General features: G+C 29.9%; 1 protein-coding gene across 1 annotated transcript; it reads left to right on the forward strand.

Annotated features, from left to right (window-relative positions):
* Positions 1–15470: 15470 nt before the first annotated feature.
* LOC145293342 (uncharacterized) lies at positions 15471–91067 on the forward strand. The gene is made up of 5 exons (XM_080139984.1): positions 15471–15585; positions 18884–19000; positions 65637–65866; positions 66572–66638; positions 89110–91067. Exons 1-5 carry the CDS (start codon positions 15534–15536, stop codon positions 90603–90605), a joined length of 1962 nt encoding a protein of 653 aa, XP_079996110.1. The 5' UTR covers positions 15471–15533; the 3' UTR covers positions 90606–91067.
* Positions 91068–107312: the final 16245 nt, after the last annotated feature.

A 107312-nucleotide genomic window follows, 5' to 3' on the forward strand; every position in this document is an offset into this window, starting at 1 on the left:
AGGAGGTAAAAGAAAAATGATAAACAGATTTCACATGAATGGATAGTCCGGTGAAGGGTAAAAAATCCAAGAATGGTAAAATCCAAACACGGTCGAATTAAAAACTTCAATCCAACTGGAAGATGGTCCAAAATGATCCAAAAGGCAGAATTCCTTAGAAAAAATCACAAATGGAATGAGTTCAAAGTCATTTAAAGAAAAGTTCAAATGTGCAGAGAAAAATTTGCACAGAAAAAGCACTGGAGAGAATATTTAAAACACGTCTGCCAATGCCGGAAGAATCAAGTAAAATTCCAGTTTATCCAGTATTCGCTATTTCTCTATTAATATATATATATATATATATATATATATATATATATATATATATATATATATATATATATATATATATATATATTAGGAGACAAATAGCGAACAATTGTGTGCACTGGATAAACTTTACTCTAGAATAGCGATACAAAATAATTTTTAACTTGACAATAACAATAGAAAATAAATAAAATAAAAAATAACATAAGAAAATAAAAGGAAATAAACATACATATACATAAATAATTTATATTTATATTATATATAAACTAAAATAATATCCGAATTATAGGGAAAAAAAATATATATCTAACGTTCGTCGTCGTCTGTTTTTATTTTTAGGTATCTAACCACACCTAGGTTGAAAATAGGTCAGCTTACTTAGATATCTACTCTCAGCATGAAAACACACGCACAAAGAAAGAGGTGAACCTAAGATCAACTGTACCTTTGTCCTAAAAGTGCCCGCCAATTGGCTGATTAGGATGGGCGCGGTGAAAACAAGGAAGCTGATTGGCTTACTAAAAACTCAATAGCATGTGCGTATATAAAAACGCGAGGTAACCGCAACTCTTTGCATAAGCCTGACGAATTCTCACGAGAATAAAACGCAGATTATTCTGTGTAGCTTAATTGGCATATGTATATTTTTTGTAACTTACTACCTAGCTCTACCTATGTATTGAGCACTGTTGAAGTAAATACAGAAAATGTACGCATAAAATTATATTTTCACATATTAATTTATGTGATTAAATGAAGTAGTCATATATATATATATGCATATATATGCATATATATGTGTGTGTATAGATATGTGAAAGTATGCGTATATATGTAATAGTCATTCACTTTTTTATTTTAAAACTATGCACAATCGAGTTGCAAATCCCTAAGATGTAGAGAAAGGCTAAAGTAACTGCCCTTCTTACGCCAAAGAAACTAGCTACTAGATACTGGCCCATGTATATGATTTTTTTTTTTACACAGGCATCATCACATTATCAAGGCCAAGAAGTCACTCAGGGATAAGGGTTAAAGAGTGTACAGTAGAAATTGGACAATATAGTAATCATTAGTAATGAAAATTCGGTAAATTTGATAACTTATATGGAACGGCTCATCAAGAACTTATTTACGTTTGACTTGAAGGCAACCATATTGTAGTCAGCCGGAAAGCAGGAAAACGGAAGACAATTCCACAGGCGTGCAATTCTAAGAAAGAAGCTTTGTTCATGGAATCTACGTTTAGGTTTAGACAAAAGTGGGGGGATTATTGATCTACGTTTAGGTTTAGACAAAAGTAAAGAGTGGGGGGAATTATTGATAGTGTTTACAGCTACACGAGTGTTTCTTGTGAAAGTTTGGCGAGGGGGGACCATAGATTGAAGCTCAGTCGAACACTTTCCATGAAAATAACGATACATCAGAGACAAACTCGCAACATCTCTTCTGTGAGATAGAGGTTGCAGGGAAGATAAAAGAACATCTCCTACGAGGCTACGAAGTCTATTTTGAACTCTATCAAGGCAGGACAAGTTCGTTCTAGCAGCTCCTGCCCAGATGTGGCAACAGTATTCCATCCTTGGACGTACCTGCCTCTTATATAGATAGAGAATTGCATCAGCAGTAAGATATCTACTGGATCGATAGAAAGATCCACCATTTTTCCAGCGGCCTTGGCAACAGATTTGATGTACGTGTTCCATTTAAGATCAGGAGTAATGATAAAGCCCAGAAGCTTGTCAAAACTTGAGGCCTCTTAAAGACGAGAGCCATTCATTTCAATTGATGCCAGATGTGGATCAGAATGTTGATGATGTAAAGAGAGAAGCTTGGTTTTAGATGCATTAAAAGTAACCAGCCCCATTGTACCACGTGCTCAAGATCAGAGGAGAGAGAATCGGAGAGAACTTGATCGTTTACTGTCTTAGATGTGCTACCATAAATGGTAGTGTCGTCAGCATAAATGTCTACAAATGATGTAAGGATGTAAGGATGTGATTTGGAAGATCATTAATGTAGATCAGGAATATGAATTGCCAAATTTTGGAGATCAAGTTTCTGCAGGAAAAGGTAAATATGTAGTTCTTTCAAGATCTATAATTATTGCATCTGCTTTAAAAATCGAATTCTACATGTTGTACAAAAATCTCTTCGTTATTTGAAAAGTACGTTTTATATTGACATAGTTTGGTTCAAAAACTGTCCGAGAACCAAAATATTAATTTTGATAGATGTCCACACTGCAGGATAGCATATAAAAAATTCCAAATATATTGTTTACAGTTTATAATTTTACGTATTCTAAAAAGAGGCAATCATTCGTATTAGCTCGCGGATCCTTTTGCTGCGTGATAAAGAAACCAGAAGTAAACTGTGTCGGTCGAAAGAATGATAAGACTTGTGTTTCATAAATTAGTTTTTAAATGCTTATACGCTTTCTTAATAAAAAAGAGTTATTTTCAACTGGAAAATAATCTATTACTTCAAACTATAGTAATGTAAATGCGTTTAGACTCTGCACCTATTGGGAAAATCTATATTTACATAGACTAGAATATATATATATATATATATATATATATATACATATATATATATATATATATATATATATATATATATATATATATATATATATATATATATATATATATATATATAGTGATTGACAGTGCGGGATCTATTAAGTTGCCAACTTGTTTTTGATTCCTGTCTTGAAGTGAGAAACTAATAGCAGATGCACCAGCACAAATATGGCAACCATACTCTCTCTCTCTCTCTCTCTCTCTATATATATATATATATATATATATATATATATATATATATATATATATATATACAGGGTGTCCGTAAAGTTACTATACAGTCTTATTGTATTAAAATATTTAATACAATATCTTACTGTACTATTAATATATTACAGGGTGTCTGTACAGTAACTTGTAAGACTGTATAGTAACTTTACGGACACCCTGTATATATATATATATATATATATATATATATATATATATATATATATATATAATTCTATAATGCTCCTTTATATATATATATATATATATATATATATATATATATATATATATATATAATGCTCCTCGTCTTGAGTTGAGCATATTGAGAAGTGATACACGAATTACCATTAGCATATAAGCGACGCTCTTTGTGTAAACAAATCGAGCGGAGGTATTTCGGACGATGTCAAAACATCGTTAAACTCACTACTCGCTCAACAGCCGCCAAAAGCGTAATGGTTAGGAGCCTTGACTGTCGTACAGACGATCGGTTTTCAATCCTGACTTGAGGTAGTTGCCTTTCTAGCCGCACTGATGAGCTATGAAACAGCGAAACAGTACTGTATGTGGATGAGTGTATAATATATATATATGTGTGTGTGTGTGTGTATATATATATATATATATATATACATATATATATATATACAGGGTGGGCCAAAATAAGGGTCCTATCTTTAAATTTGAATAACTTCCACAAAATAAAAGTTAAACTCACCAAACTTTATGTGTGTAGACTGACCCTTCCGAGATTTTTTTTAAATAAACAAAACAAATTTTGGCCGAAAAACACTTCTTAAAACTTACATGAATTTATGAATTTTTAAAAATAGGACCCTTATTTTGGCCCACCCTGTATATATATAAAAGTGATCGTGTCTGTGTGTCTGTGTACATTTCCCTACGCAATAACTCTGTAAATTTTTAGTCTACAGACTCGAAATTTGATATACAAGGTACTGTGATTTGGGAAAATCGATGTGATCGGTTTTCGGCCAGTAATTTGGCTGTTTAGGTGTCAAAGTTCAACGATCGACTTTTGAGAACTATACTTACCTCCTCTGACAATTTTGGGTCTAAACACTACCATAGCACAATACCATGTAGCTGTTTCTAATATAATGTTTAAGTTGAACTTCATATGAAAATATCTTTTGTAAAAACAAATATTGAACAACTCACATTTAGTTTATATTTATATATAATATTAATAATCCAATTTTATTATTCATTTAGATGTGTATTTTCCATTCATTCAGCCATATTAATTAGTGAGCTGAACTCTATTGTTATTAACTTGTATAATAAGCTGATTTCAGTTAGCTGCATTAAGTTATGGAGCCATATTTATTACGTATAGTATAAGCTAAGCCTCTAGCTCAGCTGGCTTGTTAGCTGTCTATGAGCTAATCAAATCGTTATCTGAATTAAGATAATATTGATGGCTACGGGATAATCGAGTTAACTTCTAGTAAATTAAATATAATTTGGTTGATGGATAAATTCGGGGAAACTATACCGATTTGTTTTTTCTTTAATCCAGATAAGACATCTTGACATATATTTTTAAGTGAACTTTGTCAGAATAAAACGTTTAAGTGATGACGATTACTTCACCTGCTCAGACATATATGAGGTGCGTTCAATGTTTCAAGACTTTTTTTTTTTTACACAGTGATCACCACTTATCAAGGCCCGGAAGCCACTCAGGGATAAGGGTTATTGCAAGTACATTACGTTAGTGTGGAGATTTGATGGAGTGTTTACTTAAGGGGGCGGTTCATTAGGAATTTGTTAACATTGGACTTGAAGACATCCAAGTTGTAGTCCGGAGGGAAGCAGGCAGACGGAACAGAGTTCCACAGGCGTGCAGTTCTAAGAAAGAAGCTTTGTTCATGGAATCCGCGTTTTGATTTAGGCACAGATATAGAGTGGGGGAAATTTTTCACAGTGGATTCAGCTAGACGGGTGTTTTTCGTGAAAGATTGGCGAGGGGGGACCAGGGATTGGAGTTCAGACGAGCACCTGCCATGAAAATAACGATAAAACAAGGATAGGCTCGCAACGTCTCTTCTGTGGGAGAGGGGTTGCAGGGTAGAGAAAAGGGCATCCCCCACTAAGCCACGAAGTCTATTTTGTACTCTGTCAAGGCATGATAGGCTATTTTGGCAGCTCCTGTCCAGATATGGTAGCAGTATTCCATCCTTGGACGTACTTGGCTTTTATATAGATAGAGAATTGCATCAGTAGTGAGATATCTTCTGGAGCGGTAGAAGGATCCCACCATCTTTCCAGCGACCTTGGCAACAGACTTGATGTACGTGTTCCATTTCAGATCAGGAGTAAAGGTCAAACCCAGAAGCTTGTCAAAACACGGGGCCTCACCCAGACGAGAGCCATCAATCACAATTGATGCCAGCTGGGGATCAGAGCGTTGATGATGTAAGGATAGGAGTTTGGTTTTGGATGCATTAAAGGTAACTAGCCACATCTTCCCCCACTGAACCACGCGCTCGAGATCAGAGGAGAGAGAATCAGAGAGAACTTTGTCATTTACAGCCTTTGATGTGTTACCGTAGATGGTCGTGTCATCAGCATAGATGTCAACGAATGATTTAAGTATGTGTTTAGGGAGGTCATTGATGTAGATCAGGAAGAGAGTTGGGCCCAGGACGGACCCCTGAGGGACCCCAGCATTTATATTGCAGGCCTCCGATTTTTGTCCATCTACCACTACTCTTATGAGCCTATCGGAGAGAAATGATTTAATGATTGAGAAAACATTTCCAGATATACCGTAGCTGGAAATCTTGTGAAGTAGACCCTTATGCCATACCTTGTCGAAGGCCTTTGATATGTCAAGAGCAATTGCCCTAGAAAGAAAGCCTTTGTCAAGAGATTCACTAATCCTGTGGGATATAACCGTCAGCACATCTGCGGTAGATATTGCAGAGCGGAAACCATATTGTGTGTCACTAAGAAGGTTATTCCTGCTGAGGTGGTTGACTATTTCTCTATTTAATATTGATTCCAGCAACTTACTCATAACACACAGGAGACTTATTGGTCTGTACTGAGAGGGAGATGACTTATCACCTGAATTCTTAAATACAGGGCAAACTGATGAGGTCTTCCAGGGGGTCGGAAAGCACTTCTCCTTAAGGCAGCGCTTAAATAGTTTCGTAAGTATGGGAGCAAATTCTGGTTGAAGCTTTTTTAACACTATAATTGGGATGTCATCAGGGCCAGTTGCTTTACTGGAATCTAGGTTTTTTATTAGCTTGGCGACCTCATGCACGGATATTTGTATGTTACCTAGCTTGTTCTGTGTTATAGGAGGAAATATGGGGTGTTCTGTGTTATAGGAGGAAATATGGGGAGTTGATAGCCTTCATCGCATAGGGTAGAATTAGCTGCAAAGTTCTTTGCAAATAGTTTGGCCTTGTCTGACGCTGACGAGATGACCTCTGGTCCATTGATAATGGTTGGGATAGAACGCACACTTCTGTTCAGGATCCTATTTGTTATTTGCCAAAACTGGTGGGAACCAAGCCGCTGATCAGCTACCTTGGATTTAACAGACTGGGCATATAGCTCTCTTGCATTTTTTATTACTCTTTTACAGTGGTTGCTGGCAGTCCTGAAAGCAGCTTTAGTCTCAGTGCATCTATTACGTTGGTAGCTATGGAAAAAGTGATTTCGTACGGACATTTAAAATTGTCTAAAACTCATGAAAATTCAGTATGTTATTGCTATACATGAGATGACTGGCCAATTTTTATGATTTCAGGTTTAAATGAACAGCTACAGCAGGAATAGGAATACACCCTACTAAAGCTGGTGAATTTCAAAAATGTAATCTGTATATGAGGACACTTTAGAAGAACGATATACAATAAAATTGATTTTTAAACTAAAGCGTAGAGAAGCGTATAGAATGCTTCAGACTGCTTTTGGAACATCTTGCATAAATCGAGCATCAGTTTTTGAGTTGTACAAAAAAATTCAAGAACTGCAGGCAGAGATGTGGGGTGTAGTAAAGAAGTAAGAATACTAGATTTGATTGGCCAAATAAAGAATTTCATGGATAAGAACCATTGTGTGCCTATGAAGACAATAAGTGTATAGTTTGATGTCAGTGTGGAGACGGTACACACAATTATAAAAGATGCGGAAGATTTACGCGAAGTTTGTTCCAAAGATGCTCAGAGAAGATCACACTATTTGACCAAGATAGGTGTAAAGACAGTTCCTCGCCCTCCCTATAGACCAGACTTTGCTCCCTGTGATTTTTGGTTATTCCCTAAACTCTGTGAAAAACCTTACAGGCTGTCGTTATAAGACAATAGAGGAGATGAAAGGGCCGTGACGAAGGTTATTGACACGATCACACAAGGGGAATTTCATGGTGTCTTCCAGGCGTTGTTGGAACGGTACAACAAGTGGATTGCAGCCGGAGGAGATTACTTTGAAAGGGATTAGAGTTTAATTAGTGTACTATCAATAACAGTGCCAACACGAAAAAGTATGGAAATTATCAAAGACACCTCGTGTTAAAGAGGTTGAGTTACATCATCAACGCTCTGATCCCCATCTGGCATCAATTGTGATGGATGGCTCTCGTCTGGGTGAGGCCGCGTGTTTTGACAAGCTTCTGGGCTTGACCTTTACTCCTGATCTGAAATGGAACACGTACATCAAGTCTGTTGCCAAGGTCGCTGGAAAGATGGTGGGATCCTTCTACCGCTCCAGAAGATATCTCACTACTGATGCAATTCTCTATCTATATAAAAGCCAAGTACGTCCAAGGATGGAATACTGTTGCCATATCTGGGCAGGAGCTGCCAAAAACAGCCTATCGTGCCTTGACAGAGTACAAAATAGACTTCGTGGTTTAGTGGGGGATGCCCTTTTCTCTACCCTGCAACCTCTCTCCCACAGAAGAGACGTTGCGAGCCTATCCTTGTTTTATCGTTATTTCCATGGCAGGTGCTCGTCTGAACTCCAATCCCTGGTCCCCCCTCGCCAATCTTTCACAAAAAACACCCGTCTAGCTGAATCCACTGTGAAAAATTTCCCCCACTCTATATCTGTGCCTAAATCAAAACGCGGATTCCATGAACAAAGCTTCTTTCTTAGAACTGCACGCCTGTGGAACTCTGTTCCGTCTGCCTGCTTCCCTCTGGACTACAACTTGGATGTCTTCAAGTCCAATGTTAACAAATTCCTAATGAACCGCCCCCCCTAATTAAACACTTCATCAAATCTCCACACTAACGTAATGTACTTGCAATAACCCTTATCCCTGAGTGGCTTCCGGGTCTTGATAAGTGGTGATCACTGTGTAAAAAAAAAAAAAATTTTAAAGGCTTAACATCGATTTTATATACCTAGTTTATACGCGTAGTATGGATGATACTCTTGTAGACCCGTGCTAGGGGTCAAAAATGAAAGAAACCACAAGTAGTGTAACGTGTATAAATATAATATGTATTTATCATAAAGAATACAGGAGTCACTAAAGTAGTATGAGAGGAACGTGTTCGCAGCATGCGGTTAAACATGGTATGAATGTCTCCATTTAGTCTCTGAAACCAGTGGTATTCATAGAACCGGTTGCTTCCACTTAGTTCTGAAATAGGGGTGATTTGTACCCCACAACAGATACCTATTTTCATGTGACAAAGAGGCAAATCTAAGTTTAAAAGGTAAAAAAATAAACGCGAAAGTTTATTTTTTATTGTGTTCTTTAAGTCAATAAATTGTTTTAAAATTCCGTAGCAGAGATGAAAGATCCAAACACTAATATGTGTGCACTTAATTTGCATAATTATTTTAAGCAGTTCATAAAAAATAATGTTTAATGTTATCCATTTGTAATTTTATTGTCTTATTTTCTTGGACAATATTATAGCATTAACAGTAATTATGTGCTTTGATGTAAAAATAGTATAAATTACACACCCCTTTCTTACTATACTATGTTCATTAATTTCCAAGAAAGGTAATGTAAATAAAAACCATGACGTTTTCAAAATTGCAATAAATTTATATTGAACTTATGAATTTAAAGTATGTATTTAGAGCTCAATTAATATCACTAAATAGCGAGTATTTGTGTTTATTAGTAATGAATAAAAAAAAAATGATTTGTAGCCTAATGGACATCCAGAACTACACACCACAAATTTGATAAAGAAAACAAGTCCGAAAAAACAAAGCCAATCTCATGACGTAAACGGCAAAAAATCGCCTTTGTTGTACATAAAAGCCTAGAACAAGCTGACAGCAAAATTACATCTTCACTGTAGAGGACCCTACATGGAGAAGTTCTTTCTTTTTTATATGATTTTTTCTACTGACTTCCGATATGCTGAACGCTGTCCGTCCCATCGACAAAATGATCCATCCCTCTGCCTATTCTACAAGTATTTTAATGGTGAATGCGCTGGCGAACTGAAGACACTTGTGTCCCCACGACGTAGACACCCTCGACAAACCCGACAGGCAGCTAAATCCCACCCCCACACAGTAGAGATCCCTAGATGTAAAAGATCTTTCTACTCCAGTAGTTTCTTCCCCAGAACGCTAAACTCTGGAATTCCATTCCAGGCCACTGCTTCCCCAACTTTACTGACATGCAGAAGTTCCAGTGTAACGTGAACCGAAATCTTGCTGCCCAAATCCCAACATAGTACCCCAGTAGTTGTTGCCCCTGATAGTAGCCCCCTACACCAAAGTTGCAATGTGCCTTGTTTTGGGTGAAAATGTAATAAAAAAGAAGAAAAAAAAACATTTGGCATCACTCTTCTGGGATGGAGGATGAGGCGATGTGATGAGATGGAGAAGGGTAGAGAACTTGTAGATCTGCAGCTTCAATATTCTTGGTTCCATGTAACGCTTCTTCATGTTTTGCCTCTGCAGCTCTTTGTCTGGTCCGCATATGTGGCTCATGTGTATTAGCCTCCGTATTCTAAGCTTTTCATTAATATTTCATCTGTTTTCATTATTGTTATCCGTTGTATCTTTCCAGTCATTCCTTTGATTCCAATTTCTCCTATTTTTTCAAAGTTTGTCGAAATTGTTCCTAGTGCTTAATTATTATTATTATTATTATTATTATTATTATTATTATTATTATTATTATTATTATTATTATTATTATTATTATTATTGGCTCATAAGAAACTTTTACACAAGTCTTCAAAGATCTCTCCTTGATAACAACATGTGGTGTTCCCTGGAAGCTGAGTAACAATAAGTCTCCCCAGGTTTCCAGTACTCTCCACCTCTTTCGATACCATTTACAAATGACTTTGAATGACCGCAACAGCCGCTTACCATTGATTTCTCACTGGCAGCGGCCATTGGTCTTCACTGGAATTTGAGTGGCAATAAGCCTCCCTAAGGTCCTAGTTCTCTTCGCACTTGTCCAGCGGGGATCTAATCGCTGCTCTCCTCGGTCTTACTCTTTTTTCGGGGGCGGTGGCGTGGTAATGGGGAGATGGATGTAAGAGGACTAAACGGTATACTACTTCAACGTTCTTGGTTCCGTGTAGCGCTTCATGCTTTGCTTCTGCAGCTGTTTGTCTGACCCGCGATTGTGGTCCATGTGCCTTAGTCTCCACATTCATGTGTTTTCCTCAATATTTCACCTGTTTTCATTATTGTTGCTTGTTGTATTTTTCCAGTCATTCCTCTGATTCCAATTTCTCACATTTTTTCAAAGTTTTTCCGGATTGTTCTTAATGCTCCTACTATCAAAGGTATTATTTATATTTTATTATATTTATTTATTATTATTATTCATCTCTGACTTACTCTGTGTGTTTGCTTTTCTTTGATATTCACCATTCATGGTCATCTAGGATAGCAAAGTCTACGATTTGACAAGACTTTTCTTTCTTGTTAATTATTACGACATCCGATTTTTTTCTTGGATGGGATTATCAGTTTGTATGTCCATGTCCCATAGGATTTTGTGATTCTCATAGTTCTAAGTGTACTGCCCTTCCCACTTGGTCGTCTCTCATCTTGTATTCCTTTTACGCCAGTTTGCTGTGTCCAGTTACTATATGGTTTATCGTTTCGTCTCTTTGTCCACAGAGTCTGCATTTACTTTTGTGTTTTATCGATCTTAGCTTTGATGTGGCTGGTTCTTATCGAGTTATCTTGTACTGCATTTATTAGGGATTACGTTTCTCGGCTTGGGCGTCTTTTTTGCATCCAAGTCCGAGTGTTTTCGTTATTCTCATCTTTTGTCATCCTTTATCTCTTTGTTTTCGGTTTTGTTGATTTTTTTCAGTGTCTCTTGCTGCCATGATTATCCTTTCCATGATTTGCGTTATGTGTTTTTCTAATTCATTTTTGGATGTCTTGCACAATCTTCTATACAAACTAGTCCTCTCCAGTCTTCTTTCCTTTTCACGTAGAATCGGTCAATATCGTCCTCCTTTCTTTTTGTTTTGTTTTGTTTTTGTTTTTTGTTTTTGCTTTTTCGTTTTACAGTGAAACAAATCAACCTAATAACCAACGAAATCTTTTTTCTTTATTTCTATTATAAGGGGTGGACGCATAATTATAGTTTCATTTGTTGCTGAGGATGTGGCATTCCTTCACCAAATCTGCCCTGGTTTTCTGCCATCTTTCAACTGGTTAAGGCCGGTACACGAGTCCTGTTAGATCTATTGTTGATTTATTTTTATATTAGCGATTCTGTTGCATTTAATTGCTAATATAATATTCTGTGGCATTTAATTAATTGAGCTTTTTTAGAGAGTTACCTGCCCTTTGTTTTTATTTACGTCGTTTTTTTTATTATTTTTTATATTATTAATTTTATTTATTAACCATTTGGATATTTTATTCGAATATCTATTAAATATATATACGTGCTTAAAAGCCATCTTCAGAGGATGGCAGACGTTCATGGCAATGTTCTCCGGATTGTGAAAGAAATAAAAAGGCAAAATATGTTCGGACCAAAGCCAGACAATAAAAAAATTGAAATATCATGATTCTGTTTTAAAAAAGAAAAACAAACAAATTTATTAGTGACCACTGAGGGACCATTCCAAGAATATCTTCCAAAAATGTCTTCGAAGAATATCTTCCAAAAATGTCTGCCAAGAATATCTTCCAAGATGCTAAACATGTTAGTATTGAGGTCAAACAAAGATATTCAACGTATCGTTTCACTCTTTTTACATGTTTTTAATGTGTGTATACAGAGTGTATATACGTGTGTATATACGTGTTACAGTCACTTATATGTATATATATGTATATATATATATATATATATATATATATATATATATATATATATATATATATACGTGCGTTTTAACACTGGACCCATCGGAAAAAACATACCTGGTCCGGCTTTGATCTTGTTTGACGGAAAGCTACAAGAAGAATTCCCGATGAATCAACAAAGTCTCAGGCTGTCTTGGAAAGGTGCAACGCGGGTCTGATTTCCTTTATTTGGAGCCATCCCGATCGGAAGACCGTCTCTCTCCCTCTGGCTACAGACTCAGTCTACTCTCTCTCTCTCTCTCTCTCTCTCTCTCTCTCTCTCTCTCTCTCTCTCACACACACACACACACACACACACACACTCCCAACTCTTGACTAAAAACTGACACGTGCGTTTCAAACTCTCTCCTAAAGTCCACGTCACTTTAAGTGCCCTTTACGTAAGACTACGTCAGATTGTAAATTCAAACCTATTTTTACATTATTGCTTGCTTTCTGACATTCTTTGGAATTGACGAGCTATCAACGTTACGATTGTGCGTCTCTCTCCGTCTCTCTTTTTCTCTCACTTTGTTCGGCGAACCTATTGCTTTCTATTGAAACATCTTAACATAAATAAGTTTACGATTCACAAAGAATGGGAAAGATGTAGCGGTAGCTGTAGATATATCTAACGCACGATGGTCTTCTCGGGAAAATTAGATCATATGGTATAACTGGAAGAATACATAACGTAATGAAATCCTTCTTAGGTAAGAGAAAAATCCAAGTTGTCCTCGACGGTCGTACATCTAAACAATGATATAAATGCGGAAGTACCTGAGGGGTCTATCCTTGGACCTTTATTATTCTTGATATTCATAAATGACCCCCCCCTGATAAAATTATTTCTGAGATGGATATATTGGCTGATGACACCACGCTCTATAACAAGTACGAGGGGATAATGAATGAACACATATCTAAGGAAATAGCAGAAACACTAGAGGATTACTTCCAATCTGTAGTGGAATGGGGAAAAAATAGATGGTCAAATTCAATGCTCACAAAACTAAGCTTGTTTCATTTAATAATTAAAAGAAACCTTCTCTACCACCTCTAGCAATGGCCAAAAACACATTACCTGAAAGTACTTCTTTTGAACTCCTTGGCCTAACGTTCACAGGGAACATGAGCTTGAACAGATACATTGAGAGCATTGCCAAGGTTGTTGTGAAGAAGGTGGGTTCTCTCTACCATGCTAGAAAGCTACTTACGCCTGAAAGTATCTTGTACCTCTATAAGGCCACCATTCGCCCATGTATTGTTGTCACATTTGGGCTGGTGCATCTGCTGCTAGTCTCCCACTCCTAGACAGGATTCAAAAGAAAGTCGCCAGCCTGACAGGTCCTGAACTGTAATCTAAGCTTAAGCCTCTGTCCCATCGACAAAATGTTTTATCTTTCTGCCTGTTCTACAATTATTTTGACGGTGAATGCTTTGACGAACATAAATACCACAGACAAAACCCGACAAGCAGCTACATCCCATCCTGTACACAGTACAGATCCCTAAGTTTAAGAAAGCCTACTACTCCAATAGTTTCTTTCCCATACCTGCTAAACTTTGTAACTCCCTTCCGGGATTATGCTTTTCCAACTGTACTGACATGCGGAAATTCAACTGTAATGTGAACAGACATCTTCCTGCTCATCTCCCTTCTTAATAGCCCTGCAACCTATGTCCGTTATAATAGCCCCCAATTTCAAAGTGGCACTGTGCCTTGTCTGGGGTTAAAATGGTATTTTAAAAAAATTATCTGCATTGGCCGGCCAATATCTAACATGTAAACCTCTTAAAGGTTAACGCGCGATTTATAACAGCTCTTTTTGAGGAGCAAGTCTTTTTTAAGCAGGGCATCTTTTTATGTTATCTATTCTGATAGCAGTCGCAGAGACACTCAGAAACATGCAACACAAACTAATTTATATTTAAATCCATTGCTCACACAGTGGTCTATATTTTGGGTCCTGACACCATGTGCACAGACACATAAATTTTAGGTTAGAAAGGAACAAAGAAAATACTATGTCGGATTTAACACATATATTGACGTATGATGGAAGTTTGTCAATAAAAGCAAGAGGTTCGCTGAATAAAGAGACAGAGAAAGTGAGACGAAGAAAAACGCATGATCGTGACGTCATTAGCTCGTCAATCTCAACCTCACATTTTTCACCACCCTTGCTCGATACGTCGGACAACCACTGCAGGCAAAATGATAATTAAATAAAAATCAATTTTCCTGTGAAATCGTCTCTGTGTTTGATCGTTCAACGGCTGAAACAAACTAGAGTGTATATAATTATTAGCAGAAAGCATCGTCGTAGAAGTGCAACAGACATGATTATATATACGTGAGCGTATATATAAATCGTTACACAGAGACAGGCTATACAACGCTATTATATATATATACATATATATATATATGTATGTATGTATGTATATATATATATATATATATATATATATATATATATATATATAGGGTGACCCAAAATAACAGAGGACATTCAATTATTTTTCTGAGCATTTTACAGTCAACGGAGAAGAAAAGCCTAGTGTTTTGATGTGATGTTTTGAATATAATAAACTAGTTATGACCAAAGTTTCATTTCATTCGGGCAAAACACTAAAAAACGGAGCCTAATTAGAGTCGAGGCCCGTTTTTTTGGGGGGGAGGGTCACCCTGTATATATATATATATATATAGCAATAGTCCTTTTCTGCCTTTCGCAATGTTTCCTCCAGCCAGACGTCCTAGACTTAAGTACTATAATTTCGATATTGCAATCCTTGAGTCAAAAATAGGTTTCTCCGTGCATTATTTCAAGGACTTTTCGAGAGCTGATCAATTGCATCTAGAGACTGAAAGGATGCGGCTTTATTATCTTTTTAAGGTGTAAAAACACGTAATCAAGAGATCAAATAATCTTATCTCATGAATGTTTACGTAAATTGTACTTTGGTCATATTTTCGTATCTTCCAGCGGATAAAGTCTAAATTTGTAGTGAGTAATTTATAATAGAAAAAACAGAGAGACTTTTAAAACTAACAAAAATAGTCGACGAGCCGGGACGCAGAAAGGTTACATTGCCGCCGGATCTCGTACAATGTGGCTGGAACTATTTCTATTATCCACTACGTTGACTGCGTTCTCTGATGGTAAGATATCCTTTTATATTGCTCTACATTCTTTTTCTGTAACTGATTAATTTGAATTGCCAACTACAGTACTCTGAAGGTACCTGTGAAACGTAAAAGAACACGCTTCTTATTTGTTGCTGGAGGCGTTCACTACAATTTAGCTAAGATTGAATGAGCATCCAGGCTATTGAAAAGAGGTCTGAATGCAGCCGGGTTCGAAACAGCGATTAATCCCAGATTACTACTAGCAATTTGGTCAACAATTGAACAGAACCCGTTGTTAAGATGCGGAGAATTAATCTAATTTATGAAACTCGCTATGTTTGTCTGTCTCCATATTTTAAAACTCTATCTCTACCGCAACTAAAAGTCGAAAAGCGACGCAAGGGGCCTAAAATTATTTGTTTTTAAAATTTTTTTCTAATGATGGTGGGGTGTTTTGTGTTGTTTAGAGTTATTTTAGTTTCTCCCTCGAAAGATGCAAAATTCTTTTCTTTTCTGTTTAACATTAATGAGTTCTTATTCTTCTAAAATAAATAAACGGTAAAATGAACAACATTTTGTAATTTAGAATATAGATTTTTGTTATATATATATATATATATATATATATATATATATATATATATATATATATATTGCACGTCCTCTTGTCTTCCTTGCATAATGTGGACGGGTGAAGTATCCGTGTTGCATTATCTCTGGAAGTACCCCATTCCATTTCCTCAGGCGTCTGTTCCATTTTCAACCGTGCATGAAAGATGAGTAAATTTCGGCAGAAATTAGACACTGATTCATTACTTTCAAATATATAGCTTATTAAACGTAGTAATAAAGGGATTAATACTCAAAATTTATTGTATTTTTATAATATTTAACCTTATTTATTTATCTTTTTATTTATTTGTTTATTTTTATTTATTTTCCACAGTCATGTTAAAATATTTTAGAATTAAAAAGTTCAATTTCAGCGCTCTAGTTCTCTCTGGTATCGGAGGCGCCCCGAAATGGGGGCCTACCGAAACCCCCTGTTAATGTATGGTAATATACCATAGACCTTCGATCATTCTATTTATTTTTTTCTATATTTGTGTTTTTGATTGTTTTTTATATTTTATTTATTTATTTAATCATTACTTAATTTCGTGTAGGATCAACTTTACCTGCAGTTGTTTATTTCATTTATTTACTTATTTGTTTGTTTTTTCATTACATTTATATATGTTTTCTCGATTTCATTTAATCACATGTTCAAATCATCTATATATATTAATAGGATTGCATGTGTGTTATTTATTTATTTTGTGTGACACGCTTACATCCGAGTAACTGTCGTTTTATTTTTATGAACTTCTATTTCTTGTAATAAATAATTTTACCAAGAATTCTTTATAAGTTTTCGGTTTCGATTATAGTTGATAGCACTTAAGTCATTTATTTTTTTATATAAATAATTTCACCAAGAATTCTTCAGAAGTTTTGGTTTCGGTTTCGATTATAATCTATATTTTCAGAAATAATTTTATCTAGAATTCTTTATAAGTTTTGGTTTTGACTATAGCTGAAGGAACTCAAGTTATATATATATATATATATATATATATATATATATATATATATATATATATATATATATATATATATATATATTCATTAGTTTTTGTTTCGGTTTCGATCTAAGCTGATGCACCCAAGTCATACGGATATATTTTCTTTTTTTATTTTTGAAATTGCAACTTTATAATATATAAAAATCGATAGAACATTAACTCTATAATAATATATACGAAATCTGCAAGAATAAAATATCATATTTAAGCGTACTTTACTCCAGACTTTACCGGGCGTTCGTGCTAGCTTAGATAAATACTTTTGCAGTTTTAACAAAAAAGCTACGATTGGCCTTCGGGACAATATCAAAGTGTAGTATCTGTTCTTCAGATGCTGCACTACTATTTCTTGTTCTCTTTCGGTGGAGGAGAAATCCTTTACGACTGAGACAATTTTTATTTTTGTACCTTTTCTCCACGTTAAAAAACGACCCTGGTGTCTAACTCTGTCCCGTGGGGAGGCATAGTAAATAGGTACAATAATATCAGATCGTCTCCATTTACACTGAACATCTACAGAATGATAACATCAATATATACATGGGAATGAGTCCCCTGTGGAATTTCCACAGATCCCGCTAGTAATAATATAAAATGTGTAACATAATTAATAAATGATTAGTAATATTTATTAAAATTAAATAAAGAAAATACATAAATGTTCTTTTAATCAAAGAACAAACAAATGTTGTATAGAAGACTCCACACTTACGAAATGGACAGTTATACTCACTGTTGACCTACCTTCTGAACTTCACTAACTCCAACCTGTTTTAACGGACCTTATTCCAGCCGAAAGAAACTCCTCCGAAAAAACATTTCCAGCATTTAGTTAAAGATTTAGTTTTGGGTAAATAATTCTTTTCGGATCAAGTAAAGATTAGATACTCCGTAGCAGACGACAAAAATACGCGAACAATTCAAGAGGCACCGTTTGTTCGACCTTGACATTGCCGGTAGGTTTTTCTAAACTTGTAAACAGGTCAAATAGCAGACATATTCGAATGTTCGCGAGAAAGATTTTTTAAAAATATATTTACAAAACTTTTAAAGATTTAAAAGAAAACATATATATTTACAAAGCATTTTCTTTAATATTAAATATTTATAAAACTTTTAAGGATTAAAAAAAAGTTTTTCTATTTACACAAAACTTTTTAATGTAAGTAATAAAACTAACGTATTTAAACAAAATATATTTAAATAAATGGGTGTCTTTCTGAGTACGTTCTTTTTATATATTTACAGAACTTTTAATAAAACTATTAATAATAATAATAATAATAATAATATAAATAAATGGTAAATTTTTACGACGTGCCCCAGCATATTATAAACACTCCAACCTCCCTATGTTAAGAACGGCTTTTGGAAAAAAATACTCCCAACCTCAAAAGCCGTTCTTAACATGGGGAGGTTGGGAGATGTTTATTCCGAAAGCCGTTCTTAACATGGGGTGGTTGGGGTGTTTATACTACGCTGGAGTAGGTCGTAAAATAATACCAAATAAATAAATAAACCGAGGTTATAACTGAGAATTTCAGATGATATCAATGAAAAAATACATAATTTAAATTTTAAAAAATTGAAATAAAATTATTATAACCAAAATGTCTGTTGAAATATACTAGCCTGAGCTATCCGGATGAATGGCCTATTTCTATATTGATGGAATAATATATATTTATTTATTTATTAATACATAGGTTACAAGTATACAGCATGCAATTTTGACAGATCTTATGAAAACTTATGTGGCTGGTATGTGGAGCCAGGATATTATTGCCAATGGACACAAAAGTTAAGACATTACGGTAAAAAGGGTAAGTATTTTATTAATAAAAAGATTTCAATTAATTTTCAATTTTCACACATTCCACATCTGGGCAGGAGCTGCTAGAAAGGACTTGTCCTGCCTTGATAGAGTTCAAAATAGACTTCGTAGCCTCGTAGGAGATGTCCTTTTCTCCTCCTTGCAACCTCTATCTCACAGAAGAGATGTTGCGAGTTTGTCTCTGATGTATCGTTATTTTCATGGAAAGTGTTCAACTGAGCTTCAATCTATGGTCCCCCCTCGCCAAACTTTCACAAGAAACACTCGTCTAGCTGTAAACACTATCAATAATTTCCCCCACTCTTTATCTGTGCCTAAACCTAAACGTAGATTCCATGAACAAAGCTTCTTTCTTAGAATTGCACGCCTGTGGAATTGTCTTCCGTTTTCCTGCTTTCCGGCTGACTACAATATTGTTGTGTTCAAGTCTAAAGTAAATAAGTTCTTGATGAGCCGTTCCATATAAGTTATTAAATTTACCAAATTTTCATTACTAATGATTACTATATTGACCAATTTCTACTGTACACTCTTTAACCCTTATCCTTGAGTGGCCTCTGGGCCTTGATAATGTGGTGATGCCTTTGTAAAAAAAAAAAAAATCTAAGTTGATTAACTTTCTTTTTTCTAAGTTTATTTTTACATAAAATACTAAAATAGGGCGTAGTTCTTGTACTGAATTATATCTGGGGAGAATTGTGTTTTGATCGTTCTATTTCTATCTATCTCTCTCTCTCTCTCTCTCTCTCTCTCTCTCTCTCAGTCCCTCTCCACTCTCTCTATCTCTCTTTCTCTCAGTCCCTCTCCCCCCTCTCTCTCTATCTCTCTCACGCACACATATATAACTATCTATGTATTTATATCTCTATCAATCTATGATTAGTCAATCACTTTCTCATATTCGTTAATGTCTCTATAAACATTTAGAGACAGGTGAAGTCTCCGTTTAATCTATTTCCTATCTACATACATGTATATGTACACGCCATGATACGTATTTAAGTTAGATGATGAAATATGTCTTCTACTTTATTTTTAAATAATCTAATATCTAAAAGTATATGTCTGTCTCTGTTTGTCTGTCTGTCTGTCTCTATATTTTCAAACTCTATCCACGCCAAAACTTTTTATGTTTATTTTAAATCCAAAGTAGTAGTAGTAGTAGTAGTAGTAGTAGTAGTAGTAGTAGTAGTAGTAGTAGTAGTAGTAGTAACAGTGTAACCAAGGCAAAACTGTAAAACTTCCTAATATTTGTAAACTATTCCTCGGGGATCAAAGTGCGAACAGACGGACGCATGATCAAAACGATTCCGCATTTTTAAAAGACAGTTAGCCATAGCACAGATCGACTACAAAAACGTCTATGGCAGAGTTCAAGGTGCTCGTCTGAACTCCAATCTCTGGTCCCCCTCGCCAATCTTTCACGAAAAACGCCCGTCTAGCCGAATCCACTGTGAAAAATTTCCCCCCACTCTTTATCTGTGCCTAAATCAAAACGTGGATTCCATGAACAAAGCCTCTTTCTTAGAACTGCACGCCTGTGGAACTCTGTTTCGTCTGCCTGCTTCCCACCTGACTACAACTTGGATGTGTTCAAGTCTAACGTTAACAAATTCCTAATGAACCGCCCCCTTAAGTAAACACTTCATCAAATCTCCACACTAACGTAATGTACTTGCAATAACTCTTATCTCTGAGTGGCTTCCGGGCCTTGATAAGTGGTGACCACTGTGTAAAAAAAAAATTCATTGTGCATGGATAACTGAATGCCTAAAGATTTACAAGTCTAAAGAACCAATGGGAACATGGAGGCTGAAATTAGAACATCTGGATGAAGTAAGAATACAGAGAGATTTTCTGGGAAGGCATCACTACTGTTTGTTATAACAATAATACCACCCGATAACATACGCAGATGTTGCAATGCGAGATACAAATTCATTTATGTGGATGGCATGAAGCTACTTGCAAAAAAAAAATAAAAAATAAGCTGGAAAAACTCATAAACCAGAATCTTCAGTTAAAATATTAGTGATAAAAAGTGGAAAACCTGAGACAGAAGAATTATTGAACTACGCAACCAAGCAGATATGAGGACACTTGACGAACATGAAACCTATAAATGTCTTAGAGATTTGAAAGCAGAGAGTACCAAATGAATAAAAATTAAAAAATTTGATTATAATATTTAAGAAAGGCGAAAAGACTCCTAGAAACCAATTATATAGAAGAAACTTGATAAAAACAACAAATTCTTGGTCACTGTTCTAGAAAAAATTTATTATGACATCTTTCATAGACTGAATAAAATAACTTTGGCATTTGGATTAAAAAAAACTAGGAAACTAATGACTATGCACAATGCACTACATATGAAAAATATTACTGATAGTCTTTACATAAAAGAAAGAAAACGAGGAAGATAACTCGTATTTATAAAGGATGATACTGACTCTACATAAAATCGAGAGAAGTAGAACGTTGATCGCTAAGCAATAAGTATGTGGATGACAAAAAAAAAAAAAGAATTCCAAAAATATAAAATCCAGAACTCTAAAAAGCTGATAATCGCAGGAAAAAGAACACTGCCAAAATGAACCAAAATGAACAATACAAAAAGGCAACGAAATCAGAAATAAAAATGCAAAGAGAAAAACATGAGAAAGGTTGTAAGAGAGATGCAGAGAAACGCTTTAACATAGATGAAAAAAGTAAATCTAAATAAAGAGAGCGAATCGCTACTGATAATCGAAAAGAATATCGCTTACACAAAAAATTATATCAAAGCAAAAATAGACAGAACTTAGAAAAGCATTAAATGAAGTTTCTGTGTGAAAATATGTAGCATAGTGCATATGAGCACGTGAGAAAGTATCGACAGCAGCGAAGGGTGGTCAACATGGGAAGAGATTAGCAGTAGTTGAAAAACCGCATATGAAAATTAGGAAGTCTGCGCGAGAAGAAGAAGAAAAAATGAGAAAAGATACAATACGTGCTCTGAGAGAAACAAAGTGCGCATCAAAGAGAATGGACGTGTGAAGTTGCATACGACAATTTGCCGGCTGTGCCCGGCATGCTGTGTGAAGAAAGAGAAACACGCATTAGGCCAAAATATGGAAGTGAGAGGCTAAGTTACAAAGATAAAAAACGGTAAACCACATAATAAGTGAATGCAGAAAACTAGCCCAAAACGAATATAATCGATAATTTTCTCGGTAACATTAAATTTCATTATATTAATTTTGAAACCTACCATAAATCCAAGCATAATTATACTCGAAAGAAAAAGTAAGAATTATTTTGTGATAATTAATTGCAACATATTAAAGAACTAGCAGAGAGACCCGACGTTGTCCGGGATCGAATGATGATCAGAGAATGTTCGATACTTCCATATTTTTATTGCCATGGAAATCGATGAAATTGTCCATTTTTTTCCATGAAATTGATTGATTACATGCTCTATTCGAGGATCAACCGCAGTACATCTGAAGTAAGCTTCGCATGATTCCCCGCAGTAACTTAGTAATCTACATTGCACTGTAGAGAACCTAGAGTTCATTTTAAATCATCAAATAATTTTTATATAATGATTTGAATTGAAGTTTAACATGCAAAAGTCAAGTATTATGGTTCAATTCTGCTCTAAACAGAAACATTCATTTTTAACGCGCCCTTGTCTTTACAAAGAACATGCTGTTTATTTTATACGACAGGCTCTTCTACTTCTGCGGTAAAAAAAAATCTTCTCAAATGCAATTGTGATGTTAGGCTATATCGGAGTGTTAACTTTATCAAGATTGGATTGTTCCTTCTTTAACCGGATTTTTTTTTTCGATTATTGATTTTTAATACTTAGCAGAGGCATTCAACGTCTCTATCAACCGTGGCGCAGTTGATAGATACGTTGAATCTCTACAGTTCCAGATGAACATTGTCTGAAGATAGCGGTTTCAATCCCACCCAAAGCGTGCCAGAGGTTAATTGGTCAAAATGTGGTGAGACGACAACAACTACGGATGGCAGTGATGGCTGAGAATGCAGTTAGGAGATTCGAAGTTCCTATCCGTCGCGGTTACCACCTGACGAAGGCCAGAGGAATAGTTAGCCGAAACGTTGTGAATAAAAAAAAACAATAAAAGATTAAAGACAACAACTAATAAAGATGAGAATAATAGTCCGAAATAAAATTAAATTAATATATAATGCTCATTTGAAAAATGAATTCCAATTAAGGAATAATATATATATATATATATACATATATATATATATATATATATATATATATATATATATATATACCGAATTCTACACTCTACTATTTCTTTTATACTATTTGCCGTAAGTGATAATTTATTTTGGATTATCACTGTACTTTTTTGTGACATGTTCCAGCATTTTATGCGAACAGAACATCAAAAACACGGTCTTCCTCTAAAGACCCCTTTCACCAATAACCCAGAACTGTTTATCTTTTCAAACCAACTATACACTTTAATCAAAATCGTAGCATAAATTTACAGCTGCAATTTTTTCACGAATAACTTTTCAGAAAAAACTTTCTTCAGCAACACTGTGTCTTTTACTAAACTGAATCAGTAACGGCTATTCACTAGTTGGAGTAGTGATTTTTCTCCTTTTCTTTTTGATTAAGCCTACAATAATAGGGGTTAGTACAATCGGAGTCATTTTCTTTTTTTTCGATTTTAATTTTTTTTTATGTATTCTTTTATTTTTTATTATTTTATTTCTATTTCCGATTCTATTCCATATTTTTCTTTCTTATTTCCTTGAATATTTTTCCAAATTATCTTCTACATTTATTTTTCTTATTGAATATTTTTCTATATTATCTTCTACATTAATTTTTCTTATTGAATATTTTTCCAAATTATCTTCTACATTTATTTTTCTTATTGAATATTTTCTAAATTATCCTCTACATTTATGTCTCTTATTGAATATTTTTCTAAATTATCTTCTACATTTATTTCTCTTATTGAATATTTTTCTAAATTATCTTCTACATTTATTTCTCTTATTGAAAATTGTTCTAAATTATCTTCTACATTTATTTCTCTTATTGAATATTCTTCTAAATTATCTTCTACATTTATTTCTGTTATTGAATATTTTTCTAAATTATCTTCTACATTTATTTCTCTTATTGAATATTTTTCCAAATTATCTTCTACATTTATTTCTATTTCAATATTTTTCTAAATTATCTTTTACATTTATTTCTCTTATTGAAAATTTTTCTACATTATCTTCTACATTTATTTTTCTTATTGAATATTTTTCTAAATTATCCTACACATTTATTTCTCCTATTCAATATTTTCCAAATTATTTCTACATTTATTTCTCTTATTGAATATTTTTCCAATTTATCTTCTACATTTATTTTTCTTATTGAATATTTTTCCTAATTATCTTCTACATTTATTTTTCTCATTGAATATTTTTCTAAATTATCCTCTACATTTATTTCTCTTATTCAATATTTTCCAAATTATTTTCTACATTTATTTCTCTTATTGAATATTTTTCCAACTTATCTTCTACATTTATTTTTCTCATTGAATATTTTTCCAAATTATCTTCTACATTTATTTCTCTTATTTAATATTTTTCTAAATTATTCTCTACATTTATTTTTCTTATTGAATATTTTTCTAAATTATCTTCTACATTTATTTTTCTTATTTAATATTTTTCTAAATTATCTTCTACATTAATTTCTCTTATTGAATATTTTTCCAAATTATCTTCTACATTTATTTTTCTTATTGAATATTGTTCCAAATTATCTTCTACATTTATTTTACTTATTGAATATTTTTCCAAGTTATCTTCTACATTTATTTCTCTTATTGAATATTTTTCTACATTATATTCTACATTTATTTCTCTTATTGAATATTGTTCTAAATTATATTCTACATTTATTTCTCTTATTGAATATTTTTCTAAATTATCTTCTACATTCATTTCTCTTATTGAATATTTTTCTAAATTATCTTCTACATTAATTTCTCTTATTGAATATTTTCCAAATTATCTTCTACATTTTTTTCTCTTATTGAATATTTTACTAAATTACCTTCTACATTTATTTCTCTTATTGAATATTTTTGAAAATTATCTTCTACATTTATTTTTCTTATTGAATATTTTTCCAAATTATCTTCTACATTTATTTTTCTTATTAAATATTTTTCTAAATTATCCTCTGCATTTATTCTCTTATTGAATATTTTTCTAAATTATCTTCTACATTTATTTCTCTTATTGAATATTTTTGAAAATTATCTTCTACATTTATTTTTCTTATTGAATATTTTTCTAAATTATCTTCTACATTTATTTCTGTTATTGAATATTTTTCTAAATTACCTTCAACATTTATTTCTCTTATTGAATATTTTTCCAAATTATCTTCTACATTTATTTCTCTTATTGAATATTTTTCTAAATTATCTTTTACATTTATTTCTCTTATTGAATATTCTTCCAAATTATCTTCTACATTTATTTCTCTTATTGAATATTTTTCTAAATTATCCTCTACATTTATTTCTCTTTTTTAATATTTTTCTAAATTATCTTCTACAATTATTTCTCTTATTGAATATTTTTCTAAATTATCTTCTACATTTATTTCTCTTATTGAATATTGTTCCAAGTTATCTTCTACATTTATTTCCCTTATTGAATATTTTTCCAAATTATTTTCTACATTCATTTCTCTTATTGAATATTTTTCCAAGTAATCTTCTACATTTATTTCTCTTATTGAATATTTTTCTGAATGATCCTCTACATTTATGTTTCTTATTGAATATTGTTCCAAATTATCTTCTACATTTATTTTTCTTATTGAATATTTTTCTAAATTATCTTCTACATTTATTTTTCTAATTGCATATTTTTCCAAGTTATCTTCTACAATTATTTCTCTTATTGAATATGGTTCCAAATTATCTTCTACATTTATTTCTCTTATTGAATATTTTTCTAAATTATCTTCTACATTTATTTTTCTTATTGAATATTTTTTCAAATTATCTTCTACATTTATTTTTCTTATTGAATATTTTTCTAAATTATCCTCTACATTTATTTCTCTTATTGAATATTTTACAAAATTATCCTCTACATTTATTTTTCTTATTGAATATTGTTCCAAATTATCTTCTACATTTATTTCTCTTATTGAATATTTTTCTACATTATCTTCTACATTCATGTTTCTTATTGAATATTGTTCTAAATTATCTTCTACATTTATTTCTCTTATTGAATATTTTTTTAAGTTATCTTCTACATTTATTTCTCTTACTGAATATTGTTCTAAATTATCTTCTACATTTATTTCTCTTATTGAATATTTTTCCAAATTATCTTTTACATTTATTTTTCTTATTGAATATTTGTCTAAATTATCTTCTACATTTATTTCTCTTATTGAATATTTTTCTAAATTATCTTCTACATTTATTTCTCTTATTGAATATTTTTCTAAATTATCTTCTAAATTTATTTCTCTTATTGAATATTTTTCTAAATTATCTTCTACATTAATTTTTCTTATTGAATATTTTTCTAAATTATCTTCTACATTTATTTTTCTTATTGAATATTTTTCTAAATTATCTTCTACATTTATTTCTCTTATTGAATATTTTTCCTAATTATCTTCTACATTTATTTCTCTTATTGAATATTTTTCTAAATTATCCTCTACATTTATTTTTCTTATTTAATATTTTTCCAAATTATCTTCTACATTTATTTTTCTTATTTAATATTGTTCCAAGTTATCTTCTACATTAATTTTTCTTATTGAATATTTTTCTAAATTATCTTCTACATTTATTTCCCTTATTGAATATTGTTCTAAATTATCTTCTACATTTATTTCTCTTATTGAATATATTTCCAAATTATTTCTACATTTATTTCTCTTATTGAATATTTTTCTAAATTATCTTCTACATTTATTTCTCTTATTGAATATTTTTGTAAATTATCTTCTACATTTATTTTTCTTATTGAATATTTTTTACAAATTATCTTCTACATTTATTTTTCTTATTGAATATTTTTCTAAATTATCTTCTACATTTATTTCTCTTATTGAATATTTTTTCAAATTATCTTCTACATTTATTTCTCTTATTGAATATTGTTCTAAATTATCTTCTACATTTATTTCTCTTATTGAATATTTTTGTAAATTATCTTCTACATTTATTTTTCTTATTGAATATTTTTTCAAATTATCTTCTACATTTATTTCTCTTATTGAATATTTTTCTAAATTATCTTGTAAATTTATTTCTCTTATTGAATATTTTTCAAAATTATCTTCTAAATTTATTTCTCGTATTGAATATTTTTCTAAATTATCCTCTACATTTATTTCTCTTATTGAATATTTTTCTAAATTATCTTCTACATTTATTTCTCTTATTGAATATTTTTCTAAATTATCTTCTACATTTATTTCTCTTATTGAATATTTTTCCAAATTATCTTCAACATTTATTTCTCTTATTGAATATTTATCTAAATTATCTTCAACATTTATTTTATCTTATTGAATATTTTTCCTAATTACCTTCTACATTTATTTTTCTTATTGAATATTTTTCTAAATTATCCTCTACATTTTATTCTTATTGAATATTGTTCCAAATTATCCTCTACATTTATTTTTCTTATTGAATATTTTTCTAAATTATCTTCTACATTTATTTCTCTTATTTAATATTTTTCTCAATTATCTTCTGCATTTATTTCTCTTATTGAATATTTTTCCAAGTTATCTTCAACATTTATTTCTCTTATTGAATATTTTTCCCAATTATCTTCTACATTTATATTTCTTATTGAATATTTTTCCAAGTTATCTTCTACATTTATTTTTCTTATTGAATATTGTTCTAAATTATCTTCTACATTGTTTTCTCTTATTGAATATTGTTCTAAATTATCTTCTACATTTATTTCTCTTATTGAATATTTTTCCAAGTTATCCTCTACTTTTATTTTTCTTATTGAATATTGTTCTAAATTATCTTCTACGTTTATTTCTCTTATTGAATATTTTTCCAAGTTATCCTCTACATTTATTTTTCTTATTGAATATTGTTCTAAATTATCTTCTACATTTATTTCTCTTATTGAATATTTTTCCAAATTATCCTCTACATTTATTTTTCTTATTGAATATTTTTCTAAATTATCTTCTACATTAATTTTTCTTATTGAATATTTTTCCAAATTATCTTCTACATTTATTTTTTCTTATTGAATATTTTTTTTAATTATCTTCTACATTAATTTTTCTTATTGAATATTTTTCCAAATTATCTTCTACATTTATTTCTCTTATTGAATATTCTTCCAAATTATCTTCTACATTTATTTCTCTTATTGAATATTTTTCTAAATTATCCTCTACATTTATTTCTCTTTTTTAATATTTTCTAAATTATCTTCTACATTTATTTTTCTTATTGAAAATTTTTCTAAATTATCTTCTACATTTATTTCTCTTATTGAATATTGTTCCAAGTTATCTTCTACATTTTATTCCCTTATTGAATATTTTTCCAAATTATTTTCTACATTCATTTCTCTTATTGAATATTTTTCCAAGTTATCTTCTACATTTATTTCTCTTATTGAATATTTTTCTGAATGATCCTCTACATTTATGTTTCTTATTGAATATTGTTCCAAATTATCTTCTACATTTATTTTTCTTATTGAATATTTTTCTAAATTATCTTCTACATTTATTTTTCTAATTGCATATTTTTCCAAGTTATCTTCTACAATTATTTCTCTTATTGAATATGGTTCCAAATTATCTTCTACATTTATTTCTCTTATTGAATAGTTTTCTAAATTATCTTCTACATTTATTTTTCTTATTGAATATTTTTTCAAATTATCTTCTACATTTATTTTTCTTATTGAATATTTTTCTAAATTATCCTCTACATTTATTTCTCTTATTGAATATTTTACTAAATTATCCTCTACATTTATTTTTCTTATTGAATATTGTTCCAAATTATCTTCTACATTTATTTCTCTTATTGAATATTTTTCTAAATTATCTTCTACATTCATGTTTCTTATTGAATATTGTTCTAAATTATCTTCTACATTTATTTCTCTTATTGAATATTTTTTTAAGTTATCTTCTACATTTATTTCTCTTACTGAATATTGTTCTAAATTATCTTCTACATTTATTTCTCTTATTGAATATTTTTCCAAATTATCTTTTACATTTATTTTTCTTATTGAATATTTGTCTAAATTATCTTCTACATTTATTTCTCTTATTGAATATTTTTCTAAATTATCTTCTACATTTATTTCTCTTATTGAATATTTTTCTAAATTATCTTCTAAATTTATTTCTCTTATTGAATATTTTTCTAAATTATCTTCTACATTAATTTTTCTTATTGAATATTTTTCTAAATTATCTTCTACATTTATTTTTCTTATTGAATATTTTTCTAAATTATCTTCTACATTTATTACTCTTATTGAATATTTTTCCTAATTATCTTCTACATTTATTTCTTTTATTGAATATTTTTCTAAATTATCCTCTACATTTATTTTTCTTATTTAATATTTTTCCAAATTATCTTCTACATTTATTTTTCTTATTTAATATTGTTCCAAATTATCTTCTACATTTATTTCTCTTATTGAATATTTTTCTAAATTATCTTCTACATTTATTTCTCTTATTGAATATTGTTCTAAATTATCTTCTACATTTATTTCTCTTATTGAATATTTTTTTAAGTTATCTTCTATATTTATTTCTCTTATTGAATATTTTTCCAAGTTATCTTCTACATTAATTTTTCTTATTGAATATTTTTCTAAATTATCTTCTACATTTATTTCCCTTATTGAATATTGTTCTAAATAATCTTCTACATTTATTTCTCTTATTGAATATTTTTTCAAATTATCTTCTACATTTATTTCTCTTATTGAATATTTTTCTAAATTATCTTCTACATTTATTTCTCTTATTTAATATTTTTGTAAATTATCTTCTACATTTATTTTTCTTATTGAATATTTTTTACAAATTATCTTCTACATTTATTTCTCTTATTGAATATTGTTCTAAATTATCTTCTACATTTATTTCTCTTATTGAATATTTTTGTAAATTATCTTCTACATTAATTTTTCTTATTGAATATTTTTTCAAATTATCTTCTACATTTATTTCTCTTATTGAATATTTTTCTAAATTATCTTCTAAATTTATTTCTCTTATTGAATATTTTTCAAAATTATCTTCTAAATTTATTTCTCTTATTGAATATTTTTCTAAATTATCCTCTACATTTATTTCTCTTATTGAATATTTTTCTAAATTATCTTCTACATTTATTTCTCTTATTGAATATTTTTCTAAATTATCTTCTACATTTATTTCTCTTATTGAATATTTTTCCTTATTATCTTCTACATTTATTTCTCTTATTGAATATTTATCTAAATTATCTTCAACATTTATTTTATCTTATTGAATATTTTTCCTAATTATCTTCTACATTTATTTTTCTTATTGAATATTTTTCTAAATTATCCTCTACATTTTATTCTTATTGAATATTGTTCCAAATTATCCTCTACATTTATTTTTCTTATTGAATATTTTTCTAAATTATCTTCTACATTTATTTCTCTTATTTAATATTTTTCTAAATTATCTTCTGCATTTATTTCTCTTATTGAATATTTTTCCAAGTTATCTTCAACATTTATTTCTCTTATTGAATATTTTTCCCAATTATCTTCTACATTTATATTTCTTATTGAATATTTTTCCAAGTTATCTTCTACATTTATTTCTCTTATTGAATATTGTTCTAAATTATCTTCTACATTGTTTTCTCTTATTGAATATTGTTCAAAATTATCTTCTACATTTATTTCTCTTATTGAATATTTTTCCAAGTTATCCTCTACTTTTATTTTTCTTATTGAATATTGTTCTAAATTATCTTCTACGTTTATTTCTCTTATTGAATATTTTTCCAAGTTATCCTCTACATTTATTTTTCTTATTGAATATTGTTCTAAATTATCTTCTACATTTATTTCTCTTATTGAATATTTTTCCAAATTATCCTCTACATTTATTTTTCTTATTGAATATTTTTCTAAATTATCTTCTACATTAATTGTTCTTATTGAATATTTTTCCAAATTATCTTCTACATTTATTTTTTCTTATTGAATATTTTTTTTAATTATCTTCTACATTAATTTTTCTTATTGAATATTTTTCCAAATTATCTTCTACATTTATTTCTCTTATTGAATATTCTTCCAAATTATCTTCTACATTTATTTTTCTTTTTTAATATTTTTCTAAAATATCTTCTACATAAATTTTTCTTATTGAATATTGTTCTAAATTATCTTCTACATTTATTTCTCTTATTGAATATTTTTCCAATTTATCTTCTACATTTATTTCTCTTATTGATTATTTTTCTAAATTACCTTCAACATTTATTTCTCTTATTGAATATTTTTCTAAATTACCTTCAACATTTATTTCTCTTATTGAATATTTTTCCAAATTATCTTCTACATTTATTTCTCTTATTGAATATTGTTCTAAATTATCTTCTACATTAATTTTTCTTATTGAATATTTTTCCAAATTATCTTCTACATTTATTTCTCTTATTGAATATTTGTCCAAATTATCTTCTACATTTATTTTTCTTTTTTAATATTTTTCTAAAATATCTTCTACATTTATTTCTCTTATTGAATATTTTTCTAAATTATCTTCTACATTAATTTTTCTTATTGAATATTTTTCCAAATTATTTCTACATTTATTTCTCTTATTGAATATTTGTCCAAATTATCTTCTACATTTATTTTTCTTATTGAATATTTTTCTAAATTATCTTCTACATTTATTTCTCTTATTGAATATTTTTCCTAATTATCTTCTACATTTATTTCTTTTATTGAATATTTTTCTAAATTATCCTCTACATTTATTTTTCTTATTTAATATTTTTCCAAATTATCTTCTACATTTATTTTTCTTATTTAATATTGTTCCAAATTATCTTCTACATTTATTTCTCTTATTGAATATTTTTCTAAATTATCTTCTACATTTATTTCTCTTATTGAATATTGTTCTAAATTATCTTCTACATTTATTTCTCTTATTGAATATTTTTTTAAGTTATCTTCTATATTTATTTCTCTTATTGAATATTTTTCCAAGTTATCTTCTACATTAATTTTTCTTATTGAATATTTTTCTAAATTATCTTCTACATTTATTTCCCTTATTGAATATTGTTCTAAATAATCTTCTACATTTATTTCTCTTATTGAATATTTTTCCAAATTATCTTCTACATTTATTTCTCTTATTGAATATTTTTCTAAATTATCTTCTACATTTATTTCTCTTATTTAATATTTTTGTAAATTATCTTCTACATTTATTTTTCTTATTGAATATTTTTTACAAATTATCTTCTACATTTATTTCTCTTATTGAATATTGTTCTAAATTATCTTCTACATTTATTTCTCTTATTGAATATTTTTGTAAATTATCTTCTACATTAATTTTTCTTATTGAATATTTTTTCAAATTATCTTCTACATTTATTTCTCTTATTGAATATTTTTCTAAATTATCTTCTAAATTTATTTCTCTTATTGAATATTTTTCAAAATTATCTTCTAAATTTATTTCTCTTATTGAATATTTTTCTAAATTATCCTCTACATTTATTTCTCTTATTGAATATTTTTCTAAATTATCTTCTACATTTATTTCTCTTATTGAATATTTTTCTAAATTATCTTCTACATTTATTTCTCTTATTGAATATTTTTCCTTATTATCTTCTACATTTATTTCTCTTATTGAATATTTATCTAAATTATCTTCAACATTTATTTTATCTTATTGAATATTTTTCCTAATTATCTTCTACATTTATTTTTCTTATTGAATATTTTTCTAAATTATCCTCTACATTTTATTCTTATTGAATATTGTTCCAAATTATCCTCTACATTTATTTTTCTTATTGAATATTTTTCTAAATTATCTTCTACATTTATTTCTCTTATTTAATATTTTTCTAAATTATCTTCTGCATTTATTTCTCTTATTGAATATTTTTCCAAGTTATCTTCAACATTTATTTCTCTTATTGAATATTTTTCCCAATTATCTTCTACATTTATATTTCTTATTGAATATTTTTCCAAGTTATCTTCTACATTTATTTCTCTTATTGAATATTGTTCTAAATTATCTTCTACATTGTTTTCTCTTATTGAATATTGTTCTAAATTATCTTCTACATTTATTTCTCTTATTAAATATTTTTCCAAGTTATCCTCTACTTTTATTTTTCTTATTGAATATTGTTCTAAATTATCTTCTACGTTTATTTCTCTTATTGAATATTTTTCCAAGTTATCCTCTACATTTATTTTTCTTATTGAATATTGTTCTAAATTATCTTCTACATTTATTTCTCTTATTGAATATTTTTCCAAATTATCCTCTACATTTATTTTTCTTATTGAATATTTTTCTAAATTATCTTCTACATTAATTGTTCTTATTGAATATTTTTCCAAATTATCTTCTACATTTATTTTTTCTTATTGAATATTTTTTTTAATTATCTTCTACATTAATTTTTCTTATTGAATATTTTTCCAAATTATCTTCTACATTTATTTCTCTTATTGAATATTCTTCCAAATTATCTTCTACATTTATTTTTCTTTTTTAATATTTTTCTAAAATATCTTCTACATAAATTTTTCTTATTGAATATTGTTCTAAATTATCTTCTACATTTATTTCTCTTATTGAATATTTTTCCAATTTATCTTCTACATTTATTTCTCTTATTGATTATTTTTCTAAATTACCTTCAACATTTATTTCTCTTATTGAATATTTTTCTAAATTACCTCTAACATTTATTTCTCTTATTGAATATTTTTCCAAATTATCTTCTACATTTATTTCTCTTATTGAATATTGTTCTAAATTATCTTCTACATTAATTTTTCTTATTGAATATTTTTCCAAATTATCTTCTACATTTATTTCTCTTATTGAATATTTGTCCAAATTATCTTCTACATTTATTTTTCTTTTTTAATATTTTTCTAAAATATCTTCTACATTTATTTCTCTTATTGAATATTTTTCTAAATTATCTTCTACATTAATTTTTCTTATTGAATATTTTTCCAAATTATTTCTACATTTATTTCTCTTATTGAATATTTGTCCAAATTATCTTCTACATTTATTTTTCTTATTGAATATTTTTCTAAATTATCTTCTACATTTATTTTTCTTATTGAATATTTTTCCAAATTATCTTCTACATTTATTTTTCTTATTGAATATTTTTCCAAATTATTTTCTACATTTATTTTTCTTATTGAATATTTTTCCAAATTATTTTCTACATTTATTTTTCTTATTGAATATTTTTCTAAATTATCTTCTACATTTATTTTTCTTATTGAATATTTTTCCAAATTATCTTCTACATTTATTTTTCTTATTGAATATTTTTCCAAATTATTTTCTACATTTATTTTTCTTATTGAATATTTTTCTAAATTATCTTCTACATTAATTTTTCTTATTGAATATTTTTCCAAATTATCTTCTACATTTATTTTTCTTATTGAATATTTTTCCAAATTATTTTCTACATTTATTTTTCTTATTGAATATTTTTCTAAATTATCTTCTACATTTATTTCTCTTATTTAATATTTTTCTAAATTATCTTTTGCATTTATTTCTCTTATTGAATATTTTTCCAAGTTGTCTTCAACATTTATTTCTCTTATTGAATATTTTTCCCAATTATCTTCTACATTTATATTTCTTATTGAATATTTTTCCAAGTTATCTTCTACATTTATTTCTCTTATTGAATATTGTTCTAAATTATCTTCTACATTGTTTTCTCTTATTGAATATTGTTCTAAATTATCTTCTACATTTATTTCTCTTATTGAATATTTTTCCAAGTTATCCTCTACTTTTATTTTTCTTATTGAATATTGTTCTAAATTATCTTCTACGTTTATTTCTCTTATTGAATATTTTTCCAAGTTATCCTCTACATTTATTTTTCTTATTGAATATTGTTCTAAATTATCTTCTACATTTATTTCTCTTATTGAATATTTTTCCAAATTATCCTCTACATTTATTTTTCTTATTGAATATTTTTCTAAATTATCTTCTACATTAATTTTTCTTATTGAATATTTTTCCAAATTATCTTCTACATTTATTTTTTCTTATTGAATATTTTTTTTAATTATCTTCTACATTAATTTTTCTTATTGAATATTTTTCCAACTTATCTTCTACATTTATTTCTCTTATTGATATTCTTCCAAATTATCTTCTACATTTATTTTTCTTTTTTAATATTTTTCTAAAATATCTTCTACATAAATTTTTCTTATTGAATATTGTTCTAAATTATCTTCTACATTTATTTCTCTTATTGAATATTTTTCCAATTTATCTTCTACATTTATTTCTCTTATTGAATATTTTTCTAAATTACCTTCAACATTTATTTCTCTTATTTAATATTTTTCTAAATTATTCTCTACATTTATTTCTCTTATTGAATATTTTTCCAAGTCATCTTCTACATTTTTTTTTCTTATTGAATATTTTTCCAAATTATCTTCTACATTTATTTCTCTTATTGAATATTTTTCCAAATTATCTTCTACATTTATTTCTCTTATTGAATATTTTTCTAAATTATCTTCTACATTAATTTTTCTTATTGAATATTTTTCCAAATTATTTCTACATTTATTTCTCTTATTGAATATTTTTCCAAATTATCTTCTACATTAATTTTTCTTATTGAATATTTTTCCAAATTATCTTCTACATTTATTTCTCTTATTGAATATTTTTCTAAATTATCTTCTACATTAATTTTTCTTATTGAATATTTTTCCAAATTATTTCTACATTTATTTCTCTTATTGAATATTTTTCCAAATTATCTTCTACATTTATTTTTCTTATTGAATATTTTTCTAAATTATCTTCTACATTTATTTTTCTTATTGAATATTTTTCCAAATTATCTTCTACATTTATTTTTCTTATTGAATATTTTTCCAAATTATTTTCTACATTTATTTTTCTTATTGAATATGTTTCCAAATTATCTTCTACATTTATTTTTCTTATTGAATATTTTTCTAAATTATCTTCTACATTTATTTTTCTTATTGAATATTTTTCCAAATTATCTTCTACATTTATTTTTCTTATTGAATATTTTTCCAAATTATTTTCTACATTTTTTTTTCTTATTGAATATTTTCCTAAATTATCTTCTACATTTATTTTTCTTATTGAATATTTTTCCAAATTATCTTCTACATTTATTTTTCTTATTGAATATTTTTCCAAATTATTTTCTACATTTATTTTTCTTATTGAATATTTTTCTAAATTATCTTCTACATTTATTTTTCTTATTGAATATTTTTCCAAATTATTTTCTACATTTATTTTTCTTATTGAATATTTTTCCAAATTATCTTCTACATTTATTTTTCTCATTGAATATTTTTCCAAATTATTTCTACATTTATTTTTCTTATTGAATATTTTTCTAAATTATCTTCTACATTTATTTTTCTTATTGAATATTTTTCCAAATTATTTTCTACATTTATTTTTCTTATTGAATATTTTTCCAAATTATCTTCTACATTTATTTCTCTTATTGAATACTTTTCCAAGTTATCTTCTACATTTATTTCTCTTATTGAATATTGTTCTTAATTATCTTCTACATTTATTTCTCTTATTGAATATTTTTCCAAATTATCTTCTACATTTATTTCTCTTATTGAATATTTTTCCAAATGATCTTCTACATTTATTTTTCTTATTGAATATTTTTCCAAATTATCTTCTACATTTATTTCTCTTATTGAATATTTTTCCAAATTATCTTCTACATTTATTTTTCTTATTGAATATTTTTCCAAGTTATCTTCTACATTTATTTTTCTTATTGAATACTTTTCCAAGTTATCTTCTACATTTATTTCTCTTATTGAATATTTTTCCAAATTATCTTCTACATTTATTTTTCTTATTGAATATTGTTCTAAATTATCTTCTACATTGTTTTCTCTTATTGAATATTGTTCTAAATTATCTTCTACGTTTATTTCTCTTATTGAATATTTTTCCAAGTTATCCTCTACATTTATTTTTCTTATTGAATATTTTTCCAAATTATCTTCTACATTTATTTCTCTTATTGAATATTTTTCCAAGTTATCCTCTACTTTTATTTTTCTTATTGAATATTGTTCTAAATTATCTTCTACATTTATTTCTCTTATTGAATATTTTTCCAAGTTATCCTCTACATTTATTTTTCTTATTGAATATTGTTCTAAATTATCTTCTACATTTATTTCTCTTATTGAATATTTTTCCAAATTATCCTCTACATTTATTTTTCTTATTGAATAGTTTTCTAAATTATCTTCTACATTTATTTTTCTTATTGAATATTCTTCCAAATTATCTTCTACATTTATTTTTCTTTTTTAATATTTTTCTAAAATATCTTCTACATAAATTTTTCTTATTGAATATTGTTCTAAATTATCTTCTACATTTATTTCTCTTATTGAATATTTTTCCAAATTATCTTCTACATTTATTTCTCTTATTGAATATCTTTCTAAATTATCTTCTACATTAATTTTTCTTATTGAATATTTTTCCAAATTATTTCTACATTTATTTCTCTTATTGAATATTTGTCCAAATTATCTTCTACATTTATTTTTCTTATTGAATATTTTTCCAAATTATTTTCTACATTTATTTTTCTTATTGAATATTTTTCCAAATTATCTTCTACATTTATTTCTCTTATTGAATACTTTTCCAAGTTATCTTCTACATTTATTTCTCTTATTGAATATTGTTCTTAATTATCTTCTACATTTATTTCTCTTATTGAATATTTTTCCAAATTATCTTCTACATTTATTTCTCTTATTGAATATTTTTCCAAATGATCTTCTACATTTATTTTTCTTATTGAATATTTTTCCAAATTATCTTCTACATTTATTTCTCTTATTGAATATTTTTCCAAATTATCTTCTACATTTATTTTTCTTATTGAATATTTTTCCAAGTTATCTTCTACATTTATTTTTCTTATTGAATACTTTTCCAAGTTATCTTCTACATTTATTTCTCTTATTGAATATTTTTCCAAATTATCTTCTACATTTATTTTTCTTATTGAATATTGTTCTAAATTATCTTCTACATTGTTTTCTCTTATTGAATATTGTTCTAAATTATCTTCTACGTTTATTTCTCTTATTGAATATTTTTCCAAGTTATCCTCTACATTTATTTTTCTTATTGAATATTTTTCCAAATTATCTTCTACATTTATTTCTCTTATTGAATATTTTTCCAAGTTATCCTCTACTTTTATTTTTCTTATTGAATATTGTTCTAAATTATCTTCTACATTTATTTCTCTTATTGAATATTTTTCCAAGTTATCCTCTACATTTATTTTTCTTATTGAATATTGTTCTAAATTATCTTCTACATTTATTTCTCTTATTGAATATTTTTCTAAATTATCCTCTACATTTATTTTTCTTATTGAATAGTTTTCTAAATTATCTTCTACATTTATTTTTCTTATTGAATATTTTTCCAAATTATCTTCTACATTTATTTTTTCTTATTGAATATTTTTTTAAATTATCTTCTACATTAATTTTTCTTATTGAATATTTTTCCAAATTATCTTCTACATTTATTTCTCTTATTGAATATTCTTCCAAATTATCTTCTACATTTATTTTTCTTTTTTAATATTTTTCTAAAATATCTTCTACATAAATTTTTCTTATTGAATATTGTTCTAAATTATCTTCTACATTTATTTCTCTTATTGAATATTTTTCCAAATTATCTTCTACATTTATTTCTCTTATTGAATATTTTTCTAAATTATCTTCTACATTTATTTCTCTTATTGAATATTTTTCTAAATTATCTTCTACATTTATTTCTCTTATTGAATATTTTTCCAAATTATCTTCTACATTTATTTTTCTTATTGAATATTTTTCCAAATTATTTCTACATTTATTTCTCTTATTGAATATTTTTCCAAATTATCTTCTTCATTTATTTCTCTTATTGAATATTTTTCCAAATTATCTTCTACATTTATTTCTCTTATTGAATATTTTTCTAAATTATCTTCTACATTTATTTCTCTTATTGAATATTTTTCCAAGTTATCTTCTACATTTATTTCTCTTATTGAATATTTTTCCAAATTATCTTCTACATTTATTTCTCTTATTGAATATTTTTCTAAATTATCTTCTACATTAATTTTTCTTATTGAATATATTTCCAAATTATCTTCTACATTAATTTTTCTTATTGAATATTTTTCCAAATTATCTTCTACATTTATTTCTCTTATTGAATATTTTTCCAAATTATCTTCTACATTTATTTCTCTTATTGAATATTTTTCCAATTTATCTTCTACATTTATTTCTCTTATTGAATATTTTTCCAAATTATTTCTACATTTATTTCTCTTATTGAATATTTTTCCAAATTATCTTCTACATTAATTTTTCTTATTGAGTATTTGTCCAAATAATCTTCTACATTTATTTTTCTTATTGAATATTTTTCCAAATTATTTTCTACATTTATTTTTCTTATTGAATATTTTTCCAAATTATCTTCTACATTTATTTTTCTTATTGAATATTTTTCCAAATTATCTTCTACATTTATTTCTCTTATTGAATATTTTTCCAAGTTATCTTCTACATTTATTTCTCTTATTGAATATTTTTCCAAGTTATCTTCTACATTTATTTCTCTTATTGAATATTTTTTCAAATTATCTTCTACATTTATTTCTCTTATTGAATATCTTTCTAAATTATCTTCTACATTTATTTCTCTTATTGAATATTTTTCCAAATTATTTCTACATTTATTTCTCTTATTGAATATTTTTCCAAATTATCTTCTACATTTATTTCTTTTATTGAATATTTTTCCAAATTATTTTCTACATTTATTTTTCTTATTGAATATTTTTCCAAATTATCTTCTACATTTATTTCTCTTATTGAATATTTTTCCAAATTATTTCTACATTTATTTCTCTTATTGAATATTTTTCCAAATTATCTACTACATTTATTTCTCTTATTGAATATTTTTCCTAATTATTTCTACATTTATTTTTCTTATTGAATATTTTTCCAAATAATTTTCTACATTTATTTTTCTTATTGAATATTTTTCCAAGTTATCCTCTACATTTATTTTTCTTATTGAATATTGTTCTAAATTATCTTCTACATTTATTTCTCTTATTGAATATTTTTCCAAGTTATCCTCTACATTTATTTTTCTTATTGAATATTGTTCTAAATTATCTTCTACATTTATTTCTCTTATTGAATATTTTTCCAAATTATCCTCTACATTTATTTTTCTTATTGAATAGTTTTCTAAATTATCTTCTACATTTATTTTTCTTATTGAATATTTTTCCAAATTATCTTCTACATTTATTTTTTCTTATTGAATATTTTTTTAAATTATCTTCTACATTAATTTTTCTTATTGAATATTTTTCCAAATTATCTTCTACATTTATTTCTCTTATTGAATATTCTTCCAAATTATCTTCTACATTTATTGTTCTTTTTTAATATTTTTCTAAAATATCTTCTACATAAATTTTTCTTATTGAATATTGGTCTAAATTATCTTCTACATTTATTTCTCTTATTGAATACTTTTCCAAATTATCTTCTACATTTATTTTTCTTATTGAATACTTTTCCAAATTATCTTCTACATTTATTTTTCTTATTGAATACTTTTCCAAATTATCTTCTACATTTATTTTTCTTATTAAATACTTTTCCAAATTATCTTCTACATTTATTTTTCTTATTGAATACTTTTCCAAATTATCTTCTACATTTATTTTTCTTATTGAATATTTTTCAAAATTATCTTCTACATTTATTTTTCTTATTGAATACTTTTCCAAATTATTTCTACATTTATTTCTCTTATTGAATATTTTTCCAAATTATCTTCTACATTAATTTTTCTTATTGAATATTTGTCCAAATTATCTTCTACATTTATTTTTCTTATTGAATATTTTTCCAAATTATTTTCTACATTTATTTTTCTTATTGAATATTTTTCCAAATTATCTTCTACATTTATTTTTCTTATTGAATATTTTTCCAAATTATCTTCTACATTTATTTCTCTTATTGAATATTTTTCCAAGTTATCTTCTACATTTATTTCTCTTATTGAATATTTTTCCAAGTTATCTTCTACATTTATTTCTCTTTTTGAATATTTTTTCAAATTATCTTCTACATTTATTTCTCTTATTGAATATCTTTCTAAATTATCTTCTACATTTATTTCTCTTATTGAATATTTTTCCAAATTATTTCTACATTTATTTCTCTTATTGAATATTTTTCCAAATTATCTTCTACATTTATTTCTTTTATTGAATATTTTTCCAAATTATTTTCTACATTTATTTTTCTTATTGAATATTTTTCCAAATTATCTTCTACATTTATTTCTCTTATTGAATATTTTTCCAAATTATTTCTACATTTATTTCTCTTATTGAATATTTTTCCAAATTATCTTCTACATTTATTTCTCTTATTGAATATTTTTCCTAATTATTTCTACATTTATTTTTCTTATTGAATATTTTTCCAAATTATTTTCTACATTTATTTTTCTTATTTAATATTTTTCCAAGTTATCCTCTACATTTATTTTTCTTATTGAATATTGTTCTAAATTATCTTCTACATTTATTTCTCTTATTGAATATTTTTCCAAGTTATCCTCTACATTTATTTTTCTTATTGAATATTGTTCTAAATTATCTTCTACATTTATTTCTCTTATTGAATATTTTTCCAAATTATCCTCTACATTTATTTTTCTTATTGAATAGTTTTCTAAATTATCTTCTACATGTATTTTTCTTATTGAATATTTTTCCAAATAATCTTCTACATTTATTTTTTCTTATTGAATATTTTTTTAAATTATCTTCTACATTAATTTTTCTTATTGAATACTTTTCCAAATTATCTTCTACATTTATTTCTCTTATTGAATATTCTTCCAAATTATCTTCTACATTTATTGTTCTTTTTTAATATTTTTCTAAAATATCTTCTACATAAATTTTTCTCATTGAATATTGGTCTAAATTATCTTCTACATTTATTTCTCTTATTGAATACTTTTCCAAATTATCTTCTACATTTATTTTTCTTATTGAATACTTTTCCAAATTATCTTCTACATTTATTTTTCTTATTGAATACTTTTCCAAATTATCTTCTACATTTATTTTTCTTATTGAATACTGTTCCAAATTATCTTCTACATTTATTTTTTTTATTGAATACTTTTCCAAATTATCTTCTACATTTATTTTTCTTATTGAATACTTTTCCAAATTATCTTCTACATTTATTTTTCTTATTGAATACTTTTCCAAATTATCTTCTACATTTATTTTTCTTATTGAATACTTTTCCAAATTATCTTCTACGTTGTTTTCTCTTATTGAATATTGTTCTAAATTATCTTCTACATTTATTTCTCTTATTGAATATTTTTCCAAATTATCTTCTACATTTATTTTTCCTATTGAATACTTTTCCAAATTATCTTCTACATTTATTTTTCTTATTGAATACTTTTCCAAATTATCTTCTACATTTATTTTTCTTATTGAATATTTTTCCAAATTATCTTCTACATTTATTTTTCTTATTGAATATTTTTCCAAGTTATTTTCTACATTTATTTTTCTTATTGAATACTTTTCCAAGTTATTTTCTACATTTATTTTTCTTATTGAATACTTTTCCAAATTATCTTCTACATTTATTTTTCTTATTGAATACTTTTCCAAATTATCTTCTACATTTATTTTTCTTATTGAATATTTTTCCAAGTTATTTTCTACATTTATTTTTCTTATTGAATACTTTTCCAAGTTATTTTCTACATTTATTTTTCTTATTGAATATTTTTCCAAGTTATTTTCTACATTTATTTTTCTTATTGAATACTTTTCCAAATTATCTTCTACATTTATTTTTCTTATTGAATACTTTTCCAAATTATCTCCTACATTTATTTTTCTTATTGAATACTTTTCCAAATTATCTTCTACATTTATTTTTCTTATTGAATACTTTTCCAAATTATCTTCTACATTGTTTTCTCTTATTGAATATTGTTCTAAATAATCTTCTACATTTATTTCTCTTATTGAATATTTTTCCAAATTATCTTCTACATTTATTTTTCTTATTGAATACTTTTCCAAATTATCTTCTACATTTATTTTTCTTATTGAATATTTTTCCAAGTTATTTTCTACATTTATTTTTCTTATTGAATATTTTTCCAAATTATCTTCTACATTTATTTTTCTTATGGAATACTTTTCCAAATTATCTTCTACATTTATTTTTCTTACTGAATATTTTTCCAAATTATCCTCTACATTTATTTTTCTAATTGAATATTTTTCCAAGTTATTTTCTACATTTATTTTTCTTATTGAATACTTTTCCAAGTTATTTTCTACATTTATTTTTCTTATTGAATACTTTTCCAAGTTATTTTCTACATTTATTTTTCCTTTTGAATACTTTTCCAAATTATCTTCTACATTTATTTTTCTTATTGAATACTTTTCCAAATTATCTTCTACATTTATTTTTCTTATTGAATACTTTTCCAAATTATCTTCTACATTTATTTTTCTTATTGAATACTTTTCCAAATTATCTTCTACATTTATTTTTCTTATTGAATACTTTTCCAAATTATCTTCTACATTTATTTTTCTTATGTAATACTTTTCCAAATTATCTTCTACATTTATTTTTTTATTGAATATTTTTCCAAATTATCTTCTACATTTATTTTTCTTATTGAATACTTTTCCAAATTATCTTTTACATTTATTTTTCTTATTAAATACTTTTCCAAATTATCTTCTACATTGTTTTCTCTTATTGAATATTGTTCTAAATTATCTTCTACATTTATTATTCTTATTGAATATTTTTCCAAATTATCTTCTACATTTATTTTTCTTATAAAATACTTTTCCAAATTATCTTCTACATTTATTTTTCTTATTGAATACTTTTCAAAATTATCTTCTACATTTATTTTTCTTATTGAATATTTTTCCAAATTATCTTCTACATTTATTTTTCTTATTGAATACTTTTCAAAATTATCTTCTACATTTATTTTTCTTATTGAATACTTTTCCAAATAATCTTCTACATTTATTTTTCTTATTGAATACTTTTCCAAATTATCTTCTACATTTATTTTTCTTATTGAATACTTTTCCAAATTATCTTCTACATTTATTTTTCTTATTGAATACTTTTCCAAATTATCTTCTACATTTATTTTTCTTATTGAATATTTTTTCAAGTTATTTTATACATTTATTTTTCTTATTGAATACTTTTCAAAATTATCTTCTACATTTATTATTCTTATTGAATATTTTTCCAAATTATCTTCTACATTTATTTTTCTTTTTGAATTGTTTTCCAAATTATCTTCTACATGTATTTCTCTTATTGAATATTTTTCCAAATTATTTTCTACATTTATTTTTCTTATTGAATACTTTTCCAAATTATCTTGTACATTTATTTTTCTTATTGAATACTTTTCCAAATTATCTTCTACATTTATTTTTCTTATTTAATATTTTTCCAAGTTATTTTCTACATTTATTATTCTTATTGAATACTTTTCCAAATTATCTTCTACATTTATTTTTCTTATTGAATATTTTTCAAATTATCTTCTACATTTATTTTTCTTATTGAATACTTTTCCAAATTATCTTCTACATTTATTTTTCTTATTGAATATTTTTCAAAATTATCTTTTACATTTATTTTTCTTTTTGAATTGTTTTCCAAATTATCTTCTACATGTATTTCTCTTATTGAATATTTTTCCAAATTATCTTCTACATTTATTTTTCTTATTGAATACTTTTCCAAATTATCTTCTACATTTATTTTTCTTATTGAATACTTTTCCAAATTATCTTCTACATTTATTTTTCTTATTGAATACTTTTCCAAATAATCTTCTACATTTATTTTTCTTATTGAATTTTTTTCCAAGTTATTTTCTACATTTATTTTTCTTATTGAATACTTTTCAAAATTATCTTCTACATTTATTTTTCTTATTGAATACTTTTCCAAATCATCTTCTACATTTATTTTTCTTATTGAATATTTTTCCAAGTTATTGTCAACATTTATTTTTCTTATTGAATACTTTTCCAAATTATCTTCTACATTTATTTTTCTTATTGAATACTTTTCCAAATTATCTTCTACATTTATTTTTCTTATTGAATACTTTTCCAAATTATCTTCTACATTTATTTTTCTTATTGAATACTTTTCCAAATGATCTTCTACATTTATTTTTCTTATTGAATACTTTTCATAATTATCTTCTACATTTATTTTTCTTATTGAATACTTTTCCAAATTATCTTCTACATTTATTTTTCTTATTGAATACTTTTCCAAATTATCTTCTACATTTATTTTTCTTATTGAATACTTTTCCAAATTATCTTCTACATTTATTTTTCTTATTGAATATTTTTCCAAGTTATTTTCTACATTTATTTTTCTTATTGAATACTTTTCCAAATTATCTTCTACATTTATTTTTCTTATTGAATACTTTTCCAAATTATCTTCTACATTTATATTTCTTATTGAATACTTTTCCAAATTATCTTCTACATTTATTTTTCTTATTGAATATTTTTCCAAGTTATTTTCTACATTTATTTTTCTTATTGAATACTTTTCCAAATTATCTTCTACATTTATTTTTCTTATTGAATACTTTTCCAAATTATCTTCTACATTTATTTTTCTTATTGAATACTTTTCCAAATTATCTTCTACATTTATTTTTCTTATTGAATACTTTTCCAAATTATCTTCTACATTTATATTTCTTATTGAATACTTTTCCAAATTATCTTCTACATTTATTTTTCTTATTGAATACTGTTCCAAATTATCTTCTACATTTATTTTTCTTATTGAATACTTTTCCAAATTATCTGCTACATTTATTTTTCTTATTGAATACTTTTCCAAATTATCTTCTACATTCATTTTTCTTATTGAATATTTTTCCAAGTTATTTTCTACATTTATTTTTCTTATTGAATACTTTTCCAAATTATCTTCTACATTTATTTTTCTTATTGAATACTTTTCCAAATTATCTTCTACATTTATTTTTCTTATTGAATACTTTTCCAAATTATCTTCTACATTTATTTTTCTTATTGAATATTTTTCCAAGTTATTTTCTACATTTATTTTTCTTATTGAATATTTTTTCAAATAATCTTCTACATTTATTTTTCTTATTGAATACTTTTCCAAATTATCTTCTACATTTATTTTTCTTATTGAATATTTTTCCAAGTTATTTTCTACATTTATTTTTCTTATTGAATATTTTTTCAAATTATCTTCTACATTTATTTTTCTTATTGAATACTTTGCCAAATTATCTTCTACATTTATTTTTCTTATTGAATATTTTTCCAAGTTATTTTCTACATTTATTTTTCTTATTGAATATTTTTTAAAATTATCTTCTACATTTATTTTTCTTATTGAATACTTTTCCAAATTATCTTCTACATTTATTTTTCTTATTGAATATTTTTCCAAGTTATTTTCTACATTTATTTTTCTTATTGAATACTTTTCCAAATTATCTTCTACATTTATTTTTCTTATTGAATACTTTTCCAAATTATCTTCTACATTTATTTTTCTTATTGAATACTTTTCCAAATTATCTTCTACATTTATTTTTCTTATTGAATACTTTTCCAAATTATCTTCTACATTTATATTTCTTATTGAATACTTTTCCAAATTATCTTCTACATTTATTTTTCTTATTGAATACTGTTCCAAATTATCTTCTACATTTATTTTTCTTATTGAATACTTTTTCAAATTATCTGCTACATTTATTTTTCTTATTGAATACTTTTCCAAATTATCTTCTACATTCATTTTTCTTATTGAATATTTTTCCAAGTTATTTTCTACATTTATTTTTCTTATTGAATACTTTTCCAAATTATCTTCTACATTTATTTTTCTTATTGAATACTTTTCCAAATTATCTTCTACATTTATTTTTCTTATTGAATACTTTTCCAAATTATCTTCTACATTTATTTTTCTTATTGAATATTTTTCCAAGTTATTTTCTACATTTATTTTTCTTATTGAATATTTTTTCAAATAATCTTCTACATTTATTTTTCTTATTGAATACTTTTCCAAATTATCTTCTACATTTATTTTTCTTATTGAATATTTTTCCAAGTTATTTTCTACATTTATTTTTCTTATTGAATATTTTTTCAAATTATCTTCTACATTTATTTTTCTTATTGAATACTTTGCCAAATTATCTTCTACATTTATTTTTCTTATTGAATATTTTTCCAAGTTATTTTCTACATTTATTTTTCTTATTGAATATTTTTTAAAATTATCTTCTACATTTATTTTTCTTATTGAATACTTTTCCAAATTATCTTCTACATTTATTTTTCTTATTGAATATTTTTCCAAGTTATTTTCTACATTTATTTTTCTTATTGAATACTTTTCCAAATTATCTTCTACATTTATTTTTCTTATTGAATACTTTTCAAAATTATCTTCTACATTTATTTTTCTTATTGAATACTTTTCCAAATTATCTACTACATTTATTTTTCTTATTGAATACTTTTCCAAATTATCTTCTTTATTTATTTTTCTTATTGAATATTTTTCCAAATTATCTTCTACATTTATTTTTCTTATTGAATATTTTTCCAAATTATCTTCTACATTGTGTTCTCTTATTGAATATTGTTCTAAATTATCTTCTACATTTATTATTCTTATTGAATATTTTTCCAAATTATCTTCTACATTTATTTTTCTTATTGAATACTTTTCCAAATTATCTTCTACATTTATTTTTCTTATTGAATACTTTTCCAAATTATCTTCTACATTTATTTTTCTTATTTAATATTTTTCCAAATTATCTTCTACATTTATTTTTCTTATTGAATATTTTTCCACATTATCTTCTACATTTATTTTTCTTATTGAATATTTTTCCAAATTATCTTCTACATTTATTTTTCTTATTGAATACTTTTCCAAATTATCTTCTACATTTATTTTTCTTATTGAATACTTTTCCAAATTATCTTCTACATTTATTTTTCTTATTGAATACTTTTCAAAATTATCTTCTATATTTATTTTTCTTATTGAATATTTTTCCAAATCATCTTCTACATTTATTTTTCTTATTGAATATTTTTTCAAATTATCTTCTACATTTATTTTTCTTATTGAATATTTTTCCAAATTATCTTCTACATTTATTTTTCTTATTGAATATTTTTCCAAATTATCTTCTACATTTATTTTTCTTATTGAATATTTTTCCAAATTATCTTCTACATTTATTTTTCCTATTGAATATTTTTTCAAATTATCTTCTACATTTATTTTTCTTATTGAATATTTTTCCAAATTATCTTCTACATTTATTTTTCTTATTGAATATTTTTCCAAATTATCTACTACATTTATTTTTCTTATTGAATACTTTTCCAAATTATCTTCTACATTTATTTTTCTTATTGAATACTTTGCCAAATTATCTTCTACATTTATTTTTCTTATTGAATACTTTTCCAAATTGTCTTCTACATTTATTTTTCTTATTGAATACTTTTCCAAATTATCTTCTACATTTATTTTTCTTATTGAATATTTTTCCAAATTATCTTCTACATTTATTTTTCTTATTGAATATTTTTCCAAGTTATTTTCTACATTTATTTTTCTTATTGAATACATTTCCAAGTTTTTTTCTACATTTTTTTTTCTTATTAAATACTTTTCCAAATTATCTTCTACATTTATTTTTCTTATTGAATACTTTTCCAAATTATCTTCTACATTTATTTTTCTTATTGAATACTTTTCCAAATTATCTTCTACATTTATTTTTCTTATTGAATACTTTTCCAAATTATCTTCTACATTTATTTTTCTTATTGAATATTTTCCAAATTATCTTCTACATTTATTTTTCTTATTGAATACTTTTCCAAATTATCTTCTACATTTATTTTTCTTATTGAATACTTTTCCAAATTATCTTCTACATTTATTTTTCTTATTGAATACTTTTCCAAATTATCTTCTACATTTATTTTTCTTATTGAATACTTTTCCAAATTATCTGCTACATTTATTTTTCTTATTGAATATTTTTCCAAATTATCTTCTACATTTATTTTTCTTATTGAATACTTTTCCAAATTATCTTCTACATTTATTTTTCTTATTAAATACTTTTCCAAATTATCTTCTACATTGTTTTCTCTTATTGAATATTGTTCTAAATTATCTTCTACATTTATTATTCTTATTGAATATTTTTCCAAATTATCTCCTACATTTATTTTTCTTATAGAATACTTTTCCAAATTATCGTCTACATTTATTTTTCTTATTGAATACTTTTCAAAATTATCTTCTACATTTATTTTTCTTATTGAATATTTTTCCAAATTATCTTCTACATTTATTTTTCTTATTGAATACTTTTCAAAATTATCTTCTACATTTATTTTTCTTATTGAATACTTTTCCAAATTATCTTCTACATTTATTTTTCTTATTGAATACTTTTCCAAATTATCTTCTACATTTATTTTTCTTATTGAATATTTTTCCAAGTTATTTTCTACATTTATTTTTCTTATTGAATACTTTTCCAAATTATCTTCTACATTTATTTTTCTTATTGAATACTTTTCCAAATTATCTTCTACATTTATTTTTCTTATTGAATATTTTTCAAAATTATCTTCTACATTTATTTTTCTTATTGAATACTTTTCCAAATTATCTTCTACATTTATTTTTCTTATTGAATTGTTTTCCAAATTATCTTCTACATTTATTTTTCTTATTGAATACTTTTCCAAATTATCTTCTACATTTATTTTTCTTATTGAATATTTTTCCAAATTATCTTCTACATTTATTTTTCTTATTGAATACTTTTCCAAATTATCTTCTACATTTATTTTACTTATTGAATATATTTCCAAATTATCTTCTATATTTATTTTTCTTTTTGAATTGTTTTCCAAATTATCTTCTACATGTATTTCTCTTATTGAATATTTTTCCAAATTATCTTCTACATTTATTTTTCTTATTGAATACTTTTCCAAATTATCTTCTACATTTATTTTTCTTATTGAATATTTTTCCAAATTATCGTGTACATTTATTTCTCTTATTGAATATTTTTCAAACTTATCTTCTACATTTATTTTTCTTATTGTATATTTTTCCAAATTATCCTCTACATTTATTTTTCTTATTGAATATGTTTCCAAGATATCTGCTACATTTATTTCTCTTATGGAGTATTTTTCTAAATGATCCTCTACATGTATTTTTCTTATTGAATATTGTTCTAAATTATCTTCTACATGTATTTCTCTTATTGAATATTTTTCCAAATTATCTTCTACATTTATTTTTCTTATTGAATATTTTTCCAAGTAATCTTCTACATTTATTTCTCTTATTGAATATTTTTCCAAGTTATCTTCTACATTTATTTTTCTTATTGAATATTTTTCCAAATTTTCGTCTACATTTATTTCTCTATTCTTGAATATTTTTCCAAATTATCTTCTACATTTATTTTTCTTATTGAATATTTTTCCAAATTATCCTCTACATTTATTTTTCTTATTGAATATTTTTCCAAGGTATCTTCTACATTTATTTTTCTTATTGAATATTATTCCAAATTATCTTCTACATTTATTTCTCTTATTGAATATTTTTCCAAGTTATCTTCTACATTTTTTTTTCTTATTGAATATTTTTCCAAATTATCTTCTAAATTTATTTCTCTTATTGAATATTTTTCAAAGTTATCTTCTTCATTTATTTTTCTTATTGAATATTTGTCCAAAATATTTTCTACATTTATTTTTCTTATTGAATATTTTTCCAAGTTATCTTCTACATTTATTTCTCTTATTGAATATTTTTCTAAATTATCTTCTACATTTATTTTTCTAATTGCATATTTTTCCAAGTTATCTTCTACAATTATTTCTCTTATTGAATATTTTTCCAAATTATCTTCTACATTTATTTTTCTTATTGAATATTTTTCTAAATTATCTTCTACATTTATTTCTCTTATTGAATATTGTTCTAAATTATCTTCTACATTTATTTTTCTTATTGAATATTTTTCTAAATAATCGTCTACATTTATTTTTCTTATTGAATATTTTTCCAAATTATTTTCTACATTTATTTTTCTTTTTGAATATTTTTCCAAATCATCTTCTACATTTATTTCTCTTATTGAATTTTTTTCTAAATTATCTTCTACATTTATTTTTCTTATTGAATATTTTTCCTAATTATTTTCTACATTTTTTTGTCTTATTGAATATTTTTCCAAATTATCTTCAACATTGTTTTTTCTTATTGAATATTGTTCTAAATTATCTTCTACATTTATTTCTCTTATTGCTTATTTTTCCAAATTATCTTCTACATTTATTTCTCTTATTGAATATTTTTCAAAATTATCTACTACATTAATTTTTCTTATTGAATATTTTTCCAAATTATTTTCTACATTTATTTTTCTTATTGAATATTTTTCCAAATTATTTTCTACATTTATTTTTCTTATTGAATATTTTTCCAAATTATCTTCAACATTTATTTCTCTTATTGAATTTTTTTCTAAATTATCTTCTACATGTATTTTTCTTATTGAATATTTTTCCAAGTTATTTTCTACATTTATTTTTCTTATTGAATATTTTTCCAAATTATCTTCTACATGTATATCTCTTATTGAATATTTTTCAAAATTATCTTCTACATTTATTTCTCTTATTGAATATTTTTCTAAGTTATCTTCTACATTTATTTTTCCTATTGAATTGTTTTCCAAATTATCTTCTACATTTATTTCTCTTATATAATATATTTCCAAGTTATCTTCTACATTTATTTTTCTTATTGAATATTTTTCTAAATTATCTTCTACATTTATTTCTCTTATTGTATATTTTTCCAAATTATCTTCTACATTTATTTTTCTTATTGAATATTTTTCCAAAATATTTTCTACATTTATTTTTGTTATTGAATATTTTTCCAAGTTATCTTCTACATTTATTTCTCTTATTAAATATTTTTCCAAATTATCTTCTAAATTTATTTCTCTTATTGAATATTTTTCCAAATTATCTTCTAAATTTATTTCTCCTATTGTATATTTTTCCAAGTTATCTTCTACATTTATTTTTCTTATTGAATATTTATTCCAAATCATCGTCTACATTTATTTCTCTTATTGAATATTTTTCCAAATTATCTTCTACATTTATTTTTCTTATTGAATACTTTTCCAAATTATCTTCTACATTTATTTTTCTTATTGAATACTTTTCCAAATTATCTTCTACATTTATTTTTCTTATTGAATACTTTTCCAAATTATCTTCTACATTTATATTTCTTATTGAATACTTTTCCAAATTATCTTCTACATTTATTTTTCTTATTGAATACTGTTCCAAATTATCTTCTACATTTATTTTTCTTATTGAATACTTTTCCAAATTATCTGCTACATTTATTTTTCTTATTGAATACTTTTCCAAATTATCTTCTACATTCATTTTTCTTATTGAATATTTTTCCAAGTTATTTTCTACATTTATTTTTCTTATTGAATACTTTTCCAAATTATCTTCTACATTTATTTTTCTTATTGAATACTTTTCCAAATTATCTTCTACATTTATTTTTCTTATTGAATACTTTTCCAAATTATCTTCTACATTTATTTTTCTTATTGAATATTTTTCCAAGTTATTTTCTACATTTATTTTTCTTATTGAATATTTTTTCAAATAATCTTCTACATTTATTTTTCTTATTGAATACTTTTCCAAATTATCTTCTACATTTATTTTTCTTATTGAATATTTTTCCAAGTTATTTTCTACATTTATTTTTCTTATTGAATATTTTTTCAAATTATCTTCTACATTTATTTTTCTTATTGAATACTTTGCCAAATTATCTTCTACATTTATTTTTCTTATTGAATATTTTTCCAAGTTATTTTCTACATTTATTTTTCTTATTGAATATTTTTTAAAATTATCTTCTACATTTATTTTTCTTATTGAATACTTTTCCAAATTATCTTCTACATTTATTTTTCTTATTGAATATTTTTCCAAGTTATTTTCTACATTTATTTTTCTTATTGAATACTTTTCCAAATTATCTTCTACATTTATTTTTCTTATTGAATACTTTTCAAAATTATCTTCTACATTTATTTTTCTTATTGAATACTTTTCCAAATTATCTTCTACATTTATTTTTCTTATTGAATACTTTTCCAAATTATCTTCTTTATTTATTTTTCTTATTGAATATTTTTCCAAATTATCTTCTACATTTATTTTTCTTATTGAATATTTTTCCAAATTATCTTCTACATTGTGTTCTCTTATTGAATATTGTTCTAAATTATCTTCTACATTTATTATTCTTATTGAATATTTTTCCAAATTATCTTCTACATTTATTTTTCTTATTGAATACTTTTCCAAATTATCTTCTACATTTATTTTTCTTATTGAATACTTTTCCAAATTATCTTCTACATTTATTTTTCTTATTTAATATTTTTCCAAATTATCTTCTACATTTATTTTTCTTATTGAATATTTTTCCACATTATCTTCTACATTTATTTTTCTTATTGAATATTTTTCCAAATTATCTTCTACATTTATTTTTCTTATTGAATACTTTTCCAAATTATCTTCTACATTTATTTTTCTTATTGAATACTTTTCCAAATTATCTTCTACATTTATTTTTCTTATTGAATACTTTTCAAAATTATCTTCTATATTTATTTTTCTTATTGAATATTTTTCCAAATCATCTTCTACATTTATTTTTCTTATTGAATATTTTTTCAAATTATCTACTACATTTATTTTTCTTATTGAATATTTTTCCAAATTATCTTCTACATTTATTTTTCTTATTGAATATTTTTCCAAATTATCTTCTACATTTATTTTTCTTATTGAATATTTTTCCAAATTATCTTCTACATTTATTTTTCCTATTGAATATTTTTTCAAATTATCTTCTACATTTATTTTTCTTATTGAATATTTTTCCAAATTATCTTCTACATTTATTTTTCTTATTGAATATTTTTCCAAATTATCTACTACATTTATTTTTCTTATTGAATACTTTTCCAAATTATCTTCTACATTTATTTTTCTTATTGAATACTTTGCCAAATTATCTTCTACATTTATTTTTCTTATTGAATACTTTTCCAAATTGTCTTCTACATTTATTTTTCTTATTGAATACTTTTCCAAATTATCTTCTACATTTATTTTTCTTATTGAATATTTTTCCAAATTATCTTCTACATTTATTTTTCTTATTGAATATTTTTCCAAGTTATTTTCTACATTTATTTTTCTTATTGAATACTTTTCCAAGTTATTTTCTACATTTTTTTTTCTTATTGAATACTTTTCCAAATTATCTTCTACATTTATTTTTCTTATTGAATACTTTTCCAAATTATCTTCTACATTTATTTTTCTTATTGAATACTTTTCCAAATTATCTTCTACATTTATTTTTCTTATTGAATACTTTTCCAAATTATCTTCTACATTTATTTTTCTTATTGAATATTTTCCAAATTATCTTCTACATTTATTTTTCTTATTGAATACTTTTCCAAATTATCTTCTACATTTATTTTTCTTATTGAATACTTTTCCAAATTATCTTCTACATTTATTTTTCTTATTGAATACTTTTCCAAATTATCTTCTACATTTATTTTTCTTATTGAATACTTTTCCAAATTATCTGCTACATTTATTTTTCTTATTGAATATTTTTCCAAATTATCTTCTACATTTATTTTTCTTATTGAATACTTTTCCAAATTATCTTCTACATTTATTTTTCTTATTAAATACTTTTCCAAATTATCTTCTACATTGTTTTCTCTTATTGAATATTGTTCTAAATTATCTTCTACATTTATTATTCTTATTGAATATTTTTCCAAATTATCTCCTACATTTATTTTTCTTATAGAATACTTTTCCAAATTATCGTCTACATTTATTTTTCTTATTGAATACTTTTCAAAATTATCTTCTACATTTATTTTTCTTATTGAATATTTTTCCAAATTATCTTCTACATTTATTTTTCTTATTGAATACTTTTCAAAATTATCTTCTACATTTATTTTTCTTATTGAATACTTTTCCAAATTATCTTCTACATTTATTTTTCTTATTGAATACTTTTCCAAATTATCTTCTACATTTATTTTTCTTATTGAATATTTTTCCAAGTTATTTTCTACATTTATTTTTCTTATTGAATACTTTTCCAAATTATCTTCTACATTTATTTTTCTTATTGAATACTTTTCCAAATTATCTTCTACATTTATTTTTCTTATTGAATATTTTTCAAAATTATCTTCTACATTTATTTTTCTTATTGAATACTTTTCCAAATTATCTTCTACATTTATTTTTCTTATTGAATTGTTTTCCAAATTATCTTCTACATTTATTTTTCTTATTGAATACTTTTCCAAATTATCTTCTACATTTATTTTTCTTATTGAATATTTTTCCAAATTATCTTCTACATTTATTTTTCTTATTGAATACTTTTCCAAATTATCTTCTACATTTATTTTACTTATTGAATATATTTCCAAATTATCTTCTATATTTATTTTTCTTTTTGAATTGTTTTCCAAATTATCTTCTACATGTATTTCTCTTATTGAATATTTTTCCAAATTATCTTCTACATTTATTTTTCTTATTGAATACTTTTCCAAATTATCTTCTACATTTATTTTTCTTATTGAATATTTTTCCAAATTATCGTGTACATTTATTTCTCTTATTGAATATTTTTCAAACTTATCTTCTACATTTATTTTTCTTATTGTATATTTTTCCAAATTATCCTCTACATTTATTTTTCTTATTGAATATGTTTCCAAGATATCTGCTACATTTATTTCTCTTATGGAGTATTTTTCTAAATGATCCTCTACATGTATTTTTCTTATTGAATATTGTTCTAAATTATCTTCTACATGTATTTCTCTTATTGAATATTTTTCCAAATTATCTTCTACATTTATTTTTCTTATTGAATATTTTTCCAAGTAATCTTCTACATTTATTTCTCTTATTGAATATTTTTCCAAGTTATCTTCTACATTTATTTTTCTTATTGAATATTTTTCCAAATTTTCGTCTACATTTATTTCTCTATTCTTGAATATTTTTCCAAATTATCTTCTACATTTATTTTTCTTATTGAATATTTTTCCAAATTATCCTCTACATTTATTTTTCTTATTGAATATTTTTCCAAGGTATCTTCTACATTTATTTTTCTTATTGAATATTATTCCAAATTATCTTCTACATTTATTTTTCTTATTGAATATTTTTCCAAGTTATCTTCTACATTTTTTTTTCTTATTGAATATTTTTCCAAATTATCTTCTAAATTTATTTCTCTTATTGAATATTTTTCAAAGTTATCTTCTTCATTTATTTTTCTTATTGAATATTTGTCCAAAATATTTTCTACATTTATTTTTCTTATTGAATATTTTTCCAAGTTATCTTCTACATTTATTTCTCTTATTGAATATTTTTCTAAATTATCTTCTACATTTATTTTTCTAATTGCATATTTTTCCAAGTTATCTTCTACAATTATTTCTCTTATTGAATATTTTTCCAAATTATCTTCTACATTTATTTTTCTTATTGAATATTTTTCTAAATTATCTTCTACATTTATTTCTCTTATTGAATATTGTTCTAAATTATCTTCTACATTTATTTTTCTTATTGAATATTTTTCTAAATAATCGTCTACATTTATTTTTCTTATTGAATATTTTTCCAAATTATTTTCTACATTTATTTTTCTTTTTGAATATTTTTCCAAATCATCTTCTACATTTATTTCTCTTATTGAATTTTTTTCTAAATTATCTTCTACATTTATTTTTCTTATTGAATATTTTTCCTAATTATTTTCTACATTTTTTTGTCTTATTGAATATTTTTCCAAATTATCTTCAACATTGTTTTTTCTTATTGAATATTGTTCTAAATTATCTTCTACATTTATTTCTCTTATTGCTTATTTTTCCAAATTATCTTCTACATTTATTTCTCTTATTGAATATTTTTCAAAATTATCTACTACATTAATTTTTCTTATTGAATATTTTTCCAAATTATTTTCTACATTTATTTTTCTTATTGAATATTTTTCCAAATTATTTTCTACATTTATTTTTCTTATTGAATATTTTTCCAAATTATCTTCAACATTTATTTCTCTTATTGAATTTTTTTCTAAATTATCTTCTACATGTATTTTTCTTATTGAATATTTTTCCAAGTTATTTTCTACATTTATTTTTCTTATTGAATATTTTTCCAAATTATCTTCTACATGTATATCTCTTATTGAATATTTTTCAAAATTATCTTCTACATTTATTTCTCTTATTGAATATTTTTCTAAGTTATCTTCTACATTTATTTTTCCTATTGAATTGTTTTCCAAATTATCTTCTACATTTATTTCTCTTATATAATATATTTCCAAGTTATCTTCTACATTTATTTTTCTTATTGAATATTTTTCTAAATTATCTTCTACATTTATTTCTCTTATTGTATATTTTTCCAAATTATCTTCTACATTTATTTTTCTTATTGAATATTTTTCCAAAATATTTTCTACATTTATTTTTGTTATTGAATATTTTTCCAAGTTATCTTCTACATTTATTTCTCTTATTAAATATTTTTCCAAATTATCTTCTTAATTTTTTTTTTCTTATTGAATATTTTTCCAAATTATCTTCTAAATTTATTTCTCCTATTGTATATTTTTCCAAGTTATCTTCTACATTTATTTTTCTTATTGAATATTTATTCCAAATCATCGTCTACATTTATTTCTCTTATTGAATATTTTTCCAAATTGTCTGCTTCATTTATTTTTCTTATTGAATATTTTTCCAAATTATCCTCTACATTTGTTTTTCTTATTGAATATTTTTCCAAGTTATCTTCTACATTTATTTCTCTTATTGAATATTTTTCTAAATGATCCTCTACATGTATTTTTCTTGTTTAATATTGTTCCAAATTATCTTCTACATTTATTGTTCTTATTGAATATTTTTCCAAATTATCTTCTACATTTATTTCTCTTATTGAATATTTTTCCAGGTTATCTTCTACATTTATTTTTCTTTTTGAATATTTTTCCAAATTATCTTCTACATTTAATTCTCTTATTGAATATTTTTTCAAGTTATCTTCTACATTTATTTCTCTTATTGAATATTGTTCCAAGTAATCTTCTACATTTATTTTTCTTATTGAATATTTTTCCAAATTATCTTCTACATTTATTTCTCTTATTGAATATTTTTCCAAGTTATCTTCTACATTCATTTTTCTTATTGAATATTTTTCCAAATTATCTTCTACATTTGTTTTTCTTATTGAATATTTTTCCAAATTGTTTTCTACATTTATTTTTCTTATTGAATATTTTTCCAAATTATCTTCTACATTTATTTCTCTTATTGAATATTTTTCCAAATTATCTTCTACATTTATTTTTCTTATTGAATATTTGTCCAAGTTATCTTCTACATTTATTTCTCTCGTTGAATATTTTTCTAAATTATCTTCTACATTTATTTCTCTTATTGAATATTGTTCCAAGTTATCTTCTACATTTATTTCTCTTATTGAATATTTTTCCAAATTATCTTCTACATTTATTTTTCTTATTGAATATTTTTCCAAATTATTTTCTACATTTATTTTTCTTATTGAATATTTTTCCAATTTATCTTCTACATTTTTTCTCTTATTGAATATTTTCCAAATTATCTTCTACATTTATTTCTCTTATTGAATATTTTTCCAAGTTATCTTCTACATTTATTTTTGTTATTGAATATTTTTCCAAATTATCTTCTACACTTATTTTTCTTATTGAATATTTTTCCAAATTATCTTCTACATTTATTTTTCTTATTGAATATTTTTCCAAATTATCTTCTACATTTATTTCTCTTATTGAATATTGTTCCAAATTATCTTCTACATTTATTTCTCTTATTGAATATTTTTCAAAGTTATCTTCTACATTTATTTCTCTTATTGAAATTTTTTCTAAATAATCTTCTACATTTATTTTTCTTATTGAATATTTTTCCAAGTTATTTTCTACATTTATGTTTCTTATTGAATATATTTCTAAATTATCTTCTACATTTATTTCTCTTATTGAATATTTTTCTAAATGATCCTCTACATGTATATTTCTTGTTTAATATTGTTCCAAATTATCTTCTACATGTATTTCTCTTATTGAATATTGTTCCAAAATATCTTCTACATTTGTTGTTGTTATTGAATATTTTTCCAAATTATCTTCTACATTTATTTCTCTTATTGAATATTTTTCCAGGTTATCTTCTACATTTATTTTTCTTTTTGAATATTTTTCCAAATTATCTTCTACATTTATTTCTCTTATTGAATATTTTTTCAAGTTATCTTCTACATTTATTTCTCTTTTTGAATATTGATCCAAGTTATCTTCTACATTTATTTTTCTTATTGAATATTTTTCCAAATTATCTTCTACATTTATTTCTCTTATTGAATATTTTTCCAAGTTATCTTCTACATTCATTTTTCTTATTGAATATTTTGCTAAATTATCTTCTACATTTATTTTTCTTATTGAATATTGTTCCAAATTATTTTCTACATTTATTTTTCTTATTAAATATTTTTCCAAATTATCTTCTACATTCATTTCTCTTATTGAATATTTTTCCAATTTATCTTCTACATTTATTTTTCTTATTGAATATTTTTACATATTATCTTCTACATGTATTGTTCTTATTGAATATTGTTCGAAATTATCTTCTGCACATATTTCTCTTATTGAATATTGTTCCAAATTATCTTCTACATTTATTTCTCTTATTGAATTTTTTTCCAAATTATCTTCTACATTTGTTTTTCTTATTGAATATTTTTCCAAGTTATTTTCTACATTTATTTTTCTTATTGAATATTTTTCCAAATTATCTTCTACATTTATTTTTCTTATTGAATATTGTTCCAGGTTATCTTCTACATTTATTTCTCTTATTGAATATTTTTCCAAATTATCTTCTACATTTATTTCTCTTATTGAATATTTTTCCAAATTCTTTTCTACATTTATTTCTCTTATTGAATATTTTTCCAAATTATCTTCTACATTTATTTTTCTTATTGAATATTTTTCCAGGTTATCTTCTACATTTATGTTTCTTATTGAATATTGTTCCAAATTATCATCTACATTTATTTTTCTTATTGAATATTTTTCCAAATTATTTTCCACATTTATTTTTCTTATTGAATATTGTTCCAGGTTATCTTCTACATTTATGTTTCTTATTGAATATTGTTCCAAATTATCATCTACATTTATTTTTCTTATTGAATATTTTTCCAAATTATTTTCCACATTTATTTTTCTTATTGAATATTTTTCCAAATTATCTTCTACATTTATTTCTCTTATTGAATATTTTTCCAAATAATCTTCTACATTTATTTTTCTTATTGAATTTTTTTTTAAGTTATCTTCTACATTTATTTCTCTCATTGAATATTTTTCCAAATTATCTTCTACATTTATTTTTCTTATTGAATATTTTTCCAAGTTATCTTCTACATTTATTTTTTTTATTGAGTATTTTTCCAAATTATCTTCTACATTTATTTCTCTTATTGAATATTGTTCCAAATTATCTTCTACATTTATTTCTCTTATTGAATATTTTTCCAAATTATCTTCTACATTTATTTCTCTTATTGAATATTTTTCTTAATTATTTTCTACATTTTTTTTCTGTTTGAATATTTTTCCAAATTATCTTCTACATTTATTTCTCTTAATGAATATTTTTCCAAGTTATCTTCTACATTTATTTTTCTTATTGAATATTTGTCCAAATTATCTTCTACATTTATTTTTCTTATTGAATATTTTTCCAAAATATTTTCTACATTGATTTTTCTTATTGAATATTTTTCCAAATTATCTTCTACATTTATTTCTCTTATTGAATATTTTTCCAAGTTATCTTCTACATTGATTTTTCTTATTGAATATTTTTCCAAATTATCTTCTACATTTATTTCTCTTATTGAATATTTTTCCAAATTATCTTCTACATTTATTTTTCTTATTGAATATTTCTCCAAGTTATCTTCTACATTTATTTTTCTTATTGAATATTTTTCCAAATTATCTTCTACATTTATTTTTCTTATTGAATATTTTTCCAAATTATCTTCTACATTTATTTTTCTTATTGAATATTTTTCCAAATTATCTTCTACATTTATTTTTCTTATTGAATATTTTTCCAAATTATCTTCTACATTTATTTCTCTTATTGAATATTTTTCCAAATTATCTTCTACATTTATTTTTCTTATTGAATATTTTTCCAAATTATCCTCTACATTTGTTTCTGTTATTGAATATTTTTCCAAATTATCCTCTACATTTATTTCTCTTTTTGAATATTTTGCTAAATTATCTTCTACATTCATTTTTCTTATTGAATATTTTTCCAAATTATCTTCTACATTTATTTTTCTTATTGAATATTTTTTCCAAATTATCCTCTACATTTATTTCTCTTATCTTCTAATTTGTTAATATATATATATATATATATATATATATATATATATATATATATATATATATATATATACATATGCAAAAAAACATAACCACGGATACATATGGCTATAATGTATACGTTAATGGAGAAAACCCAGCATAAATACCAAGTGTAGTAAGTAGTTACAAGGCTTATATACGTGTATGCCAATATGTTCATAGTGTAAATAATATATGTCTTAAGTAATATAAATGTGAGTATTTGGCAGAGTGACATTATGTATGTACATTGGTTTACCTTGTTCTTATTGATTCATGTATAGGATTGTGACTTCTTGGGTTTAAAACGATTTCCATTGGTTGAAAGCATTGTTAACATGTTCCTGTGAGAACTAAATTACTTTTTGAAGTTAAGAGAAGGACTTATCTCAACGATTCGGTGAAAGAAAGAGGGTAGCTATTTGTATCATTTGCTTTTTAGCGTTCGTCAGAATCGTGTCACAATATCACTAAAATGTTCTTTCACTTTTCGAGGTAAACCTCTTTTTTAGAAATTTAATTTTATCAAACAACTCGAAATGAAGGATTGGTAAAGCACGTAAAGTAAAAGAAATCGAAAACATTATAAAGGAATCGTTGGTTTCTCATGTAAGAGGAATTTAGTCAATATATTTATAAGAATTATTGTTTTGCACATTTACGTGTGTAAATAAATAGACACCTGTTTATTAAGCATGTACATGAGCATTGGATCGAGACAGTTATGATTAACTGCTAACAATTTTGCATGTGGTTTATAAAGTGCAGGCTGAGACAGTATGAAGCCACTATATAACCAGTGGAGTATATGCTGTTCAGCCCAAGATCCACCGATTGCCACAACTTTGACAGCATTTTTTCAACTCTGCCATGAAAATGACTTTGCAAGAGGCTTCAAATACTTGGCAGTCCCCGAGTTTTATACTTGGAACAAATTAACAAAGAAATGAGACGGAGCAAAGCGTTAGGAACCAGTTGAAGGAGCAGAAAAATAGTGATTTATGGAAGACACCATGCATTGGAAGAATCTACACGATTAGTTCAAGAATGTTATTTCTTACGCATGTTGCTCAATAAGGTTGCTAGTCCAACTTTGTTTCAAAATTTGCGAGCGTGCAATAGTAAAACTTTTTAAACATACAGAGGCCTTCTTGAAAATTATCAACATTTATACCAATCGTTGGGAGAAGCAAATACCACTCAATTGCCTTCGAATTTGCGAAGCCTCTTCGTGATAATTTAAACGGCCTGCGAGCCAAGCAATTCTCTTGAACTTTCAACAACTTTTCGCGATGTAATTTCCAAAGACATTCTTCATAAATACATACGAGGTTAACAATTCAGAAATATATTTTAACGATTATATCTAGAACAAAAAGCTTTGCCTAATTGGAGAAAAGATTATTCTTATGTGTGGTCAACCACTGTCAAGCTATGGATTACCTGTGCCGAGGCAAGGAGATGAAAGAGTTGTAAGAGATTATCCACGTGAAGTAAATTACAATACTGAAGAACTTTCCCTACAAACAGAAAATTTGCAAGAAAAATTTACTGATAATCAAAGAACATTAAAATTCTTTCATGGAAACGTTAGAAGTACAAAGTGAGATGAATAAAAGCGTATGATGTTACTTGATGCTGCCGGTGGCACGGGGAATACTTTTATAATCAATTTGATCTTTGCAAAGATTAGATTTTGGGAAGGATTCTGCTTGCAATGCAATAGCATCCAGTGGCATTGCTACCATTTTACTTTAAGATTGCCGCACTATTAGCAGCACTTTTAAAATACCCTTGGATGCACCTCGAATGTAGAAACCAGTTTTTAAAATTATTGGTACCTCAGCCTTGGCCAATGTCATTCGAGACACCTCAGCAATTATTGTAGACGAAGCCTCGATGACACACAAGAGTTCTTATGAAGAAGTTGACCGAACACTACAAGACATCACAGGAAACAAGAAACCCATGAGTGGCATTCCAAGCTTATTTTGCGGAGATTTCGGTAAAATCCTCCCAGTGGTTAAAAATAACACAAGGGCAAACATTGTCAATGTAAGTTTGAAGCAGTCCTATCTTTGGAGGCACGTTATAGTGAAAAAAGACTATTAATATAAGAACCCATATGTCTGGAAAATTAGCTGCAGCCGACTCCGCATGTTTGCTTTTCCAAATTTGTAATGGTAGGTTTTCAATCGCTTCTCCATCTGACACAATTAAGATTCCGACCGAGCTTGGTTAATGTGTCGGTAATCTGAAACAACTGAAAGACAAACCTTATATAGACATGAAAAACAATCCTCAATCACGATCCTTCGATTCTTAGAAATCTTTACAAACAACGAAACCAAATGTGTTCTTACCAGATTGCATACCAGTATGATTGAGGCCACGATTTCTTGTGATCTCTACAGAGGTGAAACGGTTGTACTGCCAAAACTCCCCTTAGTTCCATCTAACTCGATACTTCCATTTAAATCTAGAAGGCTCCAGTTTCCTGTGTATGTGTGTTTTGCAAAGAGCATCAATAAAAGTCAAGATCAAATATTTAAAACCATTGGCGTAGACCTGACATTAGAATACTTCAGTCACAGTATGTTCTACGTCTCTATCAGCCAGACAGGAAGTTCAGAAAAAGTCTACATCCTGGCTCTAAACCAAAGCAGCAGAAATGTAGTCTACCACAAGACTCTTCAATGATATGTTCTAAAAAGGAACATGAATAATTGATGCGATCTTGATTGTGATAAGTTTTAGTATTGAATGTGTTAGATAAAATTTAAGTAATGAATTTAAATTTTCTTTACTATGTGATATCATAAAACAATCTTATCTTTGATAAAAATGTGTTTGTGATACTAAACAAATATTAACCATTTTGATTCTTTGTAATTGTTGCAATTTTAATGTGTAACAATATAAGTGTCAATTTTGATATAATCCATTTGCTTTACAGTTCATAGTTGGATTTAGAGAGAGAGAGAGAGGGGGAGAGAGAGGGGGAGATACATAGCTATGCACGGGGATACAGAGCTATAATGTATATGTTAAGGAACGAAAACTCACCAAAAAGTTCCAGGAGAGCGAACAAACACCAATAAAATTTATCATTAAAAAAATAAGAACAAAAAGTATTAAAAAGATAAATCAAGGAAAAAAAACTTTCTACTTCGCTTTTATGTTAACATAAATGACTTGAAAATGTCTAATTATATTTATTTTATTTACAGGTTATTTATATTTAAATGGTGCAGATGATTGTACATCAAAATTAACCAAGACTTTTGGTATGTTTGACGGTTGGAGCGATGAGTATTTCACAATCGAATATTATGTAATTGGTCCCGGACCATTCACACTGAAAGTTTCTACCTATAAATCAGGTGAAATCTGGTCGTGCGAAATTCAGCCGAGGAATTCAATAAAAAGATTGGCTCGTGTTTTCCTCCCGGGAAAGACGGTAAGAATATTATTCTTTTGTAATCAGTTGTGTGTTTTTATTTTATCAAGAAGGTCGCGATAAACTTTAAGGTGTTGTTTCTACTAGAGATTAAGCGACAACAAGTCTCTTTAATACCACAGAGCTCTTTATTATATGATTTGACCCCTTCTTTCGTTTACTTTTTTTTATTTCTCCAGATTAAATTCTCTAAAATAAATCAAATTAGACATTCTAATATGTAAAACTATCTTGTGAGATAAAAAGTTGAACCTAAATAGCATTTAATCCGACATATTTTAAACTTTGATTTCATTTTGGCATAATAACATACTTTTATTCCAATATTCATGTAGTTCCGCCCGGATAATTAGTAACATGGAAAGGTTTGTCGATTATGACTGAAAACTACAAAATTCAGCAAGAAGAATAACTAATATTTTAATTAAAGACTATAAATAATTGTTTCCTTTAGAGATCGATTTTATTTCTTTTTTTTTTCTTTTTGTATTCGTTGTGAAAAATGTGCATAGAAATAAAAATGAAGAACTAAAATGAATTTACTATATCCCTGGCGACGCCGAGTCGGGGCAGCTAGTTACCAATAAATAACTGAATTACTGTTATTTTTTAAAGCGTGTTAGTATTCAAATAAAATTAATTTTTTTTTTTTATGAATGAAAGAAATGTTGTACTAATTATTTAAAGTTTATTTTTTTTTTGCAGGCTTACCTTTATATCCATGGTAAAGCGGCAAAAGGTTCTAAGATAATCATTACTCAAATATGGGATGGTAAGTAGGCATTTTTATTTCTTAATGTAGTTGCACATATTAATATACGAGCGGGAGAATAAAAGCGCTTCCTATTTATTAAAAGATGAAATAAAAAATGTGTAGTAAATAATTTTGCTATCTATTATGCGAAGGAAATGTCTGTTTGTGTGTCCGGCTAAAATCCGGAAACTACCAACAATATACCAATAAACCTTACATATTAGGATGCAGTATGACTCCCAACTGATTTCAATAAAATATTCTAATTGATGTTCACTTAACTTATCATCTATGCTGATGACACTACTATCTATGGTAGCACATCCCGTAAACGACCAAGTTCTCTCTGATTCTCTCTCCTCTGAGCAAGTGGTACAATGGGGAAAGAGGGGGCTTGTTACTTTTAATGCATCTAAAACCAAGCTTTTATCTTTACATCATCAACGCTCTGATCCTCATCTGGTATCAATTGAAATGAATGGCTCTCGTCTTGGGGAGGCCTCATGTTTTGACAAGCTTCTGGGCTTGGCCGTTACTCCTGATCTTAAATGAAACACATACATTAAATCCGTTGCCAAGGCCGCTTGAAAAATGGTGGGATCCTTCTCACTATCTAGTAGATATCTCACTGCTGATGCTATTCTCTATCTATATAAGAGCCGGGTACGTCCAAGGATGGAGTACTGTTGCCACATCTGGGCAGGAGCTGCTAGAAAGGACTTATCCTGCCTTGATAGAGTTCAAAATAGACTTCGTAGCCTTGTATGGGATGTCCTTTTCTCTTCCCTGCAACCTCTTTCTCACAGAAGAGATTTTGCGGGTTTGTCTCTGCTTTATCGTTATTTTCATGACAAGTGCTCGGCTGAGCTCCATTCTATGTCCCCCTCGCCAAACTTTCACAAGAAACGCCCGTCTAGCAAAAAACACTATCACTAATTTCCCCTACTCTTTATCTGTGCCTAAACATAAACGTAGATTGCATGGGAGAAGCTTCTATGGAATTGTCTTTCGTTTTCTGCTTTCCAGCTGACTGTCTTCAAGTCTAACGTAAACAAGTTTTTGATGAGCCGTTCCATATAAGTTAACAAATTTACCGAATCTCCATTACTAACGGTTACTATATAGCCCAATTTCTACTGTACACTCTTTAACCATTATCCTCGAGTGGCCTCTTGGCCTTGATAAGTGGTGATGCCTATGTAAAAAAAAAACTTCGAGTTACAAGTAAAGAAGAGTTTTATGTCTGGTCGGAAAAAGAAATTATTTCATTCTTGTTTGTAAACAATTATTTCATTCTTGCTTGGAAAGGAACACTGAAACAGGGCAAAAAGAAATCTCAATATAGTGTTTGAAAAGAAACGCTGAAAAATGACCAAAAATATATAAAATATTCCAGTACTTACCCTTCAATTCCAACTGAGTTTATAATTTTGTCAATTTTTCTAAACATTCTAAATTTACTTAACTCATGGGTATTGTCTATCTTAGCTTTTTATGTAATTTATGAAAACCTTGTTTTACATGTCTATTTCAGTAACGATTCCGTAACACTGTTCAAGTTTTGTTTTGTTTTGTTTTTTTGTTTTTTTTTTACATTTTTACCCCAAACAAGGCACATTGCCACTCGGGTGTAGGGGGCTACTATCAGGGTCAGCAACTACGGGGGCACTATGTAGGGATTTGGGCAGCAAGATGTCGGTTCATGTTGCACTTGAACTTCTGCATGTCAGTACGGTTAGGGAAGCATGATCCTGGAATGGAATTCCAGAGTCTAGCGGTTCTGGGGAAGAAACTACTGGAGTAGAAAGATCTTTTGCATCTAGGGATCTCTACTGTGTGGGGGTGGGATTTAGCTGCCTGTCGGGTTTGTCGAGGGTGTCTGCGTCGTGGGGCACAAGTGTTTGCAGTTCGTCAGAGCATTCACCATTAAAATACTTGTAGAACAAGCAGAGGGATGCAACGTTTCGTCGATGGGACAGAGGCTGAAGCTTAGATGCCAGTTCAGGGCCTATCAGATTGGCGACTCTTTTTTTAACCTTGCCTAGGAGCGAGAGACTAGTAGTAGACGCACCAGCCTAGATGTGACAACAATACTCCATACATGGGCGAATGGTGGCCTTATAGAGATAGAGGATACTTTCAGGTGTCAGTAGTTTTCTAGCACGGTAGAGAGAGCATACCTTTTTTGCAGCGGCCCTGACAATGTTTTCAATATAATTGTTCCAGCTCATGTTTCCTGTGAACGTTAGGCCAAGCAGTTTGAAAGATGTACTCTCAGACAGGAAGTCACTGGCCATTGCTATTGGTGGCAGAGAAGGTTTCTTGTATTTATTGAAGGAAACCAGTTTGGTTTTGGCAGCATTGAATGTGACCATCCATTTATGTCCGCATTCCACTACAGATTGGAGGTCATCCTCTAGTGTTTTTGCCATTTCTTTAGATATGTGTTCATTTGTTTTCCTGTCATGCCTTTTATAGAGTGTAGTGTCATCAGCATATATACCATCTCAGAGGCAGTTTTGTCGGGGAGGTCATTAATAAATATCAGGAACAATAGAGGTCCAAGAATAGACCCCTGAGGCACTCCCGCATTTATATCACACTGTTTAGATGTTCGACCGTCGAGGACAACCTGGATTTTTCTCTTGTCTAAGAAGGATTCAATTATGCTAAGTATTCTACCAGTGATACCGTATGATTTAATTTTCCTGAGGAGACCCTTGTGCCATACCCTGTCAAAAGCCTTAGATATATCTTGAGCTACCGTTCTGCCCTCCCCCGCTTTGTCCAGTGAATGGTATATACGTTCAGAGATTACAGTGAGAATGTCAGCTATGGAACGGGCTTGTCTAAATCCATATTGTTTGTCAGTCAGAAGTTTAGCGTCTGTAAGGTACCGGACTAGAGCATGGTTAATTATGGTCTCAAATATTTTGGCGAAAAGAGGGAGGACGCTAATGGGCCGATAATTTGATGGGTCAGTTCTTTCGCCAGAATTCTTGAATATTGGTATCACAGAAGCGGTTTTCCAACAGCCCGGAAAGCATGATTCATTAAGGCATTTGTTGAAGAGTTTGGAGAGAACTGAGGCTACTTCGGCTGAGCACTTTTTTAATAGCACAGCTGGGATGATGTCAGGTCCGCATGCTTTGGAAGTGTCAAGATTTATTATGATAGCATGTACCTGAGCAGGGGTGATTTTTAGATCGTCTAGCGTGGCGTCTGTCTGCAAAGGAAAGTCAGGCAGGGGGTGGTGGTGGAGTTCGAGGCAAACCGGCTGGCAAGTATATTAGCTTTGTCGGTTGCTGAGCAAACAACCTCGTGATTATTGGTTAGTGGGGGAATTATTGATTGCCCATTGTTTACTACACTGTTGTAGATTTTCCAGAAGTCACGATTTCCTAATTTTTGTGTTCGATGCGTTTTTTAGTGGTTTCAGTAAATTCTCTCTTGGCTGTCGCTATTTCTTTCTTAACGTTATTTCTCGCTTCTATGTACTTCTGTTTGTTTGAACTGGACTTATGTCGGTTAAATCTGCGGTATGCATGCTGCCTTTGAGCAATGGCAGTTGCGCAAGTCGAAGTAAACCATTGGGGAGAGTGGGGCTTGCTATAAAATTTCCGCACGGGAACATGTGCTTCCATTGCTGTCTTGAACCATTCAGTGGTCTCATTTGCGCACTGTTCGGCAGGAATAGAAAAAATATTTCTCAATGGAGCATCTCTGATAAGATCTCTGATGGCTTCCCAGTCAGCCTTTTTAAAATATCTCGTTGTTTTGAGCACTGGCTCTTCAGTTTTGGGTCTAGAATTTAGGGCGATTTCTACCATTATCACTGCATGGTCAGCGTTCCCGAGTGGGCTGTTAGCATTTGTTGTACAATCCTCGGGAACTGTAGTCAGAAACAGATCTAGAAGTGATGCTTGTTGTTCTTGCTGGTCAGGGAAACGGGTTGGAAACGTAACCATTTGTGATAGGGAGTGAGATATAGCAAAACTATGTGTTGTGCTGCCCGCTGCATCTGTGTGAGTAGAGAATCCAAGCCAGTTTTTGTGGTGAAAATTAAAGTCGCCAAATACATGGACTTGGGCGCTAGTGTCAAGGGAGACTGCTGTGTCTATACTGTCGGAGACTTTGTTTATTATGGTGCAGTCCTGGGTCGAGGGAAAGCGGTAGAGAAAATAAAAGTAGCTAATGTTGCGTTGTATGTTTAGTCTAAAGCACATAAAGGCTTGATCGTCCGTTTCTAGGTTTGTTTCTCTAGTCAGGGGGAGGGTATTACGAATGTAGACTCCAAGTCCGTGCATATGTCTGTCAGAGTCCTTACGGCAGAGTGGGAGATAGCCAGGCATGTTAAAGTAGTCAGAGGGGATGGAGGAGTGTAGGTTAGTCTCGCTTAGTGCTAAGATATCCGGGGTATTTGTTAGGAGAAATGCTTCAACATCAGCTAAATTAGTTCTAAGCCCACAGATGTTAGTGAATGCAAGCCTCAAGAGAGGAGGCAAGTTGAATTTGTTTGTCCCTAGGCCTGGTTTAAGCTTATTTTTAGATTTTAGTGTCATCATGTTTTTAAAGAGTTTCAGTTAGGTGAGGGGGAGCTGAACAAGAGGTTATGCAAGATATCAGACATGCAACAAAAGTAGACCAATTGGCTGACCTTTCTTCAACTAGGACTGTGGCCTCGGGAAAGCCCATCGGGGATGAGTGCAGGCTCCCTTTCCATGCGCGCCATTGCACTACAAACAACCCGATATTATACAACTGTTGATGAATCAGCCGCTCTAAGCGCTACCAAAGAGTTAGGGTGCCTGTACTACCAGTCGGAAACAGCAGCCAGGAACTGTCAATCCGGTACCCTCATCCTATCAGAAGAAGATCACCCCAATCTAATTGCACAGGCATGCGTGGTACTCAAGCACTCCCAAGTGCTCAGTTATTAGGGGTGGGATGTGTCGGGAGTGGGGGAACGGCATTCAATGCCCTAGACAAGAAACAAGATCTACCACTAAGTGTTTTGTTGATTCACCTGTGATAGTGTCTCTGCGCCTGACTAATAGGCAAAGAAGGAGTATGGAAGCCGGCGATAGACAGGGCCTATCTACTCCTTAAGCAATTTAGGTTTGCAGACCGGTAATTTGTTTGATTCACCAGCTCTAGGAAGGTTGTCGTTCTTTTTTGTATAATTATCTATGTTGACTCAGGCCTATTATTAATATATTTTACATAGTTGGTTCCTCTTCCAATTTTTTTTTATTTCCCGTTTCATTCTTCTCCATATAGTTCAGATTTGCGCAATTTGAAATGGAGTTAATCTGTCTCTTCATTTTGTGCTATGTATTTCTCTAATGCTTAAATCTGGTCGTCTACGCGATTTTCATTACCTAGATTTTTTTATTAATGTTCTAGTTGGGAACGGAACCAAATATTTACTCGCTATTACATACATTCTAATAAGAAGATCATTTTATGATGCTAACAAACCCTTTAAGTAAAATTATTTGTATTTTTCTTGCATTTGATTCACCGAGTATGTTTGCGAGATAGTTTTCTTGTCTTTTTTATAAGTCCGGTTGGTTTTCTAATTACTAGAATGGTGGAAATCTTCCTAAGTTTCCAGTTTCACGTCGTGCATAAGACCTAACTAACAGTCGAGGTTTGGTTGGTCCTATCCCTCCATCACTAATACTCCAGTATTCTCCATTCAATTCCATTGTAGTTGTAACTAAGTTGAAAGCTGTTACTAATTATTTTTCTCTTGTAGTAGTGGATTCCTCTGGAATTTGAACAATATTCAGTCGTAATATTGCAATAAAATTCCTTCAATCCAAGGCGATGTCTGGATGGTGATACCTTCCCACGGCTTATCGATCGTCTTGAGCTCTTCGCAGTCACTTTCTCTGCACTAACTGCTCTGGGGATTCACCCATACACGATATAGGAACTCTTTTTACGATATAAATATTATGAGAGCTATAACTCTAGCTACAAACCTGTCTTCCAACAAAACATGGGAATATATAAACATACACCAGTATTGACACACTGAAACTAGCGGACAACTACTACACATACTAAACTAATAAATGTTGATAAACATTGCTTTTGTCGGACACTTGATTAAAAATCATCAAAAATATACTTGAAAAGCATCTCGATTAAAATAATCACATTGTTTTTCTCTAATAATGTAACGTAAACTTTATTCGATGTACAGCATTAACTTGTACTTGGTAAACTTAGAATATAAAGGACAAAATAGTTTTCCAAGTAAGTACATTTCGTTTCTGTATAAAATGTAGATGGAAGATTTCAAGTCTATTATCATTCAGATGGTGAGAGCCCAGATAGACGACCAGCAGAAAACAGGTTATTTTAACAACAAAAACTACAAAAGCGGCAAATCTAACAATAACAAGAACTACACAAACAAGTGATCCGAATGAAAGAATGATTACAGAAAAACAAGAATTACTTCACAGAAACATGAACAATAAACCACCCTATGAGAGTAAAAAGTTTTCGTAGAACTATATTGAACACTGTGGAAACCTTTATCTTCGTTTCAGATAAAGACATACTGTTCGATGTTTTCTTTTGAAATTTATAAGATCTTTTCAACGTCAATTTCGGAGAATGGTACGTATGTGTCTGAGTTTAACAAGCATTCTAAATTTGGAGGTTCTATTTGTGGGGTTCTAGTTTCTGGTCTGTTCCATCATTTGTATTTGGTTGTATTTCCATTAGTACGAGATTTGAAATCTACTCTCCCTTGAGAATAAATTTCGCTTGGTCTGCAATTCTTTGTTTGTAGTCAGTAGACATGTCACACAACTCTTTCATCCGTTTTGGATTTCCCCGGCCTTTGGGGTGGCTCTTGTAATAGCATTCCGTTACCAGTCTATTCTCCTATATTGTCCATGTCTCCTCTTGGGATTTTGGTCTATGTTTGTTCATGTGGTCTGTAATGGTTTCTGTTGAGATGTATGGGAGGAGTTTGTTCACCTTCTCTGTTTCAGCTTTTAGTTTTTTTCCTCTTGGTTTCTTAATGGTGGGAGCTGTGCTTTTTCCTCGGTCATAAGTATCTTCATGCTTTCCACTTCATCTAATTCATTAGATTCTGTTGTTTCATTGGTCTCGATCTCCATGTTTCTGGTATAAGCACTCCTTCAGTCTCTGTAGTTCCTATATTTAGGGATTCCCCGAGGAGTAATTCTTCATTTGTTACATCTTTTTTTGTACTTTATTCAGTTCTAGATTTGGAATCCAGTCTCTCTTGAGGATAAGTTTCGCTTTCGTCTGCAATTCTTTGTTTTGATGTATGGTATTCGCTGGCCATGTCTCATAACTCTTTCATCCGTTTGCGATATCCAGGGTCTTTGGTGTGACTTCTGTATTAGCATTTCTTTTTATCAATTTCTTCCTTTGGTTTTTAGTTCGGTGTTGATTACTTTGGTTCTCTTGGCTTTTATCTGCGTTGTTTTAGTACCTACAATTAGAAGGGATACTTACGTGTTCTGTGTCGGTGTTATTGCTTCTGAAATTAGAAGACGAGCCGAGATACACATGATGACGACGGGGTCCACCATGCTGGCCACAGAGGAAGAACCTGCTGTTGGGCTGAGTGTCAAGTGACAAATCCTTGACTTGTACTACCCTGTCTCCATGCAGCCGAAGCCGCTAGGAGACATCCCATCACAACAGAGTGGTAATGGGGTAGTTAAATGCTGCCCACGTCAGCATTATTTGGCACAAGGCCTGGAAAGTGGGAACCACGCAGGCCCCCCTAAAGGAAGTGCACTCCTGAAATTTTAAAAATTGCCTGAGTAACCCCGTCGACATTCCCCATTCGCGGCGCCTCAGGCAGCAAGCAATAAACTTGCCTCACCGGAAAGCCCTGTGGCAAGGCCTGGGAGGGTGGACCTCCTAGGTATTACCCAAGAGGTGTACTTCAGTCCAACAGGATCTGTTACGGTTCCCGGCCCCTCACCTATTGGACTGAGTGTCAAGTGACGAATCCTTGACTTGTACTACCCTGTCTCCATGCAGCCGAAGCCGCTAGGAGACATCCCATCACAACAGAGTGGTAATGGGGTAGTTATTTAAATGCTGCCCACCTCAACATTATTTGGCACAAGGCCTGGAAAGTGGGAACCCCGCCGGCTCCCCTAAAGGAAGTGCACTCCTGCAATTTTAAAAATTGCCTGAGTAACCCCGTAGGCATTCCCCGGTCGGGGCGCCTCAGGCAGCAAGCAATAAACTTGCCCCACCGGAAAGCCCGGTGGCATGGACTGGGAAGGTGGACCTCCTAGGTATTACCCAGGCGGTGTACCTAAGTCCAACAGGATCTGAGCCGGTTCCCGGCCCCTCACCTGTTGGGCTGAGTGTCAAGTGACGAATCCTTGACATGTACTACCCTGTCTCCATGCAGCCGACGCCGCTAGGAGACATCCCATCAAAACAGAATGGTAATGGGGTAGTTATTTAAATGCTTCCAACATCAGCATTATTTTGCACAAGGCCTGGAAAGTGGAAACCCCGCAGGCTCCGCTTAAGGAGGGGCACTCCTGCAATTTTAAAAATTGCCTGAGTAACCCCGTAGGCATTCCCCGGTCGGGGCGCCTCAGGCAGCAAGCAATAAACTTGCCCCACCGGAAAGCCCGGTGGCAAGGCCTGGGAGGGTGGACCTCCTAGGTATTACCCAGGCGGTGTACCTCAGTCCAACAGGTGCTGGGCCGGTTCCCGGTCCCTCACCTGTTGGACTGAGTGTCAAGTGACGAATCCTTGACATGTACTACCCTGTCTCCATGCAGCCGACGCCGCTAGGAGACATCCCATCACAACAGAGTTCTGATGGGGTATGATCCCACACAGTCGGGTGATTCTATTTATAAACGATGCTGCTAAGAACTGACGAATCAAATTAATTGACGTTCTGCTACAAACCAATCAGAAACCAGAATTGCTTCATAAATATTAAACCTTTTTTGGAGCAATGTCACATGTTCTTTCCCGGGTTTCGACACGGTAAGAATATTTTGTTCTATGGAACTGTCTACTACAAACATGTCACCTCCCAGGACTTGTGTGTAACAGTGAACTATCTGAAACTGTTCTGAAACTCAAAATGGCTTACACTTCTAGAATAGGTCCCCCTTACACTTATCTTTGGTCTTTATTTAATTTTCTTTTTTCATTTTCTCCTTTCTCCTCCTCCTTTCTTTATTCCTTTATTTATTATATTTTTTCTTTTAGGTATGAATAAAGAAAAATTTCAGTAATTAGGCGGTATATATAAAAACATTATGCCTACATTATAGTGAATCGTAAATAGTTAAAATAAGAATTGATGTAGGGAGTTCAACAGTTCTGTTGATATACATATATTGAAATTAAACTGCTTGAAATAAATAAATTCTTACTTCATTATAACGATCAATCAGGTCAAACAAAAGAAAAAAAAGAAAGAATTAAAAGGAAAATCCTGCATGTGTGCTTTTTTTTTTTTTTTTTTTACATTTTCACCCCAAACAAGGCAAATTGCCACTTTGGTGTAGGGGGCTACTATCAGGGGCAACAACTACTGGGGTACTATGTAGGGATTTGGGCAGCAAGGTGTCGGTTCACGTTACACTTGAACTTCTGCACGTCAGTACTGTTGGGGAAGCAGGGACCTGGAATGGAATTCCAGAGTCTTGCGGTTCTGGGGAAGAAATTATTGGAGTAAAAAGATCTTTTACATCTAGGGACCTCTACAGTGTGGGGGTGGGATCTAGTAGCCTGTCGGGTTTGTCGAGGGTGCTCGCGTCATGGGGGCACAAGTGATTGCAGTTCGTCAGAGCATTCACCACTAAAATACTTGTAGAAAAGGCAGAGGGATGCAACATTTCGTCGATGGGACAGAGGCTGAAGCTTAGATGCCAATTCAGGGCCTATCAGGTTTGCGACTCTCTTTTGAACCTTGTCAAGGAGCGAGAGACTAGTAGCAGATGCACCAGCCCAGATGTGGCAGCAATACTCCATACATGGGCGAATGGTGGCCTTATAGAGGTACAGGATACTTTCGAGTGTCAGTAGTTTTCTAGCACGGTAGAGAGAGCCTACCTTTCTTGCAGCGGCCCTGGCAATGCCTTCAATGTAATTGTTCCAACTCATGTTTCCTGTGAACGTTAGGCCAAGGAGTTTGAAAGATGGACTCTCAGATAAAGAGTCGTGCTTACGAAAATTGTCGATTCCATCGCTAGAATCTTTGCAAAGTATTATTGGAGGTAGTTTCCGTCCCTACAGCATACATTTTGCCATAGTCGAACGGTCACCAATACTAGAATATAACATCGTGTTATAGTTTGGAATAAGAGGTTTTAGTTCTTATCATAGAATTTCGTTTGTGATCGAAAGCCATTCTCGTAAAGCTTTTAGGGGAGAAATAATGCATGGATTTTTCTTTTTTCTTTTTTTTTTTTTTGGTTTGGGGATTTAAAAATTAATAGTAGTAGTAGTAGTAGTAGTAGTAGTAGTAGTAGTAGTAGTAGTAGTAGTAGTAGTAGTATGCCCCATTTAAACTACACAGTTTCTTATTGTCATGGTTTGTTTGTCAATTATCCTATTTCCTAAATTTATGAACTGTGCCAGACACTATGTATAAAGGAGATTACAACATACCAGTCTGTAAATACACATTCTTATCAGTATACAATCATGTGTTGTATATCTTTGTCTATGTATATCTTGTGTATATAAGGTACCGCTTCACGAAGGAGGAGAGAGCGCCAAAAACATAATATATATATGTGTGTGTGTGTGTGTGTGTGTGTGTGTGTGTGTGTGTTTATATATATATATATATATATATATATATATATATATATATAATCACAAGTTACGGCACAATCCTGAACAAATTCGTCCATGCATTCCCGAAAAATACCGCTGAATCAACACGCCACACCACTGAATAATAACGTTGAATCGACACACACGTTCCCGAGCAACACCGCCCACCGTTACGACACGCAACCGAACGATCCTGTCGAATCAACACGCCACTGAACAATATCATTGAATCGACACGCCACGATACGTAATGCAGTAACGCGAGACACGTTATCAGAACAATATTTTTCAACCGAATATTTATTTTTTAAAAAATACAAAACGAACCTTTAAAAAAAATTTGGCGCAAGGCCGAAAATAGGGAGAGGGCAGAGGATGGTCTTCACATTCTAATACTAACTAAATTAATCTAACTAGTTAATTCATTCATTCTTTCACCACAATACCACATTCATACTATACATCCTTCATCGATCACCATAAAAACATCATACCATGAGAAACTACATAAACCCATATAAGAAAAAGGAGGGTTAGGGGAATAAAAAATGTATGTACAAAAATAAAATGATATTTACAATGTAAGTAACAAAATACACCCCCCCTTTACTTAAATGTGGCAGATGAGTCGATTTGCCAATCGAAAGGGTGATATGGGTCCAAAATACCTCTTACGAAGATTTTGAAAGGGAAGCCCGCATCTCTGGAAAATCAAGCAATCTGTCACCTAATTGGGAAAGGGAATGGGGTAAAAAAAATAAGGGGCAAACTGAAAACGGGACCTATTGCTCACTATCACACACTAACTAGATTATGAATTTAAATGCCTACAAAACTGGTCCTGATCCTAGTCTTAATAATGACCTGCACTTGACTAAAAAGGGGTCAAGGTTGACTGTCGGTTTTGTTTCCCAAAATTCTTTTCCTAAGGCATGTCACAGTACCAATCAAGTCTTGCTCAAATCACTCGGCAAACACGCACAACAGATACCCACCTTTCATCAAAGTCTAACGAAAATTCTAACCCTCTCGGCCTTAATACGATCCTTCAAGCAGCAACAGAAGATGTGTATAAGGTCGAGAGGAGAGAAGTCTATAGACCACTTTCATACGTGTGTTCCAAATCACACCTCTCATTACAGCTAGCAAGACCAAACAATTCTTTTTAAGCCCGTCAGACATTGATAGGAACGAGAGTAAGAGACGATACATTCAGGATGCAGACCATGAGATCTGCAACAAACTTAATCAGTGGCACGGCAATGCGACAATAAACGAAAGCGTGACATAAAGTCTCGGCCACGTCGCCACACCGCTTACATATCGGCGAAGTAGTCAAACAAGCTGAGTGAACTCTCTTACCGACCCAGAGAGCACCTCGAATCACCAGCCAGGCCAGAGAAGCTTTATCGTTAGTGAGATATCCTGGCCTAGGCCCCTAAGGCCTGACTGAGCGAAGCTGTCCCTTCGTCAAAGGGGGCGCTCACCAATATCATCCCGAACAGATTCCCTCACTAAAACCTGATATAATACCTTTCGGGACAACAGCAGAGTGTTAGAGAGGATTTCCTTCACTCTTAAAAGGGACTTCAACGCGCGACGACACTCGCGATAGAAGGAGCACCCTGTGTGCCCCCATCGGACAAGTACACACTGCCAAAGCCGAAAGGCTTTCTTAGTGTCTTCTTTCAAGAGGCCACCGTTTCCCTTGCTTTGTGTACACATTCGATCGAGGTAGTAAATCCGAAGCGTGTGCAGACGCAACTCCACATTTGACATACCTAGATCGTCTTAAGAAGGATGGAGATAACAAATACCGCGGCGGACCATAGGGGCTTTCCCAAGCCATAGGAATCTGAAAAGGGCTCGCTGCAAATATAGCAGTGTATCTGGCAGAGTAGGAAAAATAGAAAGACGGTAAATAAAGATTGGATAGATGTGCGAGTTGCACACCTCCGCTCTCCCCTTTAACGAAAGGTTTCTGCTGATCCACAGACTAGCTGCAGATCGGACCACACTTTCAGAACCTCCAACCAATTTTTATCCAGCTGAAGGTCAGGACCGAACCAGACGCCGACTCTCTTGCAAGTTCCGTCATTCCAGCTAAAGGTTTCTTGAAGGGGAACATCTCTCCAGGCACCGATGCGCAGGCCCGAGGACTTGTCGCAGTTAATTTTGGCTCCTGTTACCGTTTCATACAATCTGATTTCTACATCGACGACACTAATCTCAGCATTGTCCGTTACAAGCACTTTTACATCGTCGGCATAGGCGGAGTACTTTACCAGGGAAGAACCACCTGGCAGTTTATTCCGCGAAGAACCGGATTCACTCTTAGTCTGCGAAGGAAATGTTCCAATGTAATCACATAGAGCAGGGGTGATAAGGGACAACTCTGAAGAATGGAACGGGATAATTTGAAGGGCCTCGATCTCTTCCAATTCACTTCTACCATCATCGCGTCGCGTTGTTAGCATAAAGAAGGTGAACCCACGAGCGAAATTGCGAGCCAAAACCGACCGCCGACAAAACATCCCCCAAGTACCGATGGTCCACCCTAGTGAAGGCTTTGGACTGAACTAAATTTATCAGCGCAGCCTGTGTTGATTTTTTCTATCAGGCGTATCGTGCGCAAGTTATCCTGGATTAACCTGCCCTTTACAGCACAACTTTGTTCGGGGCTAATGAGACTAGCCAGGACAAGCTGCAGGCGATTGGAAGAATTTGGGCCAAAATCTTTAAATCAGCGTTAAGAATCGTTAAGGGCCGATAATTATCTAACCCATCCTCACCATATTTGCTTTTACGTAATAGCTTCACGCCGCCCATGGTAAAGTACTTGGAGATTGAGCCGTTTCTAAACCACGAGTTAAATAAAACAGCCAACAAAGGAACAAATATGTGCGACAACCTCAAATACACTTCTTAAGGCAACCCCCAGTGACTTATTAAGGCCGACCCGCTTTAAGGCTTTGATGACTACACCCTCTGCTGTGCCACCCTCGCGCCTAGCTGCTTCGGTCGCCGAAAGACGTGCAAAGTCAGCCAAATAGGTGTCGAACTGTTCTAATGACAGACCGGGTTCCACGGAAATAGCTCGTGGAAATGACACCTAAACGCCTTCAACACACCTTCGTTCGTCGTCACGATACGTCGGTTCAGCAATGTGACACAAACGATGTGCCGGTCAGCAGCGTGCCAAAGTTCCTCTCCACGCAGATCTGCGACCATGTTGGTTGCTCCTGGGGCATTTTTTTTAACGTAGCCCTAATCACTAAAGTTTGCTTCTCCTTTTCAGTGAGGGGAGGGGCAAGTAAGGCTTTAATTATATTAACACTAGCACTATCCCCCTCCTCCACCGCCCGATCTAATCTAAACTCTAGTGTCGTTTTCACTGTCCTAGATTCTAGATTGAGTCGTTTGCTAAAACTAGCAGAAAAGGACCGAATGGCTCGTTTAATTTTGACCCACCACTTATTCCTGATTATTGCCCCGGTCAATTCTCTGTGGGGTCAGTAATATCCCATCATAGTAGCTCTTCACATCGAACAACGTCATGTTGAGTTTCAATAACGAGCTAATCCAGGCTTAGGTCTATCTAAGTTTACCCGCACACGGACAAGTCTGTGATCCGAGTAAATTATGTTGGGAAAACTTGGACAATTCAAAATTCCTAAGTCGGCTCGCCTAAGAACCAGTCGATTTAACTCAAAAGTTGTACCGAACCGGAGTCGCGCGTCCAAGTCCACACTAAGTTACGGGGTTTTTCATTTCGGAAAATTATCAACAAATTCACGAAACAAAAAAAAGATTTCGATCTCTGTTAGAACCCCAAACGGTAACCCAAAACGATCTAAATCGGGATCCAGGGCCGCGTTTCAGTATTCTGTTAAAATAACCGTTAGAGAAGTACCTATGAACGGTTATATTCGCCCCCAAAAAAGCAGTCAGCTTAGCGTGGCTATTAGGCACGTAAACCCAAATGAGACGAAACGCTTTTCCTTTTATGATAACACCCGAACGCAAAGTCTCCCCTCTGGATTCATGTAACACGGGTAACACGATGCATCTAGAGATCTAGCCAAGAAATCCCTTTCAAGTGAGAATTAAAGTGCGCTGAGTAAGCACGATAAATCCTAGCCAGCACACTTAAATGTTCACCTGGAATAAGATGGATTTTTTGCACACAAAATATCCACTTCAAGATGCTGCAGATCCAGGCTCAAGCGAAATTTTCGCGAGTCGGCCCTTAGCTCCCGAATATTCAAACTAGTATGAGATCCATGGTAATGCCTTAGGGTTGTTAGCGTGCCGACGGCTCTTGTGATCGAATATGTGCCCATCTGAATATCCACGAGCCCGTAACGAGAGATACCGCCGACATGCAACAGATATGATAATTTTGCTATCCTGTATAGGGATGGGTGCATTTTAACCGGGACCCTCCCATAGATTTTTTAAGATTTCTTATATCTGCGTCTTTAAAGATAGCTAGTGGCGTAGGGATATTGAATGATGTGTTGGCTTCCTCTAACATCGTCCATAAGTCGTTAGCTTCTTTTCTTTTCCTTATCACAGTTAATATCCGCTTGGCATTGGGGAAATTTGTGGGGTATTATATTGGTTCACCTGCTACCTGCCTAAAATAAATTAATTTAGACGAAATTGACCACCAAGTTGTTAATTTGGGGGTCTCTGATAGAGCAAATGTCTTTTCCAGGGAGGTATAAAGTGTTTTTTCTTTTGGAGGCGGATTTTTTCTGGTGCCCATGGGGGTGTGAAAGGCGGGTGAGGACTTTGTGGGGATGCAGGAGAGATTGTGTGGGATTGCTGACGTAGAGGAAACAAGGGAAGATTTAGAGGAGTATTTTTGACAGGGCTGAGAAAGATCAATTTTGGAAGTTTGTGAGGGATAGGAGTTGAGATATGAGGAAGCCTGTTTGCAGGAGAGCGGGTTTTAACTTTTGTGAGGGACTTCGTGATAGGGTTACTGGTCAGTTTGGGGTTGGTTTTGGTGAAGAGGGTAGAGATTTGTTGGGAGAATTAGGGACCGTTCTTTGAGCGTCAATTCTTTTTATTAAATTAATAGTTAATTTAATAAAAAGAATTGACGCTCGTATTTTTCTCTTCCTGGAACCTTCTCCAACATTGCTTCTTCTCTTGATTGTTCCAGCGTAAGACGTCCAGGAGTTTTCTTTCCTACAACAATTTGCCAGGGTTCTTTCTCTTTTGCTGGGTCTTCAGGAAGGGGGCTTTTGAGGCAATATTGATCCCCAAATTTTACCCCACTCTAGCTTTTGGCTTCCTTTGAGGACATTCCTATCTCTCTGCAGTGCCAGCATGTTGGGCGCATTCCTGCCACAATAATTAGGAGCTTTTCTTCACCAATCTCTAAAAAGAATGGAATGTTGGTTAAGTTTTCTCTGTCCAGAAGAATTTCCATTGACCACACTCCATTAAATTCCTCACATTCCACGTTGACGATTTCACCATACTTTAGCAGGAAAGCACCGATGTGTTCTCCGTTTACGTGGTGAGAAACATGGCATACGGACACTGTTGCACGTCTTTTACCCATGTATTCTAAGCGTAGAATATAATTCGTGGTGATGATCTTCCTTTGCGATAGAGATAGGCAGTCTTGAGCAGAGTTGAAAAGAGCGCTCTAGGTGTTATATGCTTTGCATTTCACAAGTCTTCGTGGTCTAAAGCCCGTGGTGGCCAGAAGGGTATTAATAATCTCTGTTGAAGCTCTGATGATTTTTTTTTATTTTCTACCTACGACGAAGAAGATGAGACAGCGTTTTTCAATTTCCTCGGGTTTAGGTAAGTCTACGGTTAATCCTTTGTCTGTTACATAAGCATTCTTTGGCTTTCTCAACGAACTCCACACCGTTAACGTCAATTTTGGACGCTTAATTCAATTATTTGGAGCAGCATCTTCCGTTTTCATGCAAGAGATGACTTGTCTTGCAATTCCTTAGGCGTCTGGCTTGCGGGAGCAGTCATGGCCAACCCGTTAAGAAACGGTTAAAAAAGTTTCAAAATAATTGTTATGAAATAACAGTAAAAAAAATCACAGTAGAAAAAAAATCCGGTGTAAAAATAAAATGTCGATAGCAATAACAACAACAATAAGGAATAACAAGAAAGCGCAATGTAAGAACGAACCAGAGTGACGTGAACGAGCAATATTTTTCGGCTCTCTTGCATTTTAAGTAAATGGAAATTTGGAAGAAAAAAGGAACACCGGTTGAAAGAATGCAATTTGATTGGATAGAGAAATATTGACGCCATTACTATTGATAAAATTTAAAAATTGAAATTGTTGACAAAGAATTGGAAAAGAATTTAATAACTAAGTATTTGATAATTAACAGTATTTTTAGAATTTAAAATTTTTTTAAAGTTAACATAGAATTTAAGAATTGAAATTATTGTAAAATAATTTACTAAGTTTTTAATAATAGTATAAAAATAATTAATGTAGAAGCATTTTTAAAAGAGTTAAAGTCATTTAAGTAACAATTCGGTCACTGATTTATAGTGAACTATTTTACTTTTATTTTAAATTAAAAAAACGTTAATTAGCTCTCCAGTTAAATATTTCTAAGTTAAGATAGAATTTAAGAATTGAAAGTATTTTAAAAGAATATTTCCGCGTATAATAATATGTATCAGAGAACGATATCAGTTCTAATTATATTTGTTTGGTTGGTAAAAAAATCTGTTTTATACTAAAAAAAACGTACTTCACGGAATACGTGGATCTTGCGTAAACAGTTTTCTTTTAATGAAATGCGCAAAAAAGTGTTTTCACTTTCTTCGTATTTATCTCATAGACCTTTTTTTATCATGCGTGTATTTATTTCTAAAACAATTATTTATTTAAAAAATTGTTTTCTAATATTGTCAATTTCAATATCGTTTCTTTTTATCATTTCTAATTAATTAAAATTACGCTTAAAAAATTGTTTTTAAAAAATCCTGCATTAATAAAAATCATCTATTAAAAAAAACATTGTTTTCTAATATTGTCCATCCATTTTATTTATAAAATGACGTCATAATTTCTCTATCCAATCAATGGCATTCTTTCAACCGGTGTCAAACGACTGCTGTTCCTTTTTATCTTCCTAATTTCCATTTACTTAAATTTCAACCGCCCCCGAATGACTTATCGGCTTGTTTTTTTATAGCTGTTGGGCAAAACTAAATCGTTGGTTTGGAGTAAGATGAATGTAGCTCATTAGTAGTCTTTATTTGCAATCGAAAGGTCCTGGGTTCGCTTTCCGCCACAGGTAGGCCCAACTCATACGCTTTTGCGCTTCTGCGCATGCTTGGGCCATAAAGTATACGTGTTTCTGTAATCGATGCTCATGTATCGTCTAGTGGTTAGAATTATAAAGGACAGTTTCTTTTCTTTGTACATAGGGTGTCTGTATGTTTCGATTTTTTACATGTATATTTAATGGTCTTTCTATGTGTATGTGGGTGTTTTCACATATTCATGGCAATAACAAGCGGGACAATAACGGACAGTCTTAAACAATGAAGAATAAGCCTTTGTCTGCTTGACACATACCTTATTCATTGTCTCCTATTTTCCTATGGCAGCAGTCATCTGAAAATGAAGGCATCTTCTTTCACATGGAACACCCAAAACACCGAGTTATCATTTCTAGATCTTTATTTCCAAAATTTTCACGTCTTGGAGTTTGCCGCTCTTGACCTTCTCCCTATATTTCCTTAGTTGGTCTGTCGATGCTTCAATTAAACCAGAGACAACGCCAGGCCGCTCTAACCCAGTGGCTAACTAACTCATAACTTGTCTCTTCGACGCTCCGTTCCAGATTAATCTCTTATTCTGATTGCACCTGGCTTACGTGTCTATGACGTCGCGTCCGCTATATCGTTGTTTACTAAACCAAATTCCAAACTAGTTTTGTTTATAGTTTTCCTCCAACCATAACAGATTTTGCTAAGCCAAAATTACTCAGTTAAATATTTTAAAATTAATATTTTATAATATTAGAGTCTATTTTTACAAAGCTGTTCAAATGTTCTTTAAAGAAGAAATGCTTTCCATTAAATTGGACAAGTTCGTCAGTCTAATCAGTGTTTAAAATACTGGGGAGCAATCTTCTTAATCTTAGTACAAACTAAGCAGTTTCTGTGCGTCATGAGTAAATTTCTTGAGTCTATGATAAACCAAGAAGTTATCAATCTCCTCAACAATCTACTCAGTGACAAGCAATGTGTATTTTCTGCTGCAAGATAAACAGCTGATGTACTGACTGTAATATTACACAGGATCAGTGACCATATTGACAGGAACTTCGTTTTATTAGGCATTTTCGCTATGATCACAGCGTAGTATCTGTGTTATGTTGTGGCGGGCAATACCAAAAGAATGAACGATTATTATTAATCTGTTAACTGTTATATAGAAAAAGATATGCGGAGAGAACGTTTTGAAAGAAAGAATGTCCCTGGGAGGGTTACTTGGTTGATGAACGTTTTGGGAATAAACGATATCCAACGATATCTAAACGATAAACACATGTTGGAAACATCAACGAAAACGGGTCGATACGTCGTCGGCTATAACTGTCTCGCATGGGTCGCATCTTGTGTGGTCATTGCAGGCATCTTCCCATCCATCGTCCGCGTTAATGGTATACTGAAATCGAATACTTGTAGAAAAATAGCGACAAATGCATTTTTATAAAAAATATATATTTATTTATTTAAGATTTAACAATCAGGAGCGCATTTAGTCGACCTGTCGCGTATAGCGCGCAAATCCTCAACTGTTTAAAACAATGAAATTATATTTAATTCTCTCTATCTTCATTGAGGTGAAAGAGAGAAATAGAGAGAGAGAACGAGAGAAAGAAATATGCGTTTCATACAATGTTTTGTTTTTCAACTTCAGATATCCGCGTATAAGTCTGACCTTTCTTGAATGATTTTGAGGCTGCTAAAAGTTTCATAACACCTGTCATTCAAACCCAAATGACAGGCTCTAACCTTTTTTAAAAAATGTGTTATCTGTACTTTCACTTAACAAATTAATAAAAGAAAAACATATTGTAAAATTTGAATTTAACAGGAAAATACTATTTTTAAAAATAGCACGGTAACATAAGTGCATAAGTGCCACTTTAGGTACTCCTTAGGCGTTGAGTTCCATGGCGACCAGCATAGTTATTTAATGGTCGCTCTCTTAGCCCCCCCCCCAGTCAAGGCTAATGCATGCGCACGTAACATTTTTTTTCATTTACTGACGTTGGCTTAGTAACTAAACGATTTATTGATAATTTCGTAACCCTTAAACGCATGCCGGGAGATTTAAATTGGTTCATTATTGTTGTAATGAAAAAAAAAGTTTCATTCAACACAAAGCAAAAACACATATTAATGATAAATGATTTATTATTCTATTCATTGAAATTTACTAATTTTTAAATAAAAAAGTAAAAAAAAGTTAATAAAAAAATAGTTGCTTATGTGCGCATAAACAACTTGTTTTTTTTTTAGATTAGGTCCACCTTATAATCACCCCCCAACCTCCTCATCTTAAGAACAGCTTCCGGAATAAACACCACTGTTGGAGGGGGGGGCTATTTGCAAAATTTAACTGATATTTGTTGTCAGCATACCCACCCGAAAATACTATTAAAAAAAAAGGAGGGGTTCAGTGCCCGTGTCAGAGAAGTAGATTTATTTATCAATAAAAGTTGTGGCGAAGTAAATTTATTTATCAATAAAAGTCGTCATTTAAAAAAGAAAATTGTGGCGGTGGACCTAAATGTTTTGTTTTCGCACTATTCAACAATTTGTTCATCCGCGCATGTAAATTAAAAAATATTTGTAAAAGTGAGAAGTTATCAGTAAATGATTTTTTTTTTTAATTTATCTATTTTTTTTTTTTTTTACATTAGGTCCACCTCTACAAATGTTAAGAACGGCTTTCAGAATAAACACCCCCAACCTCTCCATGTTAACAACGGATTTCGGAATAAACACCATTGGGGGGGATATTTAAAAAAAAAAGTCGATAAAAGTCGTCATTTAAAAAGAAATTTAAAATCAAATGTTTGTAAAAGTGAGAAATTATTCATAAATGTTTAGTAACATTTTTCGGTGCTAATGCAGAGAGTGACCCGCGCTATTTTTTAAATCGTGTTTTTTTTTAATCAATTGCAAGGTTAAAGTACAGAATAGGTACAAAACATCCTCCCCTCCCCATGTTAAGAATGGCTTTTTAAATAATAACGTTATTATTTCAGCATGGATCACTCTCTGCATGAGTACCCATTTTTCTTTTAATATTCATAAAAAGTAAAACTTTTTTCAAAATAAATAAATGTTTGTAAATGTGACAAATAATCGTTTAGTTACGGCAACGTCAGTAAATAAAATATGTTACGTGCGGGGTGAGGTGGGAGACTAAGGGAGCGACTATTATTTTTTTCTACTGGTCGCCATGGAACTCAACGCCCAAGGAGTACCATAATGTAATTTTTTGGTCAAATAAATAAATTTCAAGCAATTTTTGCAATAAATAATAGATAGCAACTTCGTTAATTTTACGACTCGCCCCAGCATATTATAAACACCCTAACTTCCCTATGTTAAGAACGGCTTTCGAGGTTTATGGAAGGGCGTTTTTTTTTGTGTTTTTTTTAACATGGGAGGGGTTAAGGTGTTTATAATACGTTGAGGCATGTCGTAAAAATTAAACAGTTTAGAAAAAGTTAAAACAAACTTTTTTATGTAAACAATGCCGTGAAAATAAACTAAACAATTAAAACGTAATGTTTCATGAGTGAAAAGTCTTAACATAAATAAAATTTAAAAAATTGGTAAGTACATAAATGAATTTAAATTTTTAAAATAGGGGATTATTATTTTATGTGTGTGTGTGTGTGTGTGTGTGTGTGTGTGTGTGTGTGTGTGTGTGTGTGTGTGTGTGTGTGTGTGTGTGTGCTAATGCAGAGAGTGATCCGCACTATTTTTTTAAAATCGTTTTCCACGTTTAATTAAAGTTTTATGATATGTTTTTATTCAATTGTAAGGTTAAAGTACAGAATAGGTACAAAACACCCTCCCTTCCCCATGTTAAGAATGGCTTTTTAAATAATAACATTATTATTTCAGCACGGATCACTCTCTGCATGAGTAAGTTTTTTTTTGTTTTGTTTTTTTTTACTTATCGAGTTAACAGAAAATGAAATCTTTCGTCAATTGGTGGCTGTGAAATGAATCGAACCGGAAGTTCAGTTTTACAACAGAACAGATTCGCAGTAACGGTTAAAAAAATATATTTATTTTATTTAATATTTTAATAATTCGCGAGGTAAATTTATTTCAATAACATAAAAACATACCTCGACTCTAAAGATGGGTTGTCTGAAAATTTCAAATAAATTGGTAATGTAGAAATAGGGTTTTATTCGTTTAGAACGAACCAACATTTACATTTATATATATATATATATATATATATATATATATATATATATATATATATATATATATATATATATATATATATATACTATAATATACATATATAGATACATGTACACACTTTGAATTTTTTATTATTATCACTTTCTTCATATAATAATCTAAATAATTTATTTTTCAGATTTACGAGGAGGCAGTGTGCAAAAACATTGTCCTTCACTACCAACAACACGGACACCAACGACAAAACCGACAACAGTAAAGACTACAACTACAAAAAGACCAACGCCAAAACTAACAAAAAAGCCAATTACAAGAATACACCAAAGAACAAAAACTACTTATTTTTCTAAACCTATAACCCGAAAAACATCTTCTAGGTCAAGATTTATTACTTCCAAAATGTCTACCAGAAGACCAATCACAACAAAATTGCCTACTAGGAGAATACCAATGACACCAAAATTGTCTACAAAGAGAATGCCAATCACACCAAAATTGTCTACAAAGAGAATACCAATCACACCAAAATTTTCTACAAAGAGAATACCAATTACAACAAAATTGCCTACCAAGAGAATACCAATCACAACAAAATTGTCTACAAAGAGAAGGCCAATCACAACAAAATTGCCTACGAGGAGAATACCAATCACAACAAAATTGTCTACAAAGAGAATACCAATAACACCAAAATTGTCTACAAAGAGAAGACCAATTACAACAAAATTGCCTACCAAGAGAATACCAATCACAACAAAATTGTCTACAAAGAGAAGGCCAATCACAACAAAATTGCCTACGAGGAGAATACCAATCACACCAAAATTTTCTACAAAGAGAATACCAATCACACCAAAATTGTCTACAAAGAGAAGAACAATCACAACAAAATTGCCTACCAGAAGAATACCAATCACACCAAAATTGTCTACAAAGAGAAGGCCAATCACAACACAATTGCCTACGAGGAGAATACCAATCACACCAAAATTTTCTACAAAGAGAATACCAATCACAACAAAATTGCCTACGAGGAGAATACCAATCACAACAAAATTGTCTACAAAGAGAATACCAATCACAGCAAAATTGTCTACCAGGAGAATTCCAATCACAACAAAACTGTCTACCAGGAGAATTCCAATCACAACAAAACTGTCTACCAGGAGAATTCCAATCACAACAAAATTGTCCACGAAGAAAAGACCAATAACAAAAAATTTCCCTACAACAAAACCAATAACAATAATAGCTACCAGGATAATAACAATTACAACAAAACCGTCTACTAAGATAAGACCAATAATAACAAGAAATCCTACCAGAATTCGACCAATAACAATAAAAATGGCAACAACTTCTGTAAACACAAGCATCCCCCCCTCCTCAAATATTTCGACTCTCGATTTGACCACCGTTGGAGAAATACCATTAAGCACTGTAAACGTTTCAACGAAACCTGTTAAAATAGGACGTTCTGACCTGCAGCTGAAGAAGGAAAAAACTAAAAACGTTGTTATTGGAAGTGTTGTCGGAATTGTGGTGTCGATCATCGTAATTACGTTAGTTATTTTCATCAAGAAAAGAAGAGACCAGAAAAATATGCCGCAAATCATTTATGATCAACCTGTGAGTAGAAGCAATGTCTGTTTTCAAAACAAGGCTTATGAATAAACTATTGTCAGTTTCATCGGAGACATTTATGCATTAAAGTCTGATTTTGTTCATTTTCTAAACTGAATACGAAAATAAGGAATTAACTTTTAAGAACCTCTTGTTTACATTAGCATTATATAAAGACGCTTTTTACTTTTCTCTTACATATAACAAGGAAAATGGGCAATAATAACGATGTATAAGTTAATTCAAATGCTTAAACTGTGTTGTATTTCAAAGAGAATAAGAAATATCGACACTCTTAAGATATATAAAAAAAAGGTAAATTAAGTCTATGAGATACTCATTAATATTGCAGATATTAAATAAGCTTAATGATTAAGTCTATGGTGTAACCAGAGCTATTATGTGACAATTTAGAAAAAAAATATATATATATATATATATATGTGTGTGTGTGTGTGTAAATATATATATATATATGTACGTATGTATGTATGTATGTATTCCGATATCGATTCCGATATCCTAATAAGTTCCGATATATATATATATATATATATATATATATATATATATATATATATATATATATATATATGAGCAAACAGTTAATAAAATATGTTACAAAACACTTTGAAATGAGTTGAAAACATATTTAACCTGAAAAGGAAACACTAGATAAATGGATAGTCCTTAATCCGCGGAGTTTCGAAGAAATACTCTCCTTCTCATCAGAGGGTAGGAATTAGCAAAATGCGGGATCGGATTTTGCATGCAGAAGTATTTGATTAAACAACAAGTAAGTCAAAGATCTTACTTGAAAACGTGTGTGTGTGTGTGCGCGCGCGTGTGTGTGTGTATATATATATATGTGTGTGTGTGTGTGTGTGTGTGTGTTTGTGTGTGTGTGTGTGTGTGTGTGTTGGACGACTAATCGGAATTAGGAGTCGAAAAAATCAGAATCGAAAAAAATTAGTCTCTTTTCCGGTGTCAAAAACGATTCTTACAATTATCGTTGTTTATTATTTGATTTTGTTTAAAACAAAACCTTCCACTGCTGGTAATAATAATAAAATAATTAATATTTATTGATTTTAAAATACCAGTAAAGCTAAAAGCTTGTGCGTTTAACGTTTTAGAAAATGTATGAATATTAAACATATATTTTTACGGTGATCGGGAAAAATAACCATTTTGTAGTTAAACGTTTACAGATTTACAAAGAATCGGAATCAGCATCAGTAATTGTATCGGGATCGGTAATTTAATACAGAATAATAAATTTTATCGGAATCAGGAAAATATTGGAATTATCACATCACTAATCAGTTACTTTTTGAGCGTGAGTTGAGCCTATTTTTTGCAAATTTCACGAGATGATAATTTATATATTTGGCAGTGTTCTTAGATGTTTTGTACAAAAATTCTTTCCATAAGTACAGGAAATCGAAAAAGTCAGATTTTTTTTTAATAGCATTTTTCTCTTATAGTTTAAAAAATAATTCTTACAGGGGAATATTTTACGTTACACCGGCCAAAAGAGATCATAAAACTTCAGCAAATCAAATTAAAATATTAAAAAAAAACATTTGTTTCGAAATCGTTTGTTCTCGGCAATCGTCGCCCATTTTATACAGTCGCAAATGCTTGCATAAGAATCCCAAAAGTGGGAGACGCGAAATATATTGCTTCGTCATCCTACGCCAAGATCGCTTTCGTCCACATGAGGACGATTAACGAGAATTGGACAGTGTTTTAAACTGGTGCGCGAGGCTCTCGTGTCGGCGAATGGAACTGGAGAAAGACTAGCGATCATTATTTTAGCAAACAAAAGTTGTTTATATAAAAAAAGCCGAATCCCAAGTGCCAAATAGACACTGGCTATAATATTGAACGCGCCGTCCATACTTTTTCTAAATGAATTTTGCCATACTGTTTTTATGTTTTATTGTAGAATTTTTAATAACCGTATTATCCATTTCTTTGAATTTAAAAAAGCCAAAAAAAAAATTTTTAATAACCGTATTATCCATTTCTTTGAATTTAAAAAAGCCAAAAAAAAATTTTTAATAACCGCATTATCCATTTCTTTGAATTTAAAAAAGCCAAAAAAAAATTTTAATAACCGCATTATCCATTTCTTTGAATTTAAAAAAGCCAAAAAAAATTTTTAATAACCGCATTATCCATTTCTTTGAATTTAAAAAAGCCAAAAAAAAAATTTTTAATAACCGTATTATCCATTTCTTTGAATTTAAAAAAGCCAAAAAAAATTTTTAATAACCGTATTATCCATTTCTTTGAATTTAAAAAAGCCAAAAAAAAAATTTTTAATAACCGTATTATCCATTTCTTTGAATTTAAAAAAGCCAAAAAAAAAATTTTTATAACCGCATTATCCATTTCTTTGAATTTAAAAAAGCCAAAAAAAAAATTTTTAATAACCGCATTATCCATTTCTTTGAATTTAAAAAAGCCAAAAAAAATTTTTAATAACCGTATTATCCATTTCTTTGAATTTAAAAAAGCCAAAAAAAATTTTTAATAACCGCATTATCCATTTCTTTGAATATAAAAAAGCCAAAAAAAAATTTTAATAACCGCATTATCCATTTCTTTGAATTTAAAAAAGCCAAATAAAATTTTTAATAACCGCATTATCCATTTCTTTGAATTTAAAAAAGCCAAAAAAAATTTTTAATAACCGCATTATCCATTTCTTTAAATTTAAAAAAGCCAAAAAAAAATTTTAATAACCGCATTATCCATTTCTTTGAATTTAAAAAAGCCAAAAAAAAAATTTAATAACCGTATTATCCATTTCTTTGAATTTAAAAAAGCCAAAAAAATTTTTAATAAGCGCATTATCCATTTCTTTGAATTTAAAAAAGCCAAAAAAAATTTTTAATAACCGCATTATCCATTTCTTTGAATTTAAAAAAGCCAAAAAAAATTTTTAATAACCGTATTATCCATTTCTTTGAATTTAAAAAAGCCAAAAAAAATTTTTAATAACCGCATTATCCATTTCTTTGAATATAAAAAAGCCAAAAAAAAATTTTAATAACCGTATTATCCATTTCTTTGAATTTAAAAAAGCCAAAAAAAATTTTTAATAACCGTATTATCCATTTCTTTGAATTTAAAAAAGCCAAAAAAAATTTTTAATAACCGCATTATCCATTTCTTTGAATTTAAAAAAGCCAAAAAAAATTTTTAATAACCGCATTATCCATTTCTTTGAATTTAAAAAAGCCAAAAAATTTTTTTAAAAACGAAAAAAAAATGCTTAATTCAACAAATTTGGCCTGCATACATCGAAAGTAGACGTTAACCAAAAAGGGCTTTACCAGGGCATTGATCGTGGAGCAGAAAAAAATTAAAAGTAAACAAAGACGTGCAGAACTTTAACAAAACCATTTCTGTTGCAATCATTTTTTAAACATGTAATCAATGCTGCGGTAATCAAAAATTCTTAAATAAAAAAAAATGTGACAAAATCCATGTAATGGATGTTGCGGTAATCAAAAATTCTTAAATAAAAAAAAGTGTGGCCAAATCCATTTCGAAACAACATGGATGGCGCATTCAACATTGTAGTCGGTACCTATTTGGCAATGGGGTGCAGTTCGTGTACATAAGTCAATTGATTTTTTTAACCCTAAATTGTTGGGTGAAAGTACAGTTGTTGTTTTTTTGTTTGTTTGTTTCTTTTTGTTTTTTCAAGAAAGCTTTTTTTTTGTTTTGTTTTTTCGGTGCTTGTGCATTTTTGCCACCGCGCTATTTGTAAATAGTTTTTTTAGGTTAAATTCAAGTTTCACAATATCTTCTTTTATGTTATTAGTTTGTTGGGTGGAAGCACAGAATAGTTACAAAACACCCTCCCTACCACGTGTTAAGAATTGCTTTCAAAATAACGTTATTATTTCAGCACGGTAGAAAAAAGGGCACAAGTATTTTTTTAAACAGAATGTGTTTTATATAAGAAAATACGAATGTTTTATTAAAACCATAAATTGTTAGGTAAAAGAGCAGAAAATTTTTTTTCCAAAACAATTTACGTTCCATATGGATTTTGGTATCGTGCTGAAATGATATCGTTTTTATTATTTTTACCATGGAAAGGGGAGGGTGTTTTGTAACTATTCTGTGCTTCCAACTCACAACTTATTAAAAAAAAGATATCGTGAAATTTGATCTTAACTTGGAAAAAACTAATCAAAATTTGCGCGGAACTAAAATATTCATAAGCACCAAATTTATAAAGCATTTTCTGTCAACAAATGTTAAAAAATATAAACAGAAAAATACCCCCCCTCGCCCAAAAACTAATTAAAAACTTCCATTTAGTATACAAAAACAAAAAACAAATAAAAATCGATTTAGCGTTTCAACATGTGAACAACCCTCGGCTTAATCCGGTGATTGATGGAAACTCCCGAGGATCCAGGCCAAGTTTTGCATGGGTACCATTTTTTTTCAATTTTTTTCATTTTTGTTTTCAATTTCGTCTTTATTTCAAGTTTTGGAACGGATTATTCGCAATTGCTGTACTAAAAATATAAGCAGTATGCATGAAACATGCATTTTCTCTTTTTTAGATTTTTTCCATTAAACCAAATTGAGATACATATATATATATATATATATATATATATATAAATGTGTATATATATATATACATATACATATATATATGCACACACACACACACATATATATATATATATATATATATATATATATATATATATATATATATATATATATATATATAAGGTGATTGGAAATTAACTCCCTCTGCTTGAAATTTATTACTGAAATATAATTTTTACAGAAAATGAACAGGGAAGTTGGGCGAAAGTTTTGGCTGTCCCTGAAATGTTTTCTTTTCGTCCGCATATGCTATGGGCGAGTTTTTGATGACGGCGAAAACGCTATTTTCTGTGTCAGCTGTAAAGATTTTAAATCCCTTCATAGTATTCATCACAATTTATCTGTCGGACTATCCATTTCGTAAACTCTAATCTTCAAATGATTTGTGTCTTGACTTATTAATACAAAAATATAGAAATGCTTCCTTTGTGAAAGCAGTTGATGCGGCTCTCAAGCTTCTTGAAAAACTAGTGTCACATGCTGTCAACTATATTGAATTCTATAGAAAACCTCATTCCATATATTTTCCAATTATATCCATTATTTATGAAAATTATATTTTAATTAATAAATTACAAGGGAGTTGTTTGTCCTATTATTTAAATTATTCGGATTTTCTTTATTATTTTCACGAAGTTTCGGCCGATGTAATCTCTGACCTTTTTAAACTGTTTCTCGGCGAAATCGAGAATTGTTCTATCAAATTCGAGCATCGTTCTGTTAGGAATCTGCAATAGAACTGTAGCGTAAGAGATAAAAGTGCTTCGTAAATTCATTTGTAAGTGACACTCTTCTGGAGGTTAAAGGTTCGATCCTCAATATAGGTAATACTCCAAATACAATTACGAATTACTTAGGACTTTTATCCGTTCATGGCTGATGGAACGAGAACATGTTATCATCATGGATTAAAATAAACGGTCGAATTCGATAAAACATACTTGAGAAGGTTACTGTAATGTTATGGCCCTTTTAGGCTGTGATCATAGCGTAGTATCTGTGTTAACTGTGGATAGCAGGGCCAAGGGTCAAAACATTATTGTTATTGTTGTTATTATTAGTAGTAGTAGTAGTAGTAGTAGTAGTAGTAGTAGTAGTAATTGATTTGAGCGACGGATGATCGCTGGGTCGGTTATTATGATTAGAAGGATAAACAATTAAATTGGGGAAGAGATGATTGACGTGGAATCGTAAAAGGAATGCGAAAATAGAAAACAAACATTATTTTGGTGTTTGGATAATAACAAATAACTAGCTGGGGACATTAGGTTGATCTGAGACACGTAATAAGGTGACGTAAAGGAACTCGTGATGTAGTTAGTTTTGGAGAGATTGAGAGACCTGAGGTTTACCACAAAAGCGGACAGACGATATAGACAGGGGTGGACAGACAGCTAGGGAGCGGGCTGTAAGAATAGAAAATGTAGACGAACTGCAGATCCTGTGAAAACCATTTGAGACAACTGTAATAAATTTATATTATAAAAATATAAAGTGTTATTTTGTTGTTTCAGAAGTAAGAACAGATGTTTCAATTGGATGGTGCTGGTCGTTATATATAATTATCTATATACATCATGGACTCTCCCATCGATTTCGACCTATGCGGTTCTTACAATTTCGTCAATTTAACTTTGGGTTTAAGTTGCAGATGGCGTTTCAGTCCAATCAATAATAAGTATATTATTTCTATCCATTTTATAAGATGACTGACCAATTTTTATGATTTAAAATTCAAACGAACAGCTATAGAAGGAAATGGAATACACCCAACGCCTAATTGCCAAATCTGGTGAATTTCAAAAATGCAATCTGGACGTGGGGAAAATTTAGAAGGACGATATGAAATAAAATTGTTTTAAACTTGGGAGAAAATGCTAAAGAAACGTATGGAAAGCTTCAGACTGCTTTTGGACAATCTTACATGAATGGAGCATTAGTTTGTGAGTGGCATAAGAGATTTAAAGAAGGCAGCGAGTCTGTGAGGGATGATGAAGGTTGTGGGAGAAGTGAGGAAGTCAGAAAACCAGAGTTGATTAGCCAAATAAAGAATTTTATTGATGAGGACCGTTGTTTTTATAGAAACAATAAGTGCACATCTAGAAGTGTAAGCCATTTTCTACTGTACACTCTTTAACCCTTATCTTTGAGTGGCCTCTTGGCCTTGATAATGTGGTGATGCCTATTGTAGAAGTTTAAGCCATTTTGAGTTTCAGATGGTTCGCTGTTACACACAAGTCCTGGCAGGTGACTTGTTTGTAGTAGACAGTTCCACAGAACAAAATATTCTTACCGTGTCGAAACCCGGGAAAAGAACATGTGAAATTGCTCCAGAAAAGGTTTAATATTTATGAAGCAATTCTGGTTTCTGATTGGTTGGTAGCAGAACGTGAATTAATTTGATTCGTCAGTTCTTAGCAGCATCGTTTATAAATAGAATCGTCCGACTGTGTGGGATCATACCCCATTAAAAACACCAAAATATTGCAACAGCACAGTTTGATGTCAGTGTGGGAACTGTGTACTTATTCGCGATGAACCGAAGATGTAGAAGATTTGTACGAAGTTTGTCATATCAGCAGGGAGATTGTCAAGCAGTTCTTGATATTCTGGTGAATCTACTGCTATTACCCAGAGACCAAGAGACAAAGTGGAAGCAGCCTCCGAGAAAGTTATGATGATTCCTTTTTTGACAGCACGGGCATGGTCTGTATGCACTGTATTGCTACTGGACAGACAGACCACAAAGAATACTATATTGCGGCTTTATAGACTTCAGGAGGAGAATCTGTCGAAAGAAGTCTGCACTCTTCAAAGCGGATCAGTAGCATTTCTACCAGGACAATGCACCACTCCAAAACTATATCTTTGTCACAGACTATTTGACCAAGACGGGTACAAATACAGTTCCTCACCCTCCCTATTGTTCAGACCTTGCTACCTGTGACTTTTGATTGTTTCCTAAACTCAAGTAAACCCTTAGAAGCTGCCGTTATGAGACAATTGGGGAAATGAAGTAGGCTATGACACGCTCACAAAAGAGGATTTTCATGGAGTCTTGTAGAAGTTGTTGGAACGGTAAAAGTGCATTGCAGCCGGAGGAGATTACTTTGAAGGGGACTAGAATTTCATGTGCGTAGTATCAATAAGAGTGCCCATACAAAACGAGTTTGAAAACCTATTGATGGCACATCGTAGTTGGTTGTAATGTAGATGTTTATAATTAAAAATCAAACAGCAGAATATTCTGTCATCCTGCGAATACAAGCATGGAGCAAGATATAATATCGATGAATTTAAGTGAGCACCTACTATTTCTATTCTTATTCTCTTGTAATATGTTATAAGTAGTTGAAATAATAACGGTCGAGCGAAAGCAAGTGTATCAGTTATGGTAACACGATGACGAGAGGGTTGTGAGAGAACGTAATGTATAGAGGGCGAAACTGTTTGCTACTCTTTGTACGGGAGTAAGTTATCGAGAGAGAGAGAGGGGGGTAGAAAGAGTGAAAGTATGTCCTTTTCGTTTGCTTGCTCCTGACTTAACGTTACAGTCTCGTGCCGCATTGATCTTCGCCAAGGGATTATGGTTCACCCCAAAACGAACATGAGGCATGCTTCCAGTCCGTAGACTAATGCCAATGTCTCTCCTTCAACTGGTGCTTATCGGGACTCTGCGCATTAGTGAATAGGGAGCCAGCCAGGATTAATTTCCAGTGCTCCTCACCACACTTCAGTCCAGCTTCGGCTGCACAGTTGCAGTGCTTCTGGAAAAGAAAATATCCCAAGCCTGTCCTACTGAAGCAGGGGGCTACTATTAGGGACTTAATTAGCGGGGCCATTATGAAGGGAGATGAGTAGAAAGATGTTTGTTAACATTACACTTGAACTTCTGCATATAAGTGCAGTTGGGAAAGCAGAATCCCGGAAGGGGGTTCCAAAGACCCGCAGTTCTGGGGAGGAAACTATTGGAGTAAAAGGCTTTCTTGCACCTAGGGATCTCTACTGTAAAGGGATGAGACTTAGTAGCTTGTCGGGTTTGTCGGGGGTAGTTACGTCGGGGAGGTACAAGTGTTTGCAGTTCGTCAGAGCATTCACCATTAAAGTATTTGTAGAACAGGCAGAGGGATGCAACATCTCGTCGATGGGACAGAGGCTGAAGCCTAGATGACAGTTCAGGACCTATCAGGTTGGCGACTCTCTTTTGAACCCTGTCCAGGAGCGAGAGACAAGCAGCAGATACACCAGCTCAGATGTGACAACAGTACTCCATACATGGGCGAATTGGTGGCCTTATAGAGGTATAGGATACTGTCAGGCGTAAGTAGTTTTCTAGCACGGTAGAGGGAGCCAACCTTCCTTGCAGCAGCCTTGGCAATGCTCTCAATGTATCTATTCCAGTTCATATTCCCTGTAAACATTAGGCTGAGGAGTTTAAAAGAAGTACTTTCAGGCAATGTGTTCTTGGCCATTGCTATTGGTGGTAGAGAAGGTTTCTTGTAGTTATTGAAGGAAACAAGCTTAGTCTTAGCAGCATTAAATGTGACCAACCATTTTTGTCCCCATTCCACTACAGATTGGAGGTCATCCTTTAGTGTTTCTGCCATTTCCTTGGATATGTGTTCATTTGTTTTCCCTTCATATCTGTTATAGAGAGTGGTGTCATCGGCAAATATACCCATCTCCGAAACAATTTTATCAGGGAGGTCATTTATGAATATCAAGAATAATAGAGGTCCAAGGATAGACCCCTGAGGTACTCCCGCATTTATGTCATATTGTTTAGATGTACGACCGTCGAGGACAACTTTGATTTTTCTATTACTTAAGAAGGATTTAATTACATTATGAATTCTTCCAGTGATTCCATATGATCTAATTTTCCTTAGAAGACCATCGTGCCATACCCTGTCAAAAGCCTTAGATATATCAAGGGCCACCGCTCTACCCTCCCCTGTTTTGTCTAATGAACGGTATATACGTTCAGAAACTACAGTTAAGATGTCTGCTGTTGAACGGGCTTGCCTGAATCCATATTGTTTGTCAGTCAGGAGTTTAACAGCTGTTAGGTGTTGGACTAGGGCTTGATTAACTAAGGACTCAAATATTTTGGCGAAAAGCGGGAGGAGGCTAATGGGGCGATAATTTAGTGGGCCAGTTCTTTCACCAGAATTATTGAAGACTGGTACCACAGCAGTCGGGAAAGCAAGATTCGTTAAGGCATTTATTGTAAATGTCGTCTATACATCTTGTTTTCCTGGGCATATCTACAGTGATATTGTCGAATCTGCGTGTATATGCGTATCCTGACGCTTGGAATCCTTGTGGTGCCCGAAGCTAACGGTATCTACCCCATTCCGTCATGAAGGTAGTTGCATCTCTTGCTGAGGGGGAGAGCGTTGGGCTATGATAGCTATTCCATGCATCCAAAACGGTTTTTCTAGTTTTCGCAGGCACCAGCGATGCCTGGTTGAAAGGAGATGGTGTATGATCGGTTTCTCGTAGGGTAGCAGCATTGGGCTTTTGTTGGTCTACCTTACGCCTCGGTGACTCGTCCTGTTTCGGTGGAACCACCATTCTGAAGCACCATTTTGTAGGTTGTACAGATTCTATGATACCCAATGCTACGTCTCTTCTCTTCCAATGGTGTGGAACTGGGATTGGGGTGTGGACAGTTGAGGGTTTGACCCCCGGAATGGACGTTATGTCCATGGGTTTTCCTGTCATCGCCTGCAGCCGTTGATGTGGGCATACATTGAATGCACTGGACTTAAAATGCTCCTTCATTCATCGCTCCAATCGGGGTCTGTTTTCTTCCGGGCAAAATGAATACTGTCCGGCTTAGGTGGAACATTAGTTCTTTGTGGGAACCCATATGGTGCCTTTCCGCTGTCGCTAGTTGCCACGTTCTGCTGTGAAGTTGTCTCTGGAAAGTTCTCTGGTACCAGACCAAGATCTTTCAGGGCTGACTCGGTATAATAATAATAATAATAATAATAATAATAATAATAATAATAATGATGATGATGATGATGATGATGTATTTTTATACATATATAATCCGACGTGTTTCACGCGATCCTACTCTGATTTTAGCAAATATCACGCCTTTTATGTTAGTAGGTTTTTGTGATTTCCCCGAATTCGGTGACTGGTCAGTACTAGATATTGGTCTGGAAATTTCAGAATTTTTTGGATTTCTGGTCCAATAGACCATGTCTGTGCCCCAGTGTCTGCGACCGTATCAATCCGGTGAGTATGGAGACCAGCTGGTCCTATGGAGATGCGCCCGAATTCCGCATGTGCCTCTGGATTCGGAGTTAACTCTACCGTCAGGAGTATCTCTTTGGAACTTATTTTTGTTCCAAAAAAGGTGCGGAATGGTCTTGTCAGGTTGGCTTCACCTCTCTTTTTTATTTGTCCATCTTGGCAAATCATCCTGTTACGACCCTTTTTGTGTCTTTGGATGGTGAGAGTTCTGGATTCTGCTCCGACCACTCCCGCTGTAGATATGTTGCTGGGCCCCTGCTTCGATTTTTAGCAGACCCTTTTTAAATGTCCGGTCAAGCCGCATTTGTGACAAGTCATCTTTGCTTCTGGGCAGCCCCCTCGCCCTTTTGAGCCGCCAGGGTGGGAGCTCTTCCCACACCATTTACAGGGTTCAGTGTCTATCAGGGTTGATACGGTCTGGTTCTACTGAGGCCGCTGCTTGCGCCGCGACCTCTGTATGCTCGTTGTAGTAGAGTATACACTACTGTGGAGATGGGAGCAGACTTGTCCGTGGTCTCTTGGCTGACAAGCCTGTTGAATTTTTCTTCCAGTGTCGTAAGTGTTGCGGCCTCAGACAGCACCTTGCTTTTATGCTCTAGGTTTGCCAGCTCTGCCACCATTTGTCCTGTTACCATGTCGTTGGAGTAGCTGACTTTCCGACCGCATTCTATCCCGTTCGGACAAGTCACTGAAAAGTCGCAGTAAAGTATCGGCAAGACGACATATATTTGAAAACCCTCATTGTCGTGAATGTCTTGTTTAAGTAGCCTGCTTTTGCCTCTTATGTAAGCGGGTGAGTCTATTTATATGGGGGTGTGACGCTAAGACCACTCCGGTCTTGTAACTGGGCGTCTTGGGTTCGATTCCACCTCTATAAAGGAGAAAAACAAAATTGAATGTAGCTTGGATAGATTTGAAAAAGCTTATGATATGATGCCGCATTCGTGGGTATTCAGGACTTTGAAGTAGGAGTGGCTGAAAATATAATCGAGTACATTGGGAAAAGTATGCATAATTCGAAAAACCAACCTTTTTTAGATGGGAAACTATTAGGAGCAGTCAACATCAGACGCGGTATCTTCCACTTCGTAATAGCACTCATACCATTGACACGTGTACTAAGAAAGAAAAAGATGATAACTAGATAAGAACGAACCAAAGATCAGCCACAGTGTATATGCAAACCTGCATTCGGGTTCGTGCCAAAAGTTTGGAATCCAAGTAATGGACAAGTGGTTTCAACATTACCAGAAGCGGTAGTGCGAAATGAGGACGTTAAGATTATTTTGAACTTCATTGTTCAGTATTACAAGAAGAGATTTCATAGGAAACCGGATATTGTAGAGCAATAAATGCCAAATAATTGATGTGACTTGTCCAAATGGCATCAACTTAGCAGGCTAAAGGAATGAGAAACTACAGGACTCTTAAAATCTGAGGATAGCGATTGCTAAGAAGTCAGTTCTCCTTAGCACAACAAACATCTTAACTTTCCATCTAATTGACTCTTTAACTATGCTCACTAGCTTTGATGTAAAAGTCCGCTCTTGAATGAAAAGACGAATGTAAAACATCAAAACATTGTGAAGTTAACGAAGAACAAATAAAATAATAATAATAATAATAATAATAATAATAATAATAATAATAATAATAATAATTCATATTTAAAGTAATGTGAGTTACACGTTTAAAAAGGATACGTTGAGGTAAATTTATCACAGTAATAATAATGGCGGATATTTTTTTTTATCAACAATAAAACAATTATCTGAATCTTAAAACTAACACATGAAAATGTTAAAAGCTAAAAAAAATAAAATATCAACAAAATCACACCCCTTCACTGCAATAGAACCTAGTTAGAGAAGTTTTCTCTCTTTCTTTGCTTGCTGGCTATCGATATGTTAGATTAGAATCTGCAGGGCTGAATTCCACTAACAACATGAAGGTTTAAAAGCCAATGCTGACAAATACTTGTCGAAACTTCCTATCGAAGTTGTAATCTGGTAGTTATATTTTAACACGTACCCGACGCTGTGTATAAATGTTTGCAATCAAAAAAGGAAAAGAAATTCGGCATTAATTTTTTTTTTTCAGTTTAAAGAAAAGGCATTTATTACCACACGAAGCCGACTGATACGTATTTTTCAAGACAGCAACAATATGGTCGACTTACTGCTTTTCCCCTCAGGGCCAATTAACAATTTCTTAGTCTGTAGTTATAAACCAGCTGTTATTGTTTTAGGGTTCGAAGGATAAATGAGTTTTGCATCTTGTTTAAAAGTGTCTTCCGTGCCGCCACATTGTTAAAAAGGAATCTGCCCTGTCGACACGTGCTTTAAAGTCTCTCTATATATACAACGTGCTTTTCTACTTATTTTCTCTTCCTCTTCCTTCGATTCCGCCGTGACGTCACGCTCTCGCCACGGCGTGGTCATTGTGTACGTGTCAGTGGTTTCGCTACATTCTTCCTTTCTAATAATTTCATTGTATTGGCTATCATTTAACGGCAATTTCATTAAACATTTTTCTGGAATGGCATTTTGCCTTGGTAAGCAGACATTTATTAAAGTTAAGAACGATAAGATTGTTGCCCTAAAAACCCCAACACTACAGCTTTATTTTAAAGCCTTTTCTGATTTTGTTGATGATTTTCTAGTAGTCTAGCAGTTTCAGGTCGGGGGAGAAGGGAGAGGCCAGTAAGAGAAGAGTATAAAGTTGTAGCACTCTTCTGAAGCTAAGCCTGGGTATCTTTGGACTTGTGGCCGACACCAAGTTCTGCTGCCACACCCAGGGTCTGCCAGCAGCCACCTGATTGCACCAGAGGATCACCACACTCTTCAGCACATCCAGGTACAATTTGATGTTGACTTTCAAGACGACTTCGAAGACGAAGTGAGGTGGTATGATCTGGTTCTCACTTGATACCACACAAAAGACAATAACCGTGACCGGAAACTTTGTGTTTAGCACCGTGGCCATGTCCCTGTTGTTAGTGGTAATATAGTCATGCATTTTGAGGGTGCTGGCAATGGTCCCGCTGTTGCTTTTGGAATTTGTAAACAATTGGCCAACTAGTAGATGGTCTGCAACAAAAAATAAAAACGGTTCTTATCAAACAGAAATGGAATCATGTCGTCTATTCTATAATTTTATCGTTCCACCCTGTATATACGAGTTGGTTGCACTGCACTTGCCAAAGTAAAGAATCAATCGTAAATCATAATTTTTCTTTATCTTTTATTTCGGCATCTTACGCACGTTTCGTAATCCATAACGAAAAATATTGTCTTCGGCTTATGTGGATCAAATATTAACCAATAAAATAGACACAGTATGAAAAGGAAGAAATTTGATTACGAAATATGAATGAATTGCAAGACAAAAGCACTAAAAACTCACTATAAAATGATAATCAAAGAAAAATATTATGCAACAAAATCTATGACAAAACGATGGAACATTCTCAAGCCGCCATATTAATTTAACAAACAAGGCTAAGATCGTCAATTTCCGATTCCAAACTCAAAACCAGACAAAAAGCCAATAAAATATGAAAGGTGTCTTGATAAAATATGGTTTGGCTGACAATTAAAGAATAAAGTTTACGAATGATAAATATTATTCAAGGATTAAATACGAAACTATCATTAGTCTAAACATGATTTAATCTATTATTAGTTTCTCTTGTTGCAAAATGTAAATAACTCCAACTGCAGACAAATATGCAATTCATAACAGATAAATCCTATTGAAAATTAATTTAATATTGTGGATAAATAGATTTATATCTTGAATTCCCTTATTTTCTGATTAAATTATATGTGCATGCGCGCTTAATCATCCACGAACACACATTTGATAATCCTACAACTCAATGGCGTAGTAAAACCTAGAAAGATTCTGAACTGGAACACACGGATAGGAAGCCCAACGCTCTACTACATAGTGATTGAAATACATTGCTTTTATAGATGTTTTTATACAATTTGCGATTATTTTAACGAATGCAATTGTATAGATACTAGCTGAGGGATCCGACGTTGCCCGCAATTGAAAAAAATAAACGAATGTTCATTATTTGCAATACTTTTATTGCCATCAAAATCGAGGAAATCGCCTATTTTTCAATCAAATCGTTTAATTGCCTGTTGTAGTCGGGAACCGTAATTCACAGGGAGGAAGTTTACATGCCTTCTTGCAGTGACTTAGTTCACACTATATTGCGGTTTACATTGCACTATAGATAATCTACTGTTGATTTTATAAAATTATTTTTATATATTGAATAAAGTTTAGAGTGCACATGTCAAGTAGCATAGTTCAATTGTGCTCTAAACATTTATTTTGAACGCACCCTTTTATTATTGATTTTATATTGCAGGCACTTTCGCTTGTGCGGTAATAAAACTTCTCAAATGCTCTTATGATGTTAGGATGTATACGGTTGTTAACTGGTTAAAATCGGACTGTTCCTTCTTTAATCAGATTCTTTTCGATTATCAATTTTTTATCCTTATCGGGGGCATTCCGATGCAAAACCTATCTAAGAACACTCCCAGACACATAAAGTACATTTGTGTGATTTTTTTTAAATAGGTCCAGTCATTTCAGAGTGCATAGGAAACGAACTCACATGCAGACATACACGCACAGACATACACACACAGACACATAGACCTCCAGAATTTATTATTCCACATAGTCAACACCATTCTCAATGCACTTTTGCTAGCGATAAATGAGAGTCTTGATGCCTAGGTCATAAAAGTAAGCGACTGCCGAGGCAGTCCACTTTACATAGCTACAATTACGGCGTAATGAGTCCTTCAGAGGTCCGCACAAGGGAAAGTCTGATGGCGCCACGTTGAAATTATACGGTGGGTGAGATAGCACGATCTAACCGAACTTTGTCACACATTCCGTTCTCTTAAAACTTGTGTGTGGTCTAGCGTTGTCGCGATGTAAACGAGATATTTTATTTTTCTCTGGTCTTAAACAAGTAATTCGAGCCTTCAGTTTTATCAATGTTTTAACGTAACGGTCAGAATATACTATCAACCCGGGTTCCAAGAAATCAAGAACGCACTGGACCATAATACATATGGTCTGAGGTTCGAATCATAGAAAAGTCAAGCATTGTTGTCGAGTAGTAGTGCTGTGTTCGTAGATTACTGTTATCTCTATCTATCTATTTATATATCTATATATATATATATATATATATATAGAGAGAGAGAGAGAGGGGGTGTATGTGTGTGTCTGTATATATATATATATATATATATATATATATATATATATATATATATATATATATATATATATATATATATCTTTCACTAATACTTTGGGAAAAAGTATCCATCCGTATATCACATTTCTATGTGATTAAAATCGAGTTCTCCCCAAATTCTTCAATAAATGCTTCCCTGATAACCGGGAAATTGTCTCTGTAGTACCAGTATTCAAGTATTCTGTCGAAAGAACTGATTCGCTCAATTATCACCCCATCAGTCTAGTCCCCTTCTTCGCTACCACATTTTAGATGCTAAGCTTCTTTCTGGTTAACAGTTTGAATTTAGGCAAGCCTGTTTTACTGCGGATATTTTAACCATCATCTCTGAACGCATATACCATGTACTGGATAAGGCACGAGGAAGTCTGGCTCAAAGAGAGTCTCGTGAAAATTAAATAATTGGTGTTTCTGGACGAATACTTAATATGATCAGATCGTTCCTGGACAAAAGAAAAATCTAGGTTGCATCGATAAACAACGTGATATTAATGCATTTTGTCTCAAGGTTCGATCGCTGAACCTTTATGAAATCA

The sequence above is a fragment of the Euprymna scolopes genome, chromosome 14 (genome assembly GCF_053919585.1).
Source record: "Euprymna scolopes isolate OS-2025 chromosome 14, ASM5391958v1, whole genome shotgun sequence".
In the NCBI taxonomy this organism is placed as follows: Eukaryota; Metazoa; Mollusca; class Cephalopoda; order Sepiida; family Sepiolidae; genus Euprymna; species Euprymna scolopes.

What these genes read in the sequence shown, in the direction of transcription:
- LOC145293342 (XM_080139984.1), top strand. Translation starts at nt 15,534, where the DNA reads ATGTGGCTGGAACTATTTCTATTATCCACTACGTTGACTGCGTTCTCT. An exon ending in GTTGACTGCGTTCTCTGATG is followed by an intron (nt 15,586 to 18,883) that starts GTAAGATATCCT and finishes ATTAATACATAG; the next exon opens with GTTACAAGTATACAGCATGC. An exon ending in CATTACTCAAATATGGGATG is followed by an intron (nt 66,639 to 89,109) that starts GTAAGTAGGCAT and finishes TTTATTTTTCAG; the next exon opens with ATTTACGAGGAGGCAGTGTG.